The sequence below is a fragment of the Mercurialis annua genome, linkage group LG5 (assembly GCF_937616625.2).
Source record: "Mercurialis annua linkage group LG5, ddMerAnnu1.2, whole genome shotgun sequence".
Taxonomy (NCBI): domain Eukaryota; kingdom Viridiplantae; phylum Streptophyta; class Magnoliopsida; order Malpighiales; family Euphorbiaceae; genus Mercurialis; species Mercurialis annua.
Genome location: NC_065574.1, coordinates 48,662,592 through 48,806,329, shown reverse-complemented (window position 1 = coordinate 48,806,329; position 143,738 = coordinate 48,662,592). Strand labels below are relative to the sequence as shown.

At 32.2% G+C, this 143,738-nt stretch overlaps 15 protein-coding genes, 1 long non-coding RNA gene and 1 pseudogene across 20 annotated transcripts in view; 11 read left to right on the top strand and 6 right to left on the bottom strand.

The window, feature by feature from the left end:
- Window positions 1-3,726, bottom strand: part of LOC126679730 (protein DOWNY MILDEW RESISTANCE 6-like) — a 3,880-nt gene extending 154 nt beyond the window's left edge. The window contains exons 1-3 of the mRNA XM_050374697.2: window positions 3,106-3,726; window positions 832-1,159; window positions 1-209 (exon numbers count right to left, since the gene is read on the bottom strand). The exon at window positions 1-209 is cut by the window's left edge and continues 154 nt beyond it. Of these exons, the coding sequence (XP_050230654.1) occupies window positions 1-209; window positions 832-1,159; window positions 3,106-3,569 (1,001 nt within the window). The 5' untranslated portion in view covers window positions 3,570-3,726. The remainder of the gene's footprint in view (window positions 210-831; window positions 1,160-3,105) is intronic.
- Window positions 3,727-4,393: 667 nt separating this feature from the next.
- Window positions 4,394-8,706, bottom strand: LOC126682536 (uncharacterized). Its single transcript, XM_050378256.1, has 9 exons — window positions 8,396-8,706; window positions 7,856-8,065; window positions 7,349-7,446; window positions 6,439-6,529; window positions 6,167-6,370; window positions 5,835-6,091; window positions 5,401-5,491; window positions 5,103-5,319; window positions 4,394-4,682 (listed from the first exon to the last, which is right to left on the bottom strand). Exons 1-9 carry the CDS (start codon window positions 8,558-8,560, stop codon window positions 4,471-4,473), a joined length of 1,545 nt encoding a protein of 514 aa, XP_050234213.1. The 5' UTR covers window positions 8,561-8,706; the 3' UTR covers window positions 4,394-4,470.
- Window positions 8,707-9,680: 974 nt separating this feature from the next.
- On the bottom strand, window positions 9,681-12,677 carry LOC126680665 (pollen-specific leucine-rich repeat extensin-like protein 3). Its single transcript, XM_050375823.2, has one exon. The coding sequence runs from the start codon at window positions 12,521-12,523 to the stop codon at window positions 9,872-9,874; it is 2,652 nt and encodes an 883-aa protein (XP_050231780.1). The 5' UTR covers window positions 12,524-12,677; the 3' UTR covers window positions 9,681-9,871.
- A 1,967-nt stretch (window positions 12,678-14,644) lies between these two features.
- On the bottom strand, window positions 14,645-16,401 carry LOC126680666 (CCG-binding protein 1). The gene is made up of 3 exons (XM_050375826.2): window positions 16,092-16,401; window positions 15,810-15,883; window positions 14,645-15,142 (listed from the first exon to the last, which is right to left on the bottom strand). The coding sequence occupies exons 1-3, from the start codon at window positions 16,333-16,335 to the stop codon at window positions 14,819-14,821; spliced, it is 642 nt and encodes a 213-aa protein (XP_050231783.1). The 5' UTR covers window positions 16,336-16,401; the 3' UTR covers window positions 14,645-14,818.
- A 4,652-nt stretch (window positions 16,402-21,053) lies between these two features.
- On the top strand, window positions 21,054-23,259 carry LOC126680544 (uncharacterized). The gene is made up of 3 exons (XR_007641219.2): window positions 21,054-21,168; window positions 22,380-22,466; window positions 23,179-23,259. It is a non-coding gene; the product is annotated as an uncharacterized LOC126680544 (long non-coding RNA).
- Window positions 23,260-36,951: 13,692 nt separating this feature from the next.
- On the top strand, window positions 36,952-47,048 carry LOC126680764 (uncharacterized). Its single transcript, XM_050375944.2, has 15 exons — window positions 36,952-37,233; window positions 37,418-37,823; window positions 37,956-38,133; window positions 38,229-38,368; window positions 38,978-39,863; window positions 40,036-40,136; window positions 40,324-40,468; window positions 40,548-40,616; window positions 40,753-40,798; window positions 42,267-42,730; window positions 43,635-43,714; window positions 44,044-44,179; window positions 44,896-45,091; window positions 45,832-45,914; window positions 46,495-47,048. The coding sequence occupies exons 1-15, from the start codon at window positions 37,134-37,136 to the stop codon at window positions 46,615-46,617; spliced, it is 3,153 nt and encodes a 1,050-aa protein (XP_050231901.1). The 5' UTR covers window positions 36,952-37,133; the 3' UTR covers window positions 46,618-47,048.
- Window positions 47,049-49,556: 2,508 nt separating this feature from the next.
- On the top strand, window positions 49,557-52,962 carry LOC126680140 (uncharacterized). The gene is made up of 5 exons (XM_050375197.1): window positions 49,557-49,929; window positions 50,526-50,762; window positions 51,399-51,482; window positions 52,157-52,286; window positions 52,395-52,962. Exons 1-5 carry the CDS (start codon window positions 49,676-49,678, stop codon window positions 52,692-52,694), a joined length of 1,005 nt encoding a protein of 334 aa, XP_050231154.1. The 5' UTR covers window positions 49,557-49,675; the 3' UTR covers window positions 52,695-52,962.
- Window positions 52,963-53,245: 283 nt separating this feature from the next.
- LOC126682764 (uncharacterized) lies at window positions 53,246-55,386 on the bottom strand. Its single transcript, XM_050378520.2, has 4 exons — window positions 55,211-55,386; window positions 54,723-55,044; window positions 53,850-53,957; window positions 53,246-53,722 (listed from the first exon to the last, which is right to left on the bottom strand). The coding sequence occupies exons 2-4, from the start codon at window positions 55,032-55,034 to the stop codon at window positions 53,420-53,422; spliced, it is 723 nt and encodes a 240-aa protein (XP_050234477.1). The 5' UTR covers window positions 55,035-55,044; window positions 55,211-55,386; the 3' UTR covers window positions 53,246-53,419.
- Window positions 55,387-58,561: 3,175 nt separating this feature from the next.
- Window positions 58,562-61,859, top strand: LOC126682154 (B3 domain-containing transcription factor VRN1-like). 2 transcript variants are annotated; one of them, XM_050377736.1, is made up of 5 exons: window positions 58,562-58,891; window positions 60,238-60,604; window positions 60,722-60,907; window positions 60,999-61,198; window positions 61,298-61,859. In XM_050377736.1, the coding sequence occupies exons 1-5, from the start codon at window positions 58,832-58,834 to the stop codon at window positions 61,565-61,567; spliced, it is 1,083 nt and encodes a 360-aa protein (XP_050233693.1). In that variant the 5' UTR covers window positions 58,562-58,831; the 3' UTR covers window positions 61,568-61,859. The 2 variants fall into 2 exon arrangements, with proteins under 2 accessions (XP_050233693.1, XP_050233694.1); XM_050377737.2 differs by having other exon boundaries at window positions 58,800-58,891; window positions 60,368-60,604.
- A 7,942-nt stretch (window positions 61,860-69,801) lies between these two features.
- LOC126681665 (B3 domain-containing transcription factor VRN1-like) lies at window positions 69,802-72,006 on the top strand. Of its 4 annotated transcripts, XM_050377216.2 has the most exons (4): window positions 69,802-69,960; window positions 70,509-71,082; window positions 71,161-71,357; window positions 71,446-72,006. In XM_050377216.2, exons 1-4 carry the CDS (start codon window positions 69,865-69,867, stop codon window positions 71,749-71,751), a joined length of 1,173 nt encoding a protein of 390 aa, XP_050233173.1. In that variant the 5' UTR covers window positions 69,802-69,864; the 3' UTR covers window positions 71,752-72,006. The 4 variants fall into 4 exon arrangements, with proteins under 4 accessions (XP_050233173.1, XP_050233172.1, XP_050233171.1 ...); XM_050377215.1 differs by having other exon boundaries at window positions 69,867-71,073; window positions 71,167-71,357; XM_050377214.1 differs by having other exon boundaries at window positions 69,867-71,082; window positions 71,167-71,357.
- A 1,940-nt stretch (window positions 72,007-73,946) lies between these two features.
- Window positions 73,947-75,099, top strand: LOC126681670 (flavonol sulfotransferase-like; annotated as a pseudogene).
- Window positions 75,100-89,944: 14,845 nt separating this feature from the next.
- LOC126681667 (cytosolic sulfotransferase 17-like) lies at window positions 89,945-91,245 on the top strand. Its single transcript, XM_050377219.2, has one exon. It carries the CDS (start codon window positions 90,050-90,052, stop codon window positions 91,055-91,057), a length of 1,008 nt encoding a protein of 335 aa, XP_050233176.1. The 5' UTR covers window positions 89,945-90,049; the 3' UTR covers window positions 91,058-91,245.
- Window positions 91,246-95,850: 4,605 nt separating this feature from the next.
- On the top strand, window positions 95,851-97,206 carry LOC130014760 (flavonol sulfotransferase-like). The gene has a single exon (XM_056105988.1). The coding sequence runs from the start codon at window positions 96,007-96,009 to the stop codon at window positions 97,012-97,014; it is 1,008 nt and encodes a 335-aa protein (XP_055961963.1). The 5' UTR covers window positions 95,851-96,006; the 3' UTR covers window positions 97,015-97,206.
- Window positions 97,117-98,499, top strand: LOC126681992 (uncharacterized). Its single transcript, XM_050377548.1, has 5 exons — window positions 97,117-97,164; window positions 97,458-97,760; window positions 98,001-98,128; window positions 98,183-98,301; window positions 98,369-98,499. Exons 1-5 carry the CDS (start codon window positions 97,117-97,119, stop codon window positions 98,497-98,499), a joined length of 729 nt encoding a protein of 242 aa, XP_050233505.1.
- Window positions 98,500-112,079: 13,580 nt separating this feature from the next.
- On the top strand, window positions 112,080-113,409 carry LOC126681666 (flavonol sulfotransferase-like). The gene has a single exon (XM_050377218.2). It carries the CDS (start codon window positions 112,101-112,103, stop codon window positions 113,178-113,180), a length of 1,080 nt encoding a protein of 359 aa, XP_050233175.1. The 5' UTR covers window positions 112,080-112,100; the 3' UTR covers window positions 113,181-113,409.
- Window positions 113,410-121,973: 8,564 nt separating this feature from the next.
- Window positions 121,974-123,062, top strand: LOC126681669 (flavonol sulfotransferase-like). The gene has a single exon (XM_050377222.2). It carries the CDS (start codon window positions 122,010-122,012, stop codon window positions 123,015-123,017), a length of 1,008 nt encoding a protein of 335 aa, XP_050233179.1. The 5' UTR covers window positions 121,974-122,009; the 3' UTR covers window positions 123,018-123,062.
- Window positions 123,063-125,133: 2,071 nt separating this feature from the next.
- Window positions 125,134-132,635, bottom strand: LOC126681214 (putative DNA (cytosine-5)-methyltransferase CMT1). The gene is made up of 21 exons (XM_050376691.2): window positions 132,249-132,635; window positions 132,110-132,147; window positions 131,933-132,035; window positions 131,502-131,609; window positions 131,299-131,418; window positions 131,105-131,204; window positions 130,775-130,992; window positions 130,061-130,126; window positions 129,711-129,971; window positions 129,537-129,595; window positions 129,384-129,450; window positions 128,896-129,225; window positions 128,742-128,810; window positions 128,556-128,642; window positions 127,655-127,742; window positions 126,659-126,777; window positions 126,440-126,544; window positions 126,317-126,360; window positions 126,070-126,139; window positions 125,877-125,980; window positions 125,134-125,468 (listed from the first exon to the last, which is right to left on the bottom strand). The coding sequence occupies exons 1-21, from the start codon at window positions 132,558-132,560 to the stop codon at window positions 125,306-125,308; spliced, it is 2,631 nt and encodes an 876-aa protein (XP_050232648.1). The 5' UTR covers window positions 132,561-132,635; the 3' UTR covers window positions 125,134-125,305.
- Window positions 132,636-143,738: the final 11,103 nt, after the last annotated feature.

Here is a 143,738-nt window from a genome sequence, read left to right as displayed (position 1 = left end):
TTAAAATCACTACGGTTTCTACTAGCAAAGAACTTGCCCCAATTAAACTCCTTGTATTTTGGAGGGTTTTGGTCATCAATTAGCTCATCTAGAGGCTTAATTTGCACATAATGAGAAGGGAAAAAGAAAAATGGCATTGAAAATCTTTCTTTTTCAGAGTTTACCACTACTCTATGCTCTGCACTCCAATATTCGTCATTAGTCCACACCTGTAATCAACATTATTATTAAGTACTTAGATTAAAATTTAAGAATATAATACCAATTTAATTAGTTGTGAAATTGAAGAGAAAAACAAAAAGTTGCTATGTGCTTAAACCAAATTAACGGATCTATGGTGGTTAAGTTCGGTTAAACATTTTAGCTAATTCAGTCGGTTCAATCAGTTTAATCAGTTCAATTAAACAAAAATTAATCAAATATTTGTTTTCTTTATCATTCATAATCGAACTAATCGAATTAACATAATAATTCAGCTGGTTCTATCTTTTAAAGATTTCAGTTAATTCAATTTCGATTAATTCAGTCAATTCTATTAAAGAGATAAAATAATACGGTCATCAAAAAGTTATTTATATATTATATTTTGTCCTTTTGTGTTTGTAGCGATTTAAACACCTTGTTTAAAATATTGTATCACATTCTATTCTTTTTAAATTTAGTATTTTATAGCCTAGTATGTTTTTCAGCGTAACAATGCCGTTTTAGTATATATTTAGAGTTATATTTTGTGAAAAACAAAAAGGTGTTATGAAATGTCAAATTTCAACGCAACGTTTTGAATAATATGTTTAAATGGTTAGATACTAAGATAAATGATGAGATGCATACCTGCAAACAATTACCAATATTGATGATAAATGCATTTGGAATTGGGTTAACAGGAATCCAATCTCCATTCGATCTCAACGCGATTTGGAGTCCTCCAACATCATCTTGAGCAAGAACAGTCAAAGCTCCGCCGTCCTTGTGTCGGCCTACACCGAGAGCAAGGTGCGGAGCAGGGCAAGGAGGGTAGTGATTGATCCTAGAAAAACTGATTTGATCCTTGAAGTAGCCATTGAAATGATCAGCTGGTAAGCCTAAGCTCTGGGAAATTAGTTCCAATAATTTGAAAGCTAGTTTCTCCACTTGCTTAGTGTATTCTTCACAGATTTCCCTGCTCAATACAAGTCATGTAGTACTTTCTTAAGTACAAGAAATATTAAGGTTGGTATAAACTCTTGATAAGGTTGTATAAAGAAATTACAACTTATACTATAGTATTACAATCTATACTAAAATAACGGAATTGGTGTGTCCACCGGTTTACGACTTAACCAGTTCAACTAGTTAAAAAATATAATTATAGAAATTAGACACATAAATTTCTAAATAGAGAACCAATCGAAAAAACTAGTAAATGGATCACTATAACTAAAAAATAAAGAATCAGATAGTTTTTACAGTTTAACCGATTTAATAGTTTCGTTTTTCCCCCTTTTTAGGTTCAAAAAGGTTGAATCGGAATTTCAATTTTGAAAGAAAATCGAACTGAGCTGACTTCCAATTCATGGTCGAACCTATTAAACCAGCCTGTCAGGTTCTTAAAACATTGCTAGAAACTATGCTGCTAGCAACATACTATTAATGTGAAGAGAGCTAGCTCTTAAACAAGCAAAAGTTTATTTTGCCAAAAAAATACCCCAAATTTGGCAATTTTACTTGTTTTATCCCTTCAAGATATTATATACAAATTGGAGCTCACAAGATAAAATAAGATAAAATGCGAAATTCTTTAAATGTATGAACTTGGCTTAATTTGATATTTTATGCCAAGTTTTGGAGGCAAAATGGACCTTTATTATTCTGAAGTTATTCTTATGAAAAATTCAAGCAACTGACATGAATAAAATTCTGAAAATATTCTTCTGCAAACAGCTATTAAATTCTCCAAAATTTCATTAAAACCCCACCTAAAAATAGGCTTAATTACTTAAAAACCACCCACCTTATAACTTTTTTTCATTTATACCACGACCTAGAAAAATTTACAATTGTACCCTATTTTTGATTTTTATGTTTCATCTCTACCTAATGAGTTGAATTGACCTATTTTCTTTTGAAAAAAAGTTTAAATTAGTCCTTCATTTTTAACCTATATCTATAACAAATATAAAAGTGTATTCGCGGGGGGAACACTTCCATTCACGGACAAAAATACCCTCTATATATTTTATCCAGGTTGATATTCCCAATTCTGACATATAAGAATATTTGTACTGAACAAATAGAAAGTTGACATTCCTAATCCATAAAGTAAACATATTAAAAATAATTATCGCAGTAGCTATCATTATGTATTAAATTCCTAATCTTAAAAGGAATTGTGCAACAACTATCATTATGTGTTAAATTTCTAACCCTAAAAGGAATTGCACATATATATCACTATATATAAAAGAACATGATGAGTTTCATTAGCATTAAATAATCATATTATAATATTTGTGTTAAAATTTTGATATTTTATTTATTTATTAGTTATTTACTATGAAAAATAATATAAATTTACTTCAATCATATTATCATTTTTTAATAACAAAAATTAAATTTATTGTTTAATTCTGACTTTCAACATTTCCAGAAAAAGAAATTAAAATTTTATAAAATAATTAAACAAAACAAATAAAAAATACAAGTCCAATAAAATTTAAATAATAATATATTATTACAAAAATATAGATAATTATAATTTTAAATAACTGGTCATATAGATATTATTAACGTGCGTAGGACGTGGCCAAAAAACTAGTTCTAATAAAACATTAATGTTAATCATTTATGTATCTTATTTTTAATATTTTTATCTTTAAACTAATTAAATTATCAAAAAAATTACTCTTGGGGTACAAACGAAACATAAAAATCGAAAAATAGGGTACAATTGAAAATTTTCCTAGGTCGTGGTATAAATAAAAAAAAGTTACAAGGTGAGTGGTTTTTAAGTAATTAGGCCCCTAAAAATATAAAATTTGATCACAAAAAATAAAATTATACGCAGTTAGACATAGTCCAATCACCTCTAAATTTTTAAAAACAACACTGAAAAATTGAAATCAATACCTGAATTGAGAAGGAAATTGAGGCCACTGATTAGTCAAGCTTCTAAGCTCTTGATCATTCGGATCATCGGAAGCAGGTATCAAAGTAGGATCAATCACCAAATAATCAAACACTTCCTTCCAATCCCTAACATTTTTGGTATGTTCACCTTCATAATAACCCATAGGATCCACCTCATTTCTCTTCACCTTCCTTTTCTCCTCTATCGGCAGATCAAACAACGCCTTGGCAACTTTTTCCGTTTCGCGACGGAGCTCCGACGGTACTCCGTGGTTAATCACCTGGAAGAATCCGTATATCCGGCAAGCGTCTCCGATCTCTGAAACTAAGTGTTGAATTTCGCTAGGGCTTGAAGCTGAGAGATCTATGATCGGGATTTGTTCTTCGAGTTGCGGAATTGGATTGAATTTAGGTCTTTGTTCTAGGTTTTGAATGAATGATGGATCAATCTCGTTCTCAGTCATAGTGATTAGTATTTGATGTAAATGATCTTAGATGAGATTATATTTATGGAATTAGAAATTTAATTTAAATTGATAGAAAAATGTTAAGTTGGTGTTGGTAGGTGGCATGGAACTTGGAAGCTTCTGTCTTGTATGATTTAAATTTGAGTGATCATTATGATTAAGATTGATAGCCTTGGTGAAACGTTGTTATTTTGAGAATTTTTATGTAAAAATTAAGTTTCGTGTTTAAAACGGTAAGTGTCTCAAACAGTTTCGAAATAGAACACATTGATTGAATAGAGTGTATGTGTTACTTGGATAATGGCAAGTAGGGCTATCATAATAAGATATGCAAAATCGAACCAAATCGAAAATCCGAATTGAATTGATAGATTCAATTCAATTTAGTTTTACATTATAAAACAAATGAACTTTTTTCAACTTAGTTTGGTTCTGGACCTAATATAATTTCAGTTTATGTTTAACATATCCAACTGAAATAACTGAATGAACCGAAAAAAGTAGCCAAACTGAGTAACTCAGTCGGGATTGAACTTTTATACATTTAATTTAAAAAAAAAAAGTAAAATCTGGCATGAATCATCCATTAAAAATACAATTTTTTTTAGAATTCAAGTTATGTGTTCACTCTAAATTATATAGAAATATATCAGCAATAAACCTATTGCAAATCCATCTAGTTTAGAAATACAAACATTGTACTATTTAAAATTAATTATAAATATTAATTAATGATTTTTTAATAATTAAAAAAATTATGAACACTACAAGGAGAAACACTTAAAACCTAAGTTTGGATGAGTTCATCTTGGAAAATAAAATAAAATGAAACTCACCCTATAATTAATTAAACAATTATTTACAGGTATGAGTAAGTCATACGTGAAAAAGAAAGTTTTCAAGCAGCAGCGATAGACGTGGAAATGACTACATATGACAAGAATTGTAACCCATCCTGAATTTTACTCACTGCTGTGGTCCGATCGGTGCGGATAAGTTCAGAAAAGGCATTGGCTTTTTCCTGGACTGATGTCTTGGGAAGTTTATCATGAGAATCAGCAGTAGCAGTTTTCATGGCAGCTACGTATGCTTCGGCTACATCCGAGATGCCTGAACAACATAACATAAATCCAATAATCAGATAAAGTTATATCTATGGGCAAGCAAACGGGTCGGTTGGTTGAAAAATTATCCGATCAAATCAAAAAACAAACCTACCGAATTAACCAAAATCGTAAAAATATAAAACCAAACCAACTGAATTAGTAGTCGGTTAATTAAGTTAAATCGATAAAAAGATAAAGAACAGTAATACAAATTAAATTTAAAATATTCAGTTAATTCGGTTAAAATTATTTTTAAGACTCTTATTCACTGAACCAAAAAATTTATTACCTGGACCAAACTGTCACAATTAACCAAAAAGGACCAAACATAATCAATTATTTTGATTTAACCGGATTTGTTTCTCACCCTAGCTACATCCAGCCAGTATTGTTCACGGTAAACATAGAATGTTGCAACACTAACCTGTAATGAAACTGTTAGAAACTGCTTCGATGTATCCCGTCATCGATTGTGCCTTTGTTCGGATTACTTTAGCTTTTTCGACAGAATCTTCAGGCCAGTCAATGTTCATGACGTTCCCATCGACATCATCTTCCTGAGTTTTGTTAGCATTGGATATGACATATTTTCCGAGCATCAGAAGTTGAGACACAGCTGAACTGCACATTTCAGAAAGCCTCTGCAAAAGAAAAGCATTAATACTATTTTTAGAAGCCCTGAAAATAAAAATAAATCAAAAAATTAAAACCATGTTGCATACGTGAACTCCTTCAGAGTGAAGTGTTTCGAGTCGGCTGGCAGTTCTTTGAACTATGTCATTCACAGTTTGTCCTGCTAGAGCATTTGTAAACCTGCAATATTTTTTAGAACTCATTTTGCTAAACAGAAATCATTTTCAAAATATAATAACTGACATAGCAATCTGAACATGCAAAATCCACAGAAAACGCAAAATTTAAACAGGTTAGAGAGACCAATTGGCATGTAAAGACTATTAAAAACAAAAGTTAACAGGATAGATTTTTTTAGGAAAATCTTAAAGCTGTAAGAAGGTAAACTTATGACGTGACAAATAGTAGTCAGAAAATGAAAAGACTAATAGACCCACGAAAAAGCACAAATCACACCTGAAGAAGTCTTTCAATCCAAAAACATTTTAAGGCAAAACTTATTTTGTTTGCAAAGAACCATTACCCAACAGCCATGTCAGCAGCTTTGCTAACACTCGAGTCATGTAAATTTTTCATCTCGTCGCTACCTCCCTCAGTGCTAGTCTCTATTTTCTTCCCTTTGTTAGATTCTGCAGCATTCTCATCCATTTCAACATTCAAATTGAAAATTTGCTGAACAAGTTTAAGCTTCCCATCAAACACAGACTTCTGTTCAACAGATAACTTTGCTTTTCTTCGGTTAAATAAGAGAGAATAATGGCTGGATAATGCCTCGAGCTCCTACAGAATGATTCAACATCAATATCAATAATAATTATCAGTTCAATAGACAAATTTCAAGACATGAAAAACCACCTCCAACTGTTCTGGACCTCCATATATATAGAAGCACCTATCAAATGTCACTTCCTCAAGTAGTTGATCCTCATCGGGATCTCCTTCAGATCCTTTGGAATTTTTATCAACTTCCATACCAGATTCTGTTATCAGCAAATCCATGGTCTCCTTCCCCACATATTCAAGCACTTGAATTCCCTTTGCGGTAAAAGCCTTTCCAGTCTGCAATGTGAAGGCAAGAATAAGTGATAACACATCAATAAAACCAACATTATAAGGTTCATACTAACCTCTAGTAAGGATGGTGCAACTGAACCAGCTCCTCCTGCTAAGTTTCCATGTTGAATCGATTCAGCAAGGTTCACGGCAGAATTCTCAAGCCTATATACAGAAGGAAAGAGTGAAAGGAATGGAAGGAAAACTAAAAAGAGAAAAACAAGGCAGAACCGAGAAAACCATGTGCAGAGATTGGGCTCTAGCATCGATAAATCTAACTCACTCAAACAGGTCCAACTATAAGACACTATAACATCCACATAAACTTACATCTTAGTACATATTGATTATCATTTATGGATACAGATGAAATAATCTAAATAAGAGCCAAAGTATCAATAACCATGACATGAACTTCCAGCGTGATTATATCCGATCCATTTCAAGTCACCCTACCGAATTCCAGATATGCATAACCATGAAATACCTAATTCACAGGAGAACTAAACCATTTAAGATTTGTCCACAATCATGACATTGTGACAAGCAATACCTTTCTAATCCAGACAAGTAATATTAAGAAACTCAAAAAGCTATATAACAATATTTATATGTCCTGAAAGACAAACTCCATCTCTAATCAGCAAAACATTAACATGAGATATCAATCTACAAAAATAATCGATAACCACTTTCTCACTTCTGAAATAAAAACATTCCAGCTTATCAACTCCAACGGCGCCAACTAAAACTTACCAAAAGACCTGAATTAATCACACCTATTTGATGCTTACACAAGTACATATTTTGCTACTACGGCTCTATTCTAGATCAAGCTTGCAGAAGGAGTGACCATCTGACTCTACCTAGTTTGCACTATGAGCCATTGTACATTTTTTAATTCTGACTAGTTTGCTATATGAACTGTTATACCTAGTATTCAACGATTAAAACATAGATAAATTCAATTAAAATGCTTCTTACTTTTGAACTAAATTGGAACCTCCTTTCAATGCATTTCCAAATGCTTGCCAAGCTCCTGAAGCAAAATTCTCCACGGAATCATCAAGAACCTTTAAACTCTAAAGATGTTGAAAAAGAAGAACTTGTAAGTTCAAGCAAAGCTAAAGAATGCAGATAACATTACGACAATATAATTCGGATCATTTTAAACTGGGAAATATACGTAATGATAACAGGAAATGACACACAAGAAAACTAAAGCCATTAAAAAAATAAATAAATAAGATACCTAGGAGGAAGCAGAATAGCAATAGGTAAAATTGTTTCAAAGACAGACAGCATATGGTTACAGTCTTACAGAAACAAATATCAACTAAATGAAAACTAGAGCCAATAATCAGATATCCACAATATTACATTATGTGGTATGAACCGTTAGAGCACAAAAATGTAATCAAAGTTGTGCCAAGTGAAATTGCAATTACACATTAAAATTCAAGACGAACAAAATTTACAAGCAAGACTTACCTGTCCTAATAAGGAATCCTCACTAGCTTTCTCCAGTTTATCCAAGGCGGATCTCCGTAACTTGGAATCCCCACCTTCAGTTTCTTTATCAGTTTCGGATTCTTCTTGCTCTCCCTCCTTCTCCTCATCCTCTTTAGAAGATTCAGAATCTTCATCAACAATTTGTATATCCGCAATGCTCTTTGTTGCCTTCTCTGCAGCAACCACAGCCTACATCCACATATAACTAACTGCTCATCAGAGAGATTAAATTGCAAAATCAAAACAACTGCACAATTTCAGTTCTTCCAAAACATTTTGGCGAGTTTCGACATTTACAAAAATACACACCATAATTACTACAATTTCAGCAAATGAATAATTCAAGATCAAAACAATACCACAATTTCACCAATTGTATAAAATAAATATTTTAAATTAGATCTAACACTAAAACCAAGCTGAGTGAGCAAACCGACAATAAAAACAACTGAAGTACTAATTAAAACCCTAATTTCAAATTCCACAGACAGTGCAAATAGCGATGGATTAGATAGTTACACTGCGAGAGATCTCCTCGGCAGCTTTTTGAAGATCTGAGAGGACAGAGAATGGAGAGAAACCCCAGCCGCCCCATCCTCCGCCTCCTCCGCTCTTCGGCTGCGGTGGTTCTTGTTTCTGATCAGTTTCTTGGTTTTCCGGTGACGTTTTGTTCTCTTCCTCCATTTTGTGTGCACTGTGGTTTAAGTTTGTTTGTTTAGTTTATAAATTTGACAGACATACACAGCTTTTTCAAAAATGTTGGAAGCTAATACCTCAACATCGCCACCATCTATGTATCTGTTGTTTTGAATCTTGATGACGACGATGAGTTCAACGTGTAGTCGAAGTTATGAAGACGATACGTTGTCGTATTGTTCATTTGTAAAAAACGTTGAAACGACACCGTTTCTTCTTTAACCATGAGAAAACTGCTTGCTTGGTAATTTTTACTTTGTATCCGTGAATTTTCTTCTCTTTTCGCAGAAGTCCTTTTATATTCAATTTGTTACTTTAAAATCCATGTTTTAACACAAAAGTCTTTTCGCTCTATTCTTCACAAATTCCGCTAGATAGTGTCATTTAATGTATTGAATATATTGATAGTCTAGTTTTGATTGAGATTAAACTCGGGTAGCTCGAGCTCGACTCGAGAGTTTTTTCGAATCGATTTTGAGTAACTCAGGGAGTAGTTCAAGTCTTTATTTTCTAATTGTTCATGGGTGGACAGCAATGATACAATTACCAAAACTTTATTCAAAAAACAGCTGAAATGATCTTGAATCATGGATTCCGAGGAATTTGAAATCCTTTGCTCTTACAATTTCAGTGCTGTTTATGGTATGGTGATGAAGTTTTATTGTTTGTGGGTATTTTTGCTTGGGAAGTCTTGAAAAGCTCTTACATGATAACTATTAGGGGCCATTTGGTTCAAGGTTGGGAATGGGAATCATGCTGCGACGATTATCGAAAGAAATCTTGGCAGAGTTGCACCAGAATTAGCATCATATAATAATCTCAACTCTCTGAAAATGTTTACCCCAAAATCAGATGTTTACAGCTTTGGAATTCTGCTATCTATGGGAACTTATTACTACAGGAAAGAGACCCAACGTAACCGATTAACTCCAAAATTCAGGAATTAATTGATTAGCATTAACTTTTTAGAATTTTATTTCTATAATATTTCTATAAAACATATAATTATAATTGAGTTAAAGAAAAACAAGAGAGATCAGAGAGGATTGAAATGATGAAGTAATATACAAAGTAATTAATCCTTAAAACAAAAAAGAAAAATATGAAATGAGCAATGAAATACAAATGTCTAATTAATAAAAATCGAATAACAAGCAAGAACTTCCATTCTATAAAAGAGTGGCAAATGTAAAAAAAGCATTACATTTCCTGGTTAGGAAGTTCATCAAATGATAGGAGAGTTTTTGGCTGTGTATATATAACTTTTCGGAACTACAAAAAAAATTAATGATATATCAATTAGTAGCCTGGGAACATGGGTGGAGGCGGCGACGAGTATTGGAATCCGATGTTTGGTGGGAGTACGAAGTCGTCCGGTGGTGGAGGTGCAATAGTAGGAGTAGGAGGAGGAGGAGATGCCTTGGGTGGTGGTGGAGAGTGTACTGGTGGAGGCGGTGAGTGAACTGGTGGGGGTGGTGAGTACACTGGCGGGGGTGGTGATGAGTATACTGGTGGTGGTGGAGACCGGACTGGTGGTGGTGGAGAATGTACTGGTGGTGGTGGGGAATGTACTGGTGGTGGTGGTGACCGGACTGGTGGTGGTGGAGAATGTACTGGTGGTGGTGGGGAATGTACTGGTGGTGGTGGAGAGTGGACTGGTGGGGGTGGGGAATGTACTGGTGGAGGTGGTGAATGTACTGGTGGTGGTGGAGAGTGGACTGGAGGAGGTGGAGAATGTACTGGTGGTGGTGGGGAAGGTGGTGGTGGTGAAGGTGGTGGAGGTGAGTGAACTGGTGGTGGTGGTGAAGGTGGTGGAGGTGAGTAGACTGGTGGAGGAGGAGAGTGAACTGGAGGTGGAGGAGATGGTGGTGGGGGTGAGGGGACTGGAGGTGGTGGAGATGGTGGTGGTGGGGAATGGACTGGTGGAGGTGGGGAAGGTGGTGGAGGTGAGTATACTGGTGGTGGGGGAGAGTATACTGGAGGAGGTGGAGAGTTCACTGGTGGTGGAGGTGAGTAGACTGGTGGAGGTGGGGATTGTACTGGTGGAGGAGGTGATGGGGTCGGTGGTGGTGGTGATTGGGTTGGTGGTGGTGGAGACTGTTCAGGAGTTGGTGGAGGATATGTAGGTGTATAAGAAGGTGTTGGTGAAGGTAGAGGTGAGCTTGGCTCTGATGATGGGCTTGGTGATTCTTCTGGTGAGTTATACTCAGGTGACGGTGACGGTGATGACTCTGGTGGGTTATATTCAGGTGATGGTGATGGCTCAGGTGAGTTGTATTCAGGTGATGGTGTTGGTGCTGGTGACTCTCCTTTTCCTCCTGGACTAGGATTAAACGGCTCTGAAGATGGTGCTTCAGGAGTTGGCTCTTCCTCTTCTGGAGGAGATGGTGACGGTGACGGTGACGATGTTGGTGTTGTAGGCGTTGATGGTGTTGGTACGGTGGGTGTAGAAGGTGTTGGTGGTGTTGGTGTTGGTGTTGGCGTTGATGGTGTTGGCACAGTGGGTGTTGATGGTGGTGATGGTGTTGGCACAGTGGGTGTTGATGGTGGTGATGGTGTTGGCTCAGTGGGTGTTGATGGTGGTGATGGTGTTGGCTCAGTGGGTGTTGATGGTGGTGATGGTGTTGGCACGGTGGGTGTTGAAGGGGTGGATGGCGTCGACGGTGTCGGCACAGTTGGTGTTGATGGTGTAGGGACTGAGGGTGTGGAAGGTGATGGTGGTTTATGAGACGACGGAGGTGAATGGCCTCCACCGGCACACTTGTCCTTGCTACAATCCACCGTCCGTTTCAACACCGGATAACATGCCCTGGCAGATTTCTGGAATGGCCTGTCAGTCAAACAATTATTTCTATCATCCACAATAAGATCTTTCCTTATTGGTGCCATACATGATTTAGCCTCTCCCTTGAAATAATTAGATGAGAATGTAAAATTTGTCAAGCTCGGCAAGCTACAAATACCCTCTCCCACAAATCCTGTCAGCCTATTGTTTGCAAGGTTCAATTCCTCCACACTTTTCAATCCCGAGAAGCTCGCGGCCAAGTTTCCGACGAACTTATTGCTACTGCAATCAAGAACAGTTGCGTTCGTCAAAAGTCCGATCTCCGCTGGGAAACAGCCGCTGAGGCTGTTATCACTGAAAAGAACCTCGTTCAAGTTCGACATCTTTCCAATGCTGTGTGGAATACACCCTGTGAAATTGTTGTTAGCGAAAAGCACAATAGAAACTGTGGAGTTTCCAATTGTGTCAGGAATGTTGCAAGTAAATCTGTTATTATTGAGCATCAATGCGTCGAGTGTCATCTCAAAGATCCCCGGAGGTAAACATCCTTCAAAATTATTAAATCTGATGTCGACGTACTTCACGTCCGGCCAACATAGAATAACCTTAGGGAAACCAGCAACAAACCGATTGTTACTGATATCGAACTCGTGCATAAGTTTAAGCTTACAGAAACTCTCCGGCACAATTCCACAAAACCTGTTGGTATTAATATGAAACAATGCAAGATCTGTCAACAGCCCGAGTTCCGGTGGAAGATACCCCGCAATATCGGCCGAGTTAATATCAATACCGGCCACAACGTTCAATTTCGGGTCATCCAGCGCAGGAGCGCAAAACACACCGTTATAGGCGCACACATTAGACCCGACCCAATTCTTAGTCGTGTTATACGGATCAGAATACATAGCCTTTTTCCAAGCCTGAAGAGCGACATACGCGTTCTTCAGCCTCGGGTTAGCGAATGTCAACTTAACATCGACGTTGTGCTCGTGATCCTCGGGGAGATCGTCGAATTCCTTGAGCGTGAGGAGCTGGCGACGCGTGATGACGAAAACCTCAGTGTCGGTTAAGGCGGAAGAGGGAGTTGTGAAGAATGTAGTAGAGAAAAGAAAAGCGAAGAAAAGAAAAAAGCCGCAGCCCGAGGCTCTTAGAAGGTTCGCCATTGTTGAACTCACCTTGGAATTACCCAAGGGCTGCTTATAGAAGACAATGGTGTGGTAGGGAAGGCTATATGAAGGGTGGAGGAAATGAAGTCTTGCCAGCCATTGAAATACCGTAGAAACCGATCATCCAGTTTTAGACACCAAAATGTTTGGAACTAATTTGATACAACCATTCATAATTTGGGATTTTTACTAATTTTAGAAACTTATGTTTGCTTGGATTAAGCTCATCCTCTAACTAACAAAATTGCTCTGTCATTTATATTCTATTTATAGAAACAACTAACTTTATGTTTTGCTTCATTCATATTTTGACACTTGCAACTCTTTTTCTTGTGTCATTAGTTTGTTTTATTGGTCAAAATTAATCCTCAATGGATGGTTATAATGTTAAACATTGCCTTTTTTATATTATTGACATTTAATTTCATTTTTTAAATGCTTAAATATGTAGTTTATTGTAAAACTCCAATTATATGGTTTAGAGTTTATGGATGCTACTTAGTAATGAAATCCTTTCTGTTATTATATTTGGTAATTCTTACTCTACTAAATTAACAAACCATAATAACAGCATAATTTCACATCACATAACAGCATGTAAACAACAGTGCTTAAATGTCAGTTGTTCATGACTTCTTTTTTTTGTTAATTAGGTCCGATTGGAGTTCGAACTCGATGATTTACTGCCCCGGATACGAGTTAAGTACCAAATTAATTATATTAAACTTAATTGCATAACTGCCTAAATGGTTAGTCATGACAACTTCAAACATGGGCATTCAAGTGTATATTTCCACTTGCAACTGCCGAAAAAGAAAAAATTGTTATATAGAAACTTGTCGAACAGCATTATCGTTAATGTTCTGTGCAACATATTATGAACTCGTGAAAGACGTAATGATTCCGACTAGTAGAATTCCATTAACAGGACCGATGAAGCGCCGACTGCAAATTCAGACAAGTGTAAAATAGAATCCACTTTCTTATGTGAATTGCAAGAATGCATAGTTGCTCAAACAAGCCATATAAGAAAGTAAACACAAAACCAACCTATGGACTTACCGTTCGTTAGCAGAAAATTCTATGGACTTACAGTTCGAGTTTGATGTTTTCGCAGCCATTATTTAATTAATTAAATATATGAGCACAAAGTAAAGCGAGTTTATATTTGTTTACGCTTCAAACCTAATGGCATTGCATGTAAAGATATGTTCGAGATAATTAGCTTCAAGCTCAATGAAGTATAGTTTGATCCTTGACAAATTCTACAGAATCAATTAAATATCTGAATACAAAGTAATTTCCAGATTTACCATATACATCCAGCAAATTAAATATCATACAGTAGCCATAGAATGTGTATATAAATAGGTCAAACGCAAATTAAATAGTAACAAACTTTATCGTATTTTGCAATCATGAAATTAATATGCATCGACATTTCTTTTATCAAAAAATTGTTCAAGTGTTCTGAATTGCAAAAAAAGAACTTATAGCTGGTGTCTGACATTGTTAGAATTAAAGTTTCCGTTGTAATTACAAACCACACTAAAGTTCATTACTTCTTTTTACAATTGACCCTATCTAAATACAAGTAAAATAATGCATTATTTCTTAACGAAGATAATGATGCTGATATTACAAGTATTGGTCGGAATTGGACAGACATTGTTCTGTTTTATGGGTAATTTTGATCTACCTGGGTTCGTATTTGGGAAGAAGAAGAAAGAGCAGTGGACTGTGACACAAGAAACATTGAAATAGTTTGTGCTTATGAATTTTAGATAAAGTCTTCGGATTATTTTCACCGGTAGTCCTTTAAGTTTCATCTAGTTACCATTAAATTCTTTTTCTTTTTCCACTTTTAGAAGCTCCATATTTTCACTTCATACTTTAAAAAAATCACTTTTTACGCTCCAGGGATCAAGAGTATCTCTATACATAAAAATGAAAAAATTTAAATGTATTTTTACAAATTAAGTGTATATTTTTTAAAAAAAGTACTATATTTTTTTCCATCTTTAATCTAGTGCATTGCAACAAAAATCAAATAGTGAAAAACTATGGTACATTACTTAATTCTTCATTATACACAAATAAAACATCTGAAAACAGAACTTATAGCACAAACTACCAAGAACTTCTCATTAAACAAATCAAGATTTAACCATTGAAAACGATTTGCACAACAATCAGATCAGAATCTCACACTTTCAAGTTTCACCACAACTAATTACTGATTATAGCTATGGGTATAAACAATTCATATCAACCTCTCCAGCTGATTGATGATCAATCTGTTTCATGGTCAGGAGCAGGAGAATACCAGGCAGGAAACCGTCCTTTGCTGCGAAGTAATCTCGTAAACGGAGAATCGGGCATTCTACCTTCCTCTTCCTCGTCGAGCTCTTCTTGTGATTTCGGCAGTCCATCTGGTATAGGGCACGGCCTAGTTTCTTTTTCTTTCTTGGCACTCGTGGAAGGTGCCATGAAGCCGATACCGGTGTTCGTTCCCTTGTGCAACATTGATGAAATGCCATGTAAGCAGCCTATCAAAAACTTCACTCCACCCGCTTGTAAAATCAGCTTCTCTACATCTTCTTTTGGTGACTCTCTCTGTTAACAATGGCAGCAAATTCAAAATTGAAAAAAAATAAAACACAGTTAAACAGTTTTGTACAGCTAGTAGTGACTGTTAAACAACTGATTCACATAACAGTTTGAGTTAGTTTTACTATCATCTCTAACGCATTCTGCACGCGAATATCTTTCGAGCTAAAAGGTGAATAAATACATTAACTAATTAAATAAGATTGTCAAGTATCCAATGGCAATGGCAGCAAATTCAAAATTGAAAAAAAGAGACAAAGTTAACAATTTTCTACTGATTGTAGTGATTGTTTAATAACCAGTTCACCTAACAGCTTGAGCTAGTTTTACCATTATCTCAAACTGTAACACATCTTGTATACGGAATTTAACTCGTAGACAAACATAAACTCGTTTTATCTAGCATTCGACTAATTAAATGGGGCTGTCAAAGATCGAACTATGTACCTTTATGTTCGCCCCTAGAGGCTCCGATACCATATCAAATAATTAATCCGCTCAAAATGTTACATACACTCTTATAGTGACTAGATGCCCTTATAAACTAATCAAACTAATTTAATAATTAGATGTTACAATTTTAATCGTTAAAAAACAAAAATGACTCAAATTGAGCTAGGGTTGAAACTTGGCCTTAATTCAGAAATATAAACAGATAAAGAAATAAACTTACTTCCAAGTCTTTAAGCTCGAAATAGGCTCTCCAGCAGCTATAAGAATCATCTCCTTCAAGGGTTGAACAGTAATCTGACACAAAAAAAAGAAAAATCATCATAATCACAATAAAACTATAAATCTTAGCAATCTGGACGTTGTCGTCGCGGGTTTTAACCCTGGCTACGCCCTTTTAAATAATTGGAATGGTTATATAATGGCCAGATACGCAGTCCATATCCCGGAGTTTGACAATAATCCTGAACTTCTAAAAGAATAACAAAAAAGATTAAAAAGTCACCTGAGAGTTCATTCTCACACTTCTGAATCAAAGGCGGAGATTTAACGGCTCGTTCGAGCTTAGTTCGGCTAAAAGGTTGAAGTTTAGGAATATAAGAACTGCTTCTTGAAGATGAAGAAGAAGAGCAACTGATTGCTAAGCAAACTTTCTTGGATGTGTTAGCAGTAGTGCAGCCATTGAAATCTTTAGATTCTACTACAGCTAAAGGAGACGAAGATTGAATAATTATTGATTTTATCATCATTGTGTGTGTATTTGGTTACTACCATCAAAATTAAACTATATAGAGAGAGTTTCAAGTTCAGATAATTACCAAGTGGATAAGGACTGAGATATTTTTATTTATTTATTTTACTTTTTTTAATATGCTAGATATTTTTTTATAATGTTGGTAGATATTTTTTAATAATTGGAAAGTATTATTTAATTTATGTGTGAGAGAGACGGGTGAAAACTAAGTATGGCTTTTTGATTGTTGATGAGGCGGATATACGGAGACTGTCGACCGTTAAATTGTCATGATTTTTGGGTCAGGCGGATTGAACCAAATGTTGCTGTATTGCTAATCTATGGGCAGGAAACAGGGTGAGCAAAGGTTCATGAGTTAAAAGTGGATTGATTTAAGGGTTAATTGCAAATTCATACACGAACTTTACTCTAATTTGTAATTATAATATAAATTTTAAAATTTTACAATGTTAATAACCAACTTTACACTTTTGGCAAAACCAAACATGAAAAACACTAATGTGGACATTATAATATACCGTCATGTGTCGTTGCGTGATTGGTCGGTGTACCAATTTGCCAAAAAATGAAAGTTAGTTACTGACATTGCCAAGTTTTAAAGTTTATGTTGTAATTGCAAACTAGGATAAAGTTCGTGTATGTATTTGCAATTAACCCTTGATTTAATCATTTTAGTTTTCAATTTCGGCGATTATATTAATTAATAAAGTTCATTCTAAAAATATATAAAACTGAAATTAAAAGTATAAAAAAAATTAATTATAAACAAACTAAATTTCTTATTAAGTAAATCGAATCGATAAAAATAACTAAACAAATCAAAAGTTATATCATTTGAACAATACGTACAAATCCAAAGTTTAATTTTAACCAAATTATTTAAAATAGATCGAATTATTTTATTTTACTGTACTTTTAGTTTACAAAAATATGAATCTAGGATGTAGAAAAATTATAGTACCAAATTGTGATTTTGAATAAAAATGCAATAATATAAATTTGGGATATTGAATTGATAATTTTTACTAGCAGTTTAATTTACATATTTTTAACCGATAACGAGGGCAGAATCAAAGGACGTATTAGAGTATCCACAATGGACTCTTTATTATTATAAAACTTTTTATTTTAAAGAGTGTATTTATAAAATATTATTTTAATAAACTCTTTATTTGTAAAAATAAAAATGAACAAAGGATCACCTTTACACCCTCAATTTGGCACGAAATATCATAAAAATTTCTAATCTCCAAAACAATATCACTTTTACCTTGAACTTGGCAAAACCGGCTCAAAAAAAAACCCCATGCTGACGTGGTACTTAATTGGAGAGTGAGATTTATAAAAATCATAATTAACTCTAATTAATCACACTTAAATACTAATTAAATCTAATTAAACTCTAATTAAAACAATTAAAAAATAAACTAGGGATCTTTTTAAACCTTTTTCAAAAAAATGAATTTTTTAAATGTTTTCTTTTGTTTATTGGTCGGGAAATTTCCGGTGGGTCTGTTCTTCTTCAATAGAACAGATCCAATAGTGGTTCTATTTTTCTTCATCGTCTAACTTCTTCTTAGTTTGAAGCAATTCTTCATATGATACTTTAATCGGTGCAGCCTCAGAATAGAGCTTGGTCAGTGTAGGAAGAGTTTTATAAACTTTCCATATTGCCTCTTTAGCTTCCAAGGACACCAGAGAATCGTCCTTCACGACCCGCGGAGCTCTAAGAGTTTCTTTAAAAGAGACTGATTCGTCTTTATCTCCCACGATTTGTGCCCCTTTTACTTTCATGCTTGCTATCTTGTTCAAGTGTGAGGTAACGTCAGGAAGAGACTCATTTGCAGGGGAGCTTTCTCCAAAACTAGCCGATTTGAAAGCAGAATCATCGTCAGCTTCACTTTCAGTTTCGAATCTAGCGCCCTCAGTTTAGTCTGTCGAAAGAAGATATATTAGAAAAAAACAAGCTATAATCGGTCAAATAAAAAATGGCAATGTATTTATAACTTGAGAGATTGGGCGTACGTCATCCTAGTTAAAGGACCCGTTGGGCGAGACGATGGAGCGTCAGGAAAGATGATATGCGACAATTCTTGTGTAGATGATTGATTTATCGTGCTGATGCTCCTATTTAGGGTGATTCAAGGTGTCCCATTCCTCGTTGAAGTTTCAGCAGCAGGGGCAGTGGAAATTGTCTTTTGGATAGAAGAAATCGGCTTTGACTTGCGTTTTTAGCCTCTTTCTTGGGGGGAGCCGATTTCGATACTGTTGGTTTCTTGCCAACCTTTTTGGTGATCTTCATAGGGCGTTGTTCGTCATCGACACTAGAGAATTCTTCCATATAAAAATCACCAATCGCCACTATGAATAAAACATAGCGGTTAGCATATAAGAAAGATCCAAAAAAAGAGGGTGATGTTGATCCCTGCAGGCTGTTTCAAATCGTCTATATGAACGACGATATCCTTACAATCACCTGGGATGAAATATCCGGTAAACATTACTTTTTGAGGATGGGATTTAGGTTTTTCATTTGCTAACATTAAATAGGACTCGAGTACTAAAGGCGATTTATATAAGAAAGGGGGGCAAATACGTTATTTGAAAAGAAAATAAGAGTATTATTTATGTTCTTTTTCCACACTTTTCTTCACTTCTTTACGTACTTTCGTATTGCCTCCTTTCTATAAGTTTCCATTTTTTAATCTAACTAAAGGGCGATTGTGGAGATCATACTTAAACTTAATGAAGCGCTCAAACTTAACAATCTTAAGGCGAAGAGTGTGGTTACCTTTCGGCTTCTTGCTTTTGGGTACCTATAAAAAAAATCAGTGTGAGTACATTTATGTTTAGTAGGAGGAAGTTCAAAAATGTTTAATGAAAGGATCTCTGAAGTCGATTTTTGGAAGTTGAGACTGATTATCATCTCTCACCACTGATCAAATTCCCCTGAGGTTGAAGGTTTAGCATCTAGAGTAGGCAATTCCTTGGCATATGGGAGGTATATATCATGAAGGCGACTCAAATATATAAGGTGTTTGGTCGATGACAGGGACGGCAATGGAAACCATAATCATTCATATCTATCAAGAAAGGATATGGAATCTCCCGAGTATATCCGAATTTCCTTAATAAGTAGTTGGGGCAATAAGCTTCAAATCTGTTGCTCTTGAACTCTTTGCCGATTAATAAATTTTTCGATTGAAGGGCATTACACCAGTTGTTCCTTTGGAGTCTTCATTGACATCCCAACCATATTTAAGTCAAGTTGGAGGATATCATCAGTTGAGTAGGGGGGCACCAAGAGGAAGGTGATCTATACGAGGTTACTTCAAAGAAGGCGATTACATGGCTTAGATAGGAAAGTGTGGCAATAGTTTGGACTAAAGTATACCCAAAGCAACTTTGATCGGTTCGGTCAGGCAGATGGCGAGTTTCGGGAAATACATAAAGAGCCACATATGTATCATCCACATCGATCCACTTGAGCATCAGTATGACTTAATGTCTCCATCCTTAATCTTTTGGTGGAGAGAACGATAAATGGTCTAGATGATGTGTTCTCTGAGGTTTAAGGGTTGTCCTTCTACAAGTGTTAAGGCAATTTTGATGCATTCTTGGGTGATCCTAAAGAAAGTAGGGAAAATGACTAACTTGGCTAAAAAAGAATTGGATGAAGGTTTTCTTAGATCTCGTAGTACTAAGGTGCAGGATTGGGGATTCTTTGCAAGTCACAGGCGGTATTTTGATATCGGTGATATTGAGGTTGAATATACAAGATAGATCGAGAAGGTTATAGATATCGGCCCAGCTCTGAACCAAAAGGTGTTTGTGTTATGGGACCAGACGAGTGATACATTGAAGTAGTAATGTTTGGCTATTGGGAAAACATTTTGACCGATGTCGATTAGATTATATATACTATCATCGATGAGTAAAATTTGATGTCTTTTTCCTCTCAAATAAATGTTTAATCTGACTAATGCCCTATTAACACACAAAATACATTCCTCACTCTTTTCTTGTTGATTCCGCTTGCCAACTAAATAAAGATACACTGATTTTTCACATCCGTGATAGATTTGCAAAAAAATGAAAGGTGGTGATCTTATTTGACACTATTTAAAGGACGTGATTAAAATGAAAAAACATGTAAAGGTGGTGATTTTATACGGAATTAACCCATTTGAAAATTCAAAGGATAAAGAGGGAACTACAAAGCTATTTATTCCACCAAATAAAATAATCTTTCTCCTTTTATGTAATACCCCGTAGAATTATTAGTGTTTATTTTCGTGTGTGTCCAATTTTAATTAACTAGACCTCGAAAATAGTGAATAAATTCACGTGATGAATTTATACGTGTGAAAATATGGTTTGGTATGTGTTTTGCCTTAAGTTTTATTTTTTGGCAATTTTACGTGTTAAAAGTGAATTTTGTGATTTTTCACTAAAAACCGTCAAAATAATTGTTTTAATTATTTTTAAAGGCCCAAAAAAATATTTTAATTCAGCCCATATGTTATGTTTTAATGTTTTTGAATATTTGAAAAAGTTAAAATTATTTTGCCCCTAGAGTTCGATTTATTTACAAGAATGCCATAATGGCAAACTTGTAAATAATTGAATCATGAATTATATCTAGATATTTCTCTAGATAAGCTTGATGCCCAAGCAACTCTATTGTCTTCTTCATTTTGTGGGTGCCGAATACACCATAGATCAAAACACCAAGCTTTATTCTTTGATTTTCTCTCAAAATTTTCTTAACGAAAATTGTCGGGAATATTGTGTAGATCGTTAATGTGTATTTGCATGTTCGTTTGAGGTATAATTTCAAGCTCAAATCTTCGTTTTTATTTGCTGATATTAGTTGAGTTTTAGAAACATGCTTAGGATGGTTAGATATTGGTGTTTGATGGTTGATTAACTAGTTTTGGTTGTTGTTTATGTGGGTTTCGGTTTTAAAATAATTTTTACGAAAAATTAAATTGTTTATTTTAATTTTCTGGGCTGATATGTTGAGATTTATATATGCTTTAAAGAGTGATTTTTGTGGATTAAAAATGTTAATTAATTCGGGTGTTAATTTAATTAGTTGGGTTTCGATTTTAAATGTTTTTAAAGCTTAAAAATAGCTTAAAAATGATAAATCAATTGATTTTAAATTTCTGGAAATGAGTTTGTTTATGATTGATCTAAATGTTGGGTTGATGTTGATTAAATGTTTAATGGTGAATTTTTAATGGTTTAATAACCGGGTTAAATTTTGATAATGTTTATTCGGTTAAAATTGTTGAAAAAGGGTAATTTTGTCATTTTTAATTTCTGGGCAGAAATTATTCATGAAAAAATTGATGATATATATATGGTAATTATTTGTGGAGCATAAATGATTTTTGTGAAGTGTTTTGACGGATTAATAATCGGTTTTGATTATTAATGGTTATTTCGGTTTTAATGGTTAAAATAATGGAAAAATATTATTTTAAAAATTATGGGCTGCTGTTTTTACAAGATGAAAATTAAAAATGTATTTGAAATTAATTTTGGTGAATTTCGGTGTTAAAATGGCTTAAAATGGATTTTCAAGCGTTTTTAGCGTTTTTGAGTTTTCCGGCCAAAACCACCGGAATATGGTGACCGAAAAATGAGCAGAGGGGATAGAGCATGTTGGCTCAGTTCTAAGCTCAGTTGGCAGCAGTTAGTGCCGAAATGTTTTTGGCAGAAAATAAGGGGGGGGGGGGGGGGCGAGCCCCGGGTTGAAATGTGGTATATTTGATGAGATTTTCTAAAAATGTGTTTTTAGAAAATTATGTGAATTGAGTATGTGTGTTAAAATTATATGGAATTATAATTCTATGTTTATTGAAATAAATAAACTATGTGGTGTATCGTATAGAAATACGATGACGCGGAAAGAGATAGTCGGAATCAAATTTGGTTATGTGTTTATGTGGTTTATTTTGTTGAGTCGGTCTAGAGTTTATCCTAGAATTTAGAGTTAATACATTTATTAATGTTTAATCTCTAAATTAGATCCAGCGAGTTTTGTCGCGGAAACCGGCGAGCAAAGGTTTTGATATTCGACGGGTGATATTTTTATATTTGGAATAAGCGAGTACTGTAAGTGTGTTTACAACTTATACTGCTAAATATTAGTATTAAAAATATTGCGAACTGCTTTACATGATTTGCAAATGCTTTATTTTATTTTGAATTTAAATCGCATGAACTATATACATAGTTTTGAAACCGATTTAGATTCATTGAAACATGCTTACTACTGGGCGGCAATAGTGCTGTGTGATCACCGGTATTGCATTTAGAATGGGTTGCATGTGAATGTGCTGTGTGAATCCTGGCGACGGCCTGGAAAGTCAGGCGACGGCCTAGACTCTGTGTGAACAGATCTTCAGAGGCAACGGAATATAGACGACCAAAGGCAGTAAAGAGAAACTGCCGAGATCTGAGAGGTTGAACCTTTTAAAAAAGTGAAATGGCGACGGTATATATGTACTGCCGAAATCTGTTGTATGGTGAAAGAGTCTAAAGACCTTCACATACGTAAAATATGAATGATCAGATTTGACGGGCTAGAGTACAAAAAGAAATGAATAAATACGGCCATGAAAAGGTTAACCCGTAATGTGGTGAAATGATGTGGAATATTTATGTTTCCTGTTTTGAAAGCATATAGGAACATGAATCATGGTTTAGGGTTTCATATGAATCGGTAATCTGAAATGCATTGCTTTCATATTAATGTTTATTAGTACATGTTGTACGCATTCACTCAGTTTTTATAACTGACCCGTTGAACTTATAATTTTTACAGGCGAGTAGTTTGAGGTGTGGATTTCCAATTTCTTGTTCCGGAAATCCCTGGCTTGAATAAAGTGAGAATGACTTTCCTTTATGTGTCTAGAGTTGCAGTAGCTAGAATAATGAACGATGATACCTTAGTAGTCGTTGGACTTATTTATGCTTTATATTTTATTATAACGCTTAAACTCTGATATAATGTAATGTGTAATGCTGTGCGAAGTCCGAGCGACTGCACTTGAATAAAATGCGATGAGCGCATCTGCATAATGAAATGCAGTTAAATCCATAATGAAATGGTCTGCATAATGAAATGCAGTTAAGTCCATAGAGAAATGGCATGCATAGTGAAATGCAGTTATTACCATAGTAAGGTGGTATGCATAATGAGATGCATGATAAACCATAATGAAATGGTTTTGAAAATTAAAATGCAATAATTAAAGAGAAAATTATGTGCATGTTTTAAACGGTAATTTTTTATCAGAACGTTTTAAACTGCGATTTTAAAATGTTCGAAAATGATTTGAATTCCGCGAAAAATTTAAAGTGATTTTTAATTTATTTTTAAGGCTTGCTACGGATTTCGGAGCAACCACTCCCATTCCCTAGCGCCGGTCTCGACGCCGAGAATCGGGTCGTGACAAAGGTGGTATCAGAGCAATGATCTAAAAATGGTTTCATTGCCTAAGAAAGGAGTAATGAAAGTTGGTATCATTTCCACTGACTGAGTGATAGTCGAAAAGTGGTTGATAGTAAAGGTGGTATAAGTTTTTGATCCATAGGTACCTTGGCAGTAGGTTGACCTAAGGATTGATGAATTGATATAGAGTCTACTGCAACATATAGGTTTCCGGTCATGTCATTTGTTAAGTCATCATTTGTTTTTAAATATTCTCAGCTTCGCTCTAGGAGTGAGTCTGTATGTTTGCTTAGATTGTGTGATTGTGGTGATTTGTTGCGATAGTATACAATTAGAACGCTTAGTTAGATTCTTAATAGACGACATGCTTTGATTAGGAAAGACTGTGCAAGAGTATGTGACGGAGTTCACAAGATTGAGTCGATTCACACCTGATCTGATGTTGGATAGAGATAGGGTGAATTCAAGGTTCATTAAGGGGCTAGGACCCGAATATATTGGATTACTATCTGATGTTAGGAAGGATTTGGTGCAAATCATCGATAGTGCACGCCAGATGGAAAGTACTTTGATCCAATTTGGAAAGATCACTGTTTCTGGTGAGCAAGTGAATGTGAGAGAAGGAACTGCAAGTTCTAATACGAATAGGTTCACTGGACCATATCGTAAAGGATTTAAGAAATATAGAAAAGATAGGAGGTTCAGTACCTCTGGATCAAGTTCTAGTGGACGGAGTTCAGGAGGAACGATGCCACTATGCCCAACTTGTGGAAAGAAGCATTTTGGAGCATACTATATGGCGACTAGAGGATGTTACACGTGTGGACAGCAAGGTCATTTCTCTAGAGAATGCCCTATGTTTGTACCACAAGGTTCAAGTGCTAGTGTTGTTCAACCAGTGTTTCAACAACCTAGACCTGTATATCCTACAGTGTCTGGGCAGGCACAGAACCAGAATGTGTTTAATGGACAACGTGGAAGAGGATATGGTTTTGGTAATCGTGGTGGAGGAAGGACCACAGGCGGACGAGGATCTGGAGCAACTGCTAGCGGAGGGCAGGCTAGAGTTTTTGCGATCAATCCTCAGGAGGCGAATGCGTCGAATGCGGTAATGCAAGGTATATTTTCAATATCTTCGCATGATGCATCAATTTTATTTGATCCCGGTGCTACGCATTCATTTGTATCGTCGAGTTTTGCATTAAAATTAGGAATTCAACCTGTGTTTTTGCAAAACCCATTGTTAGTAGCTACACCTGTAGGCGAAAGCATAGACGTTACTGTAGTCTATCTGTCGTGTCCTGTGTTAATTGGAGAGCGAGAATTGCTTGCGGATTTGTTATTGCTTAATGTTTTAGAATTCGACGTCATCCTAGGAATGGATTGGTTGTCGCGACATTATGCAAATGTGAATTGTAGAGAGAAGATAGTGACGTTCCATGCACCTAGAACTGAACTTATCTCTATTCGGGGAGAGAAGTTGGAAGCCCCAAAGAGTTTAGTCTCGGCTTTGAAAGCGAGAAAGATGTTAAGTAAAGGATGTCAAGGATTTTTAGCTCTGGTACGAGATGTTCATGAGGAAGTTGGAAGTGTGAATGATGTACCAGTAGTGTCGGAGTATTCTGATGTGTTTCCAGAAGAGTTACCTGGATTACCACCAGATCGAGAGATTGAATTCTGTATTGATCTAATTCCTGGTACAAGTCCAATATCGATACCTCCGTATCGTATGGCACCAGCAGAACTAAAGGAATTGAAAGATCAATTAGAAGAATTGATTGATCGTGGATTTATACGACCAAGTGTCTCACCTTGGGGAGCACCTGTGTTGTTTGTAAAGAAGAAGGATGGATCTATGAGGCTCTGTATAGATTACAGACAACTCAATAAGGTCACAATCAAGAATAAGTATCCTTTACCCAGAATTGACGATTTATTCGATCAATTGCAAGGAGCGAGGTACTTTTCGAAGATTGATCTGAGGTCTGGTTATCATCAGTTGAAGATCAGAAATGATGATATTCCAAAGACTGCATTCATAACAAGATACGGTCATTATGAATTTTTGGTGATGTCATTTGGATTGACAAATGCACCAGCGGCTTTCATGGATTTGATGAATCAGATTTTTAAACCGTTTCTAGATCAATTCGTGATAGTGTTCATAGATGATATCTTGATTTATTCGCGCACAGAGGAGGAGCATGCACAACACTTAAGGACTGTGTTACAAACTTTGAGAGATCATCAGCTTTATGCCAAATTCTCAAAGTGTGAATTTTGGTTAGAAGAAGTAGCATTTTTGGGACATGTTGTATCTCAAAGTGGGATTAAGGTAGATCCTAAAAAGATTGAAGCTGTGATGAATTGGAAAAGGCCAAGTTCAGTGACAGAAATTCGTAGTTTCTTGGGTTTAGTTGGTTATTATAGACGGTTTGCGCAAGACTTTTCTAAGTTGTCTGCACCATTAACTAAGCTGACTCAGAAGAACGCGAAGTTCATTTGGACTGATCAATGTGAAGTAAGTTTCCAGAAGCTGAAGGAGTGTTTGACAACAGCTCCAGTTTTGGCATTACCAGAGGGTAGTGATGGACTTACAGTCTATTGTGATGCTTCTAGGATCGGGTAAGGATGTGTACTGATGCAACATGGACGAGTTATAGCTTATGCTTCTCGCCAGTTGAAAAAGCATGAAGTTAATTATCCAACCCATGATCTAGAATTAGCAGCAGTGATATTCGCATTAAAGATTTGGAGACATTACCTATATGGAGCGAAATGCGAAATATTCACTGATCACAAGAGTCTGAAATACATATTTGATCAGAGAGAGTTAAATCTCAGGCAGAGGAGGTGGATGGAGTTGCTAAAGGATTATGACTGTACGATACAGTATCATCCTGGCAAAGCTAACGTAGTAGCTGATGCGTTGAGCAGAAAATCAGCAGGAAGTTTAGCTCATGTCACTTTAGTTGAGAGGAGATCAATGATTAGAGAAGTGCATTCGTTGTTTGATCAAGGAGTTCAATTAGAGGTTTCGTATTTGGGGAGTTTGTTAGCTCAAATGACGATTAAACCTACATTGAATGATCAGATTAAGGAACTTCAGATAACGGATCCTCAACTAAAGCATGTTATTGCAGAAGTTCAAAATGGAATGAATTCTGAATACAATATCAAAGATGGTATTCTGAAATTTGGTACAAGGGTGTGCGTACCAAATGTAGAGGAATTGAAACAGAGAATCATGATGGAGGCACATGGATCTAAGTATAGTGTTCATCCTGGTTCTACCAAGATGTATCACGATGTTAAGGAGATGTATTGGTGGAATGGTATGAAAAGAGATATAGCAGAATTTGTTGCTAAGTGTCCGATATGCCAACAAGTGAAGTTGGAACATCAGAGACCATTTGGATTTTTGCAACAATTACCAATACCAGAATGGAAATGGGAAAGAATAACCATGGATTTTGTCGTTGGGTTGCCTAAGTCGCAACATGGTGTTGATTCGATATGGGTTATCGTTGATCAAATGACAAAGTCGGCTCATTTCATTCCGATCAAGGTTACCTATACAGCAGCAAAATTGGCACAGATTAATATTGACAAAGTAGTCAGTTTACATGGAGTTCTTGTGTCAATTGTGTCAGATCGAGGATCAGTTTTTACATCCCGATTTTGGCAAAGTTTGCAAGAGGCTTTAGGAACGCGTTTAGATTTCAGTACGGCATTTCATCCCCAAACAGATGGACAGTCTGAAAGGACCATCCAGACTTTGGAGGATATATTAAGAATGTGTGTTTTAGATTTTGGAGGCCATTGGGATGAGTATCTACCGTTAGTAGAGTTCTCATATAACAATAGTTATCATTCCAGTATCAAAATGGCACCGTATGAGGCGTTGTATGGACGTAAGTGTAGATCTCCAATTTGTTGGGAGGAAGTTGGAGAAAGAAAGTTAACAGGAACTGAAATTGTACAGATTACGTCTGAGAAAGTTCCGTTGATTAATCAACGTTTAGAAACTGCATTTAGTCGGCAAAAGAGCTATACTGATGTGAGGAGAAAGGATATAGAATTTCAAGTTGGAGATTTTGTGTTTCTTAAAATATCACCTATGAAAGGTGTAATCCGATTTGGAAAGAAAGGGAAGCTAGCGCCGAGATATGCAGGGCCTTACGAGGTTATTGAGCGAATAGGAACGGTAGCTTATAAGTTAGCATTACCGTCAGAGATGTCGCAAGTACATCCATTGTTTCACGTGTCAATGCTTAGGAAGTATATTCCTGACCCTCATAGAATTATTCAACCACAAGAGGTTGAGATAGACGAGGAGCTATCTTATGAGGAGGAACCTGTAGAAATTGTGGATACCCAGATTAGGAAACTCCGTAGTAAGGAGATACCTATGGTAAAAGTGCTCTGGAGGAGCCGTACAATTGAGGAATGCACGTGGGAAACAGAGGCGGATATGCGGAAACGATATCCCCACTTGTTTGCTTAAGGTAATAATTTGTTTTGAAATTCGAGGACGAATTTCTTATAAGGAGGGGTGAATGTAATACCCCGTAGAATTATTAGTATTTATTTTCGTGTGTGTCCAATTTTAATTAATTAGGACCTCGAAAATAGTGAATAAATTCACGTGATGAATTTATACGTGTGAAAATATGGTTTGGTATGTGTTTTGCCTTAAGTTTTATTTTTTGGCAATTTTACGTGTTAAAAGTAAATTTTGTGATTTTTCACTAAAAAACGTCAAAATAATTATTATAATTATTTTTAAAGGCCCAAAAAAATATTTTAATTCAGCCCATATGTTGTGTTTTAATGTTTTTGAATATTTGAAAAAGTTAAAATTATTTTGCCCCTAGAGTTCGATTTATTTACAAGAATGCCATAATGGCAAACTTGTAAATAATTGAATCATGAATTATATCTAGATATTTCTCTAGATAAGCTTGATGCCCAAGCAACTCTATTGTCTTCTTCATTTTGTGGGTGCCGAATACACCATAGATCAAAACACCAAACTTTATTCTTTGATTTTCTCTCAAAATTTTCTTAACGAAAATTGTCGGGAATATTGTGTAGATCATTAATGTGTATTTGCATGTTCGTTTGAGGTATAATTTCAAGTTCAAATCTTCATTTTTATTTGCTGATGTTAGTTGAGTTTTAGAAACATGCTTAGGATGGTTAAATATTGGTGTTTGATGGTTGATTAACTAGTTTTGGTTGTTGTTTATGTGGGTTTCGGTTTTAAAATAATTTTTACGAAAAATTAAATTATTTATTTTAATTTTCTGGGCTGATCTATATGTTGAGATTTATATATGCTTTAAAGAGTGATTTTTATGGATTAAAAATGTTAATTAATTCGGGTGTTAATTTAATTAGTTGGGTTTCGATTTTAAATATTTTTAAAGCTTAAAAATAGCTTAAAAATGATAAATCAATTGATTTTAAATTTCTTGAAATGAGTTTGTTTATAATTGATCTAAATGTTGGGTTGATGTTGATTAAATGTTTAATGGTGAATTTTTAATGGTTTAATAACGGGGTTAAATTTTGATAATGTTTATTCGGTTAAAATTGTTGAAAAAGGGTATTTTTGTCATTTTTAATTTCTGGGCAGAAATTATTCATGAAAAAATTGATGATATATATATGGTAATTATTTGTGGAGCTTAAATGATTTTTGTGAAGTGTTTTGACGGATTAATAATCGGTTTTGATTATTAATGGTTATTTCGGTTTTAATGGTTAAAATAATGGAAAAATATTATTTTAAAAATTATGGGCTGCTGTTTTTACAAGATGAAAATTAAAAATGTATTTGAAATTATCGGTGTTAAAATGGCTTAAAATGGATTTTTTAAGCGTTTTTAGCGTTTTTGAGTTTTCCGGCCAAAACCACCGGAATACGGTGACCAGAAAATGAGCAGAGATGTTGGCTCAGTTCTAAGCTCAGTTGGCAGCAGTTAGTGCCGAAATGTTTTTGGCAGAAAATAAGGGGGGGGGGCGAGCCCCGGGTCAAAAATATTTTACGGAAAAATATTTTTGGATATTTTTGAAATGTGGTATATTTGATGAGATTTTCTAAAAATGTGTTTTTAGAAAATTATGTGAATTGAGTATGTGTGTTAGAATTATATGGAATTATAATTCTATGTTTATTGAAATAAATAAACTATATGGTGTATCGTATAGAAATACGATGACGCGGAAAGAGATAGTCGGAATCAAATTTGGTTATGTGTTTATGTGGTTTATTTGGTTGAGTCGGTCTAGAGTTTATCCTAGAATTTAGAGTTAATACATTTATTAATGTTTAATCTCTAAATTAGATCCAGCGAGTTTTGTCGCGGAAACCGGCGAGCATTGGTTTTGATATTCGACGGGTGATATTTTTATATTTGGAATAAGCGAGTACTGTGAGTGTGTTTACAACTTATACTGCTAAATATTAGTATTAAAAATATTGCGAACTGCTTTACATGATTTGCAAATGCTTTATTTTATTTTGAATTTAAATCGCATGAACTATATACATAGTTTTGAAACCGATTTAGATTCATTGAAACATGCTTACTATTGGGCGGCAATAGTGCTGTGTGATCACCGGTATTGCATTTAGAATGAGTTGCATGTGAATGTGCTGTGTGAATCCTGGCGACGGCCTGGAAAGTCAGGCGACGGCCTAGACTCTGTGTGAACAGATCTTCAGAGGCAACGGAATATAGACGACCAAAGGCAGTAAAGAGAAACTGCCGAGATCTGAGAGGTTGAACCTTTTTAAAAAGTGAAATGGCGACGGTATATATGTACTGCCGAAATCTGTTGTATGGTGAAAAAGTCTAAAGACCTTCACATACGTAAAAGATGAATGATCAGATTTGACGGCCTAGAGTACAAAAAGAAATGAATAAATACGGCCATGAAAAGGTTAACCCGTAATGTGGTGAAATGATGTGGAATATTTATGTTACAACTCATTGTTTTTGGTTCATTAAGAAGGATTAATGTATTATGAATCTTAATTGTCACTAAATATAGCAAGTAGCATAGAATTGATACTAGCTTATGTAAATATATTGCCAAGTTAAATTGAATGTAACTTTTGAATTCTTCTCAAAGCTTTAGATGAAAAATAATGAAAAACGTTTAATGTATATATATAACGGTATAAATAGTACTTTAATACTAGCAACATGATGACAAATTGATTTAGTGGCAAAAGAAATATACAACAAAGTTCATGAAATTAGTAGCTTTTTTTGTTGCTACTATTATTATTTCAGTTAATAACTTAGGCCAGTAAAAAAATTAATTTTATAGCAAAATTATAATGCTACTATAGGTTCTGATGTTAGTGGCAACAAACATTTTTGCCATTATATGTTATGAAGCTATTGATATAAAATTATTTTGCCTATATGTTTTGAAATTAGCGACAAAAGATTATTTTACCACTAAAGTATTAAATACAATTTTGCCACTAATATCTTTATTGACTGACTTTTAGTGAATTTTTTTATTTTTGCCATTAATGACTTCGGTGGCAAAATTATAACATTTTGTGGCAAAAACAGTTGCCACAAAACTCTTGTTTATGTATTTATTTATTTTTATAATAAAAGTTTAAATCTCTTTAGGACTAGGACTCATGATTAGGGGTTTGATCCTTATAAATAGTTAGCTAGATTTTTTGTATTACTAGTTTTTTTGGCCACGTGCTACGCACGTTAACGATATTTATATGATCTGTTATTTAATATTATAATTGTATATTTTTTTAATAATATATTATTATTTAAATTTTATTAGACTTTTGTTTTTTTATTTATTTTTGCTTAATTATTCTACAAAATTTTAATTTCTTTTATTGAAAATGTTAAAAAGTTAGAATTAAGCAATAGATTTAATTTTTGATATTGTTATTATTAAAAAATGATAATATAATTGAAGCAAATTTATATTATTTTTCATAGTAAATAACTAATAAATATAAAAAATATCAAAACTTTAACACAAATATTATAATATGATTATTTAATATTAATGAAACTCGTCATATTCTTTTAGGATTAGGAATTTAACACATAATGATAGTTGTTCGCACAATTCCTTTTAGGATTAGGAATTTAATACATAATGATAACTACTACGATAATTATTTTAATATGTTTTCTTTATGGATTAGGAATGTCATCGTTCTATTTGTTAAGCACAAATATTCTTATATGTCACTATTAGAAATATCAAGGGTATTTTTGTCCGTGAATGGAAGTGTTCCCCCCGCGAATACACTTTTATATTTGTTATGGATTTTTTAGAGAAAATTAGAGAAAATACCCCAATTTGTAAAATAATTATAAATTTTACCTCAACAAAGAAACATTAGAGAAAATACATCACCTATTTATTTTGTACTTTAAGACTTATCTTTATTTATTATAATACCTACTTTTTATTATTTTTTACTCCAAGCATCTTTTTTTTACTCTCAACCACTACTTGTCATTTTCACATGTCACTTTCACATGCTCTCTCTCTTTCTCTCTCTCTTTTCTTCTCCATTTTTTTTGACCTGGATATTTTTTTCTTCCATTTTTGATTTCTTCTTCTTCTTCTTCTTCCTTCTCCTCTGCCGCCTCTCTGCCATTGCTCCGCCATCGCTCCGTCAGCTCTCCGCCATTGCTCCTCCGTCGTTTCGCGTTTTTTTATATCTAATTTAAGCGAATTTTTTTTAATTTGTGGTAATAAATATGATTTATTTTAATTTCAGATCTAAATAAATTTCTCTTGAATTTTTTCAACTTTAGATCTAAAATCTGCATAAAAACGATTTTATGATGAAAAAAACGATTTTCTGCAAAAAAAACAGCATCTGATTATCATAAGAGTATCACTGCATTATCATAATATTTGCAGAGAAAAATGCTTTTCTATAAAAAAACAGTTTCTGATTATCATATGAGTATCACTGTATTATTATGTAGTTATCATAATATTGCAGAAAAAAAAGATTGTTTACAAAAAATAATGTTTGATTATCATATTGTTATCATAACATTATCATGTCGTTATCATAACATTATCATATGATACCGGGATGATAATATTTATGGTACCTATATGATAATGTTATGATAATATTTATGATACTATTATGATAAAACAGTGTCTGGTTATCGTATCAGTATCACTATATTATCATGTTGTTATCATAACACTGCAGTGATAACGATATGATAATGTAACTGTATCTTTTATAAGAATAAGTTATGATAATAGTATGACAGAGTTAATGATAATAGTATGATAACGTACGAAAAATAATTTTTACAAAAAAATTATGATAACGAGATGATAATATAACTGCTGCTTTTATGATAATGGAGTAAAATTATAATTATTTTAATTCCGAGAGTAAAAATATAAATATGGAAAAAAGGTGAGGTATTTTTTGTAACTTTTTTTTGTTGAGGTAAAAAGTGCAAATATTTTTGTTTTTTAGGTAAATACCTAAATTTCCCTATTTTTTATCAACACATCATTAATCAAAATCAAAACTCATATTTTTTATCCTTAATCTCCGCATTGAATTTTAATTTAGGAGTAGAATTGACATTAATTTCGCTTGAATCTCCGGATTCCCAGATTAATACGGTTAATAAATCAAGCGGCGGTAACATTATTCGTACTTTTGGTTACTTCATTTTTAACTCGAGTTTCGTCGTTCAAGTTTGGACTACGTTATCCGAGTCCTGTTTACTTCATACTGAAATAAAACGGTTAAAGCATCAGTATCAAATGATACCCATCTATAAATTCAAAAGTTCGAGTAAGGAATTACTTCCGTGCGAACAATTATATTTCAGGATTAATATAATTTTTTTACAAATATACATATTTAACAATTTTTATATATAACATGTCATATATCACTACTAAAAAATAGCCATTTAGTGACGGATTTTTCCGTCGCTAAATGGCAAAAATCCGTCGCTAATAACCTTTAGCGACGGATTATGTCCGTCGCTATTTTTTTTGTCGCTAAAATTTTAACGACGGGATAAAAAAAATTAGCGACGGAATTTTATCAAATTAGCGACGGATTTAGCGACGGATTTAAATCCGTCGCTAATTTTTGAAAATAAAAAAAATAATTTTTTAATTAAAATCGTAAAATGAAATATTATTTAATCGGTCGCGCTCCGTAACCCACCCACCCGCTATACACTACACTACACACTGTCACCCACCGCATTTATTGCAAATTTTCAAACTTCCCAGTAGGTCACCCATCCTTCACATTGCTCCCACACAATCCTCTTTAACTTTGTAGTTCCCCCGCGCGTAGCTTCACCTCAACCAACTCATATTCTTGTAATATATTTATGTATATTATATTTAAATATATCTTAAAGTAACAAAAAGTTATTCCCGCAATTTACTCCCGTAATATAAAGTAATTATTTTTCATACTAATTATTTTTAAATAAATAGTTTATAAATTATTTTTTAATTATTATTTTAAATAAAAACAACAAATAATAAACAATTATTTTTTTAATAAATAATTATTTTTGTAATAAGTTATTTTTTAATTAATATTATTTAAATTAATATTTATTTTAATTAATAATTTTTTTATAAAAGTAAGCCTTTTCGCGACGGATTTTGGAATCCGTCGCTAAATGTATACTTTTAGCGACGGATTACAAAATCCGTCGCTAAAAGGAAAGAAATATTGGCGGGAATCATCCCGCCACTTTTAGCGACGAAATTTCTGTTGCTAAAATTGGCGGGAATCATCCCGCCAATTTTTTTTAGGATTTAGCGACGGATTCAAAATCCGTCGCTAAATCCGTCGCTAAATTTGATTTTAACAATGGATTTAAAATCCGTCGCTAAAATCCGTCGCTAATCGACTGTTTTCTAGTAGTGTATGGATATCGCTCATGTGCGTAGCATGTTGTGAAAAACTAGTACTATATATATTGCGGATGGAGGGGGATAGACACATTTACACTTATGTCCTTTTTATTTTATAAAATATATTTATTAATTATACAATTATTGAGATAAAAATTAGAGTTAGAGTACTAACTAAAATAAATTACTTATAATACTATATCAAGGAAACTATCTAAAGTACTAATCAAAATAGACTACTCTAAATATTCGATAATTATTATTTAATCTTCTAAAATTCTAATTAATTAAGATAAACCACTTTTAATAAACTAGTTTCGCATTACGTGCTATGCACGTGGCTCGTAACGTAACTCGTTAATGTACATATTAGTAAATTTATTATAATTATAACAATTTTTTATTTATAGTCAATATTAAATTAGTTAAGAATTTTTGTAAAAATAAATATAATATATTCGGTTATTAAATTTTTTTCAACTAAATTATTCTTCTTTTGATTTTATAATAATCATAATTAAATATTTAACTTAATTTTATTAATAATATCTTTAAAAATAATAAAATAAAAATTTAAATAATAATATATTTACCAAATACAATATTTTAATTTTGTAATTAAATTAAACTAAAAGATAGGTATTCCTACTAATTTGGAGACAATTTAGCTATTTTTTACATATTAACAACTAAATTAGAGATAATTTAACTACCTATTTTAATAAGGATTTTAATTACAATAGTGATTAATTAAATAACTAATTAGTTAATGACTATAAAACCTTTATTTAGTAATAAACTTAAAAGGATTATTCAGTAAATTTGTCTGCCCCCCAATCCGTGCTTTTATATATAGTATAGATAGATAGATTAATTTAATACTTAGAGTTAGAGTACTATTTTAAGACATCTAGAATTCTAATTAAGATAAAATACTCATAATAAATTATTATTTAATATTTTTTATTTAAATTCTTCATAAATGAGATAAACTATTTTTAATAAATATTATTATAATTATTTGACGGATCACACTACCGGCCACATGTAAAATACGTGAAGCGTCACTAGTAAATATAAAATTTATACGAAGATGAAATAAGAGTCATGGTGCTCCACCGCTCGAATAAAAGATGATGATGTCTATTATAAATAAATATTAAACTTTAATTACATAGATATATAAAAAAAATTGCCTTATCAATATAGTTAATTAATATTATTCATAAGATTCAAAATCGAAATTACCAATTACATATAGATATATGTGTTTTGAAGTAAAGGATTAGTAAATTATGCATACATAATTTCTTTACATAGATGGCAGACCAAATTAAATTGCAACTTTTTGATATTTATATTATAATACATTGTCTCATATCCTTTAATGTCCATTTAACACAGATTAATAATTGAAAGCATAAGCCTTAACAAATCTATTACGACAAAAAAAATCATTAACATCCAACAAAATACCAAAGACAAATTAGCTTTGCAAGTCTGTCAAAATAGATAATGCAAAACGACATCTACATTATACGTGCTACGCAGCTAGAAACGACACCGTTACATAATACGTGCTGCGCTAATGTGAAAACCCTCACGTTTTTTTGATAAAATGCTGATACGTATATGCCTTGCTCTAGTCAATTTCGACACACACAAAAAGAAAAACCAAATTCACCTTGTGCCCCTTGTACTTTTACTGTTTTATTTATCTGATGCTTCTTGAAATTTTATATATTTTAGGTCCTTATACTTCACGGATATAATTTAATAGATCCTATTTTGGCCTGGATTTATATGTGTGTGTTTCAGCTGCGGTTATCAATATCATGTGGAAAATGAGTTTGAATTAATAAGTTAATTTTTTTATTCAATAGATCCATGTATTTTAAATTTTTTATATATCTACGTTTTGTATTTTTAAATTTTTATTTATCTCGTTACTCTTCAAGTTCAGTCTCACGCACATTTTATGACAAGTGTAGTGCACAGTTCATTTTCATCCGATCACTTAAAAATTAAAAATAAATTAAGAATGGGGACTAGATAAAGATAAAACTATAAAAAAGATTAGATATATAAAACAGTAAAACTAAGGGGGCTCAACATGGGTTTGGCCAAAAAATAATAATATACTACTTACTATATAATAAATAAAATAAATATCATTATTCTCTATGTTTTTGATAGTTATATACTTTGTCTCAAATTCTATTTCGTTGGAAAAGTAAGCAAATATATTCAAATTGACTTCAATTTTCTGTTAATTAGATTAGAAGAATCATCCTTAAGCTTCTTCAAGGTTAAATTATAAATTCAGAGAGTATAATTTTAGGTTTTTATGTTAATTAAGAAGACAAAATCGCAAGAACATGAAGGCGATGGAGACGATTCAGGATCTAATTGAAGAGGGTAAAGTTCGGACGGTGTGGTGGTGTTTATGCATCTTCGCCGTTACTTACTGCTTATCTCGTAAGTTTCCACAATTTTTCTTCTAATTCTCAGCTTTAGTGGTGTTTTTTTTAATTAATCTTGTTTTTTGGACTTAATTGCAATTTTATAGTGTTTCACAATTGAATTTTAGCAACTATGAATTGAATTTTAGACTTAGTTGCAAATTTGTTTAATGTATTATTGTGTGCATGATTTGTGTTAGATACAAGCTCATCAATGTGGATAAACCTACCGATTTCGATTCTGTTGGTTTCGGCATTACGTGTTTTATCTAAGGAGGTTGAGATCAGCTGGAAGCCACGCAAGTCGCCACGTGCGCAGACGTATTTGTCTCATCTGGAGAAGAAGCAGTTATCTGTGAATGATTCTAGACTTCCTCCTGCAGCTATTCCGCCGAAGTGGAAACGGAAAATTGATTCGCCAGCTGTTGAGGCTGCGGCGAATGATCTTATTGATAAAGTTTTGAAGGATTTTGTAATTAATTTATGGTATTCGGAAATTACACCGGACAAGGAGGCGCCTGAGCTGATGCGTGCTGTGATTATGGATGCTATTGGTGAGATATCGGGAAGGGTTAAGGAAATTAACCTTGTTGACTTGCTAACGAGGTATTTTTTTTTCCTTTAAAAGCTTTTACGTAAAATAAAAAAAATTTAGAGTGATTCAGAACTAAGCTTTATGTTGAAAAAGTAATCAGGGTGATGATAATATGAGGCTTAAGTGACAGGCTAATGTTGCAGGGATATAGTTGATTTAATAGGGGACCACTTGGACCTTTTTAGACGGAATCAAGCTGCGATAGGCACTGATGTAATGGCGACACTTTCTACAGATGAGAGAGATGAAAGATTGAAGCACCATTTGATGACTTCTAAGGAGCTTCATCCTGCACTCATTTCTCCCGAGAGCGAGCACAAGGTGTGAGTGGTGTGTTCTGAACTTCTGATGAAGTTATGTTTGCTTTTGGATTCTATCATTGTGGTTTTATCTGATTTTGTCTTTATTATGTAAAGGTTCTTCAGCGTCTAATTGGTGGAGTCTTAGCTGTGGTGCTGAGACCTCGAGAATCTCAATGCCCCCTGGTTCGGACAATTGCTCGAGAGCTTGTAACTTGCTTAATATTGCAGCCTGTTATGAATCTTGCAAACCCTGTGTAAGATCTCTAATTCCTTCTTTAGTTTTCTCAGCTGTTGTACCTTTTTCTAATTCCTCTTTCCAAGGAAGTTGGGCAGTTATTATGAGGCATCTGATTTTATAGATCACGTTTGGAACATAAAAACATGTAGTTTTGGCCAGCTTTCTTCACAGCCCTTCCCCCAATCCCTCCCCATCCTCTTCCAATTAAATAGAAGAGTTTTGTCTAAATATGAGGACCACATAACAAATACACCTACTGCTACTAGATGTAATTTCTCAATCATTACTTGAGGAATAAAGTGACTGAGACCATCTCTATAAGCTTCTGGTGGAAGAGCTAATTGTTGAAATGTTAGTGAATTATCTGATTTTCCTAATGGGAAAAAAAGTAGAGAAATGCGGTTTTACATTTGTAATTTTACTTGTGGAAGTTTTTTGCAAGTGAAAATAGATTGTTTGAAATGCTTTTTTTCGAGGATTAGTTATTGGGTCAAGTGTGTGACATGGGTGACAAACGAAAGAATGTTATGTCAGTGTTGCTAAATATGTAATTGATGCTCATTTATCTCCTTTGAGTTCTTTAGAGTAGTTACCTATATGTTTTAGTTTTCTGTTTGTTAATCAGGTATGTCAATGAGATAATAGAATATATTTTGCTTGCCATTAAAGATGGTAGCATGATGGAGATGAGTGGTGATCAATCTTCTGCGGGTGCAAATCCTGAATTTTCCACAGAAAAAAATTCGTCCTTAAATAGTCGGAATGCTGTTGATAAGAGAAACTTTCAAGGGAGTGACACGACGCTGGCTAAATTTGACGATCATCGGGAAACATCCTTGGTTTATGAATCACATCAGCAGGAAGCGATGCAGCCTCGCCATGGAGATTGGGCACGGGGGATAGAGGCAGCAACTCAGAGAAGAACTGAAGTTCTTACTCCTGAAAATCTTGAGAACCTGTGGACAAAAGGAAGAAATTATAAGAAGAAAGAGACTAAAGGTCTTAAAGCAGGGGTTCCACAGCCTGTTGCAAGGGGCTCTGTTACAAATAACGTGGAGCCTTCCATTAATATGTGGAGCGAAGCTTTAACAAGCAATGCCATGAGTTATACAAGAGCAGAGGAGAAAGCTGTAATGCGGCTAACACCTCGTTTAAGTCATGATCAAACACTGTTGAGTGATGAGGTTAAACGTGCAAAACATTTTTCTGAGGAACTTAATGAGAAGATTTCTTTTGATGGAGTGCATGCCTTTGATGAATTTGGTACTGCTAATAATCCCTTGATCAATGAAACGAAGAGTGGACTTAAAAGATCCAATAGCACTTCGGCTCTAAGAGTTGAGCCTTTTGAGAAAAAGGCATTTACGGGAGATGGCAGAGGATCCATTATTTCTGAGTTTTATAGCCCAAATATTGGTAGAACTCTTGAAGATCACACTTATAAGAAGATCTCTGATACGGCTTTCGATGGTGGGAGACCTCATGTTCCTGATCCTAAATTGAAGTGTCGGGTGGGTATTGTTTTTCTTTAAACTATTGAATTTGAGAAATGAATTGTAATAAAAGCAGTTATTCATTGTAGAATTCAAGTGGGAGCAACTTGTTGAATTTGGACTTTTTCACAATATGCTTGCATGAAACTAATTAGCTAATTTTGATCCATGTTTACCTTTATACTTCCAGGTTATGGGAGCATATTTTGAAAAAATTGGGTCAAAATCTTTTGCAGTTTACTCAATTGCAGTGACAGATGCAGAAAACAGAACTTGGTTTGTCAAAAGAAGGTTCTTTTCTCATATATATCATAATTTTACTGGATTCCACTTTTAAGTGAACGTTTACTTTTCTTGACCTCTCACAGTTTAAGTCTTTACTTCTTCACTGCATGATTTTAAAGTTCATGCAGCTGTTGTTTTGGGATAAGTAAAGTTTAATTGTTCCTGTATTGTTGTCACTCTTCTCCTTCACCAGATACCGGAATTTTGAGAGATTACATCGACATCTTAAGGATATTCCTAATTACACGTTACACCTGCCTCCCAAAAGGATATTTTCTTCAAGCACAGAGGATGCATTTGTTCATCAACGATGTATCCAGCTTGATAAGTATCTGCAAGTATTACTCAGTCCTTTCTCTTTATTTCTTTTTAGATGGCTCCATATTTTTGCTGCTATAATTGTGCTGCATTTTCCAGGATCTTTTATCTATAGCTAATGTTGCTGAACAACATGAAGTGTGGGATTTTTTAAGTATCTCCTCAAAGGTTTGTACTTTTTTTGTTTGTTTGTTGGCAGTCATTATTTGTTCCTTTTCTACCTCTACTCAACTTTTTTCCCCATTTGGAATGATACTAATTCTATAATTCTCCTTTTGGCTATACTTCTCCTTTTGGTTTTTAGAATTATTCTTTTGGAAAATCTGCATCAGTGATGAGAACTCTGGCAGGTATGTGTATGTTTTTTGATTGTTGCGCCATCTTAGTTGTCCATGAAACTGGTTTTTGACCTTTATTAGAAATGACATAAAATTATAGTTGGAGTCTCACATAACAGTTTAAGTCTTTAGATTGATTGGTTATTTGGCATGGTTGAAAAATTCTATGATTGAAAGGTTTAGAATTCGATCCTTGGCAACTTCCATTTGGGTAATTAAATATTGAACAAATTACTCTAAGCCCCCCCACCCCCCATATGTCATAATTCACAGTTTGATACCTCCTGTTTGAAAAAAACACGATTTGATAATTTTGCAAACACTTACAACTTTATGCTAAATATAGGTACCAAATCGTTAACGGAATTAAATGTGAGTTACCAAATCGTTTAACAAAATCAAAAGTGAGGTATCAAATTGTTAACATAATTGAAAGTGAGGTACCAAATCGTTTGAAAGTGAATACCAAATTATTAATAGAACTAACAGAAGCTCCAAATTGTTGACGGAATTAAAACTGATACCAAATCGTAACAAGAGGTACCAAACTATGAATAATGACAAATGTGAGGGGCTTAGAGTAATTTGCTCTTAAATATTTGAGTACAGGGTAAGATGAGTCTGTGATTATTCAAGTTCAACGAGCATTCGTGTACAAGGATGTAATAGAGATAATAAAATTATAACTGGAGTCACCTAATAGGTTAATTTTTGCGTTTATTGATTATTTGACAACCTTCAATATCCTAAAACCATAGAAGGACGAAATTAAATATCTAAACAACAAGGTGGGCACTACGATTGGGGAGTACAACACCAATTCAACTCCACTTAAGTCTTATTTCCAAGTTGGGGATTACAATACCAAGGTTGGAAGGATGTTGTTTGGGATTGAGGAATGATAGAAATGACTACTTTGCAAAATAAGTGAAACTTATTTGTTGATTTAATTCTAGATAATGATGCTTTATAGAGACATGAACACCATTTTAAATATGCGAAAACAAAGAGAACTTTGATGAGTAATAAAATATAAATTAAATTGGCGATTGCAGGCTGAAAACTAGTATAATTTATGTCCAAAAATTATTTTGCTTATAATTTGTGTTTGGTTGCCTGGTCTTCTAGTCTCCACTCTGAAAAAGAATTTTGTCGACCTCATGCCTTTACCATGTGATTTGAAGCTTTTGTTGGTTATCTCTTTTAATTTTTGTGTGGAAAATTGTATGCACTTCGATTTTGTTGAGTGTTCCTAATTGTTTTGTAGTGTCCAAGAGAAATGCATACACTGAGCAATTTATTTTACCATTTTTTTAGCTTCAAATTATACAAGTACCTTTCAGTTGTTGCTAGCTCAATTATCTTCTTTGTAAACAGGATAATCCTGTGGGTGCTTATGTAAATACTATGGCTGTTCTTTTTACTATATTTACCTAATGCAGATATTTTACTTTCTGATTTTCTTTTTGTGCTGGATCAGTTAATGTGGATGATGCTGTGGATGATATCGTTCGCCAATTTAAAGGGGTTTCAGATGGCTTAATACGCAAAGCTGCTGCTTCACCTTCCCTCATTGACGATGCCGATTCTTCAATCTACAGCACAAATTTGTCATGGCATGCAGATGAGGCAAATCATCATGTCTCAAGGCAAGACACATCAGAAACTGCAATCAGCTTTTCTGATAATGAAGAAAGCTTGAAGCAAGAAATCCACGAGCAGGAGGAAGGATCCAGTGAGCAAGCTAATAGTTGGCATTCAGATAATGAATTGAATGCAAAGGGATTTCCACCTCAAGTGATCAAGTATGATGAGGAGTCGAGGACGTTGGATGAAAAGAACAAACATGGCCTTCGGGCAACATCTGAGCTGATTAACAAGGGAGGGTTTCCTGCAGTAGCAACTTCCAGTCATATAGAGGATCCAGTTGGAATGCCACCTGAGGTAATTGGCGCCCTGCTGATTTACATTTCTTTGTTTTTTGCATAAAGTTCGGGTGTAAAGATACTTGATCCATCCTTCCTTAACCATGTTTTGGAGCTGAATAAGCAGATAATTGGTTATCGTTTAGATTTTCTTTATGTGTACTTTGTGATTTTTTAATTATTTGCTAATAAATGAAATTGAGCAATTTTCTGTTCTGTTTAATAAAGTATTTAATATAGCTTAGTTCAAATAGTTTAAAGTTAAGTATCAGTGAAGTCTAGTTATGTCCAGCTATTCATTAAACAAACCGTACACATGGAAGTTCTTTTTTTTTAATGAGTTAGTTTGCCACCTTGTTTTTTAATCTTTGAAATGCATCTGCTGATTTGTTTGTGAACTGCTGCCACCCCATGGGCCATGAAGCAAATGATTGGTGCATTCAGTAGATTTCAGGCAGAAAATGCATCACATTAATTTGGACAAGGATGTACAAGACTTTAGTACCACTATATCTTCATATCGGTGGAGTAGGTTCTTTTCAGAAACCTTGGAAGAGAGTGCATGATATGGCTAGTGAAGTTTTGTTTAGTGAACTTAACTATCTGATCCGTTAGAATTTTTTGGAGAGATGTAACTCATGACAATAGGATATGTGATGAATCAATTGAATGGAAATTCACTACTTTGCATCCCACAGCAGTTGCACATTTTTTAACATCTGTTAGTTTTTTGATTAATTTGCATTTGGCTTCATGATTCTGTACAAATGATAGAAAAGCTATTGCATATTTATTTTGTTTTTGTCTGAGAAGCTTCTCAGTATTCATCTCTTTTCTTTAATTGCATGATGCTTGGATCTTCATTTTTGGTGCCCCTGTAATCGGCTCACAGTTCGTATGACCATAATTTTTTTGCCTTGCAGTGGACCCCACCTAATGTAAGTGTACCTATGCTAAATCTTGTCGATAAGGTGTTCCAGCTTAAGAGAAGAGGCTGGCTGAGGTGAGCTAATATTTTCCAGCGTATGGGGGAAAGTCTTTTGTCCCTGTTATCTCTGTTGCTGCACAGTTATCCTTGGATTTTTTTTTTTCTTATTCAGTGCTATAACCTATTTTATTATACAGTATGGTTCCTCTTCATGTAGTGAATAACAACTCATAAATTAACATTTAACCATCATATGGACCTTTATTTTATGCATATTAGCTTTATAACTAAGTAACTGTATGCTTTCTTTTTCCTCTCTTCTTTTTTGTTAGCCTTCTTGCGATTGTATGTTTTTGTATATCTAGAGGCTGGTATCAAATATTTACCCATCTTGGTTGGTGCAGGAGACAGGTCTTTTGGATATCAAAGCAAATTCTACAGCTAATAATGGAAGATGCTATTGATGATTGGCTTTTGAGGCAGATTCATTGGCTTCGGCGAGAGGATATTGTTGCTCAAGGGATTCGCTGGGTGCAAAATGTAAGGGCTGAACAAATATCTGAAGTGATGATGTTTGTGACTTCATGAGTCTACATAAGTATTATTGTGCATGCAAGGAATTTCTTGGCTGGTTGAACCTTTGCCCAACATATTTATTTTCTGGTTACGGCTAAAAACTGCTGCTTATTATGCAATTGCTACATGTCTTGTTGATATGATTTGTAGAATTATTGTCAAAAAAGCATATACTTCCTTGGGGGGGAGTTGGCTTGTGAAGGGTTCTGGTTTTTAAAATTCGGCAGAACTCAAGATAATGCTACTACAGCATTTCTATTGTATGGTTTTAAAGGGGGCTTTTCCTATTAATATTATTTGGTGAAGGGTACTCATTAAATCCACAATTTGATCATCAAGTGTTCTCTTTTATCTTATTTGATCATATGATAGAAGTAGAGTTTATAAATCGATTGATTATTGTCTCATTCCGGTGAGAAAATGTTTGCAATCTTAAATGGTAGAAGAAAGCTAAGGATTTGGAAATTGAAATCCTGTTTAAGAAGTGTCTGGTTATTAATGTGCTGCACTCCTTTTTTTGTTGATTACATTTTAATGCATTTTTATATTGTTACCTCAATGTACTTGGGGATAAGTGACTCGTGATGGATCATTTAAGACTATTTTTCTACATGATAAGTTAAAGTACAAAAACTCTATTCAATTAATCTTCGTATCATTTAATAATGCAATTCTTCCAGGTTCTATGGCCAAATGGTGTATTCTTCACAAGAATAGGGGCTTCAGAAGGCAAAGCTGATGATGGTCAAGCCAATCTGGTTTCCTTCCAAGTTAGCCAATTGGGTGCCAGTAAGGTCTCTAAACAAGGTTCTGGCTCTTTTGAGGAGCAGCTTGAGGCTGCTCGTAGGGCAAGTGACATAAAAAAGATGCTATTCGGTGAGTATATTTATCTCAAGAATTGACGCTTTAGCATAATGGTCTTCTATGCTGTTCAGTACATACCAAAAAGGATGTCTTTATTTTCTTTTCCTAGTAATTATTCAGGAATTTAACTCGCTGTAAAGTGTGAGAAGGAAATAAATAGATCATCTTAGAATTTACATGTAGTTTATACAGGTGCACCATGTCAATATTACCTCGCATAGCATTCAAGATGGGGTCAGAATGGTCTGTCTCATGTATGGTGATGTTATCGCATTTACTGATTGTCGTCAACCTTTTCTTTCTCCCTTTTATTTTTATATCATTATTTGGTTCAGTGATTGGTGTAGTATGAGCTGATATCTTTATATAATTTCTCACGTCCTATTTTTTAGTGAGATTTGATCTGATGTTTTCTAGAACAATTCCTCTCAACTTTACCGGCTTAGCTAGTTAGCAGCTATGACACCAAAATCCTTTTTCGATCGAAAATTTGGACTTTGGTTCATTCATTTTTGATAGAAAAAGACTTCAGATTACGAAACAAGTAGGAGCCTGATGGAATTTATTTAAACTCTGTTATTATTGATGAGTCGATAGCAACAAGTTGTAGATTAAAAAAAAAGACCGTTTGAGTGTTTCATGTTAGGTTCTTCTTTTTCTTACCCTTATTGGTGCTTTTTCTTTAACTATAAACTCTTAGTACCTAGAATTAAGTATTTTGACATAACTGAAAAAGTTTCTCCCTATTTTAGATGGAGCTCCTACAGCTTTGGTTAGCTTGATAGGGAGCAAGCAGTACAAACGTTGTGCAAGAGACATATTCTATTTCACGCAGGTATGACCCTTTTGCCCCTTTCTTTCCTTTTATCTATCCGATGACTAGCAACATACCCTTTTAATTCTCTATGTAATGCTTGGTATATGAGACATTGATGTTTGAGCCCAAGATTTTAATAATTGGCCTAGTGACCCAAAAAATTCAAATGTTTGCCACTTCTATCAATTCTAATCAAATCTTTTAATTTTATTAATTATGGCCTGATTGGAAGAATTCTATTGCAATTGTAGCCTAGTCCTTTCGATTGAGTTTGATTTTGCTCACGTGGCGGTGACTATTGAATGTTTGCCTTCTTTATTCAATTGGGTGTATTTTAATTGGCCGCAATTCAATGACTATCTCATGAATGAAATCATACTTAATTTATTCAATTGGAAAAGACTTGGCTACAACCGAAACAAAATCTTTCAAATTAGACTATAATTGATGGAGTTAAAAAAAGTTGTTAGTATTGATAAAAGCGGCAAATATTTGAATTTGTTGGATGATTAGGTTATTTTCATACAATGTAAATTCCTAAATAGCCCTTGTATGTGTTCTTCTTTCACCAACTCGTACTATGTTTTGGAAATTGCAGTCAACAATCTGTGTGAAGCAACTTGCTTATGCCATACTTGAACTACTGCTTATATCAGTTTTTCCCGAGCTTCAAGATCTAGTGCTCGATCTTCATGGGAAGATGCGTGTTCCAGTATCGTAGCAAATCTGCAACTTCCTCATTTACTGCTTCCCTGATGGTTGATTGCCATACTTGATTATGGCAGAGCTCAAAGTATCAACAGCAATTCCGAAAGATGTCCACATTGGTTTTGACTTTCGACGGGTTTGTCTGCAGTATGCATCTCATCCATCGTTAAAAAGGAAAGTGGTGCTGGGAGTGCGAGGGAAGGGAACGCCCGTGGCATTCTTTTTTTAGAAAGTTAGAAGTAAGCTGTGAAGCTGATTGATTTAAACTGTACAGAGTGTGTATAGAAAATCTTTTTGTGCATAGCAAGCTGCTGGCCTTTGTGATGGGTTTTTGTTTTGTAAAGATAGAGACTCCATATAGAGAGTAGCAAATATGTATCATTTGTTCATTCATAACATTAACATATGGTTTGCAATTCTAGCTAGTGCACATTCATTCATTCATGTTTGGGAGTCTAAATAAGCAATTTCCTCATTTCTTCTTGGGTTAATTGCAAATTAATACACGAACTTTACCCTAATTTGCAATTACAACACGAACTTTGAAACTTGGCAATTTAATACACCAACTTTTATTTTTTTGGCAAATTAGTACACCGACCAATCATACAACAACACGTGGCTGTATATGACAATGTCCACGTTAGTGTTTTTCCAGTTCGGTGTATCAATTCGCCAAAAAATGAAAATCGGTGTACCAATTTGCCAAGTTTTAAAGTTCGTGTTGTAATTGCAAATTGGGGTAAAGTTTGTGTATTAATTTGCAATTAACCCTTTCTTCTTCCTACATTGTTCCATTCAAATCTTTTGATTTTGTTGTGTTATGTGACAAACTGATCAGACAAAATCTCCAAAAATTATGTTATTTTGTTTGTGTGGTACAATGTATCAAGAACTGAACCGGACTGGTTTCATTCTGAATAGGAGGTTAGTTCGGTTTTTTCTATACCAAAAGTATTGCTCAACTTTTCTGAACAAACAAAAATTATAGAAATCGTAGGATTCTTATTGACCAGTTAAAAGTGTAATAAATTTTTAGTTTGTGTTACTTATATTATGTTTCTATTTAAATTTTAAAAATATATGTATGTATTTTAGAAAATAAACAAAGGGTCAACGCGCCCCCTGAACTTGTAACATGAGGTCATCTAACCCAATTTATATTTTTTTAAGCAACGAACCCCAAAACTCTTCAATTTTGGGTCAGATAACCCCATAATTATATCTTTAAAACGTGTAAAATACAAATCGGAGGTAAGGGATACAAAAAAATAATTAGATATTTCCCTAATTGTTGCGATATAATTATTTTAAATCTATTTTTTAAAATAAAAATATAAATTATCGGGTTATTTGACTGAAAAATAAAGAGTTTCGGGGTTAGTTGCTCAAAAAAATGTAAATTGGGTTAGATGATCCCGTGTCACAAGTTCAGGGGGCGCGTTAACCATTTTTTCTTTTAGAAAATTATATACATTATATATGTTGTATAATTTGTTTTATTTAATCGGTTGAATCAACAAGTCAATCGATTGAATTGATTGAGCTGTGAATCAGTTTAGTGTAGCTAGGAGTGTAAATGACCGAGCTGACCTCAATTATGCCAAGATTTATCTCGAATATGTTATATTAGACCCAACTCTAACGACATAAGAACTTAAGCTCGAGTTCAATAAAGAGAGTGGTTAATAAATTTTTTATTGCTAGAAAAAATATAAAATTCATACTATTAGAATGTGTTCGTGAGGAAATGCATCTACACTCTTAATGTTTAAATTTATAGACAGATATTGTACAGCTCCTATGCTTTAACTGGTTCGATCGGGAAAACATGACATGAAATTAAGTAATTTAACCACTATTTTAACAAATACGAGTATTAATCTAGAAATCTGGAGATTCAGACGAGATTAATGTCCATGACACTCTTAATTAAGCTAATCAATCGCAGAGATTGAGGATAGAAAAGTACATGACTTTAAATTGTTTTCTAAATTAACAGATGTTTAAAATAACAATGAACCTAACTATCTATAGAAAAGAAAAATCCGAATTAAGAGTTCTAATCTTAATAATATTCGATTTTTATTGAATAAATGAAAATCAAAGACAAACATAGCTCACTCTTGGTCTAAAATTCTCAGCTGAGCCTATTAAACTCTTATTGCCACTCTTAAGCGTCTTCGTGTTTAGGTCAAATAATATCCTCTTAGGCCAATGCAAACAGTATCCCAAACCACCACTTTTATATTTTTAATAAATTTGCAAATAAAAAATAATAATAATCATTCAAAATATTCTCATGTTTTTAACTTTTTTTACTATATCTCAAAATTTTAAAATTACAAACTATACCTCATTTTTTAATTGTATCTATTTTTTTAAAATTAGAAATTTTTCACTTTGAAAAAATTAAATATATTCTTCATATTTAACATGCTGTCTAAATAAACTTTTAATATTTTTAAAAATATTAAAAATTGAGAGTATGTGTCAAACATGAAGAACATTTTTAATATTTTAAATAGAAAAAACAAATTTAAAAAATAGATGTAATTAAAACTGAAAATAAAAAAAATAAAAAAATTGATGATTTTAAAAGTTTGAGTGATAAAATGGAAAATGTAATTTTAAAATATGTTTATAAATAAATTTTTAGAACGTATAATTTTCTCTAAATTTATTATTTATATTTAAGTAATTAAATTAAATTTAAATATTTTCATAATTTTTTGAATTGTATTTTTAAATTATTATAACTATCATTCTATTTAAAATAAAACTAATAATACATTAAACTCTAAAAGCTTATTTCAATTCTAAAGAAATACTATTTTTAAAACGATCAATAATTTTTAAAATATCTAAATAGTTAATTTAAAATATAATAAAAAAATAATTTGGTTCTTATTTTTACATAAAATATTTGTTGCCTACCAAGTTCCCGCCACCTTAATTTATCCCACTCCCGCCACGTTGTGAAACCCCAAACTAAAAAGTCTCACTCTACAGTCCAAACACAAGAAATCACCACTCACTCACTGAGAAGATTCGGGTTCAGGGTTTAGGAAATGGTGTTAGCAAGGAGAAAGAGAGAACCGGACAATGAGAATGACGGCGGAGGAGGCGGTGGTAGTGGCGGTGGTGGGGGAACGTATGAAGAGCTTAGAGAACAAAGAATCAAAGAGAATAAAGAACGGCTGGAGAAGTTGGGAATTCTGAAGCTTGCTCTCAATCTCAGACCAACCAAACCCACCACTGACAAGAAGAAGAAACCCCATAACCCCACTTTGCTTCTCTCTGATTCACCTAGGCGCTCCTCTAGGTATTTAACTTATTTGCATGTTTTATGTTAAATTAGGTGTTTTGCCTGCACGGGTTTGGTCTAGTGGTCTAAGTTTCGGCCATTTGGGCGCCATTTTCGTGGGTTCAAACCCCTAGCTACGCCCTTTTTAGTAAATGGAGTGGACTGCTCGTTGCGGGAGGTCCACATTTTGGGGTTTGAGAGTGATCTTGAGGTTCGGCTCGGGGGATTGAGTCCTTGTCATCAACAAATTAGTTTTTTTTTGGGCTGTGGCTCTTCTGGGTAGTAAGAAAGATGTTTTCTTTCGCTTGATGTTTGTTAAATTTGCCTATAATGATTTAGTGGTATGTTTTATTTTTATAATTTTTCTTGGTTTTTATCCTTTGTTGGTGGTGTCTATGAAAAGGAGGTATATGAAGGAAAGATAATTTTAGTTAAATGTGTTTGTGTTTCAATTTTGTGAATTCATGAAGTTAATCAATTTAATTTTTGCCCGTGTTTGGTTGCCAAGAAATTTGGAGGAATCCTAACATTAGAATAATCTTGTCTCTGATGTTATTGTGTAGTTGTGAATCTGTGATAATCTGTTTTTTTTCTTCGTGTTTTATGGTTTATAGATTGAAGACTATGACTACTGTTAACTACACGGAGAAAGTAGCTAAAACAAAGAAAGGGGAATCTGAGGATGTGGAGATTAGGTTAGGAGAAGGTTCAAAGCCAGAGATATATAAAGAAGAAGATGAGAAACTTTTGGGTGACTGTAAAATGGGTTGGACTCTGCTTGTGGATGGATATGGGAGGGACGGGAAGCGAATATATGATCCGGTGAGAGGTGAAACTTGCCATCAATGCAGGTGATTAAGTTATTCGCTTCACTTGATCTTACACTGCTCGTCAATATTGCTCATCGTGACATCTTCCTGTTTTATAATTCCTCCACAGAATTTCCTTTATTTGTTTTGCGGTAATGATATGGTAGGACTTAGTGCCAGTGTCTTTGTTTGGACGTAGTGAATTGCTTTTTGAAAATTTCAAACATCGATATAGATGTACCACAATCTGTAAAGAATGTCAATTATGATAGGTGACCCAACTCTTATAGAATGCTCTGTCTAGTTTAGAGTGTAACATCTGAGTTATGCATCTTATTTAACAGCAATTTGCATGTCATCTGATAGTAATGTCGCTCAAGGTGAAGCATGATTATGGAATTTTGCATTTTTGGGAACATGTTTTTAGTTTTCCTGTTTGTTAAGAAAGTGCATTTTATATAATGGCAAAAAAAATTGTGTATTTCATTTGCAATTGCTCTTGGTAAGTCCATGCGAACTTCTTTATTCCTTGCAACAGGCTACTGTAAGTTCCTGATACGTAATTTGCGTGTCAGTTGTTTGGAGTCCTTTAAAGTTTTAAAATTTTGATATACTGAACGGAACAATTTATCCATTCACTTGATAATGAAGCATGCTTAGAGACATTCTTTCTTACAGGCAGAAAACACTTGGGCGTCACACCTATTGCTACTTATGCGACAGCGGCCAAGGGCAGTTTTGTGGGGATTGCTTGTACATGAGGTTTGCAGTGACATTCTAGACACTGAAGTTATTTATTGGTTCTTTTAATTTTGCACTGTTTTCTGCATCTGGTTGTCCTTGGACTCTGGCAAATGCAACAATGACTATTAGGAACCAGTTATGTTTTGAGTCCTATATTTCAATATTTCGTTTCGTTTCCAGAAATACTTACGAATCTCCTAGACTCAATATTTTTTAACCTATTCTTGTAAAAACTATTGTTTCACATTTCTGCATTTCGTTTCCGTGCTACATAGGGAGCTAGTAAGGAGTCTCATGAATTTCATGCAGTGTGATAACAACTTCTTAAAATTTGTTTTTGATCTGTGATTGTGTTCTTGGGAGAATTGATTGTTTGTAAGACAAAGGACAAACACAGAAGCCATGACTGGTAAAATTTAGGATAATTTTTAAGGAGTTCTTTTTACTTGCACCGGTTTCTGAGGTCATGACATTTAAGGGAATCAAGTATAACTTAGTATCTTTACATGTCAGGAATATCGGTGAATTAAAGAAGGAAAGAATTAAGAACTTGAAATGACATTAGGAAATGGAATTACTATTTGATCTTTAAGAACGTCTCATAACTTTGGTACTCTAGTTAAATATTTTTTCCAATTTATGCTTCACGAATAAGTAATAACTGCAATCAACTTTGTTTTTATCTTGCACAGATATGGAGAGAATGTGATGGAAGTCAATAAGAACCCAGATTGGATTTGCCCTGTCTGTCGTGGAATTTGCAACTGCAGCCGTTGCCGGAAGACAAGAGGGTGGGCACCTACTGGTCAAATTTATAAAAAGGTCAATAGCATCAATTTCGTTTGTTGCAATTTAACTCTACTCTCATTTTAACTAATTTTTTTTATATTCATTAGCACATGCAGCTGCTAACCATTGTTTGCTTTTCAGGTTAAACAGCTGGGATTTAAGTCTGTGGCACATTATCTGATTCAAACCCGAAAGGAACAATTCCAATCAGAAGGGTCTGATGTTGCAAATATGAATTCTGGAGGAAGCGAACTGGCTCTTGTAGAAAAAGAATCACAGTCTGATAAAGATGTACTTGAGATGGGATTGAAGGAAAAAAAAGTAAGATGTCCTAAGGTTATATATGTAAATGATGATGACAGTGATGATGACGATGACAATGATGATGACAGTGATGATAATAGTGATGATAACGAAGATGATCAAAAGATAACAAATTGAAGACGGAAGAGAAAAGAAGAAAGATGTGGCCATGCCGTAATTTTGTGAATCAGTAGTTACTGAAATTTTGCTGGAAAATTGAGATTTTGCTCTTCTACTTGGGAAATGAATGTTCCCCCGTTTAATAGGGACGATACCAGTGATGTGCAGTTGTATAGAATTTGAGCAACTCATTGGTGTTTGATGACTGGATCGTTTTGGTAAGCAACTCTAAAACTATGTATTTATTTGGAATACTTGTGATTTGTGCTATTTTGGCAGCTTCTAACTGTGCTTCACATTCTTATCCCCGAAATTTGTCCAGTTTTATGTCATCGATTCATTTTCTTTTTAGAAAATGCTTATGAAACTCTGAAACTTTATATTTATGACCTACGTTTATAAAATTTCGTTTTTGTTTTTCTTGTTTCTGCAGATTTTGTTTCGGTTTTCATGTTACATAGTTAGGCAGTATGCTTACGCTTAGGCCATACTACCTCAGCATGACCTGATACAAAAAATCCAAGTGGCAATTTTCATATGAAAAACATAACACTTCCAGGAAATGATAGTATGAAATAGTTTAATTCAAAGGAGAAAATCTAGGGAAGGTTCAATTGACTTATGATTAATTAAAATTCTTCTCTCTAAACCAAATGAACTATATATTGAATCTTGATACACTTGACTAGATCATTTGCCTAACACATACAATATTCTGATAGCCTGTTGCCTTGAGAGAAAGCTTATAGCTGACCCGTAACTTGACCAATCGAGTTTTGAATATCAGAATATAAGCCGTAAAGGGAGTACTGCCGGAGATTTGAAACCTCGTACCATGTGTTGAGTGATTCGAGATTCTTATCAGTACCAGAGAATGCTAATTGTATCCCTAGATTGCAGTCAATGGGGCCACCAAGATTTCTGCATTTAGAATTTTGGATTGCACAGTCTTTGCCGTTGAGGCAAACAAAGTCTCCGGAGCAAGAACCGCAGCCAAAACTCTTCCAGAACAAGTTCTGCAGTATGCCCTTCTGGAATTCAAGTACCTGTGCCATAATTTAAAAGTTCAAATCTCAGAAATATTATTCTGTGCCATAATTTAGAAGTTCAAATTTCAGAAATATTATTCTGGAAAATGGACAGAAAACGAATGCCTTAGTTGAATGAATTTACCAAAGTGAAGCTAGTAACAATCATATTATTCTCAGCAACTGTAACTGGAAGTGATCTTGCCGCATACTTCCTTCCTGCGAATGCTACCATATAGCCACCGGACATAGTCTGAAAGAACCATGCATATCAAAACTAAAAACTGCATTTATGTCTAAATATAGGAACTGTATAAGGGCGAGCTTCTGCGTAGGAGTAAAGGTGCTCCTTTGATGGCGTATAGGCTATAAAATACGGAAATGAAAATACTGAAGCAGAAAACACCGGTATGGAAAACAGGTGTAACAATAATGTTTAGAAAAATAGATTATTAATGAATAGAGTTTTGGAGTTTCAGAATTTGCAGAAACAAAAGCAAAATAAAAAATGTTGGACTCGAGAAGTTTCCGTCCAACATAGCATATAGGTCACAAGTTTAAGGCTTCTAAGCAAAATGGAAGGAGATGGCTGCATACTAATACAGCCATCCCCACTCTTGCAACAGTCGGTAATCGCACGGAAACCAATGGCAGAGCTATGCATTGGTGGAGCCATGTGTCCGCCCTATTCGGAGGTGGTAGGAGGCGTAAGTTTTTTTAGAGAGTGTATTGATTTTGAGCTATGTCCTAAGGTGGTCGGAGGCGCAAATTTCTTTTAAATTAGCCCTTTCAATTAAATTTTATGTTGCACTGATATATTAAAAAAATGGCGAAGTAAATTTCTTTTATATAAGAATTGGTTATAAATATAAAAATTAAGTTCAAAAAGTATCTCCGAAAAAAATTGTATGTAAGACTCGACAAATTTCCGTGCAACATAGCCGGGGAGCACTTTGTGCACCTGGTGAGCCCTATATGTTGGAACTATAACAAGAAAAAGGAAACCAAATTTACATACCGGATCAAAGGTTGTGCCATTGATGGTGAGCAGAGAAATCTCATCAACTTTAGGCCTATAAACAGCAAGTTGTGCCGTTTTTCCGGAGAGACCAAGCCGAGTGTCGCAAGGTGAAAGTTGAACTTGATCGAAAAAGAACGAATCTCTGCTCGAAAATACAATGCCAAACGTAAAACCATCAGCTATTTGTACTGTGGCATCTAAACATGGGCTAAACACATCATTATTATCAGCTCCTTCCGCTGCAATAATCGCGGTCGCCACCGTCATCGCCACCATCATAAATCGTCTAGATATAAAATGTATCAACATTTTATATAATCTGCATTTCAATAACCAATAATTTTTCAATTGACGAATTAAAAGATTATTATATGTCTAAATCGCACGTAAGAATATATCACATAGCACAAAATTGCAACCGAAGAAAAAAAATTAATTGCAAATTTGAATACTCAATGAGCTAAAAGAATATAGACATATAATACCGTTATATGGTTATAATGACCTTGAAGGAAGCTTAATGATTGGTTTTATATATCAATTAAATTTAAATTTCTAGATAATGAATAGAGATGAAAAAAGGTGAATGCAGATGGTATTAAGAATTTTTTTTGAAGAATGTTTAAGAAAATTAAAGAAGAAAATAATGAAATGTTAAATTTGTTATGTTTTCTTGGAAACTGCTAAGGGCGCGCAAGACGGTTATATAGGTGGATCTTGTCTTGCCTTGGTCCCATCTACATTTATTGTAATTAATTTTTGTATTAATGTTCATAGAATTTATCAAAACATTACTAATTTTTTGTTAATATTAGTTTTAAAAGATTAAATTAGCCAAATAAAAGTAGTAAAGTTGAGTGAGACAAATTTGTTTTTTTTTGTTAGAAATTATTTTATTAAATAAATTGTGAGATATATAATTTTTGAGAAAATCAAAAGTATAAACAATATCTATGGAATATAATTGATTTAAATAATAACTTGTCTCTTAAATTTGTAAGCAGGATCACTAATGAAAATATTAATTTTATAAGTTAATTTTTTTAATTTGTCAATTATTATCAATTATGTTGAATTAGTATAAAGTTTTATTTAAGCTTTTATTGAGTTCATCAACTTATTGTTAGCATAAATTAGTCTAAAATTAAATAAAGATACAAAAATATAATATTTAATTAAATTTGTTAAATCTAATAAATAAACAAATAATGTTAAAATAATTAAATTAATTATATTTAAGATGTATGTTAAGATGTCTGAAATCTAATTAAAATAAATAAAATTTAGCAACATTCCTTTTAATTAAAATATAAATAGTGGTTTATATTGTAATCTATTAAAAACCGTAATCAATGCAATATCAATCTCATTGAGACATTTGTAAATTTGTTATATATTTTTAAATAAAATTAACAACTGAATATTAAAATCGACTTAGAATTAGAACTTTTTATTCCTTATGCATGGTGTATGTTGTAAACCTTATTTTATCACATAGTTAATTTAGAGTTAGCAACCATTTGACAAATTAATTCAATCATTTGTCCATACACATTTATGATTGATTAACATAAAGTTAGAAATTTTGTATAATTAATTATTAATGAAGGCATAAAATCAAATTCATATAGATATCATATGTTTAACTAATAAAATAATATTGATATTATATAAAATCATTTTAGATATAGGGATAAATGTGTGTTTAGAGGAGTAAATTATTATAATATATTGTCTGATTACATGATTTAAAAACTTTAAACTCACATGCTCTGTAGGACTAATCATGAATTAGGAGAATTAAAAACTTTTGTAAATTTTGTATACAAATGCTTGACTTCAGTGACAGATTTATTTTGCATATGCAGTTAGTTATTTATAACTGAAATTTAAAATTAAGATAGCTCTTCAACGAAGAATAGGACCTGGATATGTTCTTCAACGATGAACTACTCAGATTTGTTCTTCGTTGAAGAACAAATCAAAGGCCGGAAAAAATTCCGGCCGTGGCGGCGGCGTGTGGTGGTGGCCGAGGAACGGTGGGGTGGTGGGTGGCGGTTAGGGTGAAGGGCTTTGGTTGGATTTTATTGAGTTATGTTTTATTAGGTTGTTTTAGATTGGGTTGGATTGGTTGAGTGGTTTTTTTTTAAAATTAAATTTAGTGGGTATTTTGGGTGTTTTAGTTTTTTTTAAGGTATTTTAATGACGTGAAAGCTGATGTGGCGCAACCAAATATTTTTTTCAGAATGTCAGTTGACAAAAAAAGACGGGATCAGGAGTATTTTCGTCCTCGGGGGTTTAGCGAGCGCCGCCACAAAAATAAGGGGGTTTAGCGAGCGCCGCCACAAAAATCAAGGGGTTACTGATCGTTTTTAAATATCAGGGTTTTTTTATAAGGTACCCCAAAAGTCAGGCGCCGTGGCAGATTATTAGCCCTAGTTTACTATCAATTTACTTAAAAATTAATTTACTAACCGGTTTACTAACTATTTACTAATGATTTACTAAAAAGATAACTTATTTTACTAAATATTTACTAACTATCATTTTGCCAAAAAGATCAATTTACATAATGCATAATTTCATTTCAACAAAAAATTTAAGTTAAATTTTTCATAAATAACAAGTTTTAAAATATGTATTTTTGTCGAAAAATCTTTAATTGGAACAATAATAAAATTTAATAAGCAAATTGGAAAGAAATAAAAATTTAGTAATTAAATTGAAATAAATAAAGTTTACACCCATCTGTCAAAGGATAATTTGGGTATCAGATAATCAATTACCCATAAAAAAATACTAAACATTAATTTGTTTATTAATGAATTAAGGATCTCGAAGATTGGTATTGCAACTAATAATGGAACCTTTTAGATTAGTTTGTAAGTCGGCAATTATAGTTTTGGAAATGATAGCAGGCCGGTAATTAGCGTCGCCGACCTGCATAATTGTAGATTACGGTCACTATACAATTTTGAAGATTCGAATTCGGATATAGGTGGAATATTTGCTGCATTATATGAAGTTACCGAACCAAATGGCGAAGTAACAACAGGAGCTGTCGCGACAATAGTAAAGAAAGCGGCGTCGTCGAAGAAGGGCAAGAATCCCATCTAATTATATTTTATCAATTTTATAAACAGTAAAATTAAAAAAATAAAAGTAATAAAAAAAAAAAATTGAAACTATACCATATTTTTGCAACGAATCAACATGTGTCGTAATCTTAAGAATAAATATGGTTTTCGTGTATTGTGTAATTACATCTAAAAAATTAAATATGGTTTTGGTGTATTGTGTAATTACATCTAAAAAATTCTATAATAATCAACCTCAGATGCACCACCGAGATACATCAGATTGATATTTAATTTAAATTAAAATATAACTGAAATTAAAAAAAATACCAAAAATTCACCAAAATCTTTGTGGCTAACTCGGAGGTGGTTTTTTGGTAGATATCTAATATTTTTAAAAATCCAATTTTGTATTTTTTTATATATTTTAAAAATTAATTTTTTCGTGTCTGTATCTTTATAGTTTTTTCAGATAGTCATGTAAAAACTCCTAAGCTATATTTGTTAATTTTTACCTAAACATATTTTCTATCAATGTGAATTTCATGGAAAATAACAATAAATAATTTTACAAATATATATAAAGTACAACAACAAAGATCCAACCAAAAGAATTTCATTCATAGTTGGTTGTATTCTCCCTAATTAAAAAATCATTCCAAATTTAGTTTACTTGAATCACAAAACAACTCAACCTTGTGACTCAGTGAGTTAACTCAACTCGCCTAAGTCCTTTTAATTGTCTTGTTTTTAAGTTGGAAACTGTTTGACTTAAAAAAAACCAGGAGTTATAGCAGCAGAAGTAAGCAAGTGAAAGAGTAGAGAAATATAAGAGAAGAGAAAAGAATTACAGATCTGAAAACTAAACAAAGTTTTTATTTTCAATTTCAATTTTAGCCATCAAATCATCATCTCTACTAATTGACCCATCTCTCTCAAATTATAGCCACCCATTAATACCAAAAAAAAACTTTTTTTTTTGGATTTTTTTATTATATATACTACCCAGTGAACCAAAAACCTTCTACTATGCCTAAACCTTATTTTCACAAGCTAATTCTCTCTAATTCCATTAAAGATAAGAAGCTGGTAACACAAATTCTTCATCTTTTTTTTCTTGGTTTCCCAGTTCTAATTTGTGCTGTTAATGTTTCTTCATGTGCCCTTTTGAATTTTTATGTGGGATTTTGATAAAGGTTGAATCTTTATAGCCTAAAGTGTGAAAATTATGAAACCCAATTCTTTGTTTTGGTTAATGAGATGATTTTTTTTTGTGGGTGTGTGAGAATTGGTTAAGTGGGTGTTAAGATTCTATAAATTCTGTGTTTTTTTGTTGTCTGTAATCTTAGGGTTTCTGATAGAAAACCCAGTTCTTTTTTACTTCTTGTTAATGGAATTTGGGATTTTGCATGAAGAGTATGAAATATCTAGCTGAGCTCAGTCCTCAGTCTACTAGCTTATAGTCTTTTTTTGTTGTAAATTTTGGTTATTTTTTTCTCAATGATCATTAGTGGCTGATTTTTTTAGTCTAGCACTCTATATACTAAAATATTGTAGTAGTACTGTAGTCACTGTGGATTCTAAAGGGTTTAGGTTTACAAGATATCACCTTTATTCATAATTAGATTACATTCTTTGGAGAATTAAGAAAATGAGAATTATGGGACTATTTCATTGTGTATCTGCTGTTCTTCAGGTTGTTCAATAAGTTTGGAAATTTCTTGGTGTTTTATGTCATTTAGAAAGAGGATTATCTAGCTTGTGGATAGTTTCAGCCTTGTGAATTAGTTTTGAGCATCCTTCAAAACCTAATTTTGATCATTTATAGGAATTATGATGTGGAAAAGCAAGTGGAAGCATTGGGAAAGCATTTGCTGTTAAATTAGAACAAGATAATGAATTTTTACTATTATACGCAGGCTACGCTTGAATTTTTCTTAGTCGTTTGGTATATCTTATACCATATTCCATGGTACTTATGATGAAATTTGTTTGAATCTAGCTGTTTGGATTTCAATCTTTCTTCTTGTTTTGATGATGGAAGTGATAAGTCGTTGGTTATAACGGCCAATAAGTTCCAGTACTACTAAATTGATATTTTTGCCACGTTCTCTGATGTAGGAACTGATGATAGTATGTAAGTGTTAGATGGCTGCCCAAACTCTGCAGTTCTGCAGGCCTCAGAATCCCATAATTGAATTGTGTTGCTGGATCCCTTGCCTTTCTTTTCTTGTTACTTGGATTAGTTCAAGTATATGTGCATTATTTTACTTCGTAATTGTTAGCCCGTTTTATGTTTGTGGGCTAAAATATTGATGTTGTCGACTTTTTGGGATTAGAATGATCGCCCTTATGCTTCTTGCTGTTCTATTATTTTTGTTCGGTTATCTTCTGCAATATTGAGTCATGGAGTGTACTTTGGTTTTTACCTGCAGAGAATCCCTGATAATTTTGTCAAAAAATTTGGAAATGACTTGTCTGCTTTTGGGAGACTCAGTGTTCCTGGTGGTCCTGTATGGCCTGTAGGATTAATAAAAGCTGATGACAAATTTTGGTTTCATGAAGGATGGCAGGAATTTATGGAACGTTACTCTATACGCATAGGGTACTTTTTGGTCTTCAGATACGAAGGACATTCAGTTTTCACGGTTCATATATTCAACTTGCCTGTGTCTGAGATAAATTATCAATCTACTAATACAGCTGGAAGAAGACATCTTCTCTTCGAAGACATGGAAGACGATGACTTTGTTGAACTCATGAGCACATCTTCGCCGTGTTTAGCTCCTAATTCTATAAAAAGTAAGGTTTTTGATGAACGTCTTGATCAAATGACAATTAACAAAAGTTGCAATCCTCCAGTATTACAGAATTTGTTGAATGAGTCTAAACTTAACTATGTAAATTGGTCTGGTGAAGGGAACAATCACTTATTAAAGGGTGCTAGTATCTCGCAAGCAGCAGATCAAGATGCACGAGAAGCTGGTGATCCATTTAGTCCTATGGAGCAAAAAGTTCCTGCAGGTGATATGGCATTCTATACTCCAGGTGATGAGGCGCCAAAACCTAAAAAACGTGGAAGGAAAAAGCAAAAAATTGATCCAAGTAAGTTCGTTGAATCTTTTTCTTCTCTTTTCAGCTTTCACATCATGAACCGAAACTTTCTTCATTATTTATCCAATCAATGTAACTGTAGATCAGCAGCAGTCATCAGTTCAGAATGAAGATGAAGCTGATTTGCGCTATAGATTTTATGAAAGTGCTTCAGCAAGAAAACGAACAGTGACTGCTGAAGAAAGAGAACGGGCTGTAAATACAGCAAAAACATTTGAGCCTATTAACCCTTTCTGTAGGGTTGTCCTGCGACCATCTTACCTATACCGGGGTTGCATAATGGTGAGTCGTTAACTCTACCTGAAGTTTAGTTTGTCCTTACTTTCATATTTTTACCGTGCTATGCCTGTTATTGACGATGTTATTTCTCCCTCTGTGCAGTATTTGCCATCCTGCTTTGCCGAGAAGCATCTAAATGGAGTTTCCGGGTTTATTAAACTTCAGTCCTCCGATGGAAAACAGTGGCCCGTACGATGCCTTTATAGGGGCGGTAGAGCTAAATTAAGCCAAGGGTGGTATGAATTCACTTTGGAGAACAATATGGGAGAAGGAGATGTTTGTGTTTTTGAGCTGCTAAAATCACGGGATATTGTGCTCAAAGTTACCGTTTTTCGGGTTCTTGAAGGTATGGAACACATGGCCCGACCTTGATGATAAATTATCAGCCGCATTAATATAGATAGTATTGATTATTGGTAAATTTCTGATTGAATGATCTTTGTCAAGTAACTCTTCCCCTTTCGGGTGATTGTCATTGCTCTGGTTTTTCGTTGGGTTGCACTTAATCGTCGATCGATGTCTATAACTTTTCAGAGCAAACTAGTGAAACTATCCATTGTTTAGATGTTCCAGTGGATAAAATTGTGGCTTTATTTATTAGGACTGTAAATACTCCAATCAAGTGAAATCTAACTAGATGGCTAAAGCAGATTTTAGGCTTTAATTGATTGTTAAAATGCTTGCTTGGTTTAAAGTTTTTCAAGTATTTTGGTGGATTTGATGGTGTGATTTTGAGATTTTAAGGATGAAGACACTTTTGCAGCACTTGTTTGACATGGTCTGTAGTAAATTCCTCAAGTGAAAGGCCTTAATTACTGGTTCGCCCAGTGGTTATGTGGTGTTTAGATGTTTCTTCTCTCATATTTAAAACTTCAACTCATAATTTTAATATTCTAAAATATAATTCTATGGCTTTAAAATATATTTTATTTACATTTATTTTGTCAAAATGGACTTGTTTATAGAAGTGATATTAATATTAGTAATTATAGATCAGTATTTTATGATGTCCATGCTATGCTACACAAGCATCTTGATTTGTTACTGGAAGTATTTTTATAAAATTAATTCGGATATTATATTACAAATCGTTAGGTACGAAATGTCATTCTAGACTTTTTTATTTGGTTTAATGGTGTTAAAGACCTAAAATATTTTGACTTTTTAAATTTTTATCAAAATGTTTAAAAGTTGTAAATTTATTCTAATTTAATTAATTAGTTGAAATTTTTCAGTTTTTTAAAATCAAAGTAATATTTTTTAAAAAATTGATTTATGTGAATTATCTGGGATCCTAATAGATAACTTTTCTTTTTCATTTTTTTAAATTACACATTCAATTACCACAGGCACAATTGGATTAGTTTTAAATGATTGGATAGATTTTCTGCGAATTAGTTGAACTAGAATTCATTTACAAATTTTGAAAGGTTTAGATAATTTATTTAAAATTTTAAAATGTTTAAGTTTGTGGCATTATAAGGCCTTTTTGTTAAATACATAAGAGTTTTCTTTATATCAAATATTAAAAACAATTACAACAGTTTAAATGTAGGTTAAATATTTTTATGGTCATCAAATTATATTATTTTTACAAAGCAGTTAGAAAATTGTAAAAAATTATAACATAATTATCGAATTATGATTTTTTTACAAAATGGTTACTGAATTGTAAAAAATTACAAAATGATTGTCGATTATTTTTATAAAAGTGTTACCATTTTAATAATATGGACAAAAAAAATATAGTAAAACAATAAGCTGGTAACTTTTTGACATAACTCATTTTCTGGCCTGACTTTTAACTTTTTTTTATTCGATCCTTGATCTACTTTATTTCTTTAGTTAGCTCCTGTACTTTTCACTTTTTATTTACTTAGTCTATGTGCTTATGTTTTCGTCTAAATTCTTTGTAAATTTATTATTTATTTAGTCTTTTTTACAGTTTTATTTTTTTATTTATTTGGCCTCTAATCTACTTTTTAAGGACTAAATTACTGTGAAATTTGATTGTAGAGGGAATAAATAAACACAAATTAAAAATAATAAAGACTAACTAAAAAAGTAAGTACAGGGATCTGATGATGGATTAAGCCTAATATTTTTGTAAGAAAATAATAATCTGACAACTTTTATAATTTGGTAACTATTTTATGAAAAAACTAAGATCCGGTAATTATTATGCAAATTTTACATTCGAGTTTCTTAAAAAGATTATAGTCGGTGACTTAAAATTCTTTTTACTGAGTTAAAATGTAATATGTATGCATCTTTGGGAGGTATCTTTGGAAGGCCAGGGTACGTAGTTGGTACTTGTCCAAATCAATGTGCAATTTCTTTTGAAATTAGAGTAATTTTATTGCTGCAAAATTACCAAAAATAATAATAAAAATAAAGAAATCGATGTATAAGGTTGAAATACTGACTTTTGTGTAGGTGGGGCTTGGATGTTCTGATTGAAATAATTATCAGCATTAAACAATAGTATAGGCGTGTCTGAAAAATAATGGTTTAGCTTTCTCATTTCATGGGATGATCGAATTGTAGTTGGTGATTGGTATTGTTGCTTTTGTGTTGTTTGTGATTATTTAACAAAAATTTGATTCTGCTCCATCTCTTAGGGGCGATTGTTTTTTCTCTAGTCTATTCTGCTTGCCTTTAGTGCTTTCTATGTTCGTGGGGTATTTTATTTTAGCCTTAATTTTTTAAAATAACAATTTTCGAGTTTCTTTCGTTTATAATTCAAACTTCCAAATTTCAAATTTTATTTATTTTTTAATTTTAATTTTAGTTATTTGTTTAAATTGGAATAGAAAAAAGTTTAAATATAATTTTAAGGTTAATTATATATAAAATCGTGACCTTCATACTAAATTTTAAAAATAACATGACCTTTCAAATATGTCAATTACCGACACCATTTTTGTTTTTTTTAAAAAATAACATCAAAAACTTTTAATGACATTTTTGCTGACGTGGCTTGACATGTGATAGACCCATCAGATGTTCAAGTCAGCAAATTCTCACCGAAAAATGTGTTTATGATGAAATTGAAAATAAATGAAAGGTGGTGTCTGTAATTGACATGATATTTTTAAAATTTGGTGAAAAATCATAATTTTATATGTAACTAACCCTACTGTTTATATTGTTTCAATTTGCCTTTTACCTTAAAAAATTTCTAAACATAAAGTAATATAAAAGATGTATTGAATTTTTTCCCACTTTAATTTAAACAAATAATTAAAATTGAATCTGAAAATTGAAAACTGAATTAAAATTAAAAATTTAGATCATAAATGAAAAAAATGGAAAGGTATAATAATTTTTAGGCTAATGATCTGAAAAAACCTCTACCTTTTAGCTCCTTTTTCGTTTGCACTCTGATATTGTAAAATCGCCGATTACACCCAAATCTACACCTTTCGTTTTCAATTTCACCCTCATTCAAGCAATGTCAGCTAATTCTGTTTACTCATTCGCTGACATGTTTGCCATGTGTCAAAAATGCCTTTAAATCTTAAAATCCTAAAACTCATAATCTAAAACTAAAACCCTAAAAATCTAAAGACTTGTTCTGTTCTTTCTACATTTTATTAAATCTTTTTTCTTTATTTTTCTTCACCTCTGCCGACTGCCATCCATCAAATCTTCTTCTTTTCCATTTTCTTCCACCTCTTCCTTCATTTTCTTTTCCAGTTTAACAAACAAGAAGGGCTTAGCCCAAGAGGAGTAGACGAAAGCTGAATTGATGGTGGCGATGGAGTAGGAGGACGGCAAATGGAGTGGAAGAACAGAAAAAGAAGAAAAAGTTGCGGTAGCTGAGGTGAAAAAGGAGAAGAAGAAGAATAAAATGGATTACTATTTACCGTCTTAAATTGCTACCCACCTTCTTACTTTTACCTAAATACCTCTAATTCAATTTTATTTTCAAATATAAAAAATTCAATCCTCTCAACTCAACCAAAAACCTGACAAAAATCGAGCAGTTTTATAATAAAAATGTCGAAATATAACCGAGATAGAGGACGGAAACCTCCGATAAATGATTGGTTTTACATTTTTTATTTTTTTAACCGAGCCGGTGTCCTAGGATCATGTTGGCCTAGAGGGACAAACGTCCTAAGCGGGCTGGTGCTGGCCCAAAGGACAAACGTCACCTTGGGACGTTTGTCTTATGGGCCAGCGCCCTGGGCATACGCTGACCCATAGGGAGACGTTTGTCACTCTGGGCCGGCGCGATCCTAGAACGCCGGTCCATATTTTTTAAGAAAGATTGAAAAAAATAAAAAAATGCTGAAAATGTTTTTTTAATTAATTGTTTTTTGTTAAAGGGTAAAATGATAATTTTAAGCGCGGTGGCTAGTAAATTGGGGCGGTAAATAGTAAAATCCATAATAATTATAAAAAGAGCAAAACAAGTCCTTAAATTTTCAGGTTTATAGTTTTTAGATTATAACATTTATGATTTGAAGATTTAAATTATTTTTGACATAATGGCAGCCATATCAGCCGATGAGTAAGTAAAATTGGCTGACATGGTTGCCACAATGTCAATTGTTTTTATGTTAGAGTGGAATTGAAAATGAAAGGTGTGGATTTGGGTGTAGTCGGCAATTTTACAACATTAAGGTGCAAACGAAAAGGGGTTAAAAGGTAGAGGGTTTTTCAGACCATTAGCCTATTTTTTAATGATTAAGCTTTATTTTATGATGCAACTAATCCATGATGTAGATTTTGTATGTGTTTGAAAATTTGATTATCTTTTGTTAGAAAGTTTTTATGAATTTAACCCGTGTTCATCTAGGTTATAAATAAGTTCCGCTCATGGCATTTTAACATCTAAACAAACGAATACAAATTGACAACAAAAAGATTATAAAATTAAATAAACTGAGTTTTAATTAGTATTCAAAGCTCGAACTAACTTCGAGTCGGATGTGAATATTTCATTTTTGTAACAAGCATAACATAAAAACTATAATACTTGCTCGCCTCGATTCATTTACAACTTATATATTATCTATATTGATATAAAATTGACATGTAAGTGATGAACAATTCGTCACTGCATATATAGCCAGGGGCGGATCTAGGAAGAGCTCATGGTGAGCAGTTGATCACCTTGTTATTTTGAGCCTTCGGAAAAATTTAAATAGTTAGTTTAATAGTAAGTTTTTTCCTCTTTAAAATTTATCTCATTACCCGCCTTAAAATTTGTATTTTATCATTTTTGCCCATCATATAAATTTCCAGTAAAATTTTGCCCACCTTGACAAAATTTTCTGAGTACGCCACTGTGTATAGCTACTGATAACCGTATTATAATTCGACATGAAGGTAACAAATACGATTTCACATTTCTCACCATAATAATTCTACATTGTAATTTTGTTGTTCAAAAAAATTAATTAAATTCAGATCTAATTAAAGATTTGAATTCGTAACTATTTTTTTTTGAATAAATCAACTACTGAATATAGGAGAGAGCATTTGGTTGGCTTGGTTAAAATCGGACCAACAATTCCAAATTGAATTAACCGGTCAATCAAAATTTTAAAACCGAATAAAAAAATCATGACTAAAACAGTACTGTCAAATAAAAAAGAAAAACAATCAAATTCGAACCGAACTGAATAGGTCGATAATTCGGCCAGTCTGGTTAAAACCGACAAAAATAGAAAGATAAATTAATAAAATTTAAAAATCAAATTTTTGGGTTATAGTTTGGCTAATTTGAACAATCTAAATTTCAAACCTAATAAACAACGAATAAAGGGTCAACACGCCCCCTAAACTTGTAACACGGGGTCATCTAATCCAATTTATACTTTTTTGAGCAACTAACCCCAAATCTCTTCAATTTTGGGTCAAATAACCCATAATTATATTTTTAAAATGTGTAAAATATAAATCGGAGGCGATAGATGCAAAAAGATAATTAGGTATTTCCCTAATTGTTGCGATATAATTATTCTAAATCTATTTTTTAAAATAAAAATATAAATTATGGGGTTATTTGACCCAAAAATGAAGAGTTTTGGGGTTAGTTGTTCAAAAAAGTATAAATTGGGTTAGATGATCCCGTGTCACAAGTTCAGGGGGCGCATTGACCCTTTGTTCAATAAACAACCGAAGCTCATTTTTTTTATAAAAATAAGAGAAAATTAGGAAAAATACTCTCTTTTTAAAAATAATATTATTTTCTACCTCAACAAGGAAAAGATAGAAAAAATACCTCACTATTTTAATATATTTACTTTTTTACTCTAACACCTATTTATATTATAATTATACCTATTCATTATTATTATTTTACTCTAACTATATTATTAGGGATTTGTAAGTGACAACTGTCATTTTTTTCCCTTTTTTCTCTCTCTTTTTCTCTTTTTCTCTTTCCTCTCCATTGGCTTTCTTCTTCTCTGTTCTTTTTTTCCGCCATTTTTTTCTTCATTTTCTTCTTCTTCTTCTTCTTCTTCTTCTTCTTCTTCTTCTTCTTCTTCTTCTTTATTTCTTCTTCATTTTTATTCTCTTCTTATTCATCGTTAATTCATCGCTCCGTCGTTGTTCCGCCATCATCCCGCCGTCGCTCCGCCGTTTTTCATATTTGATTTTAGCGATTGTTCTCAACTCGTGGTGATTAATACGATTTCTTTTAACTTTCAGATCTACATAAATTACTCTTGAATTTTTCCAATTCTAAATCTAAAAATCTGTATTAAAAACGATTTTATGCACAAAAAAACGATTTTTGCAAAAAAAACAGCTTCTGATTATCATATGAGTATCATTACTGCATTATCATGTAAGTATCATAACACTGCAGAGAAAATTGATTTTTTACTAAAAAAACAGTGTCTGATTATCATATGAATAACACTGTATTAATATATCGTTATCATAACATTATATGATTATGATAAGGTTATGATAATAGAAATGTACGATAATGATAATAGTACAATAATGTTTTTATGATAATATAATGATAAGCTTATATAGTATGATAATATGATACTTACATGGAATTTGTTTTTACAGAAATAGTGTCATATGATAATGTTTTATCATATGATAACGAGATGATAATATTTATGGTACATATATGATAATATCTATGATAATGTATGATAAAATAGTTTCTGATTATCATGTCGTTATCATAACACTGGAGTATGATAATTAGATGATAATGAATTATGGTAAGCTTATGATAACTGGATGATAACGTACGTGAAAATAGAATTATAAAAAGATTCATGACACCAGTATGATAACCAGATGATAATAAAATAATAAAGTTATGATAATAGTATGATAATATGATACCTATATGTAAACAAATCACATAAAAATTATGATAATGAGATGATAATGTAAAGATAATAGTATGATAATATGATATCTGTATGAAAAAAATAATTACAAAAAAATATGATAACGAGATGATAATGTGAAGATAACAGTATGATAACAGTATGATAATATTATACATGTATGAAAAAAACAATTACAAAAAAATTATGATTATAAGATGATAAGGTGACGATAATAGTATGATAACATGACCTTATTATACTTCATTGTAATACTATTTTCTTCACATTATCATCTCGTTATCATATTTTTTATGTAATTTTTTTCTTATAGGTATCATATTATCATACTGTTATCATAATTTTATTATTATGTCGTTGTCATAACATTATCATTTAGGTACAATAATCCATTATCATCCCGGTATCATATGATTATATTATGATTACGAGATGATAATACAGTGATAACAACATGATAATCAATTTTTTTTGTAGAAAATTTTTCTTTATGCAGTGTTATGATAACATTATGATAATACAGTGATACTCATATGATAATCTGAGATTTTTTTTATAAAAAATCATTTTTTATGCAGTGTTATGATAATCATATGATAATCAGATGCTGTTTTTTTGCAGAAAATCGTTTTTTGTGCAGAAAATCGTTTTTTTCATCATAATATTGTTTTTTCATGCAGATTTTTAGATCTAAAATTGAAAAAAAAAATCAAGAGTAATTTATTTATATCTGAATGTTAAAAAATCGCAATAATCGCCATGAATTAAAGAAAAGTTCGCTAAAATAAAAAAAATGAAAGAACAGTGGAGCGACGGTGGAGCGATGAAGAAAGGGCGGCGGAGCGATGAAGGAACGATAGAGAAGAAAGAAAAAAATGGAGAAGAAAAGAAGAAATAAAAAAGAAGAAAAAATTGACGAAGAACAGAAGAAGAAGAAGAGAGAGGAGAGAGGAGAGAGGAGAGAGAAAGAAAAAAGAAAGAAATATAAAAATATGACAGTCGTCATATGGTTAGAGTAAAAATATATACTTAGAGTAAAAAATCAATAAAAAGTAGGTATAATCATAATATAAACATGTTTTAGAGTAAAAAAAATAAAAATATTAGAATGATAAGGTATTTTCTCTATCTTTTCCTTATTGAGGTAGGAAATCAAATTACTTAAAAAAATAGAGTATTATCCTAATCTTCTCTAAAAATAATATCAACCGAATCCATATTTATAACCAAACCCACCGAAAATTATTGGTGCGGTCCACACACATGATTCCTACTACTCTTTAGTATTACTCAGATGAACAGAAGAATAAAAAATTATTAGAGAGAAGAATGTCTAATGCAGTGGGACCATCAAATTCTTCTGCAAAAACAAGTTGCATGTTCTATAAAATGATACTTGCTTCCATTCTTCAACACCAAAAGCTGGTATATGTGTACATACCCTTTGTTTTACTCCATTAATTTTTGTTTGGTTACTGAGAAAATGATGACTGATGTTTGTTAATTTCCTTAACTATATGCTTACTATGAAAATGATCATGAATTTATTTGGTTTGTAAAGATTGCTTCTTTTTTTTTCATGTCATGTGTAAAAGTAGATAGAAAATAAATTGTTTGCATGGCTGGTGAAAAATTAGGAAATGTCTCTGTTTTTACTGTTATGATAATATGATTCTGAGTAATTTTACTTGATCAAATTGAATATTATGATCTTTTTTTGGTCTTATGAATTATGCATTTGATTAATTTGCTGAACTTGATTATATATGGTCCAAGAAAGTATGCTAGAATTTTGTGTTTGATTGCTGAGGTATATCAAGAAATTGAATATTATGATTTTTTGTTTTTGTCTTGTGAATTATGGAATGTTTATTTACTCTTTAGCTGCACAAGTTGCTTTCATGAAAAAGTTTTTGTTTGTTTCAGTTTTACTTACATTGACACGAAGTATGGCTCGATTTTTATGCGAACAGAAAATCCCGGGAAAATTTGTTAGGAAATATGGAGATGAACTTTCTTGTATTGCTACACTTATTGTTCCTACTGGTCGTATCTGGGTAGTGGAACTCGAAAAAGTTAATAATAAGTTATGGTTCCGCATTGGTTGGCCTGAATTCGTAGAATACTACTCTATTCGTATTGGATATTTCTTAGTCTTCAGATACGAAGGGCAGTCAACCTTCAACGTTTCTATATATGATCTCACAGTTTCTGAGATAAGATATCCTTGTAGCGTTCTTGATCGCTTGCGAGAATCATGTCACAGTAATCCGGGTCTAGTAGCGGATAAAAAGCATGTAGTAGATAATAGCGTAAAGGAAATCTCGGGTTCTGTCGATACATATCATCTGCATTCCAACTGGGACATATCTGGGAATAGCAGAGACAAGATGATTCAAAGAATGGAACATGTTCGACATTCTCGGGACATAGGTGTACAGTTCAACGAGAATGACTTTACATGTACAGATAAAAAAGTTGATTCGCCAGTGTCGGGGGAAGTACAGGGAAGAACCCGAAGAAGAAAAAGGAGAATTGGTGATCCTAGTAAGCTTTATGAACTCAAATATCATTTTTATAACATGTTATTATATCTTCACATTTTTCATCACTAATTCATTCAAGATGCAGACGTACAAGTGCAAGCAAGCAGAAAAGCATCAAGTATGAAAATTGCTTCCGAAGCTCTTACGAGGAGATGGAGAGCTGTAACAGCGGAAGAGAAACAAAGAGCACTTCGTGCTTCTGAAATGTTCAAGCCTAATAATCCTTTTTTCAGAATTGTCTTGAAACCATCATATGTATATAGAGGATTCCTGCTGGTGAACACTTAAACTGGTTAGCTAATTATAACTAAAATATTCTTTTGCTATACGTTGATGCGAGAGATTCCATGGTTTGGTTTTGCAGCATGTTCCGTCCAGCTTCGCACAAAGGTACTTGACGGTCTCAGGAAGCTTGACAATTCAGATTTCTGATGCAAAACAATGGTATGTCAGGTGTATATATCGGGATAAGAGAGCTAAGTTAAGCAAGGGATGGACAGAATTTGCATGGGAAAATAATTTAGAAGAAGGAGATGTTTGTGTCTTCGAGCTGATTCAAATGAATGTACTAAAAGTAACTATATTTCGGGTACTTGAAGTTTCAGCACCCTTCCTTCGAATTCCAAGTAAAATCAAGACAGAACTCAACGATGACGGCGATAATTTTTGACCAAATGTTTTTCAGGTACCTCTTTATCGACCATTATTGTTCTGTTAACTGATTTTGTTTGCTCAGGTTTAGCCCGATTGTAAACAAGCTCCGCATCATCTTTAGGCTTTAGCTTTTTTAGCTTTCGGTTGTGTTTTTGTTCACCTACTGGCACAAGTTATTTAAGACTTTGTACATCAGTAGACAGTAATTGTACTTGTACAGAGAATTTTTTTGCTAAGGATTTACTAGTGGACTGAAAATGCAAAACTAACACTTATAGTATTGGCATATTAATATAGTATCCATTTTTTTTACTTTTATTAACAGAAAGCCAACTTGTTTCAGTCACTTGGTATATATGCAATGGGAGAGTGCAACTGAATTATACTAAATCACTAATGCATTGCTGTTAAAGCTGATCATTGGGCTAGATACCTATTCATCCAACCTAGGCGCAGCCCGCGTGGGCTGAGTTTGGACACTAATGTTTCATCATACCCAACCTGAATCCGAACCCATCTAGTAAGACCCACTTTTTACATTCGGGATTAGGCTTTTGTTTTGGTTAAATTTCTGTGCAGGCCTGAAAAAATCCGGCTTGAGCATATAAAAGCTACTATTAGCCAGAAACAGGTCCGGGTAGGTTTGGGCTTACATTTGAATAAATCATGCCCGGTTTGATCCGACTCGAACCCGCACTAGCCCAGTCCATGAACAAAGTTAATTGTTTTATGTTCTATTCGGCTATCTTATTATGTTCATTTGATGATTAGTTGTATCTAGGCATTCACTGTATCTTTACGTAGGTGCTAGTTTCCAAATGTAAAGGGTATCTCATCTTCAATGTCTCTTAACGTAACCGCCTCGTAGGAGAAATGGTTCAACGAATACATAGTTCCCCGTCAATAAACATGTAAGTGAAGCTCTGTATTTTTATTATGTTCAAGGATGGGGATAGTAGCTCTTTAGACCAATGTTTTGTTGACATTCTACATGCATATATAGCACCTTTATTTATCACTATAATAAGTTTTTGCAGATGGAAAATTGAACAAACCTTCGGTGCAATTCATCGTTTTCTAGCTGAATGCAATGACCATTTCTTGAGCAATTTGCAAATGATCACACATGAAAATGTATTATGTAGCAACTAGCGGCAGAGTCGGTTTTTCTGGTTCTGTTTTTTTGTAATTGCTAGTTGTCATTTTATGTTCCATTTTCGAACTCAATTCTTTACCATAAATAAATTCTTCCCTTTGTTCTACTTATTTCACTATTCATCGCCTTCCCAAAATTATACTACATGGCTGCACCTAAGGAAGACCGAAAGTCTCATGATTTCCAAAACGAACAAAGGGTCAACGCACCCCCTGAACTTGTGACACGGGGTCATCTAGCCCAATTTATACTTTTTTGAGCAACTAACCCCAAAACTCTTCATTTTTGGGTCAAATAACCCAATAATTTATATTTTTATTTTAAAAAACAGATTTAGGATAATTATATCGCAACAATTAGGGAAGTATTTAATTATTTTTTTGCATCTCTCACCTCCGATTTGTATTTTACGCGTTTTAAAAATATAACTATGGGTTACTTGACCCGAAAATGAAGAGTTTTGGGGTTATTTGCTCAAAAAAGTATAAATTGGGTTAGATGACCCCGTGACACAAGTTTAGGGGGTGCGTTGACCCTTTGTTCTTTCCAAAACACCATTGAAAAGTACAACGAAATACTCCCAAATCTGCAGAAAATGGAAGGAGGGTGGAATCCGCTAATCCTTTATTACGTAATTACTCTAAATTAAAAAATTAATTAGATATTTACTTTTAAAATTAAACAAAATTTATATATATATATATATATATATATTTAAAGACACTGTAATTATTTAAAAGTTTAATTGTACTTAATAATTTAATACGATATTTCTAAAGTAATGTTGAATTTTAAAATAATTTATGCTTTATTTTAATTAATATCAAATATATTAAATAGTCTAATAGATAAATAAGTTAGATAATAACTTGTACGTATTATTTTACATTGAATTGAATGAAAAGTCTATAGGTTGTTATTTGATTTTGTTTAAAAATACGAGTATGTTATAGTAAATTTAATTTCAAAAATGTGGGGTCCATGGACCCACACTCTTCTATATATGTAATGATATGTTTGATAAAATAGTTAAAATTATAAATATAAAAAAAGCATTTTGCCTATATAGATCAGTAGTCTTGCATTAGCATTCACCATTACTAAATTCTTCCCTTTCTTCCGCTTATTCACCATTTAATTCTTTTTTTCCTAAAAGTATACTACATGGCTACACCTAAGGAAGACCAAAAGTCTCATGATTTCCAAAACACCATTGAAAAGTACAATGAAATACTCCCAAATCTGCAGAAAATGGAAGGAGGGTGGAATCCGCTAATCCTTTACCAAGATTTTTGGCTTCCATCACGTTTCCTCAAAGAGATAATGATAATCCAACAACATTTCCGCTCAAAACCAGACGACATCATTTTAGCAACCTATCCGAAATGCGGTACGACATGGTTCCGAGCTCTTATTTTCGCTACTATAAACCGCACTAGTTATGATTTTTCCAAACACCCTTTGCTCGAGAATAATCCTCGCGAGCTTAGCCCTTTCCTCGAGCGATTCTATAAATTCGAACCCATTTCCGCTCTTGAAAATCTCCCCTCCCCTCGATTTCTTTCGACCCATATTCCTTTCACTATGTTTCATAATTCTGTGACCGATTCTGCTTCGGGTTGCCGGTTTGTTTACGTTTGGCGGGACCCGAAAGACGTTGTCGTTTCTACGTGGGACTTCTTTAACAGATTAAGAAAGCACGATCAAGAAGTGAAGGTGGTTTCAATAGAGGAGATTTTTGAGTCTTTTTGTGATGGAAATAGTTTGTACGGACCGTATTGGGATCATACGCTGAGTTATTGGAGAGCGAGTTTAGAAAGGCCGGAGAAAGTATTGGTGTTGAAATACGATGACATGAAATGAGAACCTTTGGTTATTGTTAAGAGATTGGCAAAGTTTCTAGGTAAGCCTTTTTCAATGGAGGAGCTAGAAAAAGGTGTGGTCGAACAGATTGTTGAGCTTTGTAGTTTCGAGAAGATGAGCAATCTGGAGGTGAACAAGACGGTAGATTCTAAGTATAAATTTATTCAAAATTCTGATTTTTTCCGAAAAGGTCAAACCGGAGATTGGAAGAATCACCTCACTTCTGAAATGGCGGCTCGGCTCGACCGGATCATGGAGGAAAAACTGAGCGCCTATGGATTAACGTTTCAATCTTGTTAAATTTTTCTGTTAGAAATAATAAAATTATCTAATGTTTTAAGCTTTTGTTTGAATGTTGGACAACGGACATGGAATGCATAATTTAAGCTTTTATTTTTGGCATCTTTATTTCTTTTTTGATTTTAGTCTTTATTTCTTTTTGGTAATTGTTAAGTCTTAATTTGTTTTTCCGCCAAAGATATAATCCCATGAAAGTAATGAATCATTCCCACAATATTTTTTATATCAATCACCACAATTGTTATGTTTCAATTTTTTTTTGCCAGGTTATGTTTCAATTAGCATATATTCAATGATGCTTTTTATTTTAAAAAGCATCTAAATAAATAAAGAGCACCTTTAAAAACAAAAAGTAGAAAGTTTAGTTGTATGCATTGTACTCTCTAAAATTATTTATTTTCTATAACTATTTAAATTTATCTGTCTTTCTCAATATTTTTTTATCCGTTGGCCGGACACCTTGCACCATAGAATCGAAACAAAAATACAAAATTCTGCAACAATTTAGAAACAGATTCAGCAACAATATTAAAGTTCAAATTATACATTAAAGGATAAAGAGAAATTTAAGAATGTGTTACCTCGCAGCAACTTCCACCAGTTTCTCATCTCTTGTATGTAAAAACAACATTCTAACTTTAAATCAAATCAGACAATAAATTTGAAAAATTATCGAAATAAGAGCAAGATTCACACTCATGTTCTTACGAAAACAAGAATTAAATAGCAGAGACCAACTCAAAGCAATATAAAAAACAGTTTTCTATATGTTAAAGCATGGCTTTAACCTTAAATATTCAATTTTATCAACTAGCTCTTGTAATTCCACACCCCAATCATCAAGCTCAAGTTCCGGTTCATCGTTGTAATTTTTTTTTTCATCAATCCGTCATCATTCAGTGACTCCTTCCAAATTTATTCATTTATATATAAAAGAAGATGACATTTACCTTATCCTAAAATTATTATAGATTTTCTTTTACATCAAGTTCAAGAAAAGCAAACAAAACATATCAAAACACACACATCTATACTATATATAAAAACACGGATGGGGGGTGGGGTGGGGTGGGGGGGGGGGAGAAGACAAACTTACTAAATAACACTTTTTAATTTATTACTAATTAGTAACTTAATGAGAGGTTATAAGGTAATTTACTATTTAGTTTATAAAATTGTGCGATTTTTTGATAATACAATTAGAGTATTAAATCCAGTAAATAACTATTCCTCAAATGAAGTAAGTATGCCTACTTTTTATGTAAAGTTTAAGTAACTACGATTACTATTCATGTATAATATGTAATAAATATTTTTTAATAAACAACCATTATTTAATATGTCCTATGTAACTATTGTCTTTTTGCTTCTAAAAGACTCAGATTCTTCTTTTAAAACTAAAATTAAACAATTTGAAATAATTTGGTAATATTATAAATAATTCAATATATACCAGCCAATAATATCAAACAATAATATTTACGTTTATAAAAATTTCAAACATCTTTTAACTAATTGTTTATAAAATTTAGATATTAATTTTATATAAATATAATGACATATTATAATAAATTATAAATATTATTGACGTTAATTGATTTTTTAAAATTAATAAATTAAAATATTATATTTATTTATAAAAAGATATTCAACTAATTTAATATTAATGATAAATAAAATAAATCTGCATTTATTTAAAATAATTAGTATATAAATTGACGAGACACATAATGAGCCACGTGCGTAGCACGTACTGTAAAACTAGTATCAGAAAAAACCCATATTAAAAAAACATGAATATAAAATCAAAAAAGGATAATTATGTTAGCCAATTCACTTTGCTTGCTTTTAGACTCACAAGAGAAAATTGTACAGGGTTAGAAATCGGTAGAATTAGTTTTAGGTAGAATTGTTTTTCTGATAGACATTATAAAAAATTACAGGGAAATATTTCTTTTTAAAAATTAAGAAAAGAGTCAAGAAAGAAATAAAAATATATTTATCGTAAAAATAGAGATTCGATTTGACTCTCTAAATATGGAGAGTCAACTCAACTCTGTATTTTTATTTTTAAAAATAAAGAATTTATTGGAGCATTATTTTACTGTTTCACTCTTTATTATAGAGAATTTTAGACTATAAAGAGTCTACTGAAAATGCTCTTATAATATAAAAGTAAACACTCTAAATGGATAGTTATAAATTTAAAAGTAGTTCTATAAATTAAAAAAAGTTGTTTTCTTTTGTAAATTTTAACACATAAAAGTAGGAGAAGATTAGGATAATACTCTATATTCTAAAATAATTTGATTTCCTACCTTAATAAGAAAAAAATAGAGAAAATACCTCATCATTCTAATGTTTTTATTTTTTTACTCTAAAGAATGTTTATATTATAAATATACCTATTTTTTATTAATTTTTTATTCTAAATATATATTTTTACTCTTATCATATGGCAACGGTCATATTTTTATATTTCTTCTTCTTCTTCTTCTTCTTCTTCTTCTTCTTCGTCAATTTTCTTCTTCTTTTTTATTTTTTCTTTTCTTCTCCACTTTTTTCTTTCTTCTCTGTCGTTTCTTCATCGCTCCGCCGCCATTTTTTCATCGCTCCACCGTTGCTCCACTATTCTTTCATTTTTTATTTTAGCGAACTTTTATTTAATTCATATTGATTATTGCGATTTTTTAACATTCAGATATAAATAAATTACTCTTGAATTTTTTTTCAATTTTAGATCTAAAAATTTGTATGAAAAAACGATATTTTGATGAAAAAAACGATTTTCTGCACAAAAAACGACTTTCTGCAAAAAAAAACAGCATCTGATTATCATATGATTATCATAACACTGCAGAAAAAATAATTTTTTATAAAAAAAAAAACAGTCTCTGATTATCATATGAGTATCATTGTATTATCATGTTATTATCATAACACTGCATAAAGAAAGATTTTCTACAAAAAATTGATTATCATGTTGTTATCACTATATTATCATCTCGTTATCATAATATAATCATATGATACCTAGAGGATAATGTATTATTGTACCTAAATGATAATATTATGACAACGACATAATAATAAAATTATGATAACAGTATGATAATATGATACCTATATGAAAAAAATTACATAAAAATTATGATAACGAGATGATAATGTGAAGAAAATAGTATGATAATGAAGTATAATAAGGTCATGTTATCATACTATTATTGTCACCTTATCATCTTATTATCATAATTTTTTTAAAATTGTTTTTTTCATACATGTATCATGTTATCATACTATTATCTTCACATTATCATCTCGTTATCATAATTGTTTTTTAATTTTTTTTTCATACAAGTATCATATTATCATACTATTATCTTTACATTATCATCTCATTATCATAACTTTTATGTGATTTGTTTACATGTAGGTATCATATTATCATACTATTATCATAATTTTATTATTTTATTATCATCTGGTTATCATACTGGTGTCATGAATCTTTTTGTAATTCTATTTTCACGTACGTTATCATCCAGTTATCATAAACTTATCATAATTCATTATCATCTAATTATCATACTCCAGTGTTATGATAACGACATGATAATCAGAAACTATTTTATCATATATTATCATAGATATTATCATATATATATACCATAAATACTATCATCTCGTTATCATATGATAAAACATTATCATATGACACTATTTTCGTAAATAATTTTCCATGTAAGTATCATATTATCATACTATTATAAGCTTATAATTATATTATCATAAAAACATTATCATACTATTATCATTATCGTACATTTGTATTATCATAACCTTATCATAATCATATAATGTTATGATAATGATATGTTAATACAGTGTTATTCATATGATAATCAGACACTGTTTTTTTAATAAAAAATCAATTTTCTCTGCAGTGTTATGATACTTACATGATAATGCAGTGATGATACTCATATGATAATCAGAAGCTGTTTTTTTTTGCAGAAATCGTTTTTTGTGCATAAAATCATTTTTTTCATAATAATATTGTTTCTTATGCAGATTTTTAGATCTAAAGTTGAAAAAAATTAAGTAATTTATTTAGATCTGAAAATGAAAATAAATCATATTTATCACCACGAATTAAGAAAAAATTGCTAAAATCAAATATGAAAGGATGGCGGAGCGATGGCGGAGCAACAGAGGAACGACGAAGAAGAAAAGAATAAAAATAAAGAAGAGAAGAAGAAAAAAATGGTGAAGAAAAAAGAACCAAAAAAGGAGAAGAAAGAGAGAAGAAAGAGAGAGAAAAATAAGAAAGAAAGAGAGAAAAAAATGACAGATGTCATTTAGAATAGAATAAGTATGATTAGAGTAAAATAACAATAAGAATTAGGTGTAATTATAATATAAACATGTCTTATAGTAAAAAAATAAATATATTAAAATGGTGAGGTATTTTCTCTATCTTTTCCTTATTGACGTAGGAAATCATATTTTTTTTTTAAAGTATTTTTCCTAATTTTCTCTAAAATTTAACGCAATATATCTATTTTTAAATTTAAATAAAAAATTATAGATTTCAAATTAAATAAACAAACCCAATAAACTCACTATATAATTTCCCAAAACAAATAACCAATAAAATTTAAATTTTAGTTCATATGGTAAAATTGATTTAAATTTTTCAAAAATATAGTTATGGACAGATAAATTAAGAAATTTGGGTTAAAGAGAGAGAAGAATTGTATACTTGAAAAGCAAAAGTCAAAAATCTTAATCTTTTAAAAGTTTTAATTTGATCGTAATACAAGTTTAATGTGAAGTGATAACTGCCGATTAAACATGCAAACCATGATAGATGTTTAAGCGGATGGGCTAATAATCACCCATGGCACCTCAACTTTAGGGGTACGGGCGCTAAACCCCCTATTGTTTAAAAACGGGCGCTAAACCCCCTAAGCTTTGTGTCGGCGCTCACTAAACCCCTTTTGGACGAAAATACCCCCGGCGCCGTCTTTTGTTTGGCGGCTGTCTTTTAAAACAGAAAAAAAAAATTGACAGCACCAAGTGTCAGTTGACACGTCATCAAAAGACAAAAAAAATAAAAATACCCAAAACACCCCTAAATATAATATCTGATAAAATAAAAAAACCCAACCACTCATTCAAAACCCAACCACCCATTCAAAACCAACCCATCACTGATCTAACCATCGCCGCCACCCGACCACCACCGGAAAATTTTCCGGTCATCTTCTCCGAGTGAATGATGACCGGAAAATTTTCCGGTCACCAAAATAAACGGATCTGCATCTGTTCCTCAAGAGGAACAGATCTGCAGATCTGTTCCTCAAGAACAGATCCGGCGCCGGGTCTGTTCTTGAGGAACAGATCGGTGGGTCTGTTCCTCAAGAACAGATCGGTGGGTCTGTTCCTCAAGAACAGATCCGCGCCGGATCTGTTCTTGAGGAACAGATTCGGAAGATGGCCGGAAAAATTTTCCTGTCATCTTCAATAGAGAAGATGACCGGAAAATTTTCCGGTGGTGGTCGGGTGGTCGGGTGGGTGTGGTCCGGTCGGGTGGGGATGGTCCGGTCGGGTGTTGGATTCATCTTTTAATTTAGATTGGGTTGATTTATTTATTTTGTCTTTTTCTAAATTAAATTGAGGGTATTTTAGGTGTTTGAAATTTTTATGGTATATTTCTGACGTGTCAGATGATATGACAGTGTCAGAATTTTTTTTTTAAAATGTCAGTTGACTGAAAAAACGACGCCAGGGGTATTTTGGTCATATTTCGTCCAAAAGGGGTTTAGTGAGCGCCGACACAAAGCTTAGGGGGTTTAGCGCCCGTTTTTAAACATCAGGGGGTTTAGCGCCCGTACCCCTAAAGTTGAGGTGCCATGGGTGATTATTAGCCAAGCGGATGGTGGTTGTTTGATTAACTCTCCAATGCTTGAGTCAGTATTGAATTCAAGCATGTATTTGTGTATTCAATATAGTTATGTTAGGTGTAGACATGTCACGACCTGAAATCTCGAGTCGTGACCGGCGCTAGGGAATGAGAATGTTAGCTCCGAGACCTGTAGCAAACCTTAAAAGCCCTATAATTTTTTTTTACGACAAAACAATCAATCAAATAACAATCCAAGCAATACGATAAGCAATTAACGATGCGATATCAACCTAACCATCATGGTTGCTGGTATCAGATACAAATGGTATATTACGCGGAATATGATACAATCATGACAAACATCAGAGTATAACAAAACATATAAACCGTTTGATAAAACATACCTATAAACACTAGGACTCGACTATTGCAGCACTACGGATTGACTTCTCCTTTCTGTATACACAGACTTGTGGAATAAGGGTAGAAGTCTGTCTTGTCAAAACATGGTATCCCTGAAAAGAAACATTAGGGGGGGGGTCAGTCGAGACTGAGTGAGTTCATTAATTTACAAATGAGTATTAATTAAAACATTCAAATATATATACAAAACAATAATTAATCATATGAATCCATGTATGAGTATCCGATTGAAACCCTAACCTTATACTATATACCCTTGTGATAGAATCGAACTAATCTTAACTTTTGAATGAGTCAAGTTGCGAGCGATTCGAATAATTATTCCTTATGGTAGGGTCCCGAGATGGTTCACCAAGTGGTATAGTTCCATGATAACTTATCGAGTTACTGTACCACTTCTTATATCCAACTATTGAGACGATTATATGAGTCCTAGGATGGTTCAACCGAATTAACTCTTAAGTACAGGTCCCGATATAGTTCAACCGAGTTAACTTGTATCTAATGATATGATCAGGAGAGACGTATTCAAATGTCGATTGATGCCATACTATAGAGCCCTTGAACTTAATGAAGTACCGTAGAACTCTAGACTTAACTAGTGATCACGCAATTCCGATTGTCGCTCAATAGGAAAGCTTGTTCCATCAGATCTATACCGGTTTCAAATTACGATGCGTGCATTTCAAACAAAAAATTTCATTTATAAATGATGCTATGTAACTTGTATAAACAATTTGCGTATAAAAAAATGCATGTAAAATACTACAAATGTAAACATCCACAATAGACTCACTGCTTGATATCCAAATTTTTTTGATACTTTATAGTGTTCGTAAAGCTCCCTAAGCTCCTTGTCCACTAGTAGGTTGACTTGTCGTATCTAGGACAAACATAAAGTATGTCTCGAGTGAGATTCTAGTTCAAAAGATACTATAGACCCGAGAATAACCATATACGTATTAGTCGTCTATCGTATCTAACCCTGTTACTTTCTATTTACATATTGGTATGGCAATTTCTATATATTTTATGTTTATTAGATTTATTATCTAAACTTATGTTTAAAGTGTTATTTGACTTATTAATCAAATAACTATGCTTATGTTTTAAGTTTCAAACTTATTTTTGAAACATGTTTTAGTTTGTTGAATAATTGATCTCGTAGTCGGCTATGATCGTTATTTGATTTCTGTATCAAATAACTCACTTGATGATATCAATCTTAGTATCATCATGTCTACTACCTTATACTTTATAATAACCATAATTAATGATTTATGTTTAGCTTAGAATCATATCTCAATTTATCGCAAACCTGTCGAACTAGTTTGTGTACGCTTAACTCGTAACTTATAGCTTATCGAGACCTACGACTTTATTGATATCACACCTTTGTAATAACATATCCAGTCACTATATGAACATACGCAATCCAAGGTCTTAACATCATCAAACATACTCAGTCATGAATTTCAAGTCTAGACCGAACCAAATCATACATTTGTCATCAAACATTTTCAACCATATATGACTATAATTCAACCTTATTCATTCATAATCCAAGAATAAGTTCATCAATTGAACGCCATATCATAAACCTATCCCTATGGCAGAATGCCTTAGACCAATGCCATATTAAAATTTCATCAATTTCACACAACCTTTTATAGTTATATTAATCAATCATTAACCATTAACAAGACCATCACAATGCCGAATATACAAGCTATTAAAATGATCCAATTTCATCTGATGGAATATACAAATAAATCAAGTGAAACGGAACAAAGGCAAATCCCACATCGGTTAAAAGAAGCAGCAAACGAAGCACACCATACAAACTATAAAAGGGCTCCCTACCCAACAGGCCCATGGATACGCAATTCGAAAGAACAATTGTCCCACTCCATAAACTGTTCATCATGTAACCGATAATCAGTACTAGCGGCTAAACTTCACTCCGAGAATTTATCCCGATTCCAAATTAAAAAAAAATTCATACAAATACTCTTATAATTCAGAATTAGGGCTCGCATGATTTTAGTTTTGCTTAATATTATTATTATTTTTCTCAACATTTTTATTTCTTAGTTTTCTATTAGTTTATCGGACAAAATTGAAGGTTTATTGTATAATAAAAAACGACGAATCCGGTATTTTTAACTCTAATTATGAATTTTTCCTCATCTCTTGTCTTTTATTTATTTTAATTTAATGAGTAGCTAAACTCCTATTTTAAGAATTAATATTTGAGTATGTATCGTTAATAGATTGGATTTGATTTTCAGTATAATTTTATATTGTTCTTAATGCTTTTGTGATATCACTTAGTCAAATGAGCTTGTGATTCTAATTATTTTAAGCTACCTTACGGTCATTTTAGATAATTAAAAATTTCAAACTATTGTCGGTGGCACATCTATAAGTTTACTCCTAAGGTAATTATTGTATTTAACATACATAACCATAAACAAGTATTTATAAGATTTGGTAGGTGATTAATGTTCGTTATGATTGGATATGGTAGGCCAGCTGATGTGTAATTCATCCCACCATGAGCCTTGTTCTCTTAGCCATGGCCTACCATCCATTAAGTTGGCTAATAAAATACTAAAAATTATATCTTCAACAGCACATTTGAAAGAGACATATAAGGCATGAAAAACCATTACATATAAAATTGTTAAGTTTTAAATTGATATTAGGCTCTTCTTTTTGTTTATTTTTTCATCATTATAAAACTGATCTAAATCTTAACAAAGTCAAACAAAATCACATCAGTTGTTTACTTGCGGTTATTTCTATGTCTAAATATTTCGTAGCTTGATGATAAGAAATATTTAAAATTAGGTTGATGCCCGCGCGTTGCTAGTATAAAAATAAACAATTTAAAAATTTTGAATTAAAATTTTGAATTTACATTTTGTTATTTAAATTTAGGGCTAAATGCACCAAAAATCACCAACTTTCGCGTGTTTTTAGTATTTAATATAATCTTTTCATTTTGGCAAAAAAAGTATATAAACTTTCAAAATTTTGCAATTAAAGACACCGGGACCGTTTTTGATGTAAAACGGCACCGTTTTATATTAAAACGACGTCGTTTTAGATGTAAAATAACACTATTTTCAAAAGAAAACACACTTGGTCTGAATTGTAAAACATTGAAAAGTTCATGTTAAATATGCCAAAATTAAAAGATTATGTTAAATACCAAAAACACGCGAAAGTTTGTGATTTTTAGTGCATTAGTTGGATTAAACTAAATAAAGATGTTGATTATAATAAGAGATAGAATATAGAAAAGCAATATATAAAAGCAATGTATTTATAATCATATTCGGACATAATTGTTTTACACAATCAAATAATAATAATGATGATAACGATGATAAAAGTTTGAAAAAATAAATTTATAATAAAATTAAGCATATTAATAATTGAAGAAAATCCTTCTAAAATACTAAATTGAATAGATTTATCAAATTGAATAACTTTTAAAAATAGTTTATAAATGTTAAATATAAGTTAAAACTCTTCAAATTGTAAATGGCAACAAATACATTATACAGTGTCGAAGATGATCAACATAGCCATGACAATACTCTTAACCATAAATTTCTTTATTTCCAAGGTAATGCAGAAATATATTTTTTCTTTCATCATGATTGAGTCAATTTTGCATTCGCAATTTTTTTTTTTACTCTTTCATAATGCAAAGTTATCTTATTACGAAAGAGAAAATATTATAAGAAATCTTTTTGGCCAAAAAGTCGATGGCTTCATCCATAAAGTAAGGTCCTTATTAAATTTTTCATATATTTACTAAAATGTGTCCCTCATATATAATAGCCACTGTTATATCAAAAAAAAAAATCAAAAGGCAAAAGTTTGTGGTTAGATGAATACATCAACTTGAAATTTAATAAAGAATAAAAATTATCTTAGAAAGAGATCCGCTTGTAAATCGATTTCAAATTGAAAACATTTTTATTGTCTTGTGTGTGTGGAAGAAGGCAATTAAAAATTGCTCTTTAGGTCCATATTATTGATAGAGGGATTAAGACATAGATGTAGACTGATGGACAATCGAAAAAATAAATAAAAAAAGAGCAAGAGTTAATTTTACGCAACAATTTCAATCTCGATCGAGACACTTAGCTTCTCGATCGAGAAGCTATTTTACCAATCCCAATGCTGTTCTTTCCCTTCATGTTTCAATCGAGAAGCTTAGAGTCTCGATCGAGAAGTTCATTAATTTCACACTTCTCAATTGAGAAGCTAGCTTCTCGAACGAGACAAGCACAAACCGGACAATTCTTTCACGATTTTAGCACAACGCCAAAGAAAATAACATTCTGGTATTAAACGGAACAAAAATCAAGAAAATATTGACATAAAACACTAAAAATAAATAACACAATCAAACATTCATAAATTAAAATCAAACCTATTAGGATTGCCTCTTGAGTGTGCTTGTTTCAAGTTAAAAGTTCAACCGTAAATTAATAGAATCATGGAAGAGCGGTGACCGACACTTGTTCCACCACCTGGTCGGTTAAAGGTATGAGATACAGCTTGCACCGATATCCATTGACCTTAAACGTTTCCGTTTTATAATTCTCCAATTCCGCTACACAGTGATTTGCCACACTCCGGATTTTATATAGGCCACTCCATCGGGACTTAAACTTGCTCGGAAACAATTTCAATCTCGAGTTGTTGAGCCAAACGAATGACCCCACCTCTAAAACGTTGGAGGCGATATGTGCATCATGCCAACGTTTTGTCTTCTCTATGAAAAGTTTGGTGTTTTCATACGCCATGAACCTTAATTCATCCAATTTATTCAATTGAAGCATTCCCTTTTTCCCCGCCGCAGTGAGATTGAAGTTTAACTTCTTGATAGCTCAATAAGCTTTATGTTCAAGCTCGCCCGAGAGATGGAGTGCCTTCCCATAGACAATATGAACAGGTGACATACCGAGAGGCGTTTTGTAACCGGTGCACAAAACATCGTCTAACTTTAATTTATGTCTTTCATTCGTTTAGAAAAAGGAATTTGAGATGATTAACAACTAAATTAAACAACTAGATAAACTAATTTAATAAATGATAATCAAACAAACGTTCAAAAAACAATTAACTAACAACTATCAAAGCAAATATGGATAACGGGTAAATAAACGGATAAAAATGTTCAAGGATTGATACTAGCAAATAATCATAGAAATCATGGATAACAAATATCATGGCATACAACAACAAGAACCGATCGAGTTGTTTTTACAACATCAATTCCCGCTATTTCGAGCCTTAAAAAACGAGAAAATCACTAATCAACCAACTAATTAATGCCTAATTCACTCTCGTGACACTAAACATAATCAATCAATCAACAAGTAATTAATAATCCAACTTAACAGTTGGCTAAATCCTAATCCACTCTCACGGTGCTATGACTTAGGTTCTTAATCATTTCGTGTATCTAATTAACCGTTTCTCAATGAATTAATCAAACACAAAACATGTTTTAGGAGATCAATCTAAAACAAGCATTATATCCAGTGATTAGAATATGTCGACATGCCAATTCATTCATTTCCAATCAAACAACAATCATAGATTCATATCAATCCTCAAATAAGGCAAAACAATAAATATAATTAGGGAGTAATTACTCAGATTTGTCAATTCCAAATAAGAACTTGGATGAATAAGTCAATGAGCCCAGGGGTCTCTCGGCTGAAATTTTTAATGCTGCCAATTTATTGTAAATTTGTTTAAGTTTGTGGTGTTGTTGATCTTTTTGCTCCTTTATTTTTGCAATTTAGAGTTTTTGTATAGCTCTTTTTGTTCTTCTTTGTTTATGGCTTTTCAGTTTCGAGTGAAGTAGTTTAAGTGTAATTTCTTTGTTTGTATAGCTCGTTTAATTTACAGAGCTATTTTGATATTTTTCACCAAAAAATATAATTAATAAATGATCCTCGTAAATAAATTAATTTTTTCAACATCGACATAATTAGTTAATAATTTATTTGTTGAAATATTGCATAATTTTTTTAGGATTGTTTTATAAAGTAAATAAAATGTTTTAATTGAAATTTTACATAACTTTTTTCATTTTTTTTATTAAATTTAATATTACTTTAAAAAAACAAAAAAATTATATTTTTTAAAACAAATTGATAATTTTTGAATAAAACTGGAAAAATATAAGTTTAAAAGTCAAATCTAACTATTTTGTCGGGTTGACTAATGGACAGGTTAATAGATCGATATAATCGCACAATATATCTAAATATAATAGGTGTCATAATGAATTTACAAAAATAAAAGGATTAATTAGTGTATTCACTAAAATACTAGGAAATTTTAATAATTTATCTTTATATGTAAAAAACGAAATAAATTTTGAAAATTAAAACACTGAATCTTGATAGGGATGTGCATCATATATATAGATAAGGTGGTGGTCACAATATATCTAAATCTATAACAAATATAAAAGTATATTCGCGGGGCGAACATTTCCATTCACGGACAAAAATACCTTTTAAAATGCCCTTTACATATTTTGACATATTAGAATATTTGTGTTTAACAAATAGAAAGATGACATTCCTAATCCATAAAGAACATACTAAAAATAATTGAACAAAGGATCAAAAAACTCCCTCAACTTGTCACGAAATATCAAATAGGTCCAAGGTCATAAAACTTGATCAATTAAGTCCACTACTATGGCAAACCGGATCAAACACACCCTCCCCCACTCTCACCTCTGCAATTGTATTTCACTCTCCATTCACAAAAGGTTAAAAGTTCAAAATAGTCCTTAATATTAATTTGTTTCTTTAAATTAACAGTTTATGATTTTCAAATTTAAATTAAATCCTTTGTTCACAATTTAATCCTTATAATTTTTAAATTTTATCATTTTAATTTTTCTTTAAAAATACAGGAACCTTTTAAAATACAAATACATGGACCTCATATTACTTTTTCCTTTACACTTCATCTTCTCAAAATCAAACCCTAATTTCTAAACAAACCCAACAAAAAAAACGATCACCATCTTTACCCAACTCACGACGGCCGCCAACCACCATCTTCACCTAACTCCGTCAGCTCCTCGCCGTCTGTTCTTCTTCACCTAACTCTCTCAGCTCCTCCCCGTTTGTTCTTCGAATCCCGCAACCTGCGGCGCTAGGACATCAACTTACACATGGGAACGTTACTGCCGTTTAACCAACTCCGGCGTTCTACCATCACCGCCGTTCAACCAACATCGATGTCGTTATACCATCACCGTCGTTTAATCAACATCGTCTTTGCACCATCGTCACCAAGGTTGACGAACGAGGAAGCGCCGTGCTCCGCTAAACGAAAAGGAAGAACGATCCTGTTGTTTTTGTGAGCTTTTGCTGGTTTTTGTTATTTGGATTTGAGTTCACAGATTATGAATCTTGGTAGTTAAATCCAAATAGGTTTAATTAGGAATTTATTCTTTTTCAGGAGAGTTTAATTAAGTTAATTAAGAGTTTAATTAAGTTTAATTAAACTCAATTAAGAAAAAAAGGCAGAACAAGCCCCTATTTTTTTATTAGTTAGAATTTTGATTAATTAGGACTAATTATAGTTTTAATTAAGATTAATTAGTCTATATTAGGGTTAATTGGCTATCCCACTCTCTTTTTGTGTCAGAGGGGTGTATTTGATTGATTTTCGCAACTATTGGTCTTTTTTGACCCCTTTTTACGACCTTGGGTTTATTTGATATTTCGTGACAAGTTAAGGGAGTTTTTTGATCCTTTGTTCAAAAATAATTATCGTAATAGCTACCATTATATATTAAATTCCTAATCCTAAAAGGAATTGTGCAACAACTATCATTATGTGTTAAATTTCTAATTCTAATAGAAATAGCACAGATATATCACTATATATAAAATAATATGACGAGTTTCATTAATATTAAATAATCATATTATAATATTTGTGTTAAACCTTTGATATTTTTTATATTTATTAGTTATATACAATAAAAAATAATATAAATTTGTGTCAATCACATTATTATTTTTTAATAACAACAATATCAAAAATTAAATATATTGTTTAATTCTAACTTTTTAACATTTTCAATAAAAGAAATTAAAATTTTATAAAATAATTAAACAAAACAAACTAAATACAAGTCTAATAAAATTTAAATAATAATATATTATTAAAAAATATACAATTATAATATTAAATAACGGGTCATATAAATATCGTTAACGTGCGTAGCACGTAAAAAAACTAGTTTGTTTTAAAAAGCCAAATCCATTATCAGGATGATGTATTTTTATCGTTTTATTTATTTGACTTTTAAAAAAAATCATTAGATATCTATATTTTATATATTTAATTTAATAATTTTTTTCTAAATGGAATTTGTACGGATGTATTCAAATTCCATTATTATTACCACATGAAAAATGATAAAGTGTGTTTAACTTTATGAATTAAATTTTTGTAATCCGTAGATTTTTATTCGTTCTTATATTTTTAAATTTTTGCACCTGCACTTCACCACCATTTCCAGCCTTACATTCCAAACCTCAAATTTGTTTTTAAAATGATCTCAAATTAAATTTCACCTAAATTCATTTCCTCATGGCTACACATGCAACTTCACCGCCAACAGAATCCGAACACCACAGCGCCACCTTGAAACACTTCAATGAAATAATCCCAACTCTTCCTAAATCAAAAGCCTGGTGGCGTTTTGATCATCTCTTTCAATACAATGGCTTCTGGTTATCATCAGAACCAGCAATAAAAGCCCACATGCTTCTTCAACATCATCACTTCATCTCTAAACCTGACGATATAATCTTATCAACTTCTCCTAAATGTGGCACCACATGGCACCGAGCTTTGCTATTCGCCACCGTTAATCGAAACGCTTACGATTTCTCGGATCACCCTTTGCTTAAGAGTAACCCTCAAGATTTGGTTCCGTTTTTAGAAGCAACTGTATGTCATGATCCATCACAGCTTGAGAATCTCCCTTCGCCGAGATTGCTCTCGACTCACCTCCCTTTTTCTTTATTTCCAGAGTCTCTGACCAACACTTCTGGTTGCGCCAAGTTTGTTTATATTTGCCGTAACCCTAAAGATGTTCTTGTTTCCAAATGGCACTTTGCTCAGAAGATAAGATCTAAAGAACTGCCACCCTTTTCATTTGAAGAAGCTTTTGAGATGTTCTGCGGTGGAGTTTCGCATTACGGGCCGTATTGGGACCATGTGCTGAGTTACTGGAGAGCGAGTTTAGAAGCGCCCGAGAAGGTATTGTTCTTGAAATACGAGGATATGAAAAAAGAACCTGTGGTTCATGTGATGAGATTGGCTGAGTTTATAGGAAAGAAATTTTCAGCTGAAGAGCAAGATAATGGTGTGGTTGAAGAAATTATAAAGCTGTGTAGCTTTGAGAAGTTGAGCAATTTGGAAGTGAATAAAGGAAGTACAAAAACCAATGAGAAATTCATTATAAAAAATTCTGATTTTTTCAGGAAAGGTGAGGTTGGAGATTGGAAAAATCATTTAACATCTGAGATGGCAGCTCGTATAGACCAGATTACAGAGGAGAAATTCCAAGGCTTTGGTCTAACCTTTGCTTGATCATCAGTTTTTACGGATGCATCATATTAATGAATAATTTTCCATTTTCTTTTGCTAGCTTAATAAATCTTGAATATGGATGATCTATATCTTGTAGATCATGTCCGAATCTCGAGTCTTTAATTGTTGTTGTTGTTTTTGGTTTTATTAAGAAAAATGACATTAGTTCTGTCTAAAATATTCGTCAATATGTTATTTAGCATTTATTAAATGTATATATTATATGTGTGCTAATTAAATAGAAAAGATTTATTTATACCTCTAATATTTAGCATGTGATATGGATAGAGCCATTCATGAAAAATTTAATTAAAATAAACATTATATGTTGCAAAAGAGCCCTAATTATGTTCCCCGCCCCACCCAACCTGATGTGACGGTGTTAAATAGAGTGACATGACCGTCATTTGCGTTGATTACTTAAGAAATGAGATGGAATTAAAGAGTTTTTTTTTTTACAGAGATAGACCTATTTTAATTGTGTTAGCAAATTTAACAGAAGTTAATTAGGTATTTAATTCAGCCTACCGGGTATAAAAGCCTGCGTCGAATTTAAAATCTCTGATTGATATTATAGGAGTTTTGCCAACCAGATCAAAGCTTCCTGGCGAATCAAAGAGTTCTCCATTAAATATTTTTGGTTTCTACAACCGTCCATTTCTAACTTTTGTTCATAAGTACTCACCCATTTGAACCGAAATTTAGGGTCACTTTAAATCTCACAATATGGACTTCTAGTTCTAGAGGTCCACATGGCTATCAATTTCGAGTAATAATAGTTATCGTAGTCTAATTCTAATCACTCCATATATTAAAATGGGTATAGTCGGAATTTAAACACATTAAGCGTTTAGATAGTTGAGGCTTTACCACTATATTTATTGCTTTCCTCGGTTGAACTCGTCTAAACCTCCAATTCCTTTATAGATCACCATTACCAATCTTTTAATCACAAAAAATACTAATGGCCACGGGTATCCATTACTTTAACACCGTCATTTTCAATTCACAATCAAATGCACCCATTTCAATTTTTTTATTCCTCCTCGCATCAAAATTAACAAATTAATCAACAAAAAGGGCACAATACAATAACGGGTTATTGATGTATTTGACCACTTAATTAATAAAAAGTTTTATATTAACTCCTACATAGAAAAAATTCTAAATTTATGTCTAAATTCTCATACAGGTCGCAAAAATGTTCTGCGAGTTGGGATAACTCGCAGAACAATTCTGCAAGTTAACTAGCCATGTCACATTTCTAAAGTGCGAGTCATTTTAAACATTATGTAGGGAATCATCTTTTGTTAATTTAAATTTAAATTCCCTGGACAATGTTTAAAGTGATTTGTAGAATAGTTCCGCGACATACATGAAGAATTAAAATTTTTAAGATTTGTTTTTATATGTTTTATATTTCACGAATAATTCTTTTATATAATTGGTCTTTTACATGATTCTTTTACATAATTATACAGAATCTTCTTCTTACTCTTTCTATATTGTTTTGAATTGTTTTAGTATTGTTATATGTTGATTTTTTCAATTTTTTTATGAAATCGTCATTTTCTTCATTAATAATGTTTTGGCTTGATTTCTAATCGTTTTTTAAATTAATTTTAGAAACCATTTGACACTGTTTGTGACCTTCATAAACTGTTTTTTTTAAACCGTTTGAAACTGTATAAACAGTTATTTTTTAGACTGTTTGAAACTGTTATTTGAAACCATTTTAAATTGTTTGAAACTTTTGTAAATCGTATAAAACTATTTTTTAGAAAGTGTTAGAAACTTTTCTAAACTGTTTGAAATTGTTTTTTAAAACCGTTCGAAATTGTTTGAAACCGTTATTTTTGAGCCTGTTTTTTTAAACCATTTTAAACTGTTTGAAACTGTTTTTTTTTAAACCACTTGAAACTGTTATTATTGAGGACTATTTGAAATTGTTTTTTGAAACTGTTTTAAACCGTTTGAAATTGTGTTTTATCAACAATTTTAAACTATTTTGAAGCATTTGTAAACTGTTTTTATTGAAACCATTTGAAACTGTTTTTAGATAAAAGTTGTAAATTATATTTTGAAATTTGTTTATCTGTTTGTAAACTGTTTTTTTAAACAGTTGTAAAATTATATTTTTAAAAACTATTCGAAATTCTTTTATAAAAAGGTTTTTTTTAAAATAATATAATTATCAAAGTATTATTTAGTAACTGATTTAGAAACTATTTTTTTAAAAGTTATGAATGTTGTAATTTTAAAAACTTTTTGAAATCCTTTTTTAAATTGTTTTGTTAAAAATGGTTGCAAAATTGTATTTTAGAAACCGTTTGAAACCCTTTTATAAACTGTCTTTGAAAAATGAATGTCAAATTATGTTTTTGAAACCGTTTGAAACCATTTGAAGCTCTTTTTTTTTTCTCAAAAACACGCCGATGAAGTAAAATCCAAAGCGTATGAGTACAAAAGCTAAATGACATACACGCTAAAATTTAAACTTCAAATTTTGATTTAGGGATTAAATTTTACAAATATTCTTAATTTTTTAGATATTTTTTTAAAATGTCTGTGTTATTAAAGTTAGGGATGATGACAAAAGTACCTAAAATTTTAAAAATATTTACAAAATTACATGTAAACCTTTTTTATTTACAAAAATATCGACTGATTTAAAATTAATTACAAAACTACCAAAAAATAAAAATTATTTACAAAAAGTACGATATTATAATATATAATTATGATATAATTTTGGTATATTAAAACTATAAATCAGAGAATTTAAAAATAATATTTGGTTTATTATTGGTATAATTTTGGTATATTTTTGGTATATCGATAATAAATTTTTATATATATTTTCTTGTTGATGACATGTATATTGTTTTTTATATGTATTTTTCACTATAATTGGTAATGAACTAGAGAATTGTATATTGTCAGTATAATTTTAGTATATTGTTAGTTTAATTTTTAGTATACGAGTGGTGTAATTTTAGTATAATTTTTATGTAATAATAAAATTTCAGTATATTTTGATGTGTATACTCTTGGTATAGTGTCGGTATAGTTTTGATATATTATTAATTTAATTTTTAGTATACGATTTGATATAATTTTGATAAATTTTTATTTAATATTAATAAAATCTCAGTATGCATAATGCTGGTATAATGTTGGTATAATGTTAGTTTATTAGTATACTGACATTATACCAACAATATAAACCGTATGTTTGTAATTTTTTTTTTATTTTGGTACTTTTGTAATTATTTTTAAATCAATTGGGATTTTTTTAAATGAAAAAAGTCAATATATAGTTTTGTAATTTTTTTTTTGGTAAATGGTGTAATTTCCTCTTAAAGCTAATCATTGGGGCAGATACATGCTCGGTCCATATAGGCCTGGCCCTCCTCACTTAGACCGGGATTGGACACTTATTTTTATCAAACCCTGCCTTAGTATTTTTGTTATGTTCAAAAATGGGAATAGTAGTATATGGTAACCTCCCACGTATGCAAAAATCGATGTAAAATGAGCGTGTGAGCTCTTTGCGTAAGCAAAAATCGATTTAAAATGAGCGAGTAATCTTCCTTTTCTACAAATTATAAGTTGAATAAAAAATATTATAAATGAAATGCTAGCAACTAATTTTGTTAGAAGTACACAATTTAGTAACCACAATATTTTGAATCTTTTTTTCTAGAATATATTTTTAATCTTTTTAGAAATAATTATTTAATGCAACAGTTATACCACGTCATTCATGTAACAAATTAACGATACATATGCAATATTCGGATATTTTTAATAATGAAAATTAAACATTAAATACTTCATCATCATAGACATATTTCATTGGCTTATCGTGGGTTTAATACTATCAAATTGTATTACTAGTGGTAGAGCATTTTTATTAGGGGGTGACTTTTTATAATTTTTTTACCAAATCAAAATTCATTAAAATTTATAATATATAAATTAAACCGACTATTTTTAATTCTTTTTTATTTTTTTACATTTTTTAGTTCGGTTCAGTGTACAACCCCAGATTTGAATTCATTTCTCGAATCTGGTTCTTTACATCACTTATTGCTTCAGGACATGTCTTGAAAGGCTTGTCAATTTCATTTTATGTTGGAACATCATATCTTGCCATTTCGAATTCATTTTCTTGGATTCTTCCTCTGTTGGTCATGGAAGATGATAATAACCCCATCACTTTTCTTTATTTTTTGGGGTTTCTTATGGGTCTATTTAATGTTAATGTCAGAAAATTTTCTATTTTTTCTAAATAAGAAATTTCCAGAGAAAGCAGAGATGAATTATTGAAAAGATAACATGTTTTTTTTTTAACATCTACAATTTTAGTTATTTTGTAAAATATATTATTAAAAATATAATTAAAATATCTTAATTCGTCAATTTTACGAATTGAGCCAAAATGTATCCAAACTTTAAATTATATGTATTTTTAGAATTCCTTTTAAAAAATTTGTGATTTCATAACTGTTTATTTTATGCAATTAAACTTCAATTTAATTTAGGAAGGGTTATTTTAGTTTAAAATGAAAATAATATGCCCAAATATAGATTTAAATTGAGGACTGAAAATATTTATTTTCATTTGCAAAATGTCCAAATTACATTTAAAGGATAGATAATAAAATAGTAAAATTATGAATATGAAAAAGCATTTTGCCTATTATAGATCAGTTCTTCCCTTTCTTCCGCTTATTCACCATTTATTTCCTTTTTTCCAAAATCAATTACAAAAGATAAATCTTATAATATATATACAAAATATGCCGCCAAAGGCTAGAGATAACGTTTAGATAACGTTTTGGTCACAAAAGCCAGCGGTGTACGTATCTTGCATTTCGGTTTAAGTAGACCTAAAACCAAATATCATACCTCAAACTTTTCATATCCTTTTCAATTCGCCTCCCATGGCAGCAACTTCACTACCATCTCCGGCGATCGAAACCGATCAAGAATACAGCGCCGCCTTAAAACTCTACAATGAAATAATCCCAACTCTTCCCAAATCAAAAGGCTGGTGGTTTGATCATCTCTCTCAATACAAAGGCTTCTGGTTATCATCACAATTTGCAGTAAAAGGTGTCATCTTCATTCACAATCATTTCATCTTTAAACCTGATGATATTATCCTATCAACCTATCCAAAATGTGGCACCACTTGGCTTCGAGCTTTATTATTCGCCATTGTTAATCGAAACGTTTACGATTTCTCAAATCACCCTTTGCTTAAGAGCAACCCTCAAGATTTTGTTCCATTTTTAGAAGGGTTTGTATATTATGGTCCATCGGTTTTCGACAATCTCCCTTCGCCAAGATTGCTCTCGACTCACCTTCCTTTTTCTTTATTTCCAGAATCTATTACGACCGCTTCTGGTTGCGGCAAGTTTGTTTACATTTGCCGTAACCCTAAAGATGTCCTTGTTTCCAAATGGCACTTTGCTCAGAAGATAAGACCGAAAGAGCTACCGCCTTTTTCATTCGAAGAAGCTTTTGAGATGTTCTGCAATGGAGTTTCACATTACGGGCCGTACTGGGATCATGTGCTGAGTTACTGGCGAGCGAGTTTAGAAGCGCCCGAGAAGGTATTGTTCTTGAAATACGAGGATATGAAAAAAGAACCGCTGGTTCATGTTAAGAGATTGGCTGAGTTTATAGGACAGCCATTTTCAGTGGAGGAGGAAGATAACGGGGTTGTGGAAGAAATAATAAAGCTGTGTAGCTTTGAGAAGTTGAGCAATTTGGAAGTGAATAAAAGAAGTACAAAAACCAATGAGAAGTTCATTATTAAAAATTCTGATTTTTTCAGGAAAGGTGAGGTTGGAGATTGGAAGAATCATTTAACATCTGAGATGGCAGCTCGTATAGACCAGATTACAGAGGAAAAACTTCATGGCTCTGGTCTAACCTTTGCTTGATCGTTAGTGATAGTGTTCGCAAGCCAAATAATGTTTTTCTTTTTGATTTTTGTTTGATAGCTTAATAAGTCTTGAATCTTCATGATCTATATCTTGTAGATCATGTTCAATGTCCGAAATAATAATATTAGTGATGTCTTGTTGCTTTTGGTTTTTGATCAAGACAAAATAATATCGGACGTGTTTAGAATTTATTATTATTTTATTATTTTATTGTTTAATATATATTACATAATATTTTTATTAGTTATATCATGCAGTAGATAACAAAAATAAATTTTAATATTGCATTTTTTTTTATAATTAGAGAGAGGGGGAGCGCTTGTGGAAAAAATTAATCCCACAATTTAGCAAATTCTCATCGGTTGACATTGCATTTATATAAATATTGGAACATGTTTATGCTCTGATATATATTGGAAAATCAACATGCTTTTTTGAAGGGTAGAAGTATTCTTGTATGTTCCACTACAGCGAATGAGTTGATTCATTCAGCAACCAGACGGAAGGAAAAATTACTTGTTTTAAAGTTGGATTTTCAGAAGGCTTTGGACAGTGTAGACTGGGAGTATTTGATTTTGCTTTGTATGGACTTCCCTCAGAAGTGGATTCAGTGGATATCCTCCTGCTGTCTATCTACGGGAACTACTTCTGTGTTGGTTAATGGCAGTCTGGTTGATTCTATTATGCTAAGGAGGGGTGTGAGACAAGGGGATCCAATCTCTCCATATCTTTTTCTCATTGCGGTAGAGGGGCTGAAACAGATATTGAGTAGATCATAGATGTTGGGATTCACGCAGGGGTTCAACTTCTCAGCAGATCATGAACCTATCTCAGTTTTGCAATTTGCGGATGACACCATTCTTTATTTTGCCTTATGATATCGAACAGTTTAGGAACTTGACTCAGATTCTTCACTGTTTTGAATTGATCTCTGGGCTTCATATTAATTTTCATAAAAACTCTATTATGGGAATTAATGTCAGAGAGGAGGAACTTTTGGCTGCGGCATAAATTTTGGTTGCAAAATCGACTCTTTTCCTATTAGATATATGGGCTTTCCACTTTCGAACAAAAAGCTTTATGTTGGTGCTTGGGATGCTTTAGTAGAACGGTCTGAATCTCGTATGGCTCTCTAGAAGGGATCTCTGCTTTCTCCTGTATGAAGGTTAGTTCTTATCAAATCAGTTTTATTTAGTGTACCGGTGTATTTTATGTCTTTGTTTAATATGCTTGGGTCGGTTCAGAAGCAATTAGAGTCGTATATGATTCGCTTTTTGTGGAAGGGTACATTTCCTCTAGAGTTTTATGCAAAGTTTCTTAGAAAGATATTTGCTGTGATTTAAAAATGAAGGGTTGGGCATTTATAATCTTAAGGTTAGGAATCAAAGTTTACTCTTTAAATGGGTGTGGAAAGTACGGATTAACAACAGGGAGTCGCTTAGGCATAGTGTTATTTCAAGTTGCTCCCTCATTGTTGATTAGAACTTGTTGGTCGCAAAACCGCAAGTGACGGTATCGCCCAAGTAATATAATCCTGAAGTACGGATATCGATCTCATAGAGACAATGGATTTAACGACTAATTTTGAGAATTCTTTTGACCGGTTAGCTACGAAAATTGTTTGAGAATTTGTGACCAAAACAATTAAAAGTAACCAATTAACAAATAATATAAAATCATGAATAATGAATATCTTGGTGATTATCTAGAATCGAGCTATTCTAAAATATCGAATCTCGCTCTCTCGAGCCTCAAAGACCGAAATGATCACAACTCAGTTATATTGCTAAAATTATAGTTCAGGCTAGTATAAAACATTCATAGCTCTCTCTCGAGTTACCACAGATAAAAATAAACAAATAACCAATATATAGGCAAATTACTCACTCTCGTGTTATAATAAACCTAGTCAAATGATTAAATGATAATTTTTAAGCAAACCCTTAAGAACACGTATTCATTAACTCACTCTCGTGTTATTAATGTTAGTGATATGCACTAGGTCAATCATGTTTGACCATGTTTTGACTTTATCATTTTATTATTTATTGATTGGCAGTTTTTATCATTTTATATTAATGATTAAAATACTTGAATGGTTAATTCTTTCTAAGGTCATCGAGTATGTGACTTGATAGTAGAACCTTTAGGTTTAATAAAAGAATTATATACCATCTATCCCTAGTCTTAATAGAACATTGAGACTAGTATGATGTTGACTTATGATTATGTTTTACTAATCATGTATATGAGATATTAAGTCAAATCATAGGTGCTATTTGAGAAATAAGGCACTGGATGACCCACTATGAGAATACTACATAGATCACTGTCATAAGTAATTCTCATTACAGTTCTATTAGTATAATCCTTTGACCTTGAAATCATCATGGATTTCTACATAGCTATTTCATATTTTGATACAGTCTTACATTATCTTTAACAGGATAATGGAATAGATTGTCATTGGATATGAAAGTAACTATGTGAGAAATGTGAGTGACTGAGAAGGAATTTGTCCCTCATTTATTTGAGTAAGATATCTATGGGCCCCTTGAAGAAGATAGACTGAAGAAAATGCATGGCCATGCTAATTGATAAGAAGTTATCATTTTCAGTCTACCTAGAGTCAAGAAACTAATGATTGAATGTTATAAGGATGACATAACTATGCCTTATATTCAATCTGGATATCGAGAGACAAAGGGATTAAAATATTATTGTAAATGGTTAAATCGGATTATCGATATTCATATAACTTGGGTAGTCATAATGTCTTGCTAGAGGCCACTTATGACTTGTGGGCTGAAATAGGGATTTCGAGCCTACTGCCAACGTTATATGAACCTACAGGGTCGCACACTAAGAACAGGCCCAAAACAGTTATGGGTTGTACAAGCCCAATGTGATTAAATGATTAATTATATATATATATATATATATATATATAATTCGTAATATATATATATTAATAAATATATATATTAATTCGAAATTTAAGGATAAGTGTTTTCCTTAATTTATTATTTTTGGAAGATAATAAATATAGTAATTAATATATATGGATAATTATCAAAAAGGAGTTTTTGATAAACATAAACTTGTAGAATTGCAATGAGATTGAAATTCGAATTTGTCTCAAACCCTAGTGTTATTTATCACTATAAATACTCATTAAGCAGTAGGTTTGAGAATCACGAAATTCATTATTCACTAAATCACTAAAATTCGAAATTGCTTGTGAAGCAATAGTGCTAGCACACAAGCACTAGTTTTGGCTAAGGTCTGTTCGTGTGGATACTCGTAGAGGACGTGTTCTTTTGGAGGCGTTTCTGATCCGAGGCCAGGTATCACCAAAGTGAACCACCTCCTTCCTTCCTACATTGCTGTTGAATTCGACATACAAGTAAGTAATTGTTCTGTTTAATTCGAATTACATGGATCTTGGTTTGGGTTTTTAGATAAATTTTTGAAATTCCACTGCGTTATGAACCAATAAAACCCAACAATTAATTCATACGTTGTTGATTAACTGGTCTATTTTAACTAAGCTCTCTCGAGTCAATAATTAAAATATAGGGCAATGAATGAATTGATCAAAAACATTCAAGCATAAAGAATATTAATCAACACCAAATTTTAACACCTATTAATTAATCGATAACTAACTCACTCTCGTGTTATTAAAAACCAAGGGACCACCGCCTGGGGCTCTGCCCCCGGGCCCCGCCAGGGGCGCTGCCCCTTGGACCCCGCTTGGGGCGCTGCCCCCAGACCCCGCCAAGGGGCCGCGCCCCTTGGACCCCGCTGATACACCCCATTAAGGACCGTTATCCTTTTAAGCCGGCGTGTTTTTGTCATGTATTTTATTTTAATACTTTAATGATAAATTTTAAATATGATTTAAATTATCATGAATAATATATTTATATGATTGTTGTTAAATATGATTTAAAATAGTAAAAGAATATGTTTTTAATGTTTATCTTATTGGTTATATGTTTTGCATGATTATTTTACATGTGATAAGATAGGATAACTAAATAGGATAAATAACAAACCCTTATTTAATATTAAGTCTTCAATATACCTCCCATTGTAATAACACTTATCAAGACTTAGATTGCTATGTATAGGTTATGCCAAAGCATGATGTATAAAGTCATCTAAGTAAGATAAGTTGGATAAAAGTGATATCCATATGTTTGATTTAGTTAGACTTAACTAGGTTATCAAAATAGTTTTGAACCTAGGGTATAAGATAGAATATCAAGACTACATGTGATGTTAATATTCTATGTTCAAGAATTGCATGAGATGTAATTGGTAAAGTGTTACCTACCTAAATAAACCACACTTAAAGTGATAAGCCAAAGCTTACTTGAAGTAGGGTGAAATATGGATCTTGTCCCACTATTATTTTTCAATTGTTGAAATTAACATTAAGGGTTTTTATATGAATTATGGATATATGTTGTGGGAATTTTATTGTGCCTTTTATTAAATGCTACTTGTATATTTATTGTTGTAGAGATGGCTACAAACACTACACCTACTTCATCAGTGCGATCAATCCTTGAGAAGGATAAGCTCAATGGCACTAACTTTCTGGACTGGTGCAGAAAACTAAGAATTGTTCTTAGGCAAGAAAGAAAGGAATATATCCTTGATCAACCCCTCCCTGAGGAACCAGCTCCTGCTGCTACTAGAGCTCAAAGGGATGCTTATACGAAGCATCTCAATGACTCTACTGATGTCACTTGCATTATGCTTGGATGCATGGAGAATGAACTCCAAAAGCAAATGATGGAATTGGATGCGAACACCATGATTACTGATCTCATGGAAATGTTCCAAGAGAGAGCAAGAATTGAAAGGTTCAATACCATCAAGGATTTGCTTTCTTGCAAGTTGACTACTAGCGGCTCAGTTAGTCCTCATGTTTTGAAGATGAAGGGTCATCTTGAACATTTGGACAGGCTCGGTCTCCCAATTGCCCAAGAGTTGGCTACAGACATTATTCTCCAATCTTTGCCTGAGGCTTATGATGGTTTCATCATGAACTTCAATATGCATAATATGGAGAAGACCACCACAGAGTTGCATGGGATGCTTCAAACTGCTGAAAAGAACATCAAGAATGAGATTAAGGATGTTCTTATGGTCAACAAGGGAAAGGGTATGAAAAGGTCTGGTAAGGGCAAGGGAAAGGCTTTTAAGAAGTCTAAGCCCAAGTCCAAGCCCAAGACCAAGGATGAACCCAAAGCAAAACCGCCAAAGGAAGGAACTTGCTTTTTCTGCAAGGAACCTGGACATTGGAAAAGGAATTGCAAGAAATATCTGGATGATCTGAAGAAGAACAAGGGTAGTGAGACTACCACTTCAGGTATTCATGTTATAGAAATTAATCTTTCTACTTCTGATTCATGGGTATTAGATACTGGATCTGGATCTCACATTTGTACTAATGTGCAGGGTCTCAAAAGGAGTAGAAGTTTGACAAAAGGCGAAGTGGACCTACGAGTTGGCAATGGAGCAAGAGTTGCTGCTTTAGCTGTAGGGACTTATGAGTTATCTTTGCCTAGTGGACTTATTTTATCTTTGAACAATTGTTATTATGTACCTACCATGTGTAGGAATATTATTTCTGTTTCTTGTTTGGACAAGGATGGTTTTGAATTTATTATTAGGAATAATAAATGCAGTATTTCGCATAATAACATTCTTTATGGATATGCTCCACGAAGTAGTGGTCTTTATATTTTAAATGTTGAAGACACTAATGAAAAATCAGTCTATAACATCAATGCTAAGAAGTTTAAGTCAAATGATTTAAACTCTACTTATCTCTGGCATTGTCGTTTAGGCCATATAAATGAGAAACGCATATCAAAACTTCAAAGAGATGGACTTTTGAATTCATTTGATTATGAATCATTTGAAACATGTGAATCTTGTCTAATGGGCAAAATGACAAAAACACCTTTTATTGGACAAGGTGAAAGAGCTAAAAACTTATTGGGCCTTATACATACAGATGTATGTGGTCCATTAAGTACAAATGCTAGAGGTGGATTTCAGTACTTCATTACTTTTACTGATGATCTCAGTAGATATGGTTATGTTTATCTGATGAAACATAAATCTGAATCTTTTGAAAAGTTCAAAATATTTAAGAATGAAGTACAAAATCAACTTGGTAAAAATATTAAAACACTAAGATCTGATCGAGGTGGTGAATATTTAAGCCAAGAATTTGTAGATCATCTAAGAGATTGTGGGATCGTTTCTCAATTGACTCCACCTGGAACACCACAATGGAATGGTGTGTCTGAACGGAGAAATCGAACTCTATTGGATATGGTTCGATCAATGATGAGTCAAACTGATCTTCCAATCTCATTTTGGGGTTATGCTTTAGAAACCGCTGCATTCATTTTGAATAGAGTTCCATCAAAGGCAGTTGAAAAGACACCATATGAGATATGGACTGGAAAAACTCCTAGTTTGTCTTTTCTTAAGATTTGGGGATGTCAAGCTTATGTGAAGCGACTAATTTCAGATAAATTAGCACCCAAATCTGACAAATGCCTTTTTGTAGGATATCCTAAAGAAACTAAAGGATATTACTTCTACAATGCTTATGAGAACAAAGTGTTTGTTGCTCGAAATGGTATCTTTTTGGAAAAAGAATTTATTTCCAAAGAAACCAGTGGGAGTACAGTACAACTTGAAGAAATTCAAGAACCACAAAATAGCATTGTACCAAGTATGGAACCTCAAAAGAATCAACAAGCAATTGCTGAACCAGTACAAGTACCACAAGGCCAAAGGAGGTCTGATAGGACACGTCATAATCCTATGAGATATGGATTTCTCATTACTGAGAACAATGATGTGATGATTGTGGATCAAGAAGAACCCACATCCTATCAAGAGGCCATAAATAGTCCTGACTCTGAAAAATGGCTCGAAGCCATGAGATCTGAAATGCAATCCATGTATGATAATCAAGTTTGGACCTTGATTGACCCAACGGATGGTGTAAAAACCATTGGGTGCAAATGGGTCTTCAAAATGAAGACTGACATGGATGGCAATGTGCATACCTATAAAGCAAGACTAGTTGCAAAAGGTTTCAGACAAATACATGGTATAGACTATGATGAAACCTTTTCACCAGTTGCTATGCTCAAATCCATTCGAATTCTCCTTGCCATAGCTGCATATTATGACTATGAGATATGGCAAATGGATGTCAAAACAGCGTTTCTTAATGGAAACTTACTTGAGGATGTGTACATGACACAACCTGAGGGTTTTGCCAGTCCAGAGAATTCTGGAAAGGTTTGCAAGCTTCAAAAATCCATTTATGGATTAAAGCAAGCTTCTCGGAGTTGGAATCTTCGTTTTGATGAAGCAATCAAAGAGTTTGGATTCATCAAGAATGAAGATGAACCTTGTGTATACAAGAAGGTTAGTGGGAGCGCGATTGTTTTCTTAGTGCTTTATGTTGATGACATACTACTCATTGGAAACGACATTCCCATACTGCAAAATGTTAAATCATGGTTAGGGAAGTGTTTTTCAATGAAATACTTGGGCGATGCTGCTTATATATTAGGCATCAAGATCTATAGAGATAGATCTAGAAGACTCATTGGCCTAAGTCAAAGCACTTATGTTGATAAGGTATTAAACAGGTTTAGTATGCAAGACTCCAAGAGAGGATTCTTGCCAATGTCACATGGCATCAGTCTCAGCAAGACTCAGTGTCCTAAGACACAGGATGAGCGAGACCGCATGAGTAAGATTCCATATGCTTCTGCTATTGGATCTATCATGTATGCAATGTTGTGCACTCGACCTGATGTCTCGTATGCTTTGAGTACAACGAGCAGATACCAGTCAAATCCAGGTGAAAGTCACTGGGCAGCAGTTAAGAACATCCTTAAGTACTTGAGAAGAACCAAGGATGCATTCTTGCTATATGGTGGTCAGGAAGATGAGCTGATTGTAAAGGGTTACACAGACGCTAGCTTCCAAACTGACATTGATGATTATAAATCACAGTCAGGATATGTGTTTTGTTTGAATGGAGGTGCTTTTAGCTGGAAGAGCTCGAAGCAGGACACCGTTGCTGATTCTACAACAGAAGCTGAGTATATAGCTGCTTCAGACGCAGCTAAGGAGGCTGTTTGGATCAAAAAGTTCATAACTGGATTAGGAGTTGTTCCTAGTATATCCGATCCAGTGAACTTGTTATGTGATAACAATGGGGCCATAGCACAAGCAAAGGAGCCCAGATCACATCAGCAATCCAAACACATACTTAGACGTTATCATCTCATTCGAGAAATCATTGAGAGAGGAGACGTGAAGATATGCAGAGTTTCGACAAATGATAATGTTGCTGATCCGCTAACTAAGGCTCTTCCACAGCCTAAGCATGAGAGTCATACTAGGTCCATGGGAATTAGATTTAATGTAGATTGGGCCTAGTGCAAGTGGGAGATTGTTAGTGATATGCACTAGGTCAATCATGTTTGACCATGTTTTGACTTTATCATTTTATTATTTATTGATTGACAGTTTTTATCATTTTATATTAATGATTAAAATACTTGAATGGTTAATTCTTTCTAAGGTCATCGAGTATGTGACTTGATAGTAGAACCCTTAGGTTTAATAAAAGAATTATATACCATCTATCCCTAGTCTTAATAGAACATTGAGACTAGTATGATGTTGACTTATGATTATGTTTTACTAATCATGTATATGAGATATTAAGTCAAATCATAGGTGCTATTTGAGAAATAAGGCACTGGATGACCCACTGTGAGAATACTACATAAATCACTGTCATAAGTAATTCTCATTACAGTTCTATTAGTATAATCCTTTGACCTTGAAATCATCATGGATTTCTACATAGCTATTTCATATTTTGATACAGTCTTACATTATCTTTAACAGGATAATGGAATAGATTGTCATTGGATATGAAAGTAACTATGTGAGAAATGTGAGTGACTGAGAAGGAATTTGTCCCTCATTTATTTGAGTAAGATATCTATGGGCCCCTTGAAGAAGATAGACTGAAGAAAATGCATGGCCATGCTAATTGATAAGAAGTTATCATTTTCAGTCTACTTAGAGTCAAGAAACTAATGATTGAATGTTATAAGGATGACATAACTATGCCTTATATTCAATCTGGATATCGAGAGACAAAGGGATTAAAATATTATTGTAAATGGTTAAATCGGATTATCGATATTCATATAACTTGGGTAGTCATAATGTCTTGCTAGAGGCCACTTATGACTTGTGGGCTGAAATAGGGATTTCGAGCCTACTGCCAACGTTATATGAACCTACAGGGTCGCACACTAAGAACAGGCCCAAAACAGTTATGGGTTGTACAAGCCCAATGTGATTAAATGATTATATATATATATATATATATATATATATATATATATATATATATATATATATATATATATATAATTCGTAATATATATATATTAATAAATATATATATTAATTCGAAATTTAAGGATAAGTGTTTTCCTTAATTTATTATTTTTGGAAGATAATAAATATAGTAATTAATATATATGGATAATTATCAAAAAGGAGTTTTTGATAAACATAAACTTGTAGAATTGCAATGAGATTGAAATTCGAATTTGTCTCAAACCCTAGTGTTATTTATCACTATAAATACTCATTAAGCAGTAGGTTTGAGAATCACGAAATTCATTATTCACTAAATCACTAAAATTCGAAATTGCTTGTGAAGCAATAGTGCTAGCACACAAGCACTAGTTTTGGCTAAGGTCTGTTCGTGTGGATACTCGTAGAGGACGTGTTCTTTTGGAGGCGTTTCTGATCCGAGGCCAGGTATCACCAAAGTGAACCACCTCCTTCCTTCCTACATTGCTGTTGAATTCGACATACAAGTAAGTAATTGTTTTGTTTAATTCGAATTACATGGATCTTGGTTTGGGTTTTTAGATAAATTTTTGAAATTCCGCTGCGTTATGAACCAATAAAACCCAACAATTAATTCATACGTTGTTGATTAACTGGTCTATTTTAACTAAGCTCTCTCGAGTCAATAATTAAAATATAGGGCAATGAATGAATTGATCAAAAACATTCAAGCATAAAGAATATTAATCAACACCAAATTTTAACACCTATTAATTAATCGATAACTAACTCACTCTCGTGTTATTAAAAACCAATTGACCAACTAAATTGTGATTGTGAAGTAAACTCAAGATTACTTAAATTCCAATTCACTCTCGTGGCGTTGTCCTTTAAGTTTCCGATTATTTAGATCTATTTAATTAACAATTTCTCAATAAGTTAACTAAACATGTATCATGAATCAATTTCTCAATTTAATCCAAGCATTAAGTTCAATAACCGAAACACGATAAATCACCAAATATCCAAGGCCAATCAATTATACAAATAAACGTTCATATCAACCCTTGAACTAAAAGTTTAGTTACTCATTGTCATATGAATTACAACAATGGATAAGTTACACCTTGAGTACATGAAAAATAAAAGATAGAAATAATCTATACTAAAGAGTATTTTTGATGGCTAAGTCTAAGTATACACTAAGTGGTATATATTTTTTCTACACAAATGGAGTCTATTTATAGAGTCACTTGGAGTGGAGTTCAAGATAAAAATATCATCCTTCCATAAGAAACTTGAGTCATGATCAAGTTAAAAATATCTTCTTTCCTTTGAAAGTGGAGTAATGATCAAGTCCGTCCATAATCTTCTTGAGTGGACCAATCTTTAACTTGTCTTGTTTCCAAAAGAGCATAGCTTATTCCCTTAATGAGCTTCTATCTTATTGTCAAAGCTCACTTCTTTGTGTGCAAGTCAAGAAAGATCACTCTATTGAGTGTGAATGCAATATTCTGCTGATTATGGAAAGTCTCATGTGATAACTTCAGAATGTCGTTGCCTTATTCCCATGCGAACACAATCTCGCGCAGATCCAGATCTCAGCCGGCCCTTGGCCGGCTGGAGGCCGGCTGATCTTTTGTCTTTTATTCTTTGACCGGTTCGATTGAACTCGAACCGGTTGGGCTTGGGTTTGACTCTGATTTTCTGAATTCTTCTGGCTTTGAAAATTTGACCCTGTTTCAATCATAAATACCCAAAAATGATAAGATTTAATATTTATTCATAAAAACTACAAAACACGAAAACCTAAATATATAAGCTCTTATTTTACGCATAAGTGCTACAAACTAGCGAATAAATGCTATAAAACTACGTAAAATAATAGCTTATCAAACCTCCTCACACTGAAACTTTGCTTGTACTCAAGAAAAATATGAATCTTGCCTTTACTACAAACTACCTAGGCTCGAAACATGTTAAGTACAAGTCAATAATTAATTTACAAACTAATGAATTAATTAAGTGAGATCTTCTAAACCAACAACCAATATTAATGATACAGACAAATGATGAATGAAATTAAAACGACATAATTCGATAACACTGAAAATACTATCTTTCTAACTTATGCAACACTAAATAACACTAATGAATCACCATCGTTTGCGTGACATGTGAAAATAGTCAATTTTCTTACTTAGGCAGATCATGTCATAATCTCATAATAAATGAGCAAATGACATCAATTCCTCACAAGTTTTCACTCCGACACTCATGTGTTTAAGGTGTGAAATCAACAAATTATCTCTTAATTGAAAACATGCGAATTTACCATAGGCTTGCTCATAGTCCAGGACTCCGCTACTTGACTCGGTTTTTGACAAAAATCACTTGGTCTTTTTATTTTCGGGTGTGATGGGTTTAAGGTAAAAGGTAAGTAATATTTTTGGATTTTTGAAATAACTTGACTTGAATCAACTTGACTTTGAAATACAAAATAGTGGACTAGCTTGGATTTTTTTCTTGAATGAGTGAACTTTCTTTCTTTGTAATTGCCTTTATTTTCTTTTTCTCTTGATTTTCCTTTTCTTTTCTTGCTTTTTCTTGCATCTGTTCTTTTTTTATTGCAAGGCATTTATTTATTTTTAGGCATTTGTTCACATCTTTTTTCCTCATCCAGCTAGAATCACAATTTTTCTTCAATCTTTATTGATCAAATCAAGTTGAGGTGTTAAAAGAGGTAGAGGTTTGAGGGGTAAAAATATGGAATGTGGGTCAAAAATCAAGAAAAAGGCTAAGGCTCAAAATTGTGTAATCTAATGGATATGAAGGGTAGGCTATTTAAGTGGTCTAAAATGAATTGTGTATACCTAAATGTCAAGATTATCTAAATGTTAAAAACTCAACCATGAAGTTCTAGAAATGTGGAATGTTAACAATTCTCACAACAAGAAAATTAGGCTCGAACTCTCAAAAATAATTGTTGTGTTTTGCCATTTACTCAAGTATTACAAGTCATGCCAAAATATGCCAAAGAGTTTGAAAATGACTCAATTTTTGATAAATAACAAACATGTCATGATTCCGCATCAGGCTATTCAGTCGTGTTTCAGCGGTCACTAAAAGTTAGAAATTGAATTCACCCTGATCTTATCGAATCATGTCATAAAATTAACATTTTTATCTGTCGAGTATCATTAACTATTGTTAGAATTAAAAACACACTTAATATTTATTCAAGGTTTGGAACTAATTATTTGACAAAAGTTTTATTAATTCTAGCCAAAACTTTATTTATTTTTCTCTTCACATTTTTATTTGTTTTTACCACCTCACAATATTTCTAACCATAATTAAACTAAATATATATAAAATTTTATTTTTAATTTGCTTTATTGAATTTTCTATTTTATTTTTTATTATTATGATTTTTTCTTTTCCCACCCCCTCATTTAAATAATGCATTGTCCTCAATATATTAGAAAGTTCAAGAATAAAAGAAAGAAGAGTAATTAATAAAAAATAAAATTGCTTCTCTCTTTTTTAGCGAGACGGCGAAATGCTCCACAGGGAGTTGCAAGCCACTCCATTTATACCCCATGTGCCATTGTCTGACGCAATTAGTGTTGGGCTGGATAATATAAATAAATCTAAAAACTGGTTAAATTACAAATAAAGATAGAATTTTAAAAAGTGCTAATTAAAGATAAACTTGAACTAGTTAGTGTTTTACTAGAAATGAAAACTAAAATGCATATGGTAATGCAATTCCTAACTAAAGAGCTTTATACAACAAATCAAAATAGAAATTTATAATTAAAAATCTAATTAAAGTGGGAACCGTAATATAAAAAAGGAAATTAAACAATGTAATCAAGTATAAAAACTTCCTAAAAAGCTAAATATGCTTCTCTTATTTGGTTGAAGAAAATATTCAAAACTAACATAAAAGACTTGTATGTAAATATTTGTTTGATTTTTCTAAAATCTGATTTTTAATGAAAATTTTGATAGCAACAATTTTTTTTTAAGATTTTCAGTATCTATTGGAATTGAAAATGCCGGTTCCGATTTCGAACTGTATATTTTATATTATTTTCTATATATGTATATATAATTAACTTATTGTTTATATAATTAATTAATCAAGTACATTAAATCTAATTTAATTTTAACTTAATTTTAAATATTTTAATTTAATTTTAATATATTTTTTTCATTTTCAAATCAATCAAAGCCAGAACTAGCCTGTTTTAAACCGGCCCGGGACCATTAAAGGTACAGTTCAGGGCTGCTTCAAGTGTTTCTCGAACTGTGAACCGGCAATTCCAATCGAAACTTCCGAGTTGTGAATTACGCCTACCTCCACCTTCAAATGCTTGCCAATTTTTTTAAAAAAGTTCGACTAATGTTTAAATCGAAACTGCCGAATTGTGGCACTCTCCCATCAGTCCCCTCTTTAACCCTACCATTTTTGTTTCTTTAAAGAATCTTCTTCTTAAACCAGTTAAGCAACGAGACAACATTTCTTGCTGAAATATGTAACTGTCTTAAGGTTTCATGTGACAATTTTTGTTTTCTTTGAGTTAGTAATGTGTGATTATATGTGGAAAATTTTATTCTAATATAAGTACAAGATATGCTGGTAGAAATCATGTGCATCATATTGTATTTTAGCATTTTCAGATTCTTTTTCTTTTTGAAAAGATCTGATATTTTAAAAGACCCCGACCTTTCATTCTCTTTTAAATCCCATCCTGACGTCGAAAATCAGTCAATATTATCCTATTTTGTATTTTTTTTCATTTCAATTGTATCCTAAAGCATAAAATTGACTTTTTTATTTGACAAAAATTCTCTAAATTGATTCTTTTTACATTATATTAACTTTTTACATTAAAATGAATATTTTTGAAGAATTTTGTTGAATTTTTGTCAAATAAATAAAGATCAATTTTGTGCTTCAGAGTACAATTGAAATGAAAAAAATACAAAATGAGGTAAAATTGACAAATTTCCAACGTCAGAGTAGAATTAAAAAGGAGATGAAAGATCGGAGTTTTTTTTAAGGCATTAAACCTTTTGAAAATAGCATGTTTTTCTTTTATGTAAAGACAAATTTTCAGGATAATTAATTTTAAATACTCACACTATCAATTTCCTTACACTTTAACAACAAAACTTTAATTCATATAATTTTTTATTTAATTTTTTAAAAAAAATCAATTAATTTTATTTTATTTTAAAAAACAAATGTGGCAATCGGATTCTATATTCTTTTGAAAACCTAACATATTATTTTAAGATATAATTATAAACTTTAATATTTTATGTAATTTGATTCTTCTAAAACTCGATTATGGCTCCGCCTTTGTATGTAGGCATTATTTGGCTAAAAAAATTCAGCTGAAATGAAATTATGCATATATGATAATTTTCATAAAAATATAAATTAAAGTAATCTTCATGAGACAAAATCCGGCTGTCACGTATGTATTTTGGTCGGAAAATTCCGTTGAAATGAAACTAGAATTTAGTAATCAATAAGAAACAAATCAAAACTAGATAATCAAAATGCAATAAACCAATTGTTTGGGTACTTCCAAATCAATTACTCCAAATTTTCATATTATAAAATGGCCAGCGACTCGAACCAAATTTCACACCTCAAAGCAACTCTTCATATTTCTTTCAATCCTCCTCCCATGGCACCAACTTCACTCCCGGCTCCGGCGACCGAAACAGACCAAGAACACATCACTGCTTTGAAAAACGTCAATGAAATAATCTCAACTCTTCCTAAATCACAAGGCTGGTGGTTTGATTATCTCTTCCAATACAAAGGCTTCTGGTTATCAACGAACTATGCAATAAAAGGTCACATGTTGCTTGAAGATCATCGCTTCATCTTCAAACCTGATGATATTATCCTGTCAACTTTTCCAAAATGTGGCACCACATGGCTTCGAGCTTTACTATTCGCCACCGTTAGTCGAAATGATTACGATTTTTCAAACCACCCTTTGCTTACAAGAAACCCTCAAGATTCTGTTCCTTTTCTAGAGGCATTCGTATGTACGAATCCGTCGGTTCTTGAAAACCTTCCTTCGCCGAGGTTGATCTCGACTCACCTCCCTTTTTCTTTCTTTCCAGAGTCTCTGACCACAGCTTCTGGTTACGGCAAGTTTGTTTACATTGGCCGTAACCCTAAAGATGTCCTTGTGTCCAAATGGCATTTTGCTCAGAAGCTAAGACCTAAAGAACTGCCACCTTTTTCATTTGAAGAGGCTTTCGAGATGTTCTGCAATGGAGTTTCGCATTACGGGCCGTATTGGGATCATGTGCTGAGTTACTGGAGAGCGAGTTTAGAAGCGCCCGAGAAGGTCTTGTTCTTGAAGTATGAGGATATGAAAAAAGAACCGGTGGTGCATGTTAAGAGACTGGCTGAGTTCACAGGAAAGCCATTTTCAGTGGAGGAGGAAGATAATGGGGTTGTGGAAGAGATAATAAAGCTGTGTAGCTTTGAGACATTGAGCAATTTGGAAGTGAATAAAGGAAGTAGAAAGATCAATGAGAATTTCGTTATCAAACATTCTGATTTTTTCAGGAAAGGTGAAACTGGAGATTGGAAGAATCATTTAACGCCTGAAATGGCAGCTCGTATCGATCGGATTACGGAGGAGAAACTTCAGGGCTCTGGTCTAACCTTTGATTGATCATCACTGTTTGCTGATGCATATCATATGCAGGCTCGTCCGAATGAAGTTTTCCGTTTTGTGTTTTGTTTCTGTTTTTTGTTTGTTAGCTTAATAAGTGTTGAAACTTCGTGATCTTTATCTTGTAATGTAGATCATGTGATCCAATGTCAGTCTCTAATGTTGTTGTTGCTTTTGGTTTTTGATTAAGGAAAAATAATTTTAGCCTATTAAATTTTTGAAAATTTATTATTGTTTTAACTTTTAAAGCAACTTTTTTTTTACGAGGATTCACTCTACTGAGCCGAAACTTTATATAATTGTCAAATCCCGAAATGTGCACCACCCGCAAGTCCACATACCTGATAATTTCGGAAGAAAATAGTCAGCAACTCAACATCAACCGCTCCATATTAAAAAGGGCGTAGCCGGGGTTCGAACTTGCGACTTTTGACGCTCAGATGGCTGAGACTTAGACCATTAGACCAAATCTGTGCGGACATTTAAGCAACATTTTTAAAAGGGACAATGTCAAAAAAAAATCATGAACTTTACCTGTTTTATAATTTTAATTACGCAATTTAAATTTTGTCATTTTCATGCACAAACTACCACTTTTTTTTAAATTTATACGCAGTACTCAGGTGTCACGACTCTGTTGGTGTAATGATATCTCTAATCAACTAATTAAGCAAGTTAAATTAAAAACCTTATTAATAGAATCAATAAATATAAAATAAAATTAAACGAAAATCATCAAATGATATAAAAATAACTATTAACATCATTAAATTTTTCCATATTTGTAAAAAATAAAAAGCGGTCGTCATTGGATTAAAATATTAAACTCTTGCGCCAATCACGATCATGATTGGATTAAAAATCAAACTCTTCTACCAATCACGATCGTCTTTTTTACTCCAATCACAGTCGTTTTTTTATATAAAAATAACTATGAACATCATTAAATTTTTTCATATTTGTAAAAAATAAAAAAATGATTGTGATTGGCACAAAAGTTTAACTTTATTTTATTTAATATTTATTGATTCTATATGTAAGGTTTTTTATTTAACTAGTTTAATTAGTTAGTTAGAAATATCATTATCTGAAAAATTAATTAATCAAAAATAAAAGGCCTAATGTCTTAAAAAACCCCGACCTTTTAGCCCCTTTTCAATCATACCCTGACGTTGAAAATTTGTCAATTTTACCCTATTTTGCATTTTTGTGTTTCAATTGTACCCTGAAAAATTAAATTAACGTCTTTTGCGTTTGGAAATTTGTTTAAAACATTCTCCTTGTCTCGCATATATTGGTTGTATATTTTTAAAATTTATTTAAATTTAGTTAAATTAATTAAGAATTTAAATTAGTGTTAATTTGATTATGGTTTTTAGTTAGTTTTTAAAAATAAAGGACTTATTTGTACTTTTTTGAATAAAAACGAATTTAATTTCATGTGTAGACTTAATTAATTGAATGATTTCATCATTTAATTAAAAAAATTAACAAAAATTAAAATATTGGGGTACAATTGAAAACGAAAAATTCAAAAGTGGGTAAAATTGACAAATTTTCAACGTCGGGGTGGAATTGAAAAAAAGTTTAAAGGTGAGGGGTTTTTGAGTGATTAGGCCAAAATAAAATATACCTTTGAAAAAAGTTTATTAGTAAATCATGAATAATTATCTTTTTTTCCATATTAATTAATTTTTCAATATTTAACTTTTCAAGAATATTAACAGTTTTGAACCAAATAAGGTAAATTGTGGAGTACCTTTGAAGAAACTAAAAGATCTAACATTTTTTATGGACAGAATAATTAACATTAAGATAGTGAATTAATGATCAAATAAGGAAAATGTCATTTAACCCATCGTTTTGTACCTCCTTCATTGTCCCTCCTTACGTGGCAACATTTAATATGTCCAATTGCCCTCTAAAAATGTATATCTCAAAAAACAACTTTTAACGCATTCACTAATTTGTTGCCACGTCAGGTGGATTAAAAAAGGTGGGTTAAAAAGAAGAGTTATATAGAACTACTTATCAAATAATACCCAATACTATGTAACCAAGAAGACCTAATCCACCGCAATAAATTTTTGAATCAAATAAAAAAATAACAGATTTGATTGGATGGAAAACATCATTCCTTAAACAAGGAAAACGAGGACGAAAAGAACAATAATGCAAAACAGCTCGACAAATAGTTTCACGAGGGGGAAGCTTCAATAGCATAATTACTAAATCAAATTTCCAATTAACACTTCTTAAGCAAACCCTAGGAGTAATTATCTCTTACTAATTTTCGTGTTATTAAGACTTAGTTAGATGTTCATTAGGTCCACTCCCTAAAATCAAATATAAGAATAAAAATCAAGCGATAAGAAATCAATTTAATCCAAACATTAAATGAGAATAAACAACCTACAAAATTTAAACCAACAATCCAATCATCAACAATAAATTATTAACATAAATCATATTACCACCAATCGAAAAGTGTCGCTATTTATGGTAGAATCAAAAGAAATTAACAAAACAAGAGAAGAATTCATAAAATAGATAGTAAAATTAAGAAGGGAATAAATACCCGATGTAAACGACACCTTCAATTGAAGCCTTAATCCAGAAATTGTAGACTACAATTGATCTAAACCACTAATTAGAGAAAAAAATCAAAAACTAATTAAACCTAGATTTTTGCGAAAAGAGGTAGGTAATGAGATGACGGTGGCTCTTCCGAAAAAAGGCCCTTTTATACTCTCTTGGTCGAAATGGGTAATGCCCTAGATAATTCCAATCATATGACTTCAAAAATTTTGAAGTCCTTAGGGGTATTTTTGAGACTTTTGAGTAAACATATTTCACGTCGACAGGTATCCTCCAAGCGCGACTAATGTCTTGCATCCGCTCGCAAGACATCTTTTGGCCAAATTTTTGGTCTTTTGCTTGCGCTCGTAAGAGCTCTTACGACCAAAAGAGGCATACGTGACCACCAATTTCATAAGGCCATAACACGTAGTAGACACCTCATAATGAGTTGGTTATTGATTCTATAAAAAGATTAGGATGTCTACTGTATTTATTGTGAATAACACAAATTCAATAGAGGCCAAATATTCCAAAATATGAAATCAGTCCGAAAGAGTCAAAATTATAATTACATAAATGTGTTCTCAGCGTTTTTTTTTGGTAACCTACGAATGCTCCAATTAAGCCCAAAACTCTTTAACATTGTGAATTTACTCCTGAAAACACTCAAGTAAAATAATGAGACATAAAAGCTATATAATTCACACAGTACGGGCATAAAAACACACTAGGATTGGAGTGTTTCTACTTCTATCAAATATTCTGTTCGCAGGAAAATATTTCCAAACTCGAATCTTTGAATTTATAGATGGGTACTGTGTGGATCGATGCTTTAACCGGTTTTGGTCCGAAAAGTTGAACAGGGTTTGACTTATCTAAATTAAAACATTAATCTGGAGGTTAAGAAACCCAGGCGAGATTATTGTTTGAACTACTCCTACTCCTAAGTTAACCAACCGCGGGGGTTGGGGATAAAAAAGCGCAGGGCTTTGAAGTTTGTGTTTGATTGATAATTTGTGTCGTGTCTAATACAAACCTAAAACTAGTTATTTATAGAGGACAAACCCTAAAATAGAAAACCTAGTCTAGTGAGATACAATCTCTTATTTGGATAAATACTAAACTAAATAATATAGATAATACCTAAAAATAAGATAATAACTAAAAAAGATAAATATTAAGCTAAGATAAGAACAAAATGATAACTGATGGCTTTTGGGCTCAAAAACCCGAATTAGCCCATATAAACTCTTTTTGGGCCAGTGTAAACAATGCCCCCCACGTTTTTTTTATCAGAATGTCAAAAAAGATGAAGAGACGTATTTATATCGCATGTCATACGTGATCGGTCGTTTAGACCGAAAAAATTAAGTCTGTCCTTCTAGCCGATTATAACAGTACAAATTAAGCGGCCAAATATTCCAATTATTGGGTTTAATGAGGAATACACTTTTGTTGCTTTGATTTAATCAGCAACTAAGTGTAGCAGGCGAGAAAAATTCTTTCCTCTGGATCGTGCATCTTTCATTCATCCATGCATAGCCCACTATCCACGTTGCTTTGTACCAAAATTTGCATGGTAAAGTTTTCCTTTGGCTTATCAACTTCTCATTCACAACATGTGCTAATCGGTCATTTTACCAAAATAAAAAAAAATGGACGCGGCAGAAAAGACATTCCCTATGCAATTTTGAGGACCTATACGTTTGATAAATTTGATGGCCATATATTCTCTTCCAACATAATATTTTTGACAGATAATGAAAAATTCGGCCACTTTTTTCAGCAATCTCGACGAAGCGTTACCCCAATAATTCCACAACACTCATAAAACTACCAAGATTCGCCTTTTTCTCCCTTTGGAATTGTTTTGATGGCTTCATCCATCTGATTTATCACTCCATCAAATACCCGCCGATTTTTTAAGCTACCTCATGAAATCGGCATGTAATAATGAGGAGAGAGTGGGAGGTAGGTCGCAGACAGAGTCATTTGTCTCCTCTCATGTGCTTAGTTTGGATGCTTGACTCCGAGATCGACGGTCGTGTCTCAGCGGGAGGTGCGTCGGTCCCCTTTTGCAGCTGAAACTCGACGATCATTACCACAACGGGAGGTACGTCGATCCCCTTTTGCGGTTGTAATCCTGACTTGTCGCCCTTTGCCATGATCTACTCCAAGTCTGAGTCTGAATCGCCTGACAATGTGCAATCTACTTCGGATTGGACTCGGTTACTTGAACGAGTGCACCTGTAACTTTTCTTCTTCGTTCCGGTTTTTGTGCTCACCATAAACGCGTCCCCAGTGGAGTCGCCAAAAGATGTTCGCAGGAAAATATTTCCAAACTCGAATCTTTGAATTTATAGATGGGTACTGTGTGGATCGATGCTTTAACCGGTTCGGTCCGAAAAGTTAAACAGGGTTTGACTTATCTAAATTAAAACATTAATCTGGAGGTTAAGAAACCCAGGCGAGATTATTGTTTGAACTACTCCTACTCCTAAGTTAACCAACCGCGGGGGTTGGGGATAAAAAAGCGCAGGGCTTTGAAGTTTGTGTTTGATTGATAATTTGTGTCGTGTCTAATACAAACCTAAAACTAGCTATTTATAGAGTACAAACCCTAAAATAGAAAATCTAGTCTAGTGAGATACAATCTCTTATTTGGATAAATACTAAACTAAATAATATAGATAATACCTAAAAATAAGATAATAACTAAAAAAGATAAATATTAAGCTAAGATAAGAACAAAATGATAAATGATGGCTTTTGGGCTCAAAAACCCGAATTAGCCCATATAAACTCTTTTTGGGCCAGTGTAAACATATTCTCACACTCAAATCTTGCTTATCTCCAAGTAAAGACACAAATATGTAATAACTATGGAGAACAACATGTCAAAATAAAGCAATAATCATCGTTTTCAAATCTTCCCTGTAAGGTTAATTCACCAACTTAATTCCACACCCTACAACACAAAGGAATGCTAACAAGTGAGACAGTTTATGACTCCACATGAAAACCAAAGGAATGCTAACATCACCGATAACCTACTCAGATGCTCAACTAATACTCAATTTAACATCAAATATAATTCAAGACATGCAAACTAATAATGAGAAATTTAAAAAAAAAATCTAGGACATATGAGCAATTCGACATTTATAAACAATAAATACACAAAAGTGCTTTTTACCTCACTTGGTTCACTTTAACACTCAAAGTGTTTAGGTGAATATAAAAATAAAGTTCACAAATGAATCGTATGCCAATCCAACTATAAGTGTGCCCTTAGTCTAAACCTCCACTCATCAATTAAATCAAACACACAAATTAAAATGGTCTTTGAAGGGTTGTAATACAGTTTCGGTAAAGGTGCGGTAAAAAAAACTCTTTTTATTACCAAAAAAAAAAAAAACTCTTTTTATTTCCTTTCTTTTTCTCGTTTTTTTTCTTCTCATGTTTTTTTTTTAGACTAAATTAAGGTAAACATATAGAATTTTAAAGCTCAATATATAAACAACGATTACAAGATTAACATACACATTCTCACATTTATTTTTGAAAGCATCTTTAATTTATTGAGTCAAAGGTAGAAAGTGGAAAAAAATGTAAAAAAAAGATGAATGCGGTGAATTTAAATTTTAAAAATTGTGTAAGAGGTAAAGCATAGGTTATTATAGTGGTTTAAAAAGGAGTATATAATTATCACGTTTGTGCATTTTAATTCAAATATTGAGTCTCGCAAAAGGCACCTGGAAAAATTTAGAGAAAATAACATGCAATTAATTCACACATCAACAAACTTATGGATATTAAATTCTATAGATCACTAGACTTCCCTCAAATTACAGAAAGGTCACTAAAAAATCTTTTGTTACAAAATGGTCATTGAACTATACTTTTTATTACAAAAATGTTTATGTTGTTATAAAATGAACACTAAACTTTTTGTGAATTACAAAAAAGTTATTGGATAATACCTTTTATTACAAAAAGGTCATTGAATTATGTTTGTTTTTGTAATTTTGGCTTGCCACGTAAGCAAAAATGTTGTGTCTTTGAGTAAAACGCAACGTTTTATATGGCTGAACCCCTTTATAATAAAAGGTATAATTTAATATATTTTGAGAAGAAGAATAGATCTATGTTCGTCTTTCCCGAGACGGATTCAGATTTTGGTTCGTTTTTCCGAAATGGCGGAGGTGTGTTTTATTAATTTTTAATTTAATTAATTTTAGAAATGCGTTTAAAGAACGGAGGTAGATTTTATGAAATAATAATATTTATTTATTTTAAATTAAATATTTATTATTGTTTTTAAAATTGATTTTTTTTTGTGTAAAGGATATTTTTTACGGTTTTTTATTTTAAAAAATTATTGATAATTAATATATTTTGAGTAATAAAATTATTATTATTTATTGAATTTAGTGAAGAATAAGGTTTTTTTTATTGTAAATAATATTAGAGTCTAATTAGAAAATAGGTTTAAAATAAAAATTTATCTTAGACTTTTATTTAAGTGAAAAGAGGTTAATTTAATATTTTAAAATATAATTAAAATATAAAAAGGCAAATTAGAGTAGAATCGGAGAAATTTTTATTCAAGATATGTTTGGAAAAAGGGTTAAAGATGAGAGGATTTTGCGTGATTAGGTTAATAGGAAAAAAATAAGTTCAAGAAATATTTAAAAAAAGGGTCAAAGATGAGTGGTTTTTGTATGAGTAGGTTAATACTCTCTCCGTCTTAAAATAATAGTCCATTTTTTTAATTTTTTTTGTTCCAAAATAATAGTCCACTTTTCTTATAAATCACAATTTATAGTCTTTATTTTTTATATTATCCTTATTTAAAGCGTATCATTTATTGCTATTAGCTTATGCTCATAACATTTAACAAGGGTATGATAGAAAAAATGAAGATAAATTTGTGAAAAGTTAGAGTATTAATTGTATTTTTTAAACTATGTGAAAAGAGAAAAATACACTATTAGTATTTTGAAACGGAGGAGGTAGAAAAAAAGTAAAATATACTGTGAAGTCAAATCTATAGAGAAATTAAGGTAAGAATTTTTAAATTTTAAAGTGTAATAAATGATCAGTGACAACATTACAATCCTTTTCGCAACCAAATCTCTCACTACTTCCTTCTTCTCTTTCTGAAATGTGTCTGTTTTAAGGTGGTCGTGATGATTTTTGTTTCTTCTGGATCAGTAATATATGTGGAAAATTGTATTCTACTATACATACAAGATATGCCGCTCGACATCATGTGCATCATATTGAATTTAGCATTTTCCGTTTTTTTCCAGCATTTTTCTTCAAGTATAATAGACAAATTTTCAGGATAATTGATCATGCGATATTCAAACTGATTTTTATATATATTTTGATAATCGAATTTTAATTTATTAAATTTTAATTATTAAATTATAATTTTTTGGATTTGATTATTGAATTTCAATTTTATTTCAAAAAATATTGGCAATTGAATTTTATATATTTTTTTTCCAAAACTTTTATCATGGATGAAAAATTTGGTCTGAAATTTTTCAATTAAAATGATTTTATGCATATATAATAACAGATTTTTATGAAATTATAAGTAAAAAATTAATTTTCATGTGAAAACATCAGACTGCCACCTGTGCATTCTGGCAAAAAATTTGTGTTGAAATAAAATTCGGATTTAACAATTAAAGTAAAATAAATTTAAAATGATGGAATATCATTCCTTAAAGACCCTGTTGGAAGTTATGGTAAATTTTATGGTTTTTTGTGGTGTGGAAAATATAAATATGTGCGTTTCAAAAAAAAATATAAATGTGTAGAAATGAGAGTCTTTCGTAACAATGCTCCAAATAAGGATTTGTTGATTTTCAACTATTTTTCGAAAGCAGCTATTCTATTTAAGATTTATAGAATGAATTTTTTTTATTCGGATTTGAAGTGTTTTAGAAATTTTTATGGTATCTTATTTTTTAAATCATAATTGTTGTGATCATTTCTCTTAGTCGTAGCGGCTGTACTATTTGTTGTGCGAAAATTTTGAGTATTTGTTTTGCCACATAAATCTAAGTGACTTTAATCTACATATTACTCATAAACAAAAATACAATAAAATCATAATTTGGATACTCTCCATGTCTATTATTGCAAAGTTTCATATTATAAAATGGCAGCGACTCAATCACAATTTCATACCTCAACTCAACTCTTCATGATATCCCTTTCAATTCTCCTCCCATGGCAGCAACTTCACTACCATCTCCAGCAACCGAAACCGACCAAGAACACATCGCCGCTTTGAAGCACTTCAATGAAATAATCCCAACTCTTCCGAAATCAAAAGGCTGGTGGTTTGATCATCTCTCTCGATACAAAGGCTTCTGGTTATCATCACAATTCGCCATAAAAGGTCTCATGTTCATTCACCATCACTTCATCTCTAAACCTGACGATATTATCCTATCAACTTATCCAAAATGTGGCACCACATGGCTTCGAGCTTTATTATTCGCCACCGTTAATCGAAACGCTTGCGATTTCTCAAATCACCCTTTGCTTAAAAGCAATCCTCAAGATTTTGTTCCATTTTTAGAAGCATATGTATTTATGAATCCATCGGTTCTTGAAAACCTCGCTTCGCCAAGATTGCTCTCGACTCACCTCCCTTTTTCTTTATTTCCGGAATCTATAACCAGCGCTTCTGGTTGCTGCAAGTTTGTTTACATTTGCCGGAACCCTAAAGATGTTCTTGTTTCCAAATGGCACTTTGCTCAGAAGCTAAGGCCTAAAGAACTGCCACCTTTTTCATTTGAAGAAGCTTTTGAGATGTTCTGCAATGGAGTTTCGCATTACGGGCCGTATTGGGATCATGTGCTGAGTTACTGGCGAGCGAGTTTAGAAGCGCCGGAGAAGGTATTGTTCTTGAAATACGAGGATATGAAAAAAGAACCGGTGGTGCATGTTAAGAGATTGGCTGAGTTTATAGGGCAGCCATTTTCAGTGGAGGAGGAAGATAATGGGGTTGTGGAAGAAATAATAAAGCTGTGTAGCTTTGAGAAGCTGAGCAATTTGGAAGTGAATAAAGGAAGTAGAAGAACTAATGACATGTTCGTAATTAAAAACTCTGATTTTTTCAGGAAAGGTGAAGCTGGAGACTGGAAGAATCATTTAACTCCTGAAATGGCAGCTCGTATCGATCAGATTACGGAGGAGAAACTTCATGGCTCTGGTCTAACCTTTGCTTGATCATCACTGTTTGCTGATGCATATCCAGATTTTGTTTTTTTGTTTTGTTTGACAGCTTAATAAGTTTTGAAACTTCATGATCTATATCTTGTAGATCATGTCCAATGTCCAATCTTTAATGTACGTTGTTGTTGCTTTTGGTTTTTGATTAAGGAAAAATAATCTTAGCGTGCCTAATTTTTAAAAAAAACTATTATTGTTTAAACAATGTTTTTAAGAGCATCTCAAATTAAATTTAGCATGAAAAAGTGATAAAATGCTATATATAGTATATCATTTTAATTTTTTCTCTAATATACAAAGTTGAAAAAAGTGTTATAATTATTTAATATGATAATTATTTTTTATTTTATTAATTTTTAATTATTTGATAATTTTTTTAATTACATATTGTAAATATAAATTAATGTATTATATTTTTTGATATTTTTTTATAAATGGTAATTATATTAGCACTAACACAAGATGCGTTAGGCAAAAAGAGCACTAGTATTTCGAAAAGAAATCTAGGCATCGGAATATATCGTTACTACCATAAACAAAATAGGCACGTTTTTAGATAAAAATTTACTGACTTGAACACCCGATGGGAGTGCCATGTGTCATGCCACGTCAGCAAAAACGCTATTAAAAATTTGTGCATGTTGTTTTTGAAAAGAAATGAAAGATGGTGCCCTAAATTGCCACGTTTTAAAGGTCGTGTTATTTTTGCAATTTTGTATAAAGGTGGTGATTTTATATGTAATTAACACTATTTATAATGAGTCACACTTTTATTGATACAATGAAAAAATGAATCCTTGTAATCCGTTGCTTCATTACGAAAAACCCTTTTAATTCTAGAGAAATTTTTAGGTAGACTTGGTCTAACACGTCATCCGTAGACTAAACCTATCACGTTATAACACATCATTAAAATAAGGCCTAATTACTTAAAAACCACTCACCTTGTAACTTTTTTTCATTTATACCACGACCTAGAAAAATTTTCAATTGTACCATATTTTCGATTTTTATGTTTCGTTTGTACCCCAAGAGTAATTTTTTTGATAATTTAATTAATTTAAAGATGAAAATATTAAAAACAAAATACATAAATGATTAACATTAATATTTTATTAGAATATAGGTTAAAAATGAAAGACTAATTTAAACTTTTTTTTAAAAGAAAATAGGTCAATTCAACTCATTAGGATAGAGATAAAACATAAAAATCAAAAATAGGGTACAATTGAAAATTTTCCTAAATCATGGTATAAATGAAAAAAAATTACAAGGTGGGTGGTTTTTAAGTAATTAAGCCTTAAAATAATGGCAATCTTGTAATATTACTATTCAAAGGTATAAATAAGTAAACAACAAATTTACAAGATTGCCATCATTTTAATGACGTGCCATAATGTGATAAGGTTAATCTACGGATGACGTGGTAGACCGAGTCTACACAAGAATGTCTCTTAATTCTAACTTTCCAAATCTCTCAAATACAGAAAAATCATATAGTTGCCCAAAGGTTTTTGTATTTTGAATTTGCCAAATCCATCCATTGAAAATAAAAACTTGAAACATCTCTCGGAATAGTCCAAGTCGTGACTCCAATATTGCAAAGAAAAACTGTCCAGAACCTCCAAGCAATAGGGCAGTAAATGATAATGTGAGTTGCTGTTTCAGTTTCTGTACATAAACTGCAAAAAATCTGCTCCTCTTGACGAACCCCACGATGAACCAAAAACTCATTGGAACAGATACGACCCTTATGTAATAACCAAGTAAAAAAACTGAAGACGGGGGGTCTTAGGTTTCTACAGTAAGAATAAGAACTGATCTATTTGAAGCCCATAACCTGTTATGAAAACGATCTGCATAAATTATGTAAAAACTATGATAAAATTATCAACAATGTTATGATAATATATGATAAATCACAAAAAATAATTTTACAAAATAAGATTATGATAATAGAGTAGATTTTTAATTTTCAAACACAAAAAGTAAAAACATAAAGTTAAGAAAAACATGAGATAAATTCTCTTATTTTTTTGTAGGTTCTAGTTTACGCATACGCAAATTTGGGCTATTTCTAATAATAGAGGATTAACAGTATGAGATATTCACAGGCAAGGAAGCATAAGTAGTTCTACATATGATAAATAACAATTGTTGTTACAAATCATTCCGCTGAATATTTATGTACTTCTCACATTAATGAATTTCATGAAGGAGCTGGTTTAGGAGTTGAACAAGGTTAAATGACATTTCAGCGGCAAGAATGAAGCAGATATTACAAATTAATCAGAAGCTTCAGAAGGTGAATTCTGAAGGCAACTCGGGAACTTGAAAGGTAACGTAGTCAATGGTTTATCGTCGGACATTCCCTGACTTGCAAGTCCGAATGTATATCCTAATCCGGTAGCAACTGGAACTGCAACAGCATTGCCAACTTGAATGTACCTGTAAATGCAAACAATATGGAAATGAAGCAACAAAAATTAAAATGCTCTCCGATAAAACTTAGGTGCAAAAAACCGATCAAGCAGAATAACCAAACAAAATTGATATTCAGTTTTGAAAGTGAAAAATTGTCAGTTTACATTTACTATAAAGAAAATCAAAGTATTTAGGGGTTCAGTTCAATTTGAAATATTAAAAATTTTGTAAAAGTAATTTGAGGCAGAGTTCAATTCAATTAAGTATGGACCGAATGCACACCCCTAATCAAGCTCTAAATTGTGCACATTCATATCAAAAAAAAACAAACACATGAAAAAAATAATCAGATACTTATGGAGGTTTAAAATTCATATTTCTAATTCCCCTATGGAAAACAAGCTTGACTATTACGTAATGACGGATACTGACCTCTCTTTAATAGGTCCATGCAACTGATAGCAGTCAGGGAAACCTTGAATTCTTGCATTTTCACGAATAGTGAGTACTCGATCTTGTGACGGGTGAATAATCGCCTGTCATAACATTTTAATCGTCATTAAAGCAAATGCAAGGATATGAACATGGAAAAGAATAGTCACCATCTCATAAAAAGATGACAAACCTGATTATGTGGTTCTGCCCTTGTCACAACAGTTGGAATAGTTGAATCCCACCATAAACGACCAAAGGGCCTGCATATAGTAGATGGTTTTGATATTAAGAATTCCAACAAAGCAGAGTAGAGAAATAAATACGAATTTTAGACCAGTTTTGATGGAAAAGAAGAAATGAATTTAACTTATTAGCTGAAATAGCCACAAATTTGATAAATATGATTATCAAACAATGCCAAAAATATAAGAACTCACTTGGGAGATCTGCCCTTCACAAATGACATAGCATAATCAGGAACCTGTATCATAATTCAAAAGTAAGACACCATTCGAGAGAAAAAGGAAGCTTAAAAGAACCAGAGAAGTATATAACAGTACCAATGGTTTGCCGGATGGAAGTAGCACTCTTGGAACATCTGGAGTCCAAAATACTCTGTTGTCTGCATTAACTGATACACCAGGTAGATCCCTGAAGTTTGCACCCTAATAAAAAACAAAAAGCAATCTGCATAAATAACAATGCAAAAACAAAAGCTATAGAGCATCTGAAGTAACAGTTCTATAAAATATGAATTAAATTAAGCATATTTGTTTAACCTTCTTTTTGGGAATTTGGCACACCCTATGATAATCATCATCGTTCAACTTTAGAGGTCGGTGATCATACAACATCTGGGGCAGTGATTTATTTTGAGCAGTAGCTAAACCTACAACATCTGCATAAGAGAATTTTATCAGCTGCTTGTTTTCAAAAGAATAATGATACAAATCATAATGCAAACATTCTATAATAAGGCGGTTGATCCTGAAACCACAAAGGAGAACCACCAAGCATGTTCAACATGCAGCTTAAGCAAATTGAGCACTTCATACATACACCTAAAGCATATCAATTAATGGTTGGTAAAATCCATTACTTAAATAAAACATGGCGAAAGTAGAGCATTTGACAGGCCACCGCCTAACCAAGCAGTTGGTTCACACCAAGGAATTCAGTAGCAGCTGGTGTTTCTAACATGGAGTCATGGACTCCAAGCATGGTTTTACAAGGATCCTATATTGGTCGATGTATAATCAAATTGGTAAAGATTGAGTTGATAAATTTCGATGCAATAAATAAAACTGAAAATAATCATGCCATCCAAAATTTTGTGAAGGGGTTGAATCTGTTGATTCTCAGATACAAAGATATCAAATGGACTACATCAAACTGGCAATTTCATTAGCTCATGTATGGAGACTGAAGCAGACAAATTTTAATGAAAAGACATGATTCATTTAGTGTGCCTTCTTAATAACCGCTAATAGTATTTAAAACATTTAAGATTTTTTTTATGTTGATATACTCTCTCTGTCTCAAATTGATATACAATTGAGGACAAATTCTAGCATTAAAAAATTTAGTAAATTTTTGTAAAAAAAAGTAATTTTATAGAAACTCCCCAAACTTGCCGTATTGACATTTTCCCTTAGTGATTTTTGCTCTCTTTTTAATGTAATATAGTACTAATGAAGATATATGTGCCATTTAATCATTTAAGTAATAAAGGACTGCCTACAATTAACAAGCATAATATCAACATTTACACTTACCACTTTTTTTTAATCGGATATACTTTTGAAATTCTGATTGAGGAGTTGTCCCATACTTTCGTTCATCTTGACTCTCATCATTTTCCACCTAAGGGCATCCAAAATAGTTAGACCCAAAATGAGATTAATATACATGACACATCATCACTTCATTAAACTTCTATTTATTAGGCTTCTTTACAATGTTTAGACTCTAAAAAACATATTAATATAGAACTCAAATGCTCATTTACTGAACTCTCTTTCATAACTTTCAACTTAAAAAAGGTATGGCCCCCGTGTATAAAGCTAAGTTGCAAAGGAAACAGAAACTGAAACGGAAAAGCAAATTTTTCAAAATATAGGAAACGAGGGGGGAACGTGTAAATAGTAAAAATATAGGAGTATATTTATAAATATTAAAAGTTATAAAATTATGTAATATATATATTACATTTTATTTATAAAAATTCATTTTTATATAAATAAACTATTATAACAATTAATAAGATAAATTGTTTGAATAAATAACATATATAACATATCAATAAATTACATAACTACAAAGTCTATGGGTAATCAATTAGATCCTTTTATTTATAGGTAGGGTTTTTTTTTAGCTATTTAAGAATTTTTCTTATATAGGAAACAGGCTTCCTTTTAGGAAACAAGTTTCCAACTTTTTAGTATTTAAAGAAACAGGTCTGAAAGGTTTCCAAAGAGTTCGAAACGGGGAAACTCACCCTACATAAGGTTTCCGTGCAACCTAAAATGCAAACTAGACAGTTAAATTCATTAAACACTCCACAATGCAGGAGTGTCTAGTGAAAGAGTCTTATAGACTATCATGCATGGAAACTTAACATTGGCAGTCCACAAATTTTAACATGTAGACTATGAAACAAAAAAACAAAAATTGTACCTCTGGAAGATCTGATATTGCATCGCCGAGATAAAGGGCTTTTTCCAATTGACATTGATCAAGCTTATCATAAGCAACAGTAATTTCCTGCATATTAAGTGAAAAAAAGTGTTATAAAATTTTAAATAGTGTTAAAAACACTAAGACGAAGTATTAAAAAAGTTTAATTTTAACTTAAGTCCATACCTCAAATTCACTTGGAGTGCCTCCTTTGACAACAACTTCATGTGTTGGCAATGGATATTGAGGCAAGCTCTGAAATGCAACACACCAGATAAGTAAGAACACAGCTATAATTTATTTGTACTACTACTAAACAATAATCCAGATTTGGACTTGCCTCAGATGGTTGACAACCCCACATGAATACTCTCATTCGAAATTGTGGCAAACCATATGATCCAGCAGCCATCATTCCTAAGCGACCTTGGTAGTTCATAGAAACAAGACGACCAAGGGCATAACGGACCAAGAAGCCTCCAGCAAACTTTAAAATGTCCACAACATTTTCCATGAGCACATACTTAGGCTTTAAGTACTCTACAATATCCATGTATACAACCATTTGATGGTTCTTGGGATCATCCAAGGGAGCTTTATAGTTCCTAAAACGATTAAAGCCACTGATTCCTTGACATGGAGGGCCTCCACAAATAAAATCAGCATCTCCCTATGTAAAAATTCAGTTAGCTTAATAAGTGCATTATCAAAATTATTATCAGAATTCAACATTAAAAGAGAAGAAAAAAGTACCATCAATACGTAAAACTAGCAGATGGCAATGAAACAATAAAGTTAAAAGAACTATCAAAATCATAGAGCACTTACAGGAAGAGGCAACAATTTTGACTTGTAACCTTTTTCAACAAAGTCCTTCAGTTTCTCTTCACAATCACTAATGTGCACACCCAAAAGCAACAATAAATAAGAGTTCACCTACAAGGAAGAGCACTGAACAGAACATTTAGTAAAACAGCATACCTCATGCCTTCAATAGGCTCCCAAGTGTCTTCGCTTGGACCATAGCCCTTCCAACGCACCTACAGCGTTTAGAACATGTCAAGCAGATGAAAATTAAACAGTATGTAGTGATTTGAGAACAGGTCTACTAACATGTCAACATTCACAGCTATGTACAAGTGTAGTTAAAGATACCTTAAAATATAAATCACGTTTCTTTATTTTGTTAGGATCACCATAACATACACCAAGTAGCCTCTCCACTTCAAATATTTCACCACCATCATCATCACTTTTATCCTCTACTTCTTCATCTTCCATGTCATCTCCTTTATCTTCCACGTCCTCAACTTTTTTATCTTCCACTTCTTCTTCTTCAGATAATATGTATTTGTTACATAACTTCTCCCATTCCTTTAATAAAGATAGAAAATCTTGTGCTTCCTCATTTCTCACCTGATATTTATTTGGAAATAAAAGATGTTACAAGAGCTTAACAATTAGAATACAAATACGAAGTACGTATATACATTTGGACATTTTACCTCTGTTTCAGGGTGATTGGCCTTCAAACTTTTGCATGCATAAGAATTTAAATCAACAGCCCATTTCTGTATCACAAGCAATAGACAAAATTAATCGACGAAATATACAAGTGAAATCACTGTATCAAGTCAAACAATCAATTCACTCAAAAGCTCAAACTGTTGGGAGCAGTTAGGTGAGGCTTTAACAATAGTTCCTCCGTTTTAATTTAGTTGTTGCTCTGAAGAATTGTATGTCTATAAATAAATGCCATTTTAGGATTTCTGTGTAACTTTTATAATTGTATTTGAAATTTAACCTTTTTACTAAATCATTTCATTATATAGTTATTCAATTTTCAAAGTAAATTCTTCACTATAAGATTAAGAAAACACTTTCTTAATATTAGCAATTTACTACAAAGCAACAACTAAATAAAAACAGACAAAGCATATCTTAACACACTCATGAACACTTCATGCTCAAATTACTTTTTCATTGATTAGCCAAATGGAAGTTGCTAAGGACCAAACTATAAACCTTACAGCGGCTCTGATAACATGTAAATTAGGACCGAACTCTAAACTTTCTAGTCATACCATGTCAAATAATGAATTCACTCACAAGTTGAAGTCATTGGGTGAGGCTTTAACAATAGTTATATCTTAACAGATCATAACAGCAAAAGCATCAACAAGCAAATTGATATCAGAAAATGAGAATGATTCACTTACGGTTATGAGATTAACACCAGACAAGGCAGCACCCATGCAAAGGCCAGTTGACATGCCACCACAACCTGAGTACAGGTCCAACAAATACATATCTGAACGATGAACTTTTGAAATAGCGCTTGAAGGATTTGCCGTGGAAGTGTTAACATCATTGATACTAGCATTTGAATCATTCTCATTACAAATAGAAGATGAACCACTGTCTCTGTTTGAATCATCTGGAGTTACCAAGCAAAACACACAGCCAGTCATTAGACAAATTCATCACCAATGGAAGTTCCAAGATAATTTGCACTTGTACAAATCCAATCTCAATGAAAGTTCAATCACCTTTCTTGATTGTTTCAAATGTCAAAAAGGGCAATGTGTACTTCATATCATAATACAAGTCACAAGGTGGTAGATTTTTCTCCTTCTCAGCTAAATCCATCTGCAGTCAAAAGCAAACAGGTTGAAAAATCTCATAAATATAAGAACATCTGCATCAAGTTCAAATAAAATGTCTATAAGAGTTGTGAACATACATTGGGTTCAACTAGCGCAATTTTAACGTTGGAGACGATGCAATCTAAAGGATTGTCATTCTTAATCTCGGAAAGAAACACACGCCTGCTTTCTTTTTGGTTTGCATAATCTTTGATAACCTAAGATAGACAAAACCCCACATTTACTATAACATAACTATCAAAAATAAAGGAAAATAATTAGTTAAAAATAGTCAACTCACTGTATCTTCGGCTCTATAAAACCATTGAGCAGAGAACCACGCCTCCCCGTCTTTGCTTTCAAATAACTCAACAATTCTAGCAATGTAATCAGGCACTCCATCTTCAGCCTGAAAACAATTTAAAAAGTCAAGACTACAGACAGGACAAAGCTTTTAATACAAAATTAAACAATTTTACGCAATTATAATAAGCAAAAGCAAAATAAAAAAATTGAAACTTTTGGTGCTAAACTGTGTTCTAAGCTTACAACCTAGGGAACACAGACACTTCATTCAATCAACATGTCATGTTTCAAAAAAGTTTCACTAACGAGACTTTATCTTTTACATAGAAAACCTTAAAATAACATTGTTTCGCTGTGTCTGTTTCCGTGCTACCTAGCTTACAGCATAAAAAAAAATTCTTGAACAATTGAAATTGAAGGTATTACCTTGACATAAGCATTATCACCAAGATTGTACAAAATACCATCAACCATTGCTTGCTTATAATGACATTTAGCCGGCGTTACCTCCTCTTCATTACTCAACACCCTTTAAAAAATAAAACCAAATTAGAAAAACAAAATCAATCCATCAACAAACAAAAAATCAAACTCAACACCCACCCATTAGAATTCTGCGTCGCAGACCGAATTTTCCCATTCTGCAGCCAAACAATTTAAACAAAAACCACCAATTAAACAAATCCAAACATAAAAACAAACAGTAGACTACACACAAGTAAAAAAAATTCACAACAAAAACCTGAGATCCGTAACGAAGAGGCCATTTCTGACGAGCTTCAGCAGCAGGAATAGGGCTACCAATGAACGACAAGTCAGCATCAGCCTTAGCTTTCTTAGTCTCGTTCGGTCTTTTCGCGGTAAGTAAAGTAACCAGGCCCTCCTTTTCTTGCTTCGACGACGAGATCTGGCTCTCTTCGAGCTCCTCCTCTTCCAATTCCAGTTCTTCTTCCTCCTCTTCTTTTACTTCGTTTTCCGGCTCCCGGGTCGGTTTTTTCCGGGGCGTTTCTTTGAGTTGGGACTCTCCGGTGGATCTTTTTCTTGGTCTGCCCATTGGGTTGGAGTGAAGAGTTGCAGAAGAGGAGAGGGTTTGGAGTTGTTTAATGAGGGTTTAATGAACACAGAATTATTGAGAGACGGTGCGTTTTATATAAAAGTGGACAAAAAATGGGAAATATTTTTGAATAGGCGGGAATTTAGGGTTTCTTTGAAATATTTGAATGGGCGGGAATTTTGATTTCCGCGTTTATTTTTTACATACTTGCGTTTACCCGCGTTTGGTTCAAGGGCTGGTTACTGTAGGCTCTGACCCACTTAACTCGGCCCAGTATGATTTGCTCTGATTTTTTTGGAAAAAATATAATAACTTAAAATCGGTTAAAGTTTTCAAAAATATGCTTTTTCAAAAAAAAAAGGTATGCTATGTGTTTTTATCCCTTTTAGGTTGTAAACAAACTGTGCGGTTTGGTGTTCAGCTCGATAAGAGGTCGGTTCATGTTAGTTTGTATCTTAAATTAAACGAAACGAGTTTGTGTTTGATTTTATATTTATTTAAACGAATTGACGTTGAATATATCGATTTTCGGCTGGTTTAGAGTTTGAACATGTCGGTGTTGAGCTCGGCTCATTTAGAACGTAAATGAACGAGTTCGAACCAAACTCGTTCGGTACCTAAATAAATGAGCTAAATATGAACATCTCATTAATGAAACGAGATAAAAATAAACACCTTGAAACTCCACTTCACTAGGTTTCTTTATAGTTTTAATTTTTTATAGGAAAAAAACATAAAAAAGGTAAGATTTTTATTTTTTAGGTAGCAATGGGATTCTTGAGTTTAAAGCATATTTGAATATTAGGGGATTTTTTGAATAGCTTTGTGGCTTTCGTACAAACAAATTGGAGATAATTAGAATCCAATCTAAAAAAAGAACTTGCTTTAATAATATTCTAAAATTACTGATATTCTAAAATTACTGTTAACTAACTGGATACCTCTTTATTTTTAAAAATTAATGCTGGAATACGAAATATTACAAATTGAATACCAATAAATTTTTTATAAAAGTAGTATACTTAGATAACCATGCAAATATGTAACCCGAGATCGATGCCATTGTTACAGTAGAGAAGTAACAAGTTCATCAAGCTGAACTTTCTGTAGTAAAACTAAAAATGATCTCAGGATTCATTAAAAAATACCCAAAAGGACTAGACAGTTGTTTTCTACTGCTTCCTTCCATGATCGTTAACGAATGATCGCAATGTGGTTATTCGGATAAATTCACTCTAAATATTCAGCACCATATATTCTTCATATGAATTAGCTCGGATCGACATACATCTCCTACTCTCAAGGTCTTGTCCTTGAAATTTTAGGGTTTTACTATTCGCCGCCCATAGACATTTCTGCCCTTCTAGCAAAATTTTGAAAAAAAAGTTCTCTCAACTTATTCGAATACATTTGAACAAATACGTAAAAAGTCGATTAAAATGACAGACAACAAGTACAATTTGTCGGGTAACGAGTATCGACGTTCGGAAACAATTTGTTCCGACTTTTCCGAGATAAAAAATAATTTTTAATTTTTTTTTTTCTGTTTTTCCGGCTTCCCCTCCGCCTGAAAAGGGGACGTCCGGCGTCCCCTCCGGAGGAGAGGATGCCGGACTTGACCGTCCCACGTCCCCTCCTGAAGAGGGGACAGTGAAGTCCCACGTCCCTTCCTGAAGAGGGGACGAACGACGTCCCCTCTTCAGGAGAGGACGTGGGAGATCCCCGTCCCCTCCTCTGGAGGGGACGCCGTTTTCCGGCGTCCTCTCCTCCGGAATGGACGTGAAATGGGGACGTCCCCCCTAAAAAACTGGAAAAAAAAATTATTTATTTCGAATTTTTTAAAAAAAAACTTATCAGGGGTTGTCGATTTTTATCTCGTTCAGAATCCGACATTGCCGTAGAATATGAGGTTGAATATGGTTGAATGAGTTGAGAGGATTTAAATTTTTTTTTATGATTTGGTTTTCTATTCAAAAATTGAAAAGGGTAAAAAGGTAATGTGCCTGTGCGGTGTTAAGTAAAAGGGGGCAGTGTTTAGCAATCCAGAAATTTTACCCCAAACTTCCTCCTCCGGAATATCTATAGCTCTTGAACTTTGACAATCTCATATATGTTTTTCAAACATTTTCTATCAAATCCGGCCCGCACAATCTGCAGAATTCAACAAGAATTGCTGGTAAGTGCATTGAAATAGTTTTTGATCCGCGCAACAAATGTAATTTATTGAACAAAGGATCACTTTACCCCCCCGTACTTGGCACAAAGTATCAAAAACGTCCAAATTAGCAAAACAGGATCACTTTTACCCTGAACTTGTCAAATTTGGTACAAAAACACCCCTCCCCACTCTCACCTAAGAGAGTGAGAATCACTCTCCGGTTTTTGATAGTGGTTTTATTTTTCTAGATGGTTTTTAATGGCAAAAGGTTTCAAAAGATCCTAATTTTTATTAATTCATTTTAAATTAATACCTAAATATTAAAAAAAAACAAATGAATCTTTTTTATTTTAAAACTTTACAAATCGAATTGATATTAGTTAAAAATAAAGAGGACCATTTTATATATTTTACAAAAATAATTAAATTTTTTTAAATATATATTTTATTATTTTTAATAAAAAAAATAATTTTTTTTTAAGGAGCTGCTGCTCCGGTGAGGAGCAGCAGCTCCTCCTCGATGGGTTTGCCTCAGGCAAACCCATCATCCGTCATCTGGGTTCGTCGGAACCCGGATGAAAACTCATCTGGGTTCGCCTGAGGCGAACCCAGATGAAAACTCATCTGGGTTCCGCCGAACCCAGATGAGTTTTCATCTGGGTTCGCCGGCGAACCCAGATGCAAAACGCATCTGGGTTCGCCGGCGAACCCAGATGGCTAATGAAACAGACCCGCCGGTGGGTCTGTTCCACCGGCGGGTCTGTTTTTCTTCAACAGGTTGGCCGGAAATTTTTCCGGCCAACCTGTTAAAGAAAAGAAAAAAAAAATTCAAACTTTTTTGAAAAAGTTCAAAAAGATCCCTGAAAATTTAGATAGAATTAATTAGTTTTTAATTGTGATTAATTAGAGTTAATTATGATTTTATAAATCTCACTCTCCAATTAAGTGCCACGTCAGCATAAAGGGGGTTTTTGAACCGGTTTTGCCAAGTTCAGGGTAAAAGTGATCCGGTTTTCTCAATTTGGACGTTTTTGATACTTTGTGCCAAGTTCGGGGGGTAAAGTGATCCTTTGTTCGTAATTTATTACTAAAACTCTAGTATATGAAGTAACTTGGTGTTTGTTGACATAAAAGTTTACGATAAGGAAATAATTAGGAAATTTTATTTTATATTAAGCCATATCAATTTATGATCTTGAAGATGTCGTAGCAGAATGGTAACCAAAAAAGTTAAATCTTCTGGCTTGCACGTTGTTGCTGCATGAACTGTCGTTCTGATTTCATATGATATTTTCTAGGGTTAATTGCAGATGCATACACGAACTTTACCCTAATTTGAAATTACAACATAAACTTTAAAACTTGACAATGTCAGTAACCAACTTTCATTTTTTGGCAAATTGGTACACCGACCAATCACACAATGACACATGGCGGTATATTACAATGTCCACGTTAGTGTTTTTTGTGTTTGGTGTATCGATTTGCCAAAAGTGTAAAGTTGGTTACTAACATTGCCAAGTTTCAAAGTTTATGTTGTAATTGCAAATTAGGGTAAAGTTCGTGTATAAATTTGCAATTAATCCTATTTTCTATAATGTCTATAAGTCTAAAGTTAACAAAGATTTCCGCCTCTTTTACTTCACTCCACGCGACGATTCTATCTGAAAATGTATGAGTTAATTGTTAGACTGATAATAATTAGATTTAATAAATGTTATGTGGTAATGGACAAGGATAGACAACTATATCATGATTATGTAATTGAACATATAGACCACCATGATCAGTGAGTTTAGTAACCTCTAAAGCTAATGACTCATAAATGACAAATCTATAAGCCCTGTTAATTCAAATATTGTACTTTTCCTCGAAACAAATTGTAATATTAGTACTAAAATTTGATATTCTGGATTCAATAGAACAGGCTAATGACAATTTCATAGTAAATCTATATTTGGAACATTTTGAATAATCAAGAAGCACATGCAGACTTTATAATCTATATTCGCATTAACACCTTAGTATACATTAGTAGAACCAAAAAACAGTACTTTTTGCATATTATTTCAGTTATTTGCGCATTGTTTCTTGACCTTAGCAGTAAATTTTAAGACTGAATCTTCAAGTGCGGGAAAGTTTCACCATCTTCAACCGCGGGATATATAGAAACTTTCATTACCTCATTGTTTCTTATCAGCTCAAAGACAAACACCTCCTTAGTCCTTCAGATTATTGTCCCTGCTAAATGCGTTCAATCCGTTTAATAAAATATAAACATATTTTATATTTTATATGTTTAATAAAATATAAACATACTTTTTATATCATCTATATTTTTAAATTACAACCGAAGTTGTAATTTTTAACGGTCCCTCCAAATATTTTGTCGGGGTCCAGGTCCGCCACTGCAAACGTTATTCCTAATAATCTCCAAGGAATTTCTACTTTGAAAGTGTGCATCTTTCATCCTTTTGGTTGTGAGATTCGCTATCCTTTCATGTCAACAACTCCGCCACGAAAAACCAATCTTGAGGAAGAAGAGTGCGGTAAGATGCCTACTTCATCAAAGAAGAATCAATAAACAAGAAACCGCAACGAAGATGATATTGGTAAGAGAATCTGGACAAAAAAACGGAGCTATGTAATTATATAAGATGGCTTTTAGAATTAAATCTTTTGAAGTTGTTTATAGTATTATCATTTCCTTTTCAGGAAGAATCAAATACAAAGAACTGTACTTATTAACTTATGACTTTAAAAGAATGGTTTTCATTTCAGTAAAGAGCCTTGAATCTTAATGGGAATGTGAATGGAAATGAGAAGAAATGAAAAAGGGAATAATTGTTTTCATATCTTGTTTGGTTCAATAAATTAGTTTAGAAATAATTGTTTTCATATAGGCCTAATTACTTAAAAACACCTCATGTTGAACTTTTTTTTTTTCGTTTATACCCGATCTAAGAAAATTTTCAATTGTACCCTATTTTAGGTTTTTCATTTTCAACTCTACCCTATTTTTTCATCTAAAAAAAAGTTAAAATAGTCCTTCATTTTTAACTTATATTCTAATTAGACGTAAATATTATTAATTTTACAAAAATACCATCTCTTTTTAAAAAAAGGCTTAATTCCTTAAAAAAAACCCACCTTGCATTTTTTTTTCGTTTATACCCTGACCTTGTAAAAACACCATTAATTTGTACCCAATTTTGAGTTTTTATGTTTCATCTCTACCCAAAAGTATTAAATTATACTCTTTTCATTTGAAAAAAAGTTTAAAACAATCCTTCATTTTTAACTTATATACTAATTAGATATTAATGTTATTAATAGTACAAAAATACCATTTCTTCAAAAAAATTAAAAATAATAATAATTTTTTTTAATTTTTTAATAAAATATATCCGAATTTTTTTAAATTTTTAAATTTATTATTTTTTTTAAATTATTTTAAAAAATATTTCCGATAAAAAAATTAAAAATAATATTAATTTTTTAATTTTTTCATTATTTTATAAAATTAAAAAAATTAATTATTTGGATGTATTGATTATTTTGTAAGTTTAAGGGTTTATTTGTATATTTAAAAATAGAAAAAAATATGTTCTAAACTCTTTTCCAAATGAAAAAAGTACAATTTAATACTTTTGGGTAGGGATGAAACATAAAAACCCAAAATTGGGTACAAATGGTGTTTTTACAAGGTCAGGGTATAAACGAAGAAAAAGTGCAAGGTAGGGGTTTTTTAAGGAATTAAGCCATAAAAAAATTAACTAATAATAATTATTTAATTTATATTGATTATTAATAATTTTTTAAAAATCAAAAACCGTAAAAAAATTAAAATTTACACAAAAATAAAAAAATTCCGACCCACCGCCGCCGTCCTCCTTCCATGGAAGGAGGACGTGTTCCTCCATGGAAGGAGGAACAGCGATCTGTTCCTCCATGGAAGGAGGAACGACGTGTTCCTCCTTCCATGGAGGAACATGAAGGAGGAGATGCTGCTCCTCCTTTCTCGGAGGGTGGACGGCATTGGTTCGAGCGGAGGAGTACAAAAGTCATAAAAAATTAATTTTTTTGTTTAAATTTAGTGATGTGTTCTTAAATCGAAGAAGTATGTGGTAGACCGGAAATTTATTTTAAGAATTTAATTTTTTAATAAAAAATTTAAAAATAATTAATTGTTAGGACTTATTTAATGTTTTTAAAAGTTAAAGACTTGTTTGTATTTGTCCAAATAAGAAAAAACATGGTAAATCCTTCTATTTAGTTGTTATTAACGTTTTATCCTTAAATTATTTAAATTGTCAATTGTACCCTTAGTTGGGGTAGAGCTGAAAACGAAAAACCCGAAATTTGTACAAATGAAAATTTTCCTAGATCGGGGTATAACGAAAAAAAATTCAACGTGGAGTGTTTTTATATAATTAGGCCTTTCATATATTATTTGGTTCAATATATTAGTGTAGGAATGAGAATGGATAACAGTAGATAATTATTTTAAAAAATATTACTTATTATTATGAATTTTTATTATTTTTAAATACAAATAACTTTTATTTTTTAAAACAATATTTTTATTTTTCTAAAAAAATATTTTTCAATTTTTTAACAAATATTTTTCTTTTTTATAATATTGTTTATATTTGTTAAAAAATATTTTTAATATTTTTGAATAAAATATTTTTATTTTTTCAAAAAAAAAATTATTATTTTTATTTTATAAAAAAATTAATAAATATTTTCAAATATATTTTTTAATAATTTCATATTATTAAATATTAATTGAATTTTGATTTTCATGATAATGAAAAGTCCATTCCCATAGGTGTAGGGAGAATGGGTGATTCTCATTCCCATTTAGGGATGACAGTGGGGAAGGAATTTCCCGATCCCCATGGCATCCACCCTTTGTGGGACGGGAAATCATCACCAAGTGTCCTCATGGGTATCGGGATGGGGGAAGATTATCCTTCATCCACGGGGATGGGCGAAGAGTATTCCCCATCCACGGGGATGGGAAGGGGACGGGGGTGTAGTACCCACCCAATGGGGATCCCCATCCCTGTCCCTATGCGATTCGGTCTACTTTTAATATATTGCTCACAATTTTTAATAATTTAATTTAATTATTTAGGAGAAAATAATTAATTTGAAAATTAGGTCTAAAAAAGAAAATTAATTAGGTATGTATGTAAAAAATTACATCGTGCGGTATAAAAGTAAATGTTTTGAAAAAATCTGTAAAACAGGTAAAAGCTCATTAATTTACGCTAAACTATTTTTTATTAACAAAAGATACTATATTTTAATTTTGTCAATTTAATCATCTAATTGGAACACTGTAATCATGATTTTATAAAATTTAATAAATTATTTTTAATTAATTAATATAATTTGGAACAAGTGCAACATGGGATGCAGCGCAATAGATTTTTATTCTATAACGAAGTAAAAAAGCATTTTATTTCTTATAAACAAAACGTTTGTACGATCGACGTCTGTCATGTCAATGCTAAGAATGTCACTTACGTCACCTAATTCAAACAGTTTCTATTACTCCCGGAGCCTCGTGCTCCGGCGAGTTGCTCCGGCGATGTTGTTTTTCCGCCACCCGAAAACCGAGAGTTTGTTGACGTGTTCTAAAAAGCAAAATCCACGAAGACGAGTATGGATTAATCCGCATCAAATAAATGGGACGGGAATGAGATTCCCCATAGAAGCGCGGACGGAGATGGGGATAGCTTGCCCACCCCCGCCCCGCCCCATTACCATCCCTATTCCCATTAACTAGTGATTTTAAATAAAACAAACACAAACAATGAAAATCACTCATTTTCATTCTCATTGCCCCCTTCTTTTTTAAGTGGAAAGTAGGTTTCTAATTATCATAATTTACTCTAATTAATTATATTCAAATAATAATTAATCATAATTAAACCTTAATTAATTTAGTGGTCTTTTTGGACCGCTCATCGGGAAACAGACAATATTTTAGTTGTCGTAGGTGGGGTTTTTATTCTGATATCTCAATTCTCAAAAAGCTGAATCTTCTTTAATGCTTGTTTTTATTTCATTTTCATTTTGTGCAAGAAAATGGGTACCCATCCTGAATAAATGGATGCGCTACCGAGAAAATGCAACTGGGTTTGAGTCAGATCCGAACTGCGCTGTGAATAAATTTGGAATCTGCGAAAATGAAGTTGACGCCTGATTAAATGGGTATGGTACCGAAAAAATGCAACTTCGGTCTGAGTTAGATCCGGACTGCGCTGTGAGTAAATTTGGAATCTGTGAAAATGGAGTTGATGCTTAAAATGGGTACAGAGAAAATGTAACATGGGTCTGAGTCAGAACTGAACTACGCAGTGAGTAATTTTGGAATCTGCGGAAATGGCGTTGACGCCTGAAATGAGTACCGACTCCAAGTATGTTTGAAATGACCACTATTTTTGTCGTCTAAGTTTTTTGTATTCCCTTTTCAACTAGTGTTTCAAAAAAAACTCGTTATGAAATCACTATTTGTCTGTTATTGTTTGCGACATTCTCATCTTATCTTATATATATATATATATATATATATATATATATATATATATAAATGAATCAATTATGCACGCATTGCATAAAATTATAACTGATTTTTCAAATTAGTTTACCATTACTAGAATGATCTACTTTATTGAATTTCAATTTTCGACGAGGAGCTCCTTCTTCTCACTGGAAAAGAGTCTACTCTTGAAGAAGAAAAGATCCACCGGTCTGTTCTTCTTCAAGAACAGACGGGTCTGTTCTTGAATTCAAGAACAAATCCGTTCTTGAGTTCGCGAGGAGCAGATTTACTCATCATTTTATTGCTCATCAGAGCATCATCTCCTCTTCTCAGGCGAGGAATTATTTTTTAAAAAATTAATTTTTTGACAAAACATATAAATTATGGGGGTTAATTTGATATATAAAGTGTTAAATTACAAGACTTAAGTTGTTTTTTTAAAAAAAATTATGTATTGAGGACCCACGAGTCTATTTAAAAAAAATGAAAATTGTAATCTTTTGTTAAAAATTTAATTTTTTGTTAAATTTTAATTTGGGAGTTAATTAGTTATATAAATTTAAATTAAAAGGGATAAATTGTTTTTTTTTAATTATTAGGTGTTAATTTAAAACATTAAAAAAGAATTAAGATCATTTTAAATTTTTGGTCATCAAAAACCACCTAGGGTAAAAAAAACCACCCTCAAAACCGGAGAGTGTGTCTCACTCTCTTGGTTGAGAGTGGGGAGGGGTGTTTTTGATACGATTTTGTCAAATTCAGGGTAAAAGTGATCATTTTTTTCTAATTTGGAAGTTTTTGATATTTCGTGCCACGTTGAGAGGTAAAGTGATCCTTTATTCGTTTCATTTTAGGTTAGTATGACAAAGGGGGGGGGGGGGGGAAGCTATCTCCGTTTTCGTCCCCGCTTTTATTGGAATTCCCACTCACATTCCTATTTATTTGATAGGGATTAATCCATTTTTATCCTTGTGGATTCTCCATCTTCAAAGGGATCCCACACATTTTATAGAATTTTAATATAAATATTTAAATATTTTTATTATATTTATGAAACATTTGAAATAATAAATATAAATTATTCAATATCAATATTATAAAATTAAATTATTCCAAAAATTAATCAATCATCTAAAATATTCGACAATTTTAAATATTAAAATAATCAAAACAAAATAAATAATTCTCTAAATTTTTGTTTCGTAAGTAATTAATTATTTTTTTTCAAATAAAAAAATTAATTAGTTTCTTTTAAAAATTAAATTTTTAGAAATCATGAACAATATATTAAAAATTATAATATAAATTATATAATAATAGATCAGGTCCCCATGTAGACGAGGATGGAGAAACCTATGGGATGGGGACTACACCCCCGTCCACGGGGATTGGAAAAATTCTTCCCCCATCTCGATCTATGGAGGCAATGATGGGAATTCCCCACCTCATTATGGACGAATCTCCATGGGATCGTGAAATTTTCTCTCCATTGCCATCCCTAATTTTAGATTAGGTTTAAGGGCTAAATTTGGTCCTTCATTTAACAAACAAATTTAACCTAAATCTTTTTAACCTAAATTTGCCAATTTTTTAAATTAAAACCCTAAATTATAAACATAATTTTAGTGTTTTATATTTTAAATATTTCAACTACTCTCTACTTTTTAATTCTAAATGTTCTAATTATTTTTATTATTTATTTTCTGTTCCAATTAAACTTTTTCATCTTAGTAAGTTTTATTTTTTTCTATTTTAATTATATAATTGTATCCTAAGTATATTAAATTGTATTTTTAGGTTATTTACTAATTACAACTCATTAAAGGTAAATTGACTGTCTACAATAAATAAATACTTTTAAAATTATTGTTATTTTATTTAATTGAATTAGTTTTTGTCACCAACATTAAATTGACAATAACATAATTTTATATTACTTTCTGAATGATTTTGTATTATTAATTAAGAAAAATATATTGAAAAGATGGATGCATTAATTGTTTAACAAGAGTATTGTAGGGAGATTGTATTTTTCAAACTAAATGAACTAAATTTCTTAATATGTGTGTAAATGAAACAAATCTATCATTTGTCGACGCATAAAGTATCTATTATCACTTCAGTTTTTGGTTTGGTTTGACTTTTTAGAAAACAAAACCAAACAAAACCGAATAAAAATAAAAATATTAACCAAACCCCACCTATATCTTTGTTTGATTCGGTACGAAAAATTGGTTTCAGTCGGTTCTCGCACACAACTAAATACCGCTGAATTCCGAAAAGACCCTCACATCTACATTTACCGTAATCCAACCATTAGGAGGAGGTTGCCAAATCATTACCTTTGTATCCACATAACTCTTTGAATATACAATTCAACAATTTGTCTGCTTCACTCAATATTTAGTTCAAATTATAAATTGATGACTTGCTCTTTAGATGAGTCTATTTGAAAAAAAAT

Coding starts and splice junctions, on each gene's coding strand:
- LOC126681665 (XM_050377213.1), top strand. CDS start 70,368: ATGATTTTTTGTTTTTGTCTTGTGAATTATGGAATGTTTATTTACTCT. Junction 71,083..71,160: donor AAGGAGAATTGGTGATCCTA/GTAAGCTTTATG, acceptor AATTCATTCAAG/ATGCAGACGTACAAGTGCAA. Junction 71,358..71,445: donor TATATAGAGGATTCCTGCTG/GTGAACACTTAA, acceptor TTGGTTTTGCAG/CATGTTCCGTCCAGCTTCGC.
- LOC126680666 (XM_050375826.2), bottom strand. CDS start 16,335: ATGATGATAAAATCAATAATTATTCAATCTTCGTCTCCTTTAGCTGTA. Junction 15,884..16,091: donor GTGTGAGAATGAACTCTCAG/GTGACTTTTTAA, acceptor TTTTTGTGTCAG/ATTACTGTTCAACCCTTGAA. Junction 15,143..15,809: donor TCGAGCTTAAAGACTTGGAA/GTAAGTTTATTT, acceptor CATTGTTAACAG/AGAGAGTCACCAAAAGAAGA.
- LOC126681667 (XM_050377219.2), top strand. CDS start 90,050: ATGGCTACACATGCAACTTCACCGCCAACAGAATCCGAACACCACAGC.
- LOC130014760 (XM_056105988.1), top strand. CDS start 96,007: ATGGCAGCAACTTCACTACCATCTCCGGCGATCGAAACCGATCAAGAA.
- LOC126680140 (XM_050375197.1), top strand. CDS start 49,676: ATGGTGTTAGCAAGGAGAAAGAGAGAACCGGACAATGAGAATGACGGC. Junction 49,930..50,525: donor TCACCTAGGCGCTCCTCTAG/GTATTTAACTTA, acceptor TATGGTTTATAG/ATTGAAGACTATGACTACTG. Junction 51,483..52,156: donor GGGGATTGCTTGTACATGAG/GTTTGCAGTGAC, acceptor TATCTTGCACAG/ATATGGAGAGAATGTGATGG.
- LOC126682764 (XM_050378520.2), bottom strand. CDS start 55,034: ATGTTGATACATTTTATATCTAGACGATTTATGATGGTGGCGATGACG. Junction 53,958..54,722: donor ATGGCACAACCTTTGATCCG/GTATGTAAATTT, acceptor TGGTTCTTTCAG/ACTATGTCCGGTGGCTATAT. Junction 53,723..53,849: donor TTGTTACTAGCTTCACTTTG/GTAAATTCATTC, acceptor ATTATGGCACAG/GTACTTGAATTCCAGAAGGG.
- LOC126681214 (XM_050376691.2), bottom strand. CDS start 132,560: ATGGGCAGACCAAGAAAAAGATCCACCGGAGAGTCCCAACTCAAAGAA. Junction 132,036..132,109: donor GCGACGCAGAATTCTAATGG/GTGGGTGTTGAG, acceptor TATTTTTTAAAG/GGTGTTGAGTAATGAAGAGG. Junction 129,972..130,060: donor CCAATCACCCTGAAACAGAG/GTAAAATGTCCA, acceptor AATAAATATCAG/GTGAGAAATGAGGAAGCACA.
- LOC126682154 (XM_050377736.1), top strand. CDS start 58,832: ATGCCTAAACCTTATTTTCACAAGCTAATTCTCTCTAATTCCATTAAA. Junction 58,892..60,237: donor CCATTAAAGATAAGAAGCTG/GTAACACAAATT, acceptor TTTTACCTGCAG/AGAATCCCTGATAATTTTGT. Junction 60,908..60,998: donor AAAGCAAAAAATTGATCCAA/GTAAGTTCGTTG, acceptor ATGTAACTGTAG/ATCAGCAGCAGTCATCAGTT.
- LOC126681666 (XM_050377218.2), top strand. CDS start 112,101: ATGGCCAGCGACTCGAACCAAATTTCACACCTCAAAGCAACTCTTCAT.
- LOC126680665 (XM_050375823.2), bottom strand. CDS start 12,523: ATGGCGAACCTTCTAAGAGCCTCGGGCTGCGGCTTTTTTCTTTTCTTC.
- LOC126680764 (XM_050375944.2), top strand. CDS start 37,134: ATGAAGGCGATGGAGACGATTCAGGATCTAATTGAAGAGGGTAAAGTT. Junction 38,369..38,977: donor ATGAATCTTGCAAACCCTGT/GTAAGATCTCTA, acceptor TTTGTTAATCAG/GTATGTCAATGAGATAATAG. Junction 40,469..40,547: donor AGCTTGATAAGTATCTGCAA/GTATTACTCAGT, acceptor TGCATTTTCCAG/GATCTTTTATCTATAGCTAA.
- LOC126681669 (XM_050377222.2), top strand. CDS start 122,010: ATGGCAGCAACTTCACTACCATCTCCAGCAACCGAAACCGACCAAGAA.
- LOC126682536 (XM_050378256.1), bottom strand. CDS start 8,560: ATGGAGGAAGAGAACAAAACGTCACCGGAAAACCAAGAAACTGATCAG. Junction 6,371..6,438: donor TTGCACCATCCTTACTAGAG/GTTAGTATGAAC, acceptor TTCACATTGCAG/ACTGGAAAGGCTTTTACCGC. Junction 5,492..5,834: donor GCTGCTGACATGGCTGTTGG/GTAATGGTTCTT, acceptor AAAATATTGCAG/GTTTACAAATGCTCTAGCAG.
- LOC126681992 (XM_050377548.1), top strand. CDS start 97,117: ATGTTCAATGTCCGAAATAATAATATTAGTGATGTCTTGTTGCTTTTG. Junction 97,165..97,457: donor GTGATGTCTTGTTGCTTTTG/GTTTTTGATCAA, acceptor GCTTTTTTGAAG/GGTAGAAGTATTCTTGTATG. Junction 98,302..98,368: donor GATTCGCTTTTTGTGGAAGG/GTACATTTCCTC, acceptor TTAAAAATGAAG/GGTTGGGCATTTATAATCTT.